At 30.3% G+C, this 144179-nt stretch overlaps 5 protein-coding genes, 1 long non-coding RNA gene and 1 pseudogene across 10 annotated transcripts; 2 read left to right on the top strand and 5 right to left on the bottom strand.

The window, feature by feature from the left end:
* Positions 1-26570: 26570 nt before the first annotated feature.
* On the bottom strand, positions 26571-31206 carry LOC114717653 (BES1/BZR1 homolog protein 4-like). Of its 4 annotated transcripts, none has more exons than XM_028902866.1 (4): positions 30843-31206; positions 30437-30684; positions 27702-27797; positions 26571-26969 (listed from the first exon to the last, which is right to left on the bottom strand). In XM_028902866.1, coding segments are annotated over exons 2-4 (297 nt in total). In that variant the 5' UTR covers positions 30636-30684; positions 30843-31206; the 3' UTR covers positions 26571-26967. The 4 variants fall into 4 exon arrangements, 3 of the variants coding, with proteins under 3 accessions (XP_028758699.1, XP_028758697.1, XP_028758698.1); XM_028902864.1 differs by having other exon boundaries at positions 26571-26849; XR_003737730.1 differs by lacking the exon at positions 27702-27797 and having other exon boundaries at positions 26571-26849.
* Positions 31207-32724: 1518 nt separating this feature from the next.
* On the top strand, positions 32725-33312 carry LOC114717649 (uncharacterized). Its single transcript, XM_028902861.1, has one exon. It carries the CDS (start codon positions 32725-32727, stop codon positions 33310-33312), a length of 588 nt encoding a protein of 195 aa, XP_028758694.1.
* A 14241-nt stretch (positions 33313-47553) lies between these two features.
* On the bottom strand, positions 47554-57108 carry LOC114717650 (probable LRR receptor-like serine/threonine-protein kinase At1g53430; annotated as a pseudogene).
* Positions 57109-82380: 25272 nt separating this feature from the next.
* LOC114717652 (BES1/BZR1 homolog protein 4-like) lies at positions 82381-86184 on the bottom strand. Of its 2 annotated transcripts, none has more exons than XR_003737729.1 (2): positions 85787-86184; positions 82381-82428 (listed from the first exon to the last, which is right to left on the bottom strand). XR_003737729.1 is itself a non-coding variant. In XM_028902863.1 (2 exons), the coding sequence occupies exons 1-2, from the start codon at positions 85983-85985 to the stop codon at positions 83235-83237; spliced, it is 342 nt and encodes a 113-aa protein (XP_028758696.1). In that variant the 5' UTR covers positions 85986-86184; the 3' UTR covers positions 83169-83234. The 2 variants fall into 2 exon arrangements, 1 of the variants encoding a protein (XP_028758696.1); XM_028902863.1 differs by lacking the exon at positions 82381-82428 and adding an exon at positions 83169-83377.
* An 11998-nt stretch (positions 86185-98182) lies between these two features.
* On the bottom strand, positions 98183-108060 carry LOC114717648 (probable LRR receptor-like serine/threonine-protein kinase At1g53430). Its single transcript, XM_028902859.1, is given in 25 exon segments — positions 98183-98281; positions 98364-98708; positions 98795-98945; positions 99102-99339; positions 99969-100179; positions 100329-100441; positions 100654-100794; positions 100905-101103; positions 101632-101990; positions 102247-102299; positions 102381-102419; positions 102514-102573; positions 102953-103027; positions 103124-103195; positions 103381-103452; positions 103547-103621; positions 103740-103811; positions 104432-104503; positions 104605-104676; positions 104817-104888; positions 104973-105044; positions 105179-105247; positions 105363-105434; positions 105787-105964; positions 107912-108060. Coding segments are annotated over 25 exon segments (3096 nt in total). The 5' UTR covers positions 108027-108060.
* A 15757-nt stretch (positions 108061-123817) lies between these two features.
* On the bottom strand, positions 123818-124085 carry LOC114717655 (uncharacterized). Its single transcript, XR_003737731.1, has 2 exons — positions 124053-124085; positions 123818-123928 (listed from the first exon to the last, which is right to left on the bottom strand). It is a non-coding gene; the product is annotated as an uncharacterized LOC114717655 (long non-coding RNA).
* Positions 124086-130073: 5988 nt separating this feature from the next.
* LOC114717647 (probable aspartic protease At2g35615) lies at positions 130074-131680 on the top strand. The gene is made up of 2 exons (XM_028902858.1): positions 130074-130719; positions 131493-131680. The coding sequence occupies exons 1-2, from the start codon at positions 130074-130076 to the stop codon at positions 131678-131680; spliced, it is 834 nt and encodes a 277-aa protein (XP_028758691.1).
* The last annotated feature ends 12499 nt before the right edge of the window (positions 131681-144179 follow it).

Here is a 144179-nt window from a genome sequence, read left to right as displayed (position 1 = left end):
CAATTTCGTTCCTTAATTTTACAAATATCTTTTTAATCCTCTAATTAATCCTAACATGTTGATTGCAAATACTTATTTTTTAATCAATCATTATTATTTTAAAAGGTTAAATTTAATATTGTGAGTATTTATGAATGTTCATGTTTTATTAACATTTAAAATTAATAATATCAATTTTTTTTCATTTTAAGAATTGACTGAAAAACAATTTTTAAAACTAAATTATTAAATAGAATTTTAAGTAAAATTAAAGAAAAAAGATATACTTTTGTTAAAGAGAGATTTTTAAAAAAAGAAAAAAGAAAACAGAAAACAGATGATGGCAATGATATTATCAACGGGAAAAGATAAAGCTAACCAGAAATCAATTCGTCTTTTTATGTAAGGTTTCAGTTTTGTCTCTTAACTTTAAATAGTATATTTTTAGTCCTTTAATCCTAAAATTGTTAGTATTAAATAATAATTTTTTATAACAATCATAATTGTTTTGAAAATTAAACTTAATATGTTAGTACTTAGTAATATTTTATCAATATTAGATAGCTCAATATCATTATTTTTTGTTAATAGTTTTATTATTAGAGGACTAAAAGTTTACTTTTTAAAGTTAAATGACCAAAACAAAATCTTATGTGAAGTTAAAAAACTAAAAATATACCTTAGTCATTTTTCCTATAAGGTTATGTTAAAAGACCTAACCGCAATCAATGGGATGAGGCTTTATTCCTGTTATAAGATGTTAAAAAACCAAAATAAAATTCACCGTTTTCTTGAGCATAATTTACTTTTGATTTGGTCTTTTAACATAATTTTCCCAAGAATTAATGAGGGAAAATGTTGGGGCGCTTGGAAGATATTATTGTATCTTAATATATTGTCTTTGATTTTATACGAAGTTGTAGTTTGGGTTTCTTTAGATTTATGAAGTATTTTGGGTAAATTAATTTTCCAATTCCCATGACTTCCTTGAGTTTTGTATCAAGTTCTTATATATTTTTTTTAATTAGATCCTTCGAAATTACACCTATGGTACCTGTTTAACATTGTTTAATAAAAACTAACAATGTTTAAAAAAAAATTCCAATAATGTTAATTCCAGGAGAGTCATGTAGTAGTCTTGTGTGTTCTGATTCTAAGCAACGAAGTCATGGGAGAATCCATAATAGTAACAAGCTCGTTAGATAGGAGCTTGAAAACCCACTTTAGTGTCTTTAATGATTATCTCTCATCTTTTTTCAAAATGTTCTTATTCATTACAAGGGGTTCCCACTAAGTGATGGTTCTAATCATTTACTGCATATGATTGAAAAGGATAATTTAAAGAGATCAATGTAACAATAACCAACTTAACTACTTTTTTCTTAATATCTCTAAATTAGTTATCTAACTCTTAATTAAAAATAAAAGCATCAACGTTAAAAGCATTTTGCACTATGGTTTAATTGTTTCATTTCCAAGATTAAAATCTTTGGCATCCAACCCGTGCATAAGCTTTTAACGTAAATGGGAGATGAGTGTGAGTGAAGGGATCAGGTGGCAAGGATGCTTTTTGGGTTTTTTGGGGGGGGGGGGGGGGAGGATAAAAAAACTATTTTCAGATTCATAAAAAAATATTTTAAACCCTCACATCGTAAGGAAATTGAAAGGATTTGATTAAAAAAAACAAAGAGTAGGGACTTGATTCAAAACTCAAGAAAAGAAATAAGGATAGAGAAATTAATTTTCTCAAGTATTTTTTTTATTCTTTAAACCTCACATCGTTGATCTCAAATGATAATTTTTGTGCTAATTTATTATTTTAAAAGATAAAAATCTCATCTACTTTTATAAATGTTTGGTTTCGTTATTTAATTTTTAAAATATATGTTAGTTCTTTAATTACTCTCCTAACATATTAATTGCAAATAGATTTTTTATTAGTTACTGTTATTTGAAAATTTAATTAATATATCAGTATTTATAAATGTCGTTAACATTTGAAAAATTGGTTGAAAGGATAATTTATAAAATAAAATGATTAAAATAAATTTTTTTTGTAAGGTTAAAAAATAAAAAATAGGATAAAAACTCGTCAAACTCATTAGATTCATTAAACCTAGTGCTATGTGCACCACCAATACAAATGGCAGAATTTTATTGGCTACTCAGATTTAATAAACTTCACCTGAGTTTTGTCTTAAAAATTTTTGCTAAAGAGACGATGACATACAATACATATAACCGGAAAAGATAAAGTTAATTAGAAATTGAGAGCAAAGTATCAGCAGGGAGGACCCCAAAGTCACTATCAAAACATTATTAAAATGATGGTTATAAAATTATTTTTATTTAGATTTCATATTTATCAAAAGTAAAACAGTTTTCAAATAATCTAAAAAAAAAAATAACGTGAAATATGAAAATGACCCCACATTCATGATAGACAGCATATGCTCATTATTCATTAATCGTGAATCATACCAGTGATGGCTTTGTCATGTTTGTTACCTTCGCTTTTCCAATGGCTTTATCTTCTTTGTTTAGTCGGCCAAAATATAAAAATGGCAAATAAGTATTAAAAAAACTATGATTACTTAGTAAATTTAAATTTAAATTATATAAAGCTACATATATAACATCCTAGCCATTAAAAATTGAACTAGTTTGTTGTGTTGATATTGGTCACACACTAGTTCAATGATCAAAGGTCATTTAATCATGGTTAAGCTAAACTTAAGTGAATTAATACTGCTTCTGTTGTGTTTAATATATGAGCGAAATAACTAATTTAACAATATCAAGAAAATTAGCTAAGTTATTTGTAATAAAAAGTATTACCTTTTCTAAATATCTTTATTAATCATGTGCATTATAATGAAACCATTTAGCATGTGCCATCATTATACAGACTACTTTAAAAAAAAAATATATAGCAATAAAGTGGATTAAGTTTTCATATTTAGGATCAAATAAATCTCTAACTATTCTTATATTTAGGATCAGAGGTATATAGGTTTAATTATTCAAATATTAATTCGAATAAGATACATCTTAAATAAGAATAAAAACTACAATATAAAAACTAAGCTTCAAAGTTATATATACTAAGAAGTAAGAAATAGAATGGTTAATTATAGACCTTTGTCTTTTGATATGAGTTGAGCATTTGTTCCATATTCTGTAAAGTGCCCAAGGAGACTTATCCAAATACCAAAAGATAGAAAAGTTTCATAACTTACTAAAATCTCAAACACCATTTATGTTGTTGCAAGCTTGCAGAAAATAATTCTTAGAGGGGGTGAAGGAAGAAAAGGAGACATAGAAGTTGAGGATCGGATAACAAAACACCAAGAAAAGAGGAAGAAGTCGAAAAGAAAAGCAAGTCAAGACTTTTAAAGTCTTATACTTTTTAATTTACAAATAAAAAGGATCAAACAGTTGCATCTAAGATAATGAAACGCTTCATAGTTGATGTAATTGATCTTAAGACAAGAATCGATTTTAATTTTGACATATTTAATTTACCCGTCAATTATCAATATATATTGTACATGTGAAATTTATATAACATAATCACATATAAATTATTAATGGTATAATTATTGTGCAAACTCTAAATAATTGAAACATGCTTCTAGATTCTAATTTTTCTAAAAGTATTTTATGATATTGATTAATCATGTAACATTTTTTAAAAATAATCATAAATGATAAAAAAAAAAGGTTAAAATTCATACTCTTTTAAATACATGTTTCTTTCTTGTTATAATATGAGTTCTTTTATACTTAAAATGCCACATCATTTTTAAAGGGAAAAAGTTATACATTTTGTAATATTTCAATGATCATTACTCTTTATCAGCCTAAGTTATTTTATGCCGTAGTTTCATATGTTACACTTCACAGATTGACTAAAATGAGCAAAGAATACAATTGGAAAATTATTGAAAAATATTATAAATAAAGCACAATACCAAAATGAAATTACTGTCAACAAATTTTAAAAAATTGTTCTTTTGTTCCTTCAAATTTTAACAGAGTTATGATTCAAGTTTTTAAACTTTTAACTCATTAGAACTTAGAAAAATGACAGAAAAATGACACTTGAATTTCATAATGCTCAAATGGTCTGCTGAATTTGAGAAATCCCAATTTGGTTTCTTATCATGTTAAAAAAAAGGACCAAATTACCCTTTATTTTATTTATTGTTTTTAAAATATCAAAGCCCCAATTGACTGGCCGGTCAAGTCCCAAAGCTCTGGCAGCGGCAATCACCGGAGTTCTCGACTGGCCGACAATAAGTCACTGGAACTCCGACAGTTGGAAACAATTTTTTTGAAAATTTTTACAACTTCAGTATAATGGTTAACAGCTTTTTAACGCTATTAATAACTTCAGTAGTAGTTAACAACAGGTTTTCTGAGAAATTCAACAAGCTTCGATGGCCGGAAACAATTTTTTTGAAAATTTTTACAATTTCAATATAACAGTTAACAACTTTTATAACGTTATTAGCAACTTCAGTACAGTAGTTAACAACAGGTTTTCTGAGAAATTCAACAAGTTTCGGCAGCAACCGTTAATAACTTTTGTAACGCTATTAACAACTTCAGTATATTATTTAACAATAGGTTTTTCGGAAAATTTAACAATTGGTTGCTGGAACTCCGGCGGTGGAAAACAATCATATTAATTAAGCTAATAATATATTTGTATAAAATACATAACAAGTAATTGATAAAACATGATTTTCTATCATATTCTGTGCATGCAAAAGAGATTACTAAGCTTTATTCATCTATCCAGGTTGCCCAAAAATTTTAGATATGATTTATATCTATTAATAATATAGAAATTTTAATAAATTGCATTCGTCCTACCAAAAAACAATATTATTATTGATTACTTAGTTTCTTTGAATTCGATATTAGCATAAAATTAAAGCAGTGGCAAATAAATGAATAAAATAAATTACTATAGTTTTCAACTATTAGAATCTCGTTGGTAAAAAGGGGGGAAAAACAAAGAGAGAGAGAAAGAAGAACATTTTGAATCAGTTTACTTAGTTCCCTTTGGAGGGGAAAAAAACAGAAAGAAGGATCAAGTCTCGAAAGTTACAACAATTTTTTTTATCACTGCTTGTTCAAAAAGGGGAAAGGGTCAACCACCATGTTGACTCTCTTTGAACAGTAAGAAAACAGATGGAAAGGGAAGAATTGATCATAATGCTAAATAGAGTAATATAGTATATGCTAAGGAATAAAGAAAAATAGAAAGGGATCAATTAACAAACCTTCATCTTCTGGTATGAGTTGAGCATTGGATCCATAATTCATGAAAGCTGTCGAAGCAAAGCATCCAAAAACAAAAAGATATAAAAGTTTAGAGATTGAGATCCCAAACTCCATTTTAGTTGTTGCAGTTTGAAGAAAATAATTCTGTAAGGAAGCGAAAGGAAGGAAGGAGAGAGAAGAAGCAGTTTGCAAAATCACACAGTAGCAAAGCGCAAGAGATGACAAAAGAAGCTAAGGATGATGCAGCATAAATAGAGGCAAAAAAGAAAAGAAAAGCAAGTCAAGATTTCTCCGAGTCTTCTGCTTTTTAGTCAATTAATAAAAGGCGTTTCTCTTGTCTCAAGAAGAAGTAATAAAGCTGTTGATTTTTTTGGCAGGATGTGGACCCCGGAGGATGTACCACAATGAGTGGCTGGTCTCTGCCCCATCCTCTCTAAGCGTGTTTTTTTAGCTCTTGACCAAAGGAAGGGATTCCAAGGGTAGAGTACCTGGTTCTAAGGCTCCGAGGAAAAGTATTCGATGACGTAGTCCGTGTTTCTAGTTGGATTCTAAATGTTTTTGTCTTGTTTGTATTTTTTATTTTTAGTATTTTGGTAGGTTGTATCTTAGGTTTTTTAGAGTTTATTTTGGCCTTTGGACTACTAGTGTTTGTACTATTTTTTGATATTAATAAAATTGATTTTCTGGGCAAAAATAAAAATAAAAATAAAAGGCATTGAACAGCTGCAAGCCGTTTCATAGGGAATGTGATTTTCAGTATTATAATAATTGGATCTGTTATATTGATGAATCACTAGTTAATGGTTTAATGTGATAAGATTATAATCAAATTTGCTGTTATTAAATTAATAATTCTTATTTTTATATATTAAAATAACATAGACAAAAGCATAGCTTTAGCCATTAATTTTATGCAAAATTTTAATTTGGTTTATTAATTTTATAAAGTATTTTTTTTTCAAACCTCCAATCCTCACATTATTTTGTTATTTTAAAAAGGTAAAAATGTACATTTGATCATATAATCTTATAGAAGTTTCGAATTCCTTCCTTAATTTTATAAAATGTCTTTTTAGTCTTCTAATTAATCCGAACACGTTGATTGCAAATAATTATTTTTTATCGATCATTATTATTTTAAAAGGTTAAATCTAACATGTGAGTATTTGTGAACGTTCTTGCTTTTATTAACATTTAAAATTATAATATCAGTATTTTTTTTCATTGAGACTAACACTAAAGAATTGATCGAAAAGAGACATTTTAAAACTAAATTATTAAAATAGAATATTATGTAAAATTGAAGAAAAAAGATATACTTTTGTTAAACAGAGATTTAAAAAAGTATGAAAAGCAAACAGATGATTATAATGATATTATCAACTAGAAAAGACAAAGGCAATGAGAAATCGAGAGCCAAGTGCTAATAGGGAGTACGCCAAACTCTGTCAAAAAATCATTGCTTTCCAAAAAGCATTTGCGTTGAGTAGAAAAAAGGATAATAACACACTAAATTTAAATTTTTTAATTTATAATTTTTGATAATAATAATTTTACTTTTGAAATCATAGTTATAAAATTATTTTTAGGGTTAAGTTTAATCTACTATTTAAAATATTTTTTGTACGTTCAACAAGCTAAAACTGAAAAATATTTTAAAGTGTTTGACACACATTTATTTAAGGAATTTTTTTCCAAAGAGTTAATGGCAAAGTTAAGAATTGTTCCTAAAAAGATATTTTAAGAATGCAAATGCTTCTAAAAAAATCAATACGTTAAAGGCAAATTGCGCCACCCAACATTTTAGTACGCTAAAAAGGTTAAAAGCGCACGAAGCTGGATCAATAACAAAATATTTTAAAATACTCTACACATCTAAAAAAATATTTTAGAGTGTTGACTACACCTTAATCTTTATTTTTATTTAGATTTCATTGTTATCAAAAGTAAAAATTGTTTTCAAAAAATCTAAAGAAAAAACTTAAAACATGAAGTCCAAATTTAATCTCAATAATCCCACACTCATGAAAAGCAGCACATGCTCATTAATCATGACTCATGCCGGTGAATGGTTTTGTCATATTTATTGCCTGTATAATTTACTTCTCCAATGGTTTTGTCTTCCTTTACTAGTTGGTTAAAATATAAAAATGGCAAAAACAATTATTTAGTGAAGTTAAATTAAAATGTAAAATAATATAGAGCCCCATATGCACCTTTCAAGATATTAAAATTGAACAAGTTGTTGAATTGGTCAAAGCAATGGTTCAATGATCAAAGGGCGGACAGCTGTTCATGACCATTATTCATAGGTGGGAACATTATGTGGAGTTGTAGGTTGATGTTACTGAATTTAATGCTGCTCAGCAAGGGGAGTTAAGATGGTGCCAACCACCTTTACGCCGGATTAAAGTTAACGTCGATGGTACAATAAGTTCGTCCACGTCAAAAGCAGATGTGGGGGGGTGCTAAGGGATCATGAGGGCAACTGGGTGGCTGGTTTTTCTCAGCCTCCGGGAAGGTGCACAGTAATAGAAGCAGAACAATAGGTCATGTTAAAAGGTCTCAACCTGAAGTGGGATATGGGTTTTAAAAAGGTTATTGTCCAAAATGATGCAAAAAAATCTGGTCAACCTGTTGATGGCTAATAGTAATGAAAATTGCTGCAGGTTATTGATTAGTCAGATCAAGAAGCTCATGAGAACCCGTGGAATTCTTACATAACTTGTGCTCTGACTAATAGAAATCCTTCAAATCACACGGTGGGACACATCCTTGTTGCAGTCTTTTGTGTGTCTTTTTTCCTTTCTGCACGCGAGCGCTCTCTCTCTTCTGTCTTTCAACTTTACCTCTTTCTTTTTTGTTTAATTTTCTCTCTCTTCCTAATAAAACTTCCTCTGCCCACTTTAAGTTTTATCTCTATATCTTATTTTTGCATACACTCACCTTCTCTCTTTATTTTTAATTTTATTTACTCTATAATTTAAGCAATAGCACTGCATTTTAAGCTTTAACTGGAATTATAAAGTAGCATTACCAAAAAACATTGAAATGGTTCGTTTACCTTTTTATCAAAATATAATTGTTTCAGCAATTTAATCAAAAAATAAGAAAAAATAAAATACGTATATAAACATAAGCTATCATCTGTAAATATCAATAAAGCTGCAAAACAGGTTTGACAATTCACTTTTTTGGTACAATAAGGATTACCCTGTTTGATTAGAACATTGAAGCACCAGCAATCTCACGAAAAATAAAGGAAAAAAACAAAAATACTTTTATAAACACAAGTTATTATGAGCGAATGTTTGTCATTGAAGTTTAAAAAGGATTAACTGGATATTTTATTTAGTTTGATTCTTTTTATCAAAGTCTGCTTATAATTTTCACGTCTATTTTTTTGTCAAATAGTTTTCACATGTCAACATAAAATAAATCATCAAAAAGAAGGGAATTTTAAATAGTTGAGAAAGAATTTAAAGGTTGGGTTGTAAAATAGTATTTCGATCCTTAATATATGAATTAGTTAACTAATTTGAATAGATTAAAGAAACTAATTTAGTTATTTGTAATAAATTTGTATTGTCTTTCTTAAAATATTATTACTAATCAAATGTATTAACTAGAACTATCATTATTACAATAATTCTCTTAGAAAAATAGATAAATATGAGAAACAAAGTGGATTAGAATCTTATATTTAGAACCAAAATAAAAGTCAAACGAACTTTTATATTAAAAACCGGAAGTAATGTGAATTATGTATACAAAATATTTTGAAATTTAAATGTTTATACAATTATTTTAGAATTTGGATTTAGAAAAGCAACCACTATTATTTAAATGGGAGATTAAATAAATAAAAAAAGGAAGGGATAAAGAGAGGGACGAGGGGAGCGTGTGTGAGGGCATACGAAAATAAAATAAAGGGATAAAATTTAAAGTGGGTGGAGGAAGTTTTACAGGGAAGAAAGAGAAAATTAAATCAAAAAGAGAGGGGGAGAGTTGAGAGTAAGAAGAGAGAGAGTGCGTGCAGAAGGAAAAAATATATATAAAAGATTGCAACAAGCATGAGTCCCATCATATGATTTGAAGGATTTTTATTAGTCAGAGCACAAGTTACGTGACATTTGACGTTTCCAGTGCATGTAAGAATTCCTCAGAGAGCCCAATGGAGCTTACAGGTGAAGCACATGTCTTGAGAGCAAAATAGGCTCGTTGATGCGTTGGCTAAACAAAGTCTTGCAGTTGCAGCTTTTATGGATTACTGTCCTGATAGCTTACGATACATGATGGACGCTGAGAACATGGGGACTAGTCTCCTCAAGTTATTTTTGAGTTTTCTTTAGGCTTTAGCCTTCTCTTGTATCCGGGAAATAAAAAAAAAAAACATAAGTAATCACCAATAGCCTATAAGAATTACTTGAAAGTCAAATGGAAGTATTTGATATAAAATTAATTGAGATATTATATTTAAAATTAAATTAATTTTTTAATTATCTCTTATATTAATGACCAGACTTGATATTTATCCCTACAGGCTATTTTTTTACAATAGATTTTTGTATTTTAAAAATTCTACATAATTATGATATAAATAGACTTGCAAGTATCATTTTCAGTATTATGTCTCTATGTATTGACGGGAGGACTTTTCTACTTTGCCCTTTGTGATTATAGATTTTTTTTTCTTTTTCTTTTTCGTCAGTTAAACATCATTTCAAAGTCGGTGCATGTCAGTTTTTCTCTTCTTTATTTTCCACATTTTTACCTGAAAATTCAGCATAATTAACGTCTTCTTAGGCATAATTAACAAAGAGATAGGATTAAAACGGCTCAGACATTCAAAATTTCCATATGCAACTAGATCGCTCATCATCAAACAGTTAAGATCATTCCTAATTTCAATGAAACGGTGCGTAGCGGTGTTTAGCTCCGTGCCTCTACGCAGTAATGAAACTCGTTCCTCATATCTCATAGACATTTGTTGTGTCACAATCATATTTAACGTTATTTCTGCTTCTTGAGGACTTTTCCACATTGCTCTTAAATTTGTAATGACCTCCTTGCTGCTACGCATTGAAACTCGTTCCCTACATCTCATAGACATTTCTTGCGTCACAATCATATTTAACGTTATTTCTACTTCCTGCGGACTTTTCCACATTGTTCTTAAATTTGTGACAATTTTTTCTACGTAAACATCACTTCAAAGAGGTCACATGTCAGTTTTCCTCTCTTTAGTTTCTTTTCATATATTTTTTTTTTTCAATTAAAAACTCTTTTTCTTTGATATCTGCCTTGAAAATAACTTCGCTGCTTATTGATCTGAATAAAAATCTGAGTAATCAATAAATGGTTTCTCAAAAGATATGTGTGTGTGTGTCTCGTGTAGACTTTACTTCTTACCATCTAAATATTTTACCATATTGACAATAGATGTAGCTTCCCCAGTCAATCAGCATAATTAATTAATTAATTAAGGTCCTATGAATAAGTGGACTGGAAGGATCATATTCAATACTATATATCTTTCTCGAGGGATTTTCGACTCTGCTGTTTAATTTGTGACTATATATATACATATATTCTGACAAAGATCACTTCAATTTAAACTAGGTGTACGTATTTCAGTGTTCCTCTTTTTATTTTGTCATATATTTTTGTTCACCTAAAACTCTTCAAATCAAAATGACAACGAATATGGTTTTTTATCTAAAAAAATTCTGCCTAATCAACGCCGTTTGTGAAAAATAAATGAGGTCCATGTCTTGTAGAATTTTCTTCCATGTCCCGCCCATTTAAATGTGACCAAAGTTGAATTGAGCAAAGATCTCCTCATTAGCGCTCTCTCTCTCTCCCTCTCTCTCTCTTAAAAAAATACATATTTGTGTACTAAATCCAATATACTACTTCCGGTTCTAATTATAAGAGCTAATTGACTAATTTGAAGAGATTAAGGAAAGAAGTTAAGTTAGTTATTTGCAATAAATAGGTATTATTATTTCTAAAATATCCTTACTAATCAAATGTATTGGCTAAACCTATCATTGTTAGAAGGACTACTTTGAAAAAAAATGCATAAATATGAGAGACAAAGTGGATTGAGGTTTTATATTTAGAACTAAAATAAAAATAAACAAGATCTTATATTAAGGACCAAAGTTAGTATATTATTTTGCTTGACTACTTATTCCTACTAAATTGACAATATAATAAACTTTGTTACCCAAAAATTCGGCATAACTAATGATGTTCCGGTGAATAAATGGGTTGCAAGGATCATATTTAATATTACGTATACAATAACACTCTTTCCTTGATGCCCACTTTTAATTTGCTATCGTGAGATTGCGATGCGGATCGCCCTTTTCGTGATGTTATAGATGATGCAAAATTGCTTCTGAAAAAGGATTGGCAGGTGTTGCCTCTTTTTGTTTATAAGGAAGACCTCTCCAGTGCTAACCTAGCTAAGACTTCTCATAATTTGGATATTTCGTTTTGCACTTTTGTTCACGCTCCATCTTTTCTAGGTAGAAAAGAATGGGAATGAGAGCTTACTTGTTTTGAGTTGCTTTTGTTGGTTTGTAATGATCACACTTTTCAATCAACATAACTTATAAATAAAAATCAATGATGAGCCCAGCTATATCTCAATCCTTAATGGCTCCTGACTCAGATCACTATGCTATGAACAGTGATGGCTAATCCTATTGGGTTGCATGTAAAAGTAAGTTTCAAATTTTGAAATTCCCGCCAACTCTATTTTTCCATCTTTCTTTCATTTCAAAGTCTCCAACTTCTTCCTTCCCTGTAGTTTTTCTCTTTAGACGTATTTCGAATTCTTTGTCCTATTTCTTTATTTTCTTTTCTCTTTTTTTCTTCAATTTCCTGGAGGAATCACTGCTCTTTCTCACTCTGCCCCTTCTGCATCACTAACTTAATTTTCTTTTTCTTTCGTTGCATCAACTTCTTTTTGACAACAACTTAATGTTTGAATAGTTAACCAATAATATACACACACTGGTAATATTTTTTGTACTAACATTTTTACTATTTTCTTTACTCTCAAATTTAGATCTCATGCATGGTGATTTTAAGAAAAGAATAATTGTGTTACCCAAAAATTGAAGTAACAATATATCCATGCAAGCTTCTTTTCAATAATGAAAGTGTCATCCGAGACGTGAAATTGTACAACAAGCAATGAAATTAATTAAGGAACTACCTCAAAAGATGAAAGAATACGTCAAAAAATTAAGGGACAAAACTTCTCATTAACATACATTTTGGGTTATTTCATAACCTACCACACATGACCAGACTACTTGTAGGTTAAAATTTATCCTCATCACTAACATCATTTTCTTTCTTTTTCATTGCATCAACTTAATATTAGAAATAATCAAAGATATACTTGACAAACTGTTATGAGCCAAACTCAATAATTAAAGTGAAGTTGAAAATTGTTTTTAAGTTTTAATTGTTTTAATTTTTGCCAACATTTTTCTATTATTTTTCAAAACGAAAAAACTATTCATTATCAGAATCATGAAACGGTTTATACAGCGACACCGCTAGTGCAATAGCATATCTAATAGGCTCGTCATAAGTTTTTGAAAATATGTGTTTATTATTCTGTCATTAAAAATTTTTAAAGGGTTTTTTTCCAAGTTGAGTAAGCCTTGGAACAAAATATTTGGAAATTTTAATTTTGAATGGGATAATCTAAATTTTATTTTTATTTTATTATTTATTAATAATTATTGTTGTTTAAGAAAGTTTTTAGAGTTAACAGAAATAATTTTTCTGGGAGTCTCCAAAAGAGGTGTTTTAATGAGAATGACGAAAAGGATGGACCGATTGGATTTCAATATATTTCTTAATGTTGATCGGCATAAGTCCATCCAATGGATTTGATCAATGGCTGTTGGCCCAGATGAAGAAAAAGGTTTATACTTTTTAAATAATAATTGTGGTTGTGTGTTATCGTTTAGAATGTACTTTTGTTATTTTTCAAAAAATGTGCAATTCTTACTGTATTTTATATATAAAATATATAAATTGTCTCATGTACATAATAACTTGTCACACGTAAAAAAAAATTGTTATTGAGATTGGAGATCTTTCTCAACTAAAATTATTGTATCTTATCTTTACGAAAAGTAAAAATACTGCATATTGGAACCGGCTTCGTGATTTAATGATATGATTGCATTAAATTATATTCCAATATTTCATAAGATATTGATGAATAATGATTTCGCTAAATTATTTTTAAAGACATGGAATATGATGCTTTCTTTTGGCCAAAAAAAAAAAAAGAATATGATGCTTTCTTTCAATCACAAAGTGAAAATAAATAAAATGGTATAGTTTTCACAATATATGAGTACCATATATGTGTGTTGATGCGTCTAATACTGTGCTTTTTTGCCCTTTCTATTTTAAAAAATTCTTTGGAATAGAAAAATCAACCTTTAATATATGTATAATAGTAATATTGTTTAAACCAACATTTTAATTATTTGCTATACTCGCAAATTTTTTATCAAATGATAATTTCCTATCAAAATAAGACTAATGCAATGAAAATGAAAAGGTATGTGGTCCAATAATTGAAATTACCCTTCATAAAACAAAAAAAACTTGTTATCATCACAAACGTGTATTTTGGGATTACTTTGTGGCCTTACAATATATAGTGATAATGGAAAGATGGTTCTTGATATTATAATACCCCACTTGTAGGGTCAAAAATTCTCCTCATTACTAACTTAATTTTTTTTCTCTTTCATTGCATCCACTTAATATTTGAAAAGTCTACCAAGCCATGTGCCTACTCTTTTGAGGTGAATGGGTGAATGAGTCCTTTTCATTAAAAAAAAAATTGTTTAGTTATTGAGTTTGTAGAAATATTGTTCCATTTATTTTGGGGTTTTTTTTTAAAATCCTTATAATCTATCTATATATCTATTTTTAACTTGCCAAACACACTACAAAACAACATGCAATTAGTAACGGAATTTAGCGAGGGAATTAGCGACGGATTATCAACAGAATCGAATTAGTGATGGAATTTGTTCTGTCACTAATTGGATTAACGATAGAATGGAATTTTTTGTCTTTAATTATTGACGGAAATTTTTTGTCACTAATCTGTCACTAATTACTGATAGTCACAATCTGTCACTAACTTTATTTTTGAAAAAAGAAATTTAAATGCCCCATAGCGCCCTATTAGTTGCCACATCAATGCTGACAACTACCGCCGGCCACCTCCACGTGTTGCTATCACCTCGAAGATGATTGCCACATGCCGTTGCCACCTCTCACCTCTAATTGTCACGTGTCACTGCCACCTCACACGCCACGTGTAGCCACTACATTATTCCTTATCAAAGTGACTTCTTCATAGCTCAAACCTAGGACCTTGTCTATGTGTGTGTGCGGCTTTACCAATTGAGCTGCAATGAGCCTGTTGACCTATTATGCAAAATTAAATACACATATATAATATTCTTTTACATAAAAAATTATATGTACATATATATTATTAAAAACTAAAAATAAACAATATAATAATTTTAATCATAACTATTTTATTGACAAAATAATTTTTAAATATTTGTTTTACTATTTATTTTATAATGTTTTATTTATTAAAAATATTTTTAATATAATTTAATTTCCAATGACAGTGATTTTGTATTTTAAATCATAAATAATTTTTTTCATAAATATGTTTTTTAAATTAACATTCATAAGATATATAATTTTAATTATATATGTATTATATTACATTATATTATATTATCTATATGTATTTTATATATTTGATGAAAACCATGTATGATTTGTAAAAAAAAAAAATCTTGTTATTCAAAAAATAGTTACTATAATAAAATCTAATATATTATTCTATATAAAAAATTAAATGATTTGAATAGCTTATGATAAACAATATTCTCCTATTATACGTATCCTATATAATTTAATTTTTTAAAATTCTTTGTATATACCATTTGTTTTTGTATTAAAGACTAAAATTAATCTATATCATTGGTATTATTATATCATGATTAAATTTTATTTTTTAATGATTGAAATTCAAAATTAACTTCAATATTAGTTTCATTAATAATCATAAATTGAGATGCTCATATAAATTCATTTTTCAGTTTTGAATTTCTATCATATATTACATATATTGTACATATAACAAAATTATTTTTTTTCTTATATCAGTTTTTGTAAGAAAGTTATTAATATTCTTATTATATTTTTTAATTATTATTAATAATCAAGAGGAATTGATTTTAATAAAATATAAACAAGTTTTCTAAGAACTTGTTTTCCTATTGTCAGTATGTACCTACTGATGATATGAATGATGAAGATACCTTCATTAATATCAACTTCACAAATATATTAATTTATTTTAGAATTAAAAATATATTTAAATCATTATATTTTTAATTATGTTATTATATAAATTGCTATAAGATTATAATCTAAAATAATGAAATTTAAAATTAGTGACCGATTAGTGACGGAATTATAAAAGGATGGAATTAGTGATGGAAACTTCTGTGACAAGCAAGTTAGCGATGAAAATTTTTTAATGAAAAAATTCCATATCTAAATATTTACTGACAGATTTTTTGAGGGGATTAGAGACAGAATTTAACAACAGACAAAAATTTCGTTGCTAATCTACCACTACTATTAATCACGGAAAAATTTCATCAGTAATCTATCCGAAATTAGTGATGGAATAATTTTTGGTCGGTAATAAACTGTTTTTTTTTTAGTCACTCATCATTAGTGCATGCCCCTCCCTACAATTTATAGATCAAAGTATCGATAAATTCAATTTATGGTTGCATATTCATCTATTAATAATATTAAAAAACCATGCAAATATTTAAAATGCACACACAAAGGTAGAGAGAGAGAGAGAGATTACCGTTTAAAGACTATGGGTATTTTTATAAATGCACAAAGTATCAAAGATATAAAAGTGATATCTTTATGTGCTGGCCAAATAAAAACTCTGTAATATCTATAATTTATGTTGTTAAATTAAATTTTTAAACTTTTTAAAGTTAAAACATTATTTTCAAAATGAAAAAAAAATTTCGCCCATGCTAATAACTAATCTGCCTTTTAGCCGAACTTAAATATTATCCTGAGAGCTGCCTTTTGCAATTTGGGCTTGGCATCGTCTTTACGTGCCTTGACTTTTCTTGGCAACGGAGGGAGACAAAATAATTAAATAAAGCATACTGCCTCAAGTAAAAATAAGAGGTTTCCAGTTTAGTTACATTTTTTAATTATTGATCGTCAAGAAAAAGCTATACATGAAGTTAGAATTGCCAAGTTACACATGCCATGCATTTGCAAAATGGGAGATAGAAAGATCGTAATACATCCAATGAAATTAGGGTGTCAAGGCCTCTGAGGTGCAGGTTTCCACTTACCAACTTTCTTTTGGAAGTACTCTTACATATTAGACTAAATCAATGACAATGAAAATGTGGTCCAATAATCACAATTCATAAAATGACAAAGAATCATTTTCATAAAAAACGTATTTTGGGTTACTTTGTGATCTATACAATATAGTGATAATGAAAATATAATTCATTATGTGAGAACAGACTATTTGTATAGTCAAATTTTCTCCTCATCACTAACTTAATTTTCTCTTTCTTTCGTTGTATCAAGTTCTTTTGACAACAACTTAATGTTTGAATAGTTAACCATTAATATACACACACCAGTAATATACACACAAACAGGAAAGAGTTAATTAAGAAACTTTTATGTTCTGGTATGAGTTGAGCATTGGATCCATAGTTTGTGAAAGCTATCAAAGCGAAGCATCCAAATAAGAAAAGATATAAAAGTTTAGAGATTGAGATCCCAAACTCCATTTATGTTGGTTGTTGCAGTTTGGAGAAAATAACTCTGTAAAGCAGCGAAGGAAGAAGGAGGAGGAAGAAGCAGTTGGCAAAATCACACAACAACAAAGCGCAAGAGACCACAAAAGAAGAAGCTAAGGATGATGCAGTAGAAAGAGAGGCAAGAAGAAAAGAAAAGTAAGTCAAGATTTCTACATGTCTTCTACTTTGTTGTAATGTGCAGCAAAGAGGATGTACCAGAATGAGTGGCCTGCCTCTGCCCTATCCTCTTTAAGCGTGTTTTTGGCTCATGACTTGACCAAAGGAAGGGAGTCCAAGGGTAGTGCACGTGCTTCTAAGGCTCTTAGGGAAGGTATTGGCTGACGTGGTCCGTGTTTTTGGTTGGATTCTAATTGTTTTTATCTTGTTTCTCTTTTTCGTTTTCAGTGTTTTGTGTGTTAGGTTAAACCTTAGGTTTTTTGAGAGTTTATTTTGGCCTGTTTGTACTATTTATTTATATTAATAAAATTCATTTTTTGGCCCAAAAAAATAAAAATAAAAGGCGGTGAACAGCTGTAAGCTGTTTCATAGGTGATGTGATTTTATTAATATACACCAAAATATTACATATATACATATACACACACATATATTTAAAGCGGTATTATTTACATGTATATTTAAGAAGTAATTTTATTTTAGCCAAGATGGTATCATATTCATATAAGAAGGGATATTTAGAAGCAGTTTCTTATAAGATGGAGTGTGATGACTTTGAGGTCTACTGTCAAGTCAAGCACGCCATTCATAAAATGGGAGATAGAAAGATGTAATACATCCAATCAAATTAAGACTAAGACTTTTTAAATTACTCTTTCAAATTAGACTAAATCAATGAAATTGAAAATGTGGTCTAAGAAGAAAAATCATATTTCATAAAGTGACAAAGAATCTTTCTTGTCGCTAACGAATATTTTGGGTTACTTTGTAAGCTACACCATATAGTAATAATAAAAATATGGTCCTTGATTAGTAACATATTATTTGTAGAGTCAAAATTTCTCCTCATCACTGATATAATTTTCTTTCTCTGTTGTTGCACCAACTTCTTTTTGGGGACAACCTGGTGTTTGGAAACTCAACCATTAATATATGCATACTAGTAATATTTTTTTAAACTAACAATTTAATTATTTGCTATGCTCGCAAATTTTTTATCAAATGATAATTTCCTATCAAAATAAGATTGATGCAATGACAATGAAAAGGTATGTGGTCCAATAATTAAAATTACACTTCATAAAACGAAAAAGCTTGTTCTCATTGTTAACATATATTTTGGGATTACTTTGTGGCCTTACAATATAGTGATAATAAAAATATGTTTTGTTGATATTATAATGCCCCACTTGTAGGGTCAAAAATTCTCCTCATTACTAATTTAATTTTCTTTCTCTTTCATTGCATCCACTTAATATTGGAAAAGTCTACCATGCCATGTGCCTACTCTTTTGAGGTAGATGGGTGAATGAGTCCTTTCTGTTAAAAAAATAATTATTCAGTTATTGAGTTTGTAGAAATATTGTCCTATTTATTTTGGGATTTTTTTTAAAATCCACATAATCTATTTATATATCTATTTTTAGCTTGGCAAACGTATCATTAGTGCATGCCCCTCCCTACAATTTATAAATAAAAATAAAAAATAAATTAATTTTCTCCAGTTCACTAACTTAATTTTCTTTTTCTTTCATCGCGTCAACTTCTTTTTGACAACAACTTAATGTTTGAATAGTTAACCAATAATATACACACACCAGTAATATTTTTTGTACTAACATTTTTACTATTTTCTTTACTCTCAAATTTAGATTTCATGCATGGTGGTTTTAAGAAAAGAATAATTGTGTTACCCAAAAATTTAATAAAATAAAATAAAAAACGAAATGCGAAAGTACTATTAAAGTAACAATATATCCACATAAGCTTCTTTTCTATAATGAAAGTATCGTCCGAGACGTGAAATTGTACAACAAGCAATGAAATTAATTAAGGGACTATCTCAAAGGATGAAAGAATACCTCAAAAAATTAGGGGACAAAACTTCTCATTAACGCATATTTTGGGTTATTTCATAGCCTACCGCACATGACCAGACTACTTGTAGGTTAAAATTCATCCTCATAACTAACATTATTTTCTCTCTTTTTCGTTGTATCAACTTTCTTTTACGTTGCATCAACTGAATATTATAAATAATCAAAGATATACCTAACAAACTGTTATAAGACAAACTCAATAATTGAAGTGAAGATAAGTTGGAAATTGTTTTTAATTTTTAATTATTTTTTAATTTTTATGATTTTTTAAATTTTTGCCAACAGTTTTCTATTATTTTTCAAAAGTAAAAAACCATTCATCATCAGAATCACGACACAGTTTATACAGTGACACCACTAGTGCAACAACATATCTAATAGGCTCGTCATAAGTTTTTGAAAATATGTGTTTATTATTCTGTCATTAAAAATTTTTAAAGGGTTTTTTTTTCAAGTTGAGTAAACCTTAGAACAAAATATTTGGAAAATTTAATTTTGAATGGGATAATCTAAATTTTATTTTTATTTTATTATTTATTAGTAATTATTGTTGTTTAAGAAATTTTTAGAGTTAACAGAAATAATTTTTCTGGGAATCTCCAAAAAATGTGTTGTTTTAATGAGAATGATGAAAAGGATGGATCGATTGAATTTCAATATATTTCTTAATGTTAATCGGCATGAGTCTATCCAATAGATTTTATCAATGGCTATTGGCCTAGATGAAGAAAAAGGTTTATACTTTTTAAATAATAATTGTAGTTGTGGTTTCTCATTTAGAATATATTTTTGTTATTTTTCACAAAATGTGCAAGTCTTACTGTATTTTAATATATAAATATATTTAAATTGTCTTATGTACATACTACCTCCGGTCCTAATTATAAGAGCCAGTTGACTAATTTGAGGAAATTAAGGAAGTAAGTTGAATTAGTTATTTGTCCTAAATATGTGTTGTCTTTTCTAAAATATCCTTGCTAATCAAGTGTACTGACTAAAACTATCATTGTTAGAAGATTACTTTGAAAAAAATGTATAAATAAGAGAGATAAAGTGGATTGGGATCTTATATTTAGGACCAAAATAAAAGTTAAACAGGATCTTATATTAAAGACCGGAGGTAGTAATAACTTGTCACACGTAAAATAAAATTGTTATTGAGATTGGAAATCTTTCCCAACTAAAATTATTGTATCTTACCCTTACAAAGAGTAAAAATACTGTATATTGGAACCAGCTTAGTGATTTAATCATATGGTTGCATTAAATTATATTCCAATATTTCATAAGATATTGATGAATAATGATTTTGCTAAATTAGTTTTAAAGACATGGAGTAGGATGCCTTCTTTCAATCACAAAGTGAAAATGAGTAAAATGGTATACTTTTCAGAATCTGAGTACCAGTGTACCACGTGCGTTGGCGCATCTCATTCTGTTCTTCTTCTCTCCCCCCCCCCCCGCCCCCCCTTTTTTTTTAAAAACTCTTTGAAATAGAAATAAATTTGAACTCTGATTTGCTTCCCATCATCTAGTTCATGTTATAATTTCACACGCATGTAAGTGTGAGGTCATAAGGTGCTTTAAAAATCTCTAAAAAGTATTTAATCTGAAAAACATGGGAAATAACGTGCAAGGTTGATGACAATTTTCTTAAATCTTACATCACTTTGGATCCATATAATTTCTTAGCTTATTTGTCGTTCTTTTTGTTAGAGTTACATAATAGCAATAAACAAAATATCTCACTAATATATTTAAATTTGTATTTTATTTTTTTAATTAGCTAATCCATAAAAGACATTAATTGTTTTTCTTAAAAATAAATTTTTTATTTTATTTTAAAATAAATATTAATTCTAAATATCAGAAAATTAGATTGCAGAATAATTCGTAAACAAAAAATAATAAATATTTGGGTTATTAAAAATTTGGTTTTTAATAAAATAGAAAAAATAAGACTCATTATTGGAGATAACTGCAACAAATTTTGTAATAAATCGGAATAAATTGAATTAATCAAAAAATTATAAAAGAAAAGGTGGATTTATCTCCCATTAACAAAAAGGGAAAACCATGTATAACAGCCGTGATATATTTTTAAAATTTGAAAGTTATATTAATCTTGTAGTGTTAATAATTATTTTAAATTTTAAGTTAAGTAATATACCAACTAAATATAACTTTCCAATCCTATTAACCAATTATCTTTTTATTTATACAGTTTCAACAATTTAAAAAGATATTTAATTTGTCTCTCACCTTCTTATTTTTATTTTATGGTTGCTTCTTCAATAATTTTAAATAGAATAATAAATGTGGGCATTTTTTTCCTAGATAAGAAATGGCCCATTTTGTCATTTCTTAGTTAATATAATGGTTTTGGATTTCAGATTTTTACAATTGAAACAAGCTCTTTAACACTAAACTATATATCATGACTTTCCCAAGATGCTGTATGGTCATTACATATGATACAACTTATCTTTCTTTTTTCCCCCTATTGGTCAATGTTTATCTGTGTGGATCTGAGGATTAAGGGGCCAAAAGGACCCTGCAGTTAGAAACTAGAGTTTTCTCAAAACGTCCACAATGAAGGTTGAACCTTGAATCCTTACTAGGACCTCAAGCTAAAAGATTTTATTCCTTATATTTGCTTTAAGGCAGATTTTCAGAACAAGTAATTGATCAAGTGGCTGCTAATATTTATCATATGTAATTATTAAATCAAATATATTAGTTTCAACTCAATTTGTCTTCATTAATTTTTTGTATATCATGTAGCAATATTGCTTTTGTCCTGTGTAATTATTAACTATGAAATTATCCTATGTAATTATTGAATCAAATATGTAAATTTCAACTAACTATATAATACAGAAGTTAAACCCATTGCTTCCTCTGCATATCCTCTTTAGATATATAACATAAATATACTAAATTTGTTAATGTTTAGTACGCACGAATTTTGGCTTGACTAAATTTTCAAAAAAAAGCTACTCTACCAAATAATGGATTTTATTTAAGCAATGGGTATAACGCCAAACAATAAAATGTTAATAATGAAGCTGTATATAGTGTATGCTTTGAAATCATATGGATATTCAATTCTTAAAATTAAGCTGAAATTATGATTTAAAATAGAGTATTATTTTCAACTAGTTATTTTGTGGTAATTCAACTTTTTATATGATATAAAGGATTACAAATTCATACCCGTGCAATAAACTAGTTGAATAGAAAGACAGGAAACGTGCACTCAAATAAACCGGGGTGGTTTAGAGAACTTATACGGTGTTTATATGTTTTTGCTTTAAAATTTAAAATATCTATTCAAAATATATTTACTCTAAGTCTAAAATGTTAATAAGTAATAAATATAAACAATCCAATCAAAATAATTCAAATAGAAACAATGTAATAACTAACTGGAAAGCAAAAAATCCAAGGTCAAAAAATCAATGAAATTAATATTTACGTAGAGCTTTTATTGTTAAGTTGTTAAATTTATATTTATCTTATTGAAAAATATGAATTGATCCAAACTCATGGCGCGTCTATTGGACTTTTGATTTTGGTCTTTTAACATAATTTTCCCCAGAATTAATGAGGGCATAATGTTTGGGACGCTTGGAAGATTACTATTGTATCTTAAATTTTCCAATTCTCATGACTTCCTTGAATTTTGAATCAAGTTCTTATATTTTTTTTTTTATTAAACCTTCAAATTTACCCCGTTGGTGCCTGTTTAAAATTGTTTAATAAAAACTAGCCATGTGAAAAAAAAAATCCAAAGATGAGAATTCCGGGAGAGCCTTGTACGCTTAAGTGTTCTGATTCTGAGCAATGAAGTCATGAGGAAATCTATAATAGTAACAAGCTTGCGAGATAGCAGTTTGAAAAGCCACATTAGTGTCTTTAATTATTATACTATCTTTGTCTTCCGGTCTTTAATATAAAAGCTAATTAGAAGTTGAACTTGATCTTTAATATAAGAGTTTAATCTACTTTATCTCCTCTCTTTCTCCAAAACATCCTTATTAATTACAAGGGGTTCCTATCAAATGATAATTATAATCATTCATTGCATATGATTGAAAAGAATAATTTACAAAGATCAATACATGTTTGTAATAAATAACCAGCTTAACTAAATTTTTTAATATCCCCACATTAGTTATATAATTTTTATATTAAAAGTATTTTGTACTGTGATTTCATTATTTTGTCCAAAGATTAAATATTCGGCATCCAACTCACGCATAAGCTTTTAACATTGATGGGAGATGCATGCAAGTAAAGGGAGGTGGCAAAGGATGCTTTTTTTTTGTTGGGGAGGGGAGGGGGGGGGGGGAGGCTCCGGGGGAAGATAAGAAACTATTTTCAGATTCATAAAAAAATATTTCCAAATGTGGCATTAATTTTTGCACACATGAGATTCATTTCTAGAAGTCTGCCTAGTTGTCCATCATCTCATGGTTGGCTAACAAATCTGTTAACAACCGTTTAACTATTATTAACTGTTTTAAACACTAAGACCTAATAGTGTTACCGGCATAAATTAGAAGGATTTGATACAAAGAAACAAAAAGAAGGGACTTGATTCAAAACTAAAAAAAAAAAAAATTATAGGGATTGAGAAATTAATTTTCTCAAGTATTTATTTTAGTCTTCTAACCCTCCCATTGTAGCTCTCAAATGATAACTTTTTGTGCTAATTATTATTATTTTAAAAAAAAGGTAAAAATGCATATTTGGTTATCTACTTTCATAAATGTTTGATTTCATTATTTAATTTTTTAAAATACCCTTTTACTCCTCTACTTTTTTAAAATATATTTTTAGTTCTTTAATTACTCCAAATATATTAATTGCAAATAATAATTTTTTATTAGTTATTGTTATTTAAAAAATTAAACCATATCAGTATTTTTAAATGTTTCGTTAACATGTAAAAAATTGGTTGAAAGGATAATCTATAAAATTAAATGATTAAAATAAAAATTTTTGTAAAGTTTAAAAGTAAAAAATAAAATAAAACTCACGTCAAATTTATTAGATTCATTAAATCCAATGCTATGTGCATCACCAATACAAATGGCAGAATTTTATTGGCCGCTCAGATTTAATTAACTTTACCCAAGTTTTGTCTTAAAAATTTTTGTTAAAGAGAGGCGTTAAAAAATAAAAAAGAAAAAGGAAATAGAGGACGATGATATGTAATGTATATAAACGGAAAAGATAAAATTAATCAGAAATTGAAAGCAAAATGGCGACAGGAAGCACCCCAAAGTGACTATTAAAACATATCAAAACATTATTAAGATGATGGTTACAAAATTATTTTTATTTAGATTTCATATTTATCGAAAGTAAGAAGTTTTCAAATAATCCAAAACAATAAAACAACGTGAAGTATGAAAATGATCCCACATTCATGATAACCAGCATATGCTCATTAATCATGAATCATACCAGTAATGGCTTTATCATCTTTGTTACCTTTACTTTTCCAATGGCTTTATCTTCTTTGTCTAGTTGGTTAAAATATAAAAATGGCAAATAAGTACTAAAAAATAGAATGATTACTTAGTAAATTTAATTTAAATTAAAAATAATATAAAGCTACATATGTAACATCCTAGATATATTAAAAATTGTACTAGTTGACATTGGTTCAATGATCAAAGGTCATCTAATCATGGTTAAGCTAAACTTAAACTTAAGTGAATTAATACTACTTTGGTGTTTAAGATATGAGCAAAATAAGTAATTTACAAATATTAATAAAATTAGTTAAATTAGTTATTTGTAATAAATGAGTATTGTTTTAATTATGTATATTTGAATGAAAACCATTTAGCATGTGTAATCATCATGGGGATTACTTTAAAAATAAATAAATAAATAAATAAATAAGATAAAATGGATTAAGTATTTATATTTAGCATCAAATTAAATCTCTAACCAACTCTTATATTTAGGATCAAAGGTGGTATCTGTTTAGTTATTCAAATAAGATACATCTTAAATGAGAATAAAAACTACAATATAAAAACTAAGCTTCTAGAGTAATATATATACTTCTCTGATCCTTAATATAAAACTTAATTGTTGAGTTAATCTTAGTCCTAAATATAAAACATATTTCTCATATTTATCAATTTTTTCTAAATCACTCATATAAATACTCCCTTAACAATAATCAAGTAGAATTTGAGAATCGGATAACAAAATACACGAGAAAGAGCAAGAAGTAGAAAAGAAAAGCAAATCAAGATTTTCACTAGTCTTGTACTTCTTAATTTACAAATAAAAAGGATCGAACTGTTGCATCTAAGATAGTAAAACGCTTCACAGTTCATATGATTCATCTTAAGACAAAAATCAATTTTAATTTTGACATTTAATTTAGCCCGTCAATTATCAATATATAATGTGAAATTTATAATAAGCATAATCATATATAAATTATTGATGCTATAAATTATTGTGCAAACTCTAAATAATTGAAACATGCTTCTAGATTCTAATTTCGTAAAAGTATTTTATGATATTAATTAATCATATACATTTAAAAAAAATCATAAATGCTAAAAAAGGTTAAAATTCACACTTTGTTAAATCACATGCTTCTCTCTTGCTATAAGATGAGTTCTTTTATACTTAAAATGCCACATCATTTTTAAGAGGAAAAAAAGTTATCCTTTTGTGTCATTTCATGATCATTACTCTTTATCAGCCTGAGTTATTTCATGCCGCAGTTTCATACATTACACTTCACATATTGATTAAAATGAGCAAAGAATACAATTGGATAAAAATAATATTCTGGCCAAAAAAAAAAGAAAAATCTTATTTTTTGTTCCTTCAATTTTAACATAGTTATCACTCAGTTTTTTTAACTTTTTAACTCATTAAAACTTGGTTCTCAATTTTTTTTATTCAACAAATTAATTAATTCTTACCATACATTACTCATGCTTGGCGAAAAAAGAAGTTTTTGCCACTGTTAAAAAAACAAGCTAATGTGGCTCATAAGTAAGCTCAATGTGACTGGGAATATAATTACACAATTCTGCATCCACTGCATAATTCTGCATCTGCTACGTGGCATGATAATAGAGGGTGTGTTTAGATTGGTCCTGATAAAATTGACTTTTATTTATTCCAACTGACTTTTGTAAATTGAAGTTAAGGTAAAAATCAGTTAATGCAATATGATTTAAGTTTTGATTAGTGTTTATACAAAGTTATTTGAAAAGTTAAAACTGGTTTAGATGGATAATAAAAAGTAAATTTAGATGTAAAATAACTAAAAAAAGCATGAGTTTTGTTAAATAAAAATGGTTTGAGTAAAGATGACCAAGAAACAACTATTCACATCTGCCAATGTCAAAATGTTTCATAACGTTCAGTAAAGAATAATACTTGCCTTAAAGAAAGAAACTCGACAGCACAGAGTGGATGGCTTGAGTACTGTTGTTTGCTCTCGTTCAATGACAAATAACAATTTAGGCAAGATTTCAACTTATGCAAGATTTCCCGATCGGAAAAAGACGCCCCCCTGCAATATATATACAGAAATGTATTAAAATACAAGGCCTCAGCTCTATCAAAAAGTAATTAAAGGACTTCATTGACCGATGCTGCTACATTCAATTCCATGAAAAGGTGTTAGATGATCCTGCAAAGCTAAGCAAGTTCAGTATATAATAATAAAATCAATGGATTTAAAAACGAAGCCTCAGCATATTTATTAAAATTTTATAATAGTATAATGGCTTAATGGAAATAAATCAAAAGAAGAATACCACAGTGCTGGTCTTCAAGTATATGATTATCTAATACTTTATTCTCCCTTGTCACCTAACTTTTTTATATACCCATACACAGGACATTTCATAACTTACTTCATGGATATTTTAACACCAACTTAAATAATATTTAAGCAACAGTACTGAGAATTGATTTGTCTACGGTGACTTTCGCCCATTGGATATGGAAGCCTTTTACATAGTTTCTTACAAAAAGTTGACTGAAAAGTGAGTCTCAGGCGTGTTAAATTTAAAGAATCCTTTCTACACAAGCCGAAACTGAAAAGACCATGAGTTCTGCTATATTTCAGTGACATTCACAATCTTTGCTTAAACATGTATCACTTAGATAGCTCGCTAAACATGTTCAGTAAGTAGAGTGCAGGTCAAAGTTGAATGCAAAGAAAATTGAGAAACATTCCCAGCACATTATACAGAGTGTCAAAATTCCATAAAATGAGGAAGAAAGAAATTGAACATTTTAAAATACATTCCAGATGAAAATAATACCTCCACAACATCAATATCACAGTTAACTACCTGAAAGCAAAAATATTAAAACACACATAACATATATATCAAATATAAGTTAAGCAGAATACATATGGTCTTCATCACATCGGTGGGAGTTCCATACGAAGTCCACTTACAGACAGGAATAGCAAACCTACTCCTACTTAGAACACCTAAAGGGGAGTCTATGGTCCAACTCAAAGCACCCACCAGCAAAGTGAACAAATTAAAAACAACAGATTAATCATAAAAATTATGAATTAAAACATTACATGACAAAAACTTCATAATATTTAGTTGTCAAAATATCAAATAATGCAAGTAATGCGGTTATAACCAACATATTGTCCTGTTCATGATCGCATAAGGTATTCGGGAGTTAATAATAAATTCAATAGGCCCCCTTGCACTATGTCCAACATTTTAAAGTCCATTTACTGATAGATGCCACTAACACAAACCATGACCAACAACCACTTTTAATGTTGGTGCTGGGAAAGCATTTTATAAAAACGGCGACAACCGTTGAGAAGAAAAAGAAGCACATGAGCATAAGCACCGTGCAGGGACAAAATATGAACAGAAGCCATCATTTTGAGTTAGAGAAACCAGATCAAACAGTGGTGATATTATATTGAGAATGAAAACCTCTTAAGATTGCTATAGAAAGCACCTCAAATAGTAGTGATATTAATATGGAGCACGTGATAAAGACCTGCATAAGGAGTGGAGATATTTCCATAAAAATGGTTCAGCAAAAGGCATCAATCTTAAACATATGCTAGTCTATTCATCAACCTTTGATCAGTCCAAATTGGTCCTAGAAATATATTAGGAGTTTGCATAAAAATTCGGAATCTAAATATAAAGTGACTGAGTATTTATTGGAAGCTATCTGTCTCTCGAAGACCTTGAAATAGTACTATAGCAGAAACAGTCCAAAGATCAACTCTGAAGTTGCTGAAAAAGCAAATATGGACATCATCAATTTCTGGAGGCAAAGCCTTCCAAATATGTCTTGAGAGGAGGGGAGCAATATAGGAAGTGGTGAATTTATTTAACACCAGAAACAGTCCAAAGATCAACTATGGGACATAATTTTCATATTGAAATGCCCAACGACCAGTCCAATTTAATAAATACAATATAATGAAGATGAAAACTATCAACTTGATCGTCAATTGGATTGACATCTACTGGTGAATTCATTTGACACCAGATACTTAATCACAGCAACTAAAAATAGATCAATTAAATTGAAAAGATCACCTGGTAAGACAATCGTAGCCTGTTATAACAACCTTTGATATCTAAGAAGATAGTAAAAAGTGCCAAGGTGATAATGAGAGTCCTTATGATGGGAGCATTAGCTGTAACAAACACAAATGACTAAGTATTTGATTCGTGAATATGAGATAAAATACCTCCATTTTTATGTCTTGGGTTAGAGACCTATAGTAGTAGTAAATTACATCTACATATCTATTAACTTTGTTATTGCCATCTTGAACAATAATTGTGACAATACCTGAATTCATTATGCAAGTTAGACTGAATTATTACAACAGTTATTTACGTGTAGTACCATGCATGTAGCTTTCATGCTGCCAAACTGCTTTGCTAATAGACCATTTCTTAAAAATATATATATATATATATATATATATTAAAAGATAGCATTTAGGGAAAAATCCTCAACCAGCATCCGTGGATTTTTTAAATATACAACAGATATACAGCAGAGTTTAGTCATTTTACTTAACGCTGTGCCCTCTATACAAGTATCCCCACTCTTTTCATCGAAAATGATTTTCTTTGTAAATGAAAAGTATCCTAGAATTAAAACAACTTGAACTTCTATCAAGGTATTTGTGAAGCGTCATCAATAAAGGCACTGCATGAATAAAACTGCTAGTCTGCAACAACACAAAAGAAGAAAAACAATCACAGGAACTGAGGAAAACGGACTACCCAAATCAGAGTGCTAGTGCATTGTCTGTAAAAGCTCCTGTCATGTTGCAACAAGCGCAGCACACAACTAATTACAACAAGGAAAATACCTGAACCACCAAATTTACCCCTTTATGTTCTCGAATTCCCAGGCTCAGGTAGGAATTTAAGAAAGTCATTTTGTCAACATATGACGGCCATTTTCGTCTCCTCCAGATCTATGCCGGTACGCCCTTCAAAGTTCAGTCTCCATGGACTCTTACGAGCCATTCAAGAACAAGAAGATAGAGAATCTTTTGTGCTTCTTGCTCAGGAGCGAGAGGCAGCTCCCGATCAGATCTATCATAGACCGGCGAGAGGGGAACAGAAACAAAAAGAAAGAATCTAGCCCGACTCATATCATTAACAAGAACTGAAGGGTAGAAAACATAGCATCGCCGTAACAAGCGAACTAGACCTGCTTTTAGCCTATAGGTGACCCCAGCGTGTGCCATTGCAAGGCCCGCATGATAATAGATACAACGGTGTGCCCCGACTAGCTCATATAACAACTGAAGGGTGTTTGGATGGATACAAAACTATGGTTTGTGTTTTTATGATATACTAAGTAAATATGTGGAAAAAAATTTCAGAATCACTTTTTGTGCTATCCAAACACCCCTAAATCAATGCTAATATAACCAATGGAGCTAGGATTACCAAGATGGATTCTAAACCAGACCACATTCAGGGCAGAAGTAATGCAGTTCTTTGATACAATGGTTTAGCAAATGACCCAAAAGCAAACACCAAAACAAAAATTGTAAAACCGCAAGCTTCAACAATAGGAGCAGATAATAGGAATGAGATTAAAGTACCTTGCGATATGTGGTACCGTCAGGTTCAACAGTCCAACCAGCCTCATTGCAGAGAGCCTTCAAGACTTCATTGTTGTCGCAGTGCTTGGGGAGCTTGTAGTTGCCATACATTCTCAGACCAGAGAAGATCTTTGCCGCTATGGCTCTTCGCCTCCTCTCTCTCCTCTTGTTGTTTTCCCTCTCCCTCCAGGTTGGTAGCCTGGCACCAGACGTCATCTTGCTCGCCGAGAAAGCTCTCAGACGGAAAATGAGATACGAGAACGAACTGGAAGAGCGTGAATTGGAGGTATAATTGCCAGATTTCTTAGCAGCGGAAAATAATCAGAAAACAAAACAAAACGCTTCACGCGTCGGGATCAAAGAATCAGTAATGGAAACGGAAAGCCCAGAGAGGCTGGACCAAAAAAACATTCAAATACAAACCACAAACTCTGCTATAGTCAGAAATTTTCATCAAAACGACATGATTCAGCGGCTGAAGCACAGCTCACTAATTCACAGCTCCAACACGACGGAGCCGCAAATCGGAGCAAAACGGCAACGGATGAAGTAGATATACAGCTCAAATCGGAGGACTCCAGATCGGGAAGTAGATTCGGAGGTCTACGCAGCGTTTAATGGGGGCAGAATCCAAGCGGTGCAGATCTACGCAAACAGAATTCAGAGGGGGATTGATTGAGATCGGAATAACATGTTCGCCGAGAAACTGCTCGGAAAACAGGAAAAGGTATCGATGAGAAAACCCGGGAAATGTGAAGGGAGAAGCAGAAAAATCATTATGGAGTGAAAAAAAAGGAAGGGATTTCAGAGAGGCAGAGGGTTGGAGTAATACGAGCAGAAAGTGAAAATGGCCATAATTGATACTGAATTCCCGGTAACGCCACTCGAGCAGCCGTTTGTGTGCGAATCAGACAGAGAAAGAGAGAGAGAGAGAGCGCGCGCGCGGGTGTTGTGTGGATTGTGGCTTCAACCGTGTGAGTCACACGGGGTGAGCAGACTACGTGCCAATGTTGACTGACCCCAAGTGCGATCAATGTCTTGAAAATTAATTATTTTGTTATTCTAATATTTTCTAATTTCTAATTCTAATTACTTCTGATCCTTAATATAAAAATTAATTTAATTTTTTAATTTGATTTTAAATATAAGATTTTTATATATTTTGTTTCTAATATTTATCTATTTTGCCCTCAAATAATTCTTATAGTAGTTGCATATATTAAGAAGTTAGTATTAATTGATAATTCAAACATATATGATTAATAAGAATATTTTAAAGAAAACAACATTTATGTACGATAAATAACTAACTTAATTAACTTCTTTAATATTTTCAAATTAATTAACTAAATCTCATATTAAAGACTGGAGGTAGTATAATTTATAACTTTGTCTATAAACTTTAGTTGAATAGTTCGCAAAAAAATAAACTTTAATTGAATACAACTAAATTTCTATAATTTTAAAAATTCAATTGTTTTTAACTAAAACTCAATAAACTAAATATTTATAATTGAGTTATATAAATACTACTTCTCTAATATAAAAGCTAAGTAACTAATTTGTTAATATAAATCAAATCTCCGACTAAATTTTATGCTAGGGACTCACCATAATTTATTTTAACCTAATTCAACAAATTTCTACACGCGCGCTGTTTTTATAAAAAATAAACAGGAGAGCAATTCCATTTCTTGTTATAAGAAACACTTTGCTTTAATTTGAAGCATTTTATTCGATGGCAAAAGAATTGAAGCATTTATTATTTTTTTTACACTAATACCCTCATTAAAAATAGGACGGATATGCTACCTGAAAACACACTATTAATAAATAAACTAGAAATGGTAGGTAGGCTACAAAGAAGGGATACCACAGGTTTGAAGAATTAAGGAGGTGCAGAAATGGAAGAGCTGGTACTCCAAATACGGTGTCTAAACAGATATAGAACCAAATCTGGAAGGTAAAAGTTACTCCTAAGATTTCTCATTTTGTCTGGCACTGTTTTGGTAAGGCCGTCCCGATTAGAGAATGGTTATTTAGAAGGAAATGTTGTAGTTCTGTGCTTTGTCAAATTTGTGACTAGGAGACTGAATCGATTGAACATGCTATCTTTCTTTGCCCGTGGGCTAGAAGTGTCTGGTTTGGATGTAGGCTCAACCTTCATTTTGATGGTGGAAATTTGAGTAGTCTGGTTGAGTGGTGGAAGAATGTTCTAGTTGATGACCAGGTGCTTGATAAGAAGCAGATCTCCTATTTTGTGTGGATTATGGGTTGATTTGGAAAGAAAAGAATAGAGCAGTCTATGAAGAAAAGGTGCCTGACCCATGTGTGGGATGAGTTCTGGAGGGTAAGGGAATTGGAGGCAGAGAAGGAAGGGGAAGGTGTAAAAGAAAGACAAAACGTGGGGGGGATGGCACCTGAAGAAGGCTGTGTTAAAGTTAACTGTGATGGTTCCTTTAAGGATGGTATCGCTGCTATTGGGATGATTTGTAGAGACTGCGAAGGAAACTTTTTGTGGGGTTTTGGGGAAAAGGTGCAAGCTGATGGTGCGGTTATTGCAGAGATTTTGGCACTAAGGAAAGTCTTAATATTGATCTCTGATATGAGCTATGATAAAGTAGTAATTGAAACTGATTGTACAGAGGTTTTCTGGTGTTGGTCGAAGGCTTCAGCTGATGGAATCGATTGGAGAGGACGCTGGGAAATTCAAGAGGTTATTGAAGTCTTGAAGAGTCTGAGGTATGCTTCTGTTACTCTGATCTCTAGGAAGAGTAATTTGACAGCAGACTTTATTGCTGTGAGTTGTGGTAGGGGTGTGAGCCCAATTGGGTGGGTGAATTCACCATCACCTCCTCTGGCTAGCATTTTAGCCGATGATTTGTTTCTTTGAAGGAAGTTCAAGGCTGCAGAATGTTCTGATAACCAGCGTAAGGATTTGGTTTGGTTGTCATCTTCGGGGGACTCTAGATTCAATAGGTGTGGTATTGGTTGACTTTCTTGTTTTTTTTTCCTAGCTTTCACTTTATTGCTTTTCCTGCCTTTTATTTTGTTAGGCTGTACTTTAGGCGGCCGGTTGGATATTAGTGTTTGTAATTGCTTTTTTGGTGATTAATAAAATTGACTCTGTTTTGACCAAAAAAAATAAAATAAAGACTAAAGTCTATTAGTGAAAAAAAAACCTGATAAATTTATACGCAGAAAATATTTATGCTTTGTAAATTTTGCACGCACGTGGTATAAATACTCTGATTCAAATCATTCTCATTAATAAAATTTTTAATGAGAGCCTTTTCCAGTTTTGCCATTGTTTTTTTAATTACAAGTTTTTAATCTTAATTTTTAAATTTTTTGTAAATTGAACTAATCAAAATTTCTCATTTTCCCTAGAACCAATCCGGGCGTAAAATGATTGAGGCGAATAAAACACAAATCATAAGAATTCAAAAGAATAGGATTGGTCACAAAACGAGAATTGCAAATTTATTGATATGACCACAAATTGGTGAAGGAGACTCAAAGCCTGAAAGAATGCGATTGAGACAAAAAGCCAAAGTCATTTTCTGTTTATGAAGCACGCTTGTTTGACCTTCCAACTTTGAACTATCCAACTCCGTGAACACAGGGGTAGTTTCGGTGCTTCACTTGAAAGACATGGTTTATAAATCAAAACAACATTCATCTCACATATTTATTTTATATTTCATAAATTATGATCAAAAATTAATTATAAACTATTCTAAATAAATTATAATAAGCCTAAAAGCTTTTTTTTACCGCATGAAAAAAATAGTATCCTCGTGCCATTATTAGAGGCTAATCTTCTAGAGATCACTTAAGTGAGTTTTATTTCCGTCAACGAGACCTTTTCTATCCATAGAACCTGATTCTAATATAATTCAAATACCTTCTTAATAATCAATTTTAATTATTAATATATATTAATAAAAGATATAAGAAAATTGTCACAAATTTTATAATTTTTATAAATAATTCGACTTATTTTTTATTTTGTATAAAGAACTTGTTAAAAACAAAAAGAAATTCATGAGATAATTTTTTTAGTCTTTTGTTTAATGATTTTTTGTTTAACCAAAAACAAGTACAATCAAGAAGTATATAATCTTTATCAACCAACAATAAAATACTACCTCCGGTCCTTATTATAAGACCATGTTTGATTTTTATTTTGGTCCTAAATATAAGAACCCAATCTACTTTATCTCTTATATTTATCCACTTTTTTCCATCATAATCCGTCTAATAATAGTAGTTCTAGATAACAAACTTGATTAGCAAGGATATTTTAGGAAAAACAATACCTATTCATTACAAATAACTAACTTAACTAAATTCCTTAATCTCTCCAAATTAGTCAACTGGGTCTTATAATTAGGACCGGAGGTAGTATATCTCAATGAATAATGAACATGGGATTGATTTTAGGTCAAAACAAGAGATCCAATTCAAATTTAGAGACAAATCATAAATATACTAGAATTGGATCTCCATTTATATATATAATCACAATCATGCATACCTTCATCATCTTATAAACACATTTATCTTAAAAATCAAGATTGATCAATAAAGATAACATAAAGCATTTAAACAAACTAATCAACACACACTAATATATATGTATGCGTATATATAACTTCATCGAAACTAAGTGTTAGTGTGAAAAATTTTGACTAAGTTCAAAATATGAGTTCTCCACCTAAGTTAGAGTCATTGAAGGATTTGATGCCTCCAATGCGACCATGGAACACAGGACCTTTACCTCTGAAGAAAATACCACGATATGAGAAAGTTAAGGAAGAGATTTATGATGAAAATGGGAAGAGGGTTTATTGGCGATGCAAAACAGTGAGGGAAAGAAGAAGATGATGAAGAAGATTCAGAATATTATGTGACGTCTTATGCATCATGTTTTGAATTTTGTGACAGATTTTGTATCAGACCTATCAGATTCTGGATTGACAAGCTTTTTAGGCAACTCTTCAATTTGCCAAGACCTCATTATGATTGAATAATTATAAGTATTTCTAGTTATTTGCAAGTTATGAGTTGAAACAAATCACTTGTTTGATGTCTATCATATGAATTTTATGAATGCTTTTATGTTTTTCCTAGTTATGATCTTATGCAACCATTTTTGCTTTGTCATTTCAATTCATGATCATACAACTGAAACTGATGTAACTATTAATCAAACTCTCTTACAACTCGGTTTGCATTTAAAAAACCGTTTTTACGATTGAGTCTGTTTAAACTGAAATTGAACCATCATTGAGTTAGGAAAAAAGATAGGTTTTTAGATATCAAAAAAAGTGCTGAAAATTTTAATAAAAACACATAAAAATAACAAACTAAACCTCTTGAAAAATCCCAATATGTTTTCGGTTGATTTGTAGCTATATAATGTCATTTTATTGAAAATTGCTTCCAATCACTAGCACATGTGGGGTTTTTTTTTTTTTTTTTACCAGCAAGTTGGTGTCACGAGTAGGACGGATCATTTTTATATGTGTGTGTGTGTGTGTATGTATTATATGAGATAAGTCATGTGGGTTATTTTAGAAAGACAAAGGCCTTGTTCTTACTGCTTAAAAATTCACTTCCATTAATGCTTTTATTTTGATTGAAATATTATAATTTGAATACAATTCGATCCAATTTTATTAGGAAAAATCACAAAAAAGATAATAGAAATTGCAAAATTGCAAATCAAGATCCGTTATAAGCTTTGTGTAGGGTTTGATAATAATCGAATGGTAAATGCTAACAAATTTTTGACAATACACTTTATTTGCAATTTTGCAATTTTCTTAATCTTTTTTGTGATTTTTTTCATTTTACTAACCATTGTACGTGCCAAGAATCAAAGAACATATATAAAATTTAATAAATTAGAGAGTGTTTGGGTGGAAATCAAATAATAATTTGAGAAATAATTTTACGATATATATAAATTTAGTATGGGAATAAGTTAGTCTCGATTTACAAAAAAAAATACTTTTTCAAAATATATTTGGAGTATTCTAAAGACCCTCTTAAGTTAGTGTTGAGATTTTATTTTCGCGTTTGAGTGGTTTGATGCCATTTTAAATTTAGATGTTTATCACTTTATCTACACCTTTTATCATCTTTACTATCTTACTGTAATAGAGAAAGAGATTAATTTGTTTTAAAAAAATGGAAACATTACTCAAATTAATATTAATGATGATTTAATATCTAAGTACATATCCTTTAAACCTTTTAAATAAAACATCAGTAGTTTATTTTTTATAGTCTTTATTCCAAGTGATTTATTAAATTTTCAATTAAGAAACTACTACCTCCTGCCCTAATAATAAAAACTCATTTATAGTTTACAAATGAAGTTTTATAAATAGGACTGGAGATAGTATTTCTTCTTTATTTTTTACCCAAAAATTCCCCTATTACTTTGTGATGATTTCTCAACTAAATTAAACATCCTTTTCCAGTACCAAAAATATTCTCAACATCCCAATTGACCATGACTTGCCGCCGACACCAGCAAGAATATTTAATATCTGTTATCAAAACCCAATTAGTAATTTATTATTATTGTTATTTCAGTTTCAGTTTATATTTTTATTAGGCTGAAGTTTCAGTTTATATTCAAAAATACAAAATTTAACAAATTAAGTGAGAGAGATTGACTCGGTCAAAGGCGCACCCTGCGGAACATGTATCCGTCAGGACGGGAAAGGGAACGGGGCAAAATACAGCGTCTCGTAGGTGTGAAAGAGCATGTGCTAGAGTTCGGTGCACGTGCATGACCAGGACTCGGCAATGCATGTGTTGCGTGAGCGGCATCCGAAGATGTTGGTTGTTTCCTCACGGCCCCTACCACGTGGCATTTTGGGTCCCACTCTCCCTCCACTTCCAACGCGTCATCGTGTGTGTGGCATACACTCGCCCAAGTGATTTCACTTTTTTCTTTTCTTGGATAAGATTTATATTTAAATATATATATTGATTTTTGTTAAACAGAAAGATAAGTTAGAGGTATTATTTAATGAAATTGTCTTGTTAGAACATATTATGAGACTTAAAAATTCTTAATATCATGAAACTTTTGCAAAATAACAACATAATGAACCTTTATGAAAGCAGAATAATATTTTTGTATCTAGCATGAATCGTAGAAACCTTTTCTCAAGGATTTCTTTGTATGCACTACATAAGATTTTAATGTATAAAATAAAATCTTATTATCTCTAATTCTTAATATAAGTGGGCTGGTAAAAAAAAAGTTCTTAATAACAGCTAGTTAACTAATTCTAGTAAATTAAAAAAATTAGTTAAGTTAGTTATTTATAATAAATAGAAATTATCTTTTTTAAAATATCCTTTTTAATCATATGTATTAGTAAGGGCATTTTAACATATATAACTACTATAAAGAGTATCTTGAGAAAAAATAGATAAATATGAGAGAAAACATTGATTTGGGTTTTATATTTAGGACCAAATTAAAAGTCAAACAAGTTTTTTTATTTTATTAAGTAATGGAGGTAGTATATGTTTTAGAAGTACCTTGTTTTTGGTGTAATTCAGTGATGTTCTAAAAGATAAGATCACATAGTATTATAGTATAACAGTATCATTTATTTAGTGGTGACTTTGGACTTTCTAATACCACACACCCCAGGATAAAATTGAATCCTCCTAACGAAACAAAAAATTTTCTCAAAAAATGTGATTTTTCGCCCAACTTGGACCTATACGGTTCATCTGGTTGACTCTCAGGTTCGGCATACCAAATATTCAAGCTAGCCCTAGCCCAATAAGCTTACGTCAATCTCATGAATAATAAGTTCATATGATAATATAAAGGCAAAATCGGTAAGCTGGAAAGCCTAATCCCAAGGGACTAGTCTAATATGAGAAAAATTTCATTGAACTTATAAATTCCATAATACTTGTAAAGCTTTCCAATGTGAAATTCATAAATTTCATGTAGCCTATGAAATTAAGGTGACGAGACTTCCTCATTAACCTCTTTATCATAGTACTACCTAAAAAATAGCTTATAAAAATTAGGTTGAAAAATTTTTCATAATTAAATTTTGATGGATTACTGACAAAAATCATGTTGCAAAATTTGTTGACGGATCATCAAAGGATTTACTAAATTATTGATGGACTATTGAAGAATTTAACGACTGGTTAGCTTTGTAAATATATTTTTTTTACTAAATTTTGTTATTAATTCATTGATAATTATGTCACCAAATTTTTAGTGCCGAAAATTTTTTTGTCACTAATTTCTATCATAAATCTTTTGGCAATTTTTGTTATTAATTTTTATCAAAAAATTTTCGTCACTATTCTTGTCACAAAATGTTTAGACAATATTTGTAAAGTTGGTGTTAGTAAGAATATCATTATCATTGATTTCATTATTAGACACTTATTGGAAAAGAAAGATGATTTTTCTTAAGGGTTAAGGTGTATCAGTACCCTGAAATATTTTCTGAGGTACTTCTAGCATTTTAAAGTATTTTGTGAAGCACGTTGAAATATTTGTTTATGCGTGTCCAACACAGTAAAATATTTTTTGGTGTATTTATCACCTTAGGGTTTTTGGTTGGAGGGAAGGGTAGGGGAGGAGAGGGAAAATGAGCTCCTCCACTCATTTGGTTAAAAATTTTGAAGGGGAGGAGAGCTAAAATGTTCCCTCCCCACCCTCCCTCCCCCCATTTTAGCTCTCTTCCAAATTGGGGGTTTTTGGAGGGGAGCTAAAATTTTGGACCATTATACCCTTATAGTTTTTTTAATATTCCATTACTACTCATAAAATATATTATTATAATATTTATTTTAAATAAAAAATATATTATCCTAAGTGAAAAAATAAAAAGTATAAATTATTATAATTAAAAAATATATTATAAAAAATTATTTAAATAAAAAATTATAAAATTATAAAATTAATTGTTTTTTATAAATATATTATTTATTAAATATATTTTAAAGCTGAAAAAAAGGATAGCCTAAAGAGAATAAAATTTCATTTTTCTTAGAGCATATAAAATTTGTTAATTTGATTATTTTAAATATATTATTATATTAATTAGAATAAAAATTACTGTACCAATTTTTTAATGCACATATTAACATGATAAGACTGAATTTTCATTAAATTATATAATTTAAATTTAAATGTAAATTAATTTATATAATATACCAATAAAAAATATAAACTAATATGTAAGGGTAAAATGGTAAATTGATTATTACTATCCCTCCCCTCTCCTCCTTAAATCAAACAAGGGATCATTAAATATCCTCCCCTCCCTTCCTTTTTAATCAAACCAAACAAGGTGAGGATAAAACCTCTCCTCCCCCACCCTCCCCTCCCTTCCCTACCCTTCCCTCAAACCAAACAGGCCCTTAAAGTATTTTTTTTAGGTGCATCTATCACCCAAAAATATTTTTTAGTGTATCTAGCATCAAGAAGAAAAATATTTCAAGAAGCTGAACGTACCTAAACAATACTTCAGGGTGTACTAAATGGCAATGCACATGAAAAAATACTTTGGAGTGCTTATGCGCTTTAATCCTTTTCTTAAAATTGTTTTCATGTTTCATTAAAGTAATTCTACTGATCATTAATAATAATTAAACCAATAAGATAACAATTTGACTTTTGTCACCACTGAATGTCAAATTTTTTGTAGTAACTAAGAAAAACTGCTTTTTTAGCTGTGGCGACCCTATTTGACAGTACCCTCACAATTTAGTCAATTCTTTAGTCTCAATATTTTCGTAATTTTTCTTAAGCATAATACATCCTAAAGTTATAAATTTTTTATGAGCATATATTCGGTATTTAATTCCAGATTAAATAAAAATGTGATACATTAAAAATTACTTTGTGTACTGGTCCAAAACCTCCTTTACCAATCCTATTTTTTGGGGCGAAAGTGTTGCTGGCGTCTTTTGATATGTTTCATTATATTGAGAAATAGCTCGTCTCTAGATGTAAAAATTCTGCATCGTCAAAGAAGGCTTGAGTAAAAGCAAAATATGTTGAAATTACAGGAAACAAGAAATAATAAGGAACATGCAAAAATCAGTATTTATCCATTACTTACCCATCTTTCGAAGGATGAACACTAGTAGTATGACAAATAAACATGACCACACCACAATGCCAGAAATGACTCCAGCAGAAAGGTTTCCTGAATGAACTTTGAAATCTACATGACAAGGTATTAATGTTAAAATTCATATCAAAGTAAAAATTGTTGCCATCACTTAGCTTAAGCTAGAAAGTGTGTGAACCAACGAATATAATGAAATTTGACTTACTTGGGGTAATTGAAATAGCAATATAAGAGGTCTATGTACACTCATATATATATATATATATATATCAGGAACAATCATATAATGTTGGCTCCTTTTCCGGTCCAGTATAATAAATAAATCTCCCACGTGTTATCATGGACATCAACATCAAAATTCCTCACAATAATGCCTCTACCAGTGCCACCAGTTTCCTTCATAATGTCAAAGTCTCACGACTATTCCGACCCTATCAACATATGCATACAAAAGCTTCAGACTTTAAGAACTTTAATTAACATGTATAGGAAGCAAAAGTGGCGTATTGAAGCATTATGTAAATCCGTAATCAATTGCATGGCTAGAGAGTGTCTTATTTCCTCGCTCTTCATTGGATTCTCTAATCACTAAAAGAAAATTTAGATTCACTCACTTGAATTGAAGCATCAAATATATGCCTTCCAATGCTAGTGAAATTTTGGTCATGTGAATACATAATGACGTGACAACCTCATTTAAAAAGAAGAAAAAAGTTCCATCCAGTAACCCAAATATCATTATTAGTCTGTAACATGTATTTTTATTTTTCAGGTTTTAGTTTTAGTCTAAAAATAAACTACACTTTCATGTGAAAAATAGAAAAGCCCAAAAGATTAGAGCATCAAGAAATAAAGAAGAGCATTTAACCAAGAAAAGTTAACAGCAAAAGAATGTAGCATTAACCATTAAGAATCAAAGATTGGAGAACAACATTTGCCAGAAAAAAGAAGAAGAAGAAGAGGAAGAGAGAACAGCAATAATACTCTCAGTCATGGGGTCAAAACCAGAAGCAGATCTCCTCATGAAGCCTATTCTTCTCCCAATATCTCTCAGTAACTAATCTAAGCCTCCACTTTTCTGAGGAGCTCAGCTCTCAGAAAGTGCTGAGACCAAAATGAAAAAACAGAAAAGCTTAGAGCTCATAGGGAGGAATGGTGGAAGGTGAGGGAGAGGCTAGTAAGATGGAGGGAGAGTGACGAGAAGAGGTAGTGATGAAATAAATAAATAACCAAAAAAAAATGAAGCAAATAGAAAGATATGGATAGGGAATATATTATCTAAGGAGGTAGAAACCACTTTCAATGCTCATCATCTTAATGAGCACTCTAAACTTATCAAATCTAAATTATGCATATTTGATTCGGATGTTCAAATTTAAAATCTTAAATTAATTATTTTTAAATAAAAATTATTTTTTGAAAGAGTCATAGTCAAGAGATTATCTCTATTTTATATTCTATATATATATTAAAATAATTATTTTAAATAAATAAAAATAAAAAAATCAAATTCATATTATTTAAATGAGATATGAATGTTTCAGATATAATGAGTTTAAAGATAGTAGTCTTCAAATGGTACAACTACAAGGGAACACAATGCAATACAAGAGCAGCATGAACAAACTTATCCAGTTAGTTTTTTTAATTTGCAAAAAAAATAAAAACGTCTCTAATTAACACTCTTTTATCCAAGAGTATAGAAATAAACGTGTCTATTACTTCCATTTCCATCCCTGTTCCTGCAAACGCATTTAATTTTATCATTTTTTTAAAAATATCAGATTATCCTCACAATGCTTATATCCCTTTCTTCTTCTTCCTCTCTTCAATTAGATTCCCTTCCACTGCAATACTACAAATCATCCTTGTATAAACAAAAAGAATCTCCTATAACTTCCAGTTTCAGAACCTCCTTTAGTAACCTGTTAACTCAAAAACCTACTGTTTTTCTTTTTTTTAGAGTTCACGTGGAACCTGGTGATTGATGCTACTTTTTCTTACCTAATAACGTACATACTAGCAGGTGGTTAAGTTTTTTAAAATGTTGTTCCTATTTAAAGTCATTAATTATGAGAAATATAGTATTACATGTCTATAAATTTTCTATTTAAATATGGATAAAATAAAAAAATTATTTCATTTTTAGGTAAAGTTAATAATATAATAATCTCCCATTAATATGGAAAAAAAGACAACAAACATGTCTGGAAAATGTGGATGTGTGAGGGAGTAATTTGCACTAGTTTCCGCTAAATAATTATTTCAAGGATGATACATATAGGTCAATGGTCAAAGTATTCGTTGATTTTATTTTCACTTTCTTCTACGACAATTCTATGGAGAAATAAGTATGTACGATTACCATAAGAGACTCGAGATTCTTTTAACCAAAACATTATGAGGAAATAAAACTCAATATTAATTTATAAAGTAAAATATATTGACTACTCCTCTATTTTACTTAAATTAGATAAATCTCTCTTCTATTTTGAAAACATATATAAACTTCTCTTCAAATTAACACGTATGTTACATAAACCTCCTTTATATTTTTAAGATTCAATTTCTATTCATCCAACTGTTAGTTGACTGTTAAGTTTGACTTTTAAATTTTTATTTTGACCAAAATATCCCTCTTTAACATAAATGTTGTTTAAACATTTATATCTATAAAAAATAATTTTTGATACAACAAAAAATAATTATAATACATGTATTTTCAAAAATTTTAATATGTTAGAAAATTTTTAATTTCAATTATATTATAAAATTATACAATTTCAGTTCCTTATGAAATATTGAAACTTTAAGATTTTTTTTAAATGGCTAGAAAATATTTTGAATGCTTATTTTTTTATCACATAATATAAATTATGCGAGGTTGGAAACTTATATAAATCATTTAAATTTATCTTTGCATTAACTAGAATACTTAATTTTTGGCCCAATACGATAAAAACATTAAACAAACAATTATTTTCAAAAATTCAAAAAAATAAAATTAAAGTAAAGGAGAAAATCTTAAATTCTTCAATTTAGTTTTAACCAAGATTTTGGGATTTAGTATTATGAGGGGTAATTTAGCAAATAGAAAGTATTTCAATATAAATTTGAATTAAAAAAATATCTTTTTAAAATATTTTTAACGGAATTAACAGTTTGAATTTAAGTGTATATTTTCAAAATAGAGGGTATGTCTGTATAATTAAAACAACATGGAGGGAAGGTTAGAATATTTTACTCTAATTTATAAGATGATGGTGTTAAAAACTATTAAAATATAAAGTTAATGTAGAGTCATAATACTAATAATTATGATGCATAATTTTGCACCCTTTATTACTAAATAGAAACGCTGAAGTGAGCATAGCTTGGGGGGGGGGACTCATAAAGGTCTAAACTCTAGCTATTTGGAGTAAGCTCTAAGTGGGGCTCACATCATAAGTCACTCCTTTACCTCTTTTCCCAATTATAAGTCCTTTTCAGTGCATCCATCCCTACTCATCCTATTGTTTTTCGGGTTTTTTTTTTGGTAAAAGAATTTATTTATTACTCTTCTTATTCTAAATATAAAATTTATTTTATAGTGAAAATAGATCTTACATTTAGAAAGGGATAAAATACTATCTTAAGAAACTTCATGCATTAGTACGTACGTGGCCTGTTCTTGAATAATGAGGAAAGCATCGATGTGAATAATTGCAATGATCATTTTTAGTTTAAATTTGCAGGTTCTTGTTGTGTAATCCCCCTTAATTTGCAAGAGATGACGAATTTCGATTACTTACAAAAGAAAAATTCGCTCTGAGTCTTGCATAAGCCAGAAAAAGCTTTTTTGCTTCTTCAATTGCTATTTCTCAGTCAGTGGGTGCCACCCAACATTGTATTCAAATGAAATCCAAAGGATGCTTCCCTCTCAATTATCACCAAAATTTAATGTTGTTAGGTTCTTCAATCTAAAGTGTCTAATATCCTAAATTTTATTTTAAGATTTATATAAAAAAATTAAATTAAAAATTTTCAAAAAAAATAAATAATATAAAATAATATTTTATTATTTAAAAAAAAAGAGGAAACTTTCCATTGAAAGTTTGGTGGAAAGTTAGAGGAAATTTATTAAGAAGAAGCTGCCCCCAATAAATGTGTGGGGTATCCCCACAAATCAATTTTCCCTTGGTGCCTAAGAGAAAGAGAGAGAGAGCAAAGCAGCGGCCATTGTGAAGGAAAGGACAAGCTTTGAAGATAATTTAGATACATAAAATTACTTCTTTTTATCAAACTTCCTTCATGAATAGTTCATATATATTTTAAGCTTCTTAATAGCATTATTACTATAGTAATTAGAGAAAATTTTGAGACTTACATATAGAATACATTTTGAGTTTTGATAATAGACGACTATAGGAAAGTAAATGAGTTGTTAATTTCAATCAGTTTAGATTTGTCTATTCGTTGGTTTTTAATATTTAAATTAATTTGTTTATTTGAAAATTTTGTTATATATGGTATACATCATATTTATTAAATTTAAGTTAAATAATTTATTTAGATTGTTTGACATATTATTGAGATTTTAATCAATTTAGTTTTATTTATTGGGTAAGAGGTTTTAAAATAATTATTTTAGCTAAAAAGTTTATTATTTGTGAAATATATATATGTATATGATAGTTATACCTTTAAAATTTTGATTAGATTATTTATGTATAAATATTTGAGGTACTATTGAATTTTTGATGGCTTGGTTTTGAGGTTTAAACTTCAAATAAATTTTTAGAATTTAGAACATAATAATTTCGTATTTGGAAATTTTGAAAATCTTTTTATTAAAGTAAATAATTCTTAGTTCCAAAATTATTTAATTTTGGGTTATGAGAGTTGCAAAAATTTAGATTAAAAATTTAACTAATATATATAAGCTTAATTAATTAATTAATTAGCTTATATTAATTTACGGTTATATTAATTATGTAGATTAATTATTGGATTACTGTTTAAGCATGGGGTTAATTTTGTGGTAATCTTGTTTATAGTTTTGGTGAAATGTAACTACTTTCCACTTGTTATATGTGCTAATATATGTTTTGGGAATATTTTGCTATTTTGAAATAATGATGTACTATTTGAAAGTCAAGGACAAAGAGATATGTTATACTATTTGGGTTATAAAAATTTGTCTTGTGGGACTTTTAGACTTGTGATTGGGCAGTTTGAAAAAATATATTATCTATATCTTATGGGTATATGTTGAAAAAAGATTGAGATATTTCTCATTACATTATGAATGATTGGTTGTTATTTGAATTTTGAGTCGAGTCCTATTCTACCATGTGGTAAATATGCCATTAGTGCATATTAGTTGGCTTCCTTCATGTTCCATAGTGAGGGATAAGCCTTTATGGCTTTTTATTTGTCCCCATAGCGAGGAATATACCTATATATCTGATTGATTCCTCATAGTGAGGGATAGACTGATGTGGCTTGTGTGTTAGTGCCTATAGTGAGGGTTTGGATGATTAAGATTATCTTGGTACACATGCTTTATATTTCTATTGATATAGCTATAATTCTCAATAACTGTCTCACTTGACATCCCACAAACATATGTTAGTATATAAGATAAGTTGGAAAGCTGGTTACTGAGACTTTTGTCTCACCCCGTGGTTTAACATTTTTCGGTAATAACTCTAGGCTGGTCCGTCAAGGAAGGTGGCGGAGGCTTAGCTGTCAAGTTTATCTTGTATAGCCTCCTTTTTATCATGTGATGAGTATTTGTATATTGCCACATATAGCTGTTTTTGCATATTTTGATTTATCTAAGACTGATTGTCTTAGTTACATTTTGTTGTTGGATCGCATACTGGTAGAAGGACTAATTATTATGAAATATTATTAATTATGGTTCTTGTACAATTTGTTTAGTAAAGCTCTTATAATCATTATAGACATTTTAAATGATTAATTCAAGTCTTTTCTATCATAATTAATATTTCTGGTGAATCAAATTTCTTTTTATAATCATGGTAGTCTTTTCAAAGATTATACTAAGATTCTTTTCTGCTATAGTTAATATTATTAAATTTTGAGTTTTAAAAAGTTCAATAACAGGTTGGAGAGAATTATTGTTACAAAGTGCAACTCTTGCTTTTGATGTTCATGGAAAAGCCTTAGCCATATTTAATTTGATAGAAACTAAAACTATTATTATATGTGAGGTGCGAGTTGCCTTCTTTCAATTCTCTTTTCTTTTTTGTTGTCTCTTAATTTTTTCTGATTTTTAAAATATGTAAAATGTATTTTTTGAATTTTTAATTATCTGATTATATGTAAAATGAGTGAGATTTTAAAAGTTTATGAACAAGAAATGGTGTAATTTTGAATTTTTTACATTTTTAAAGAAAAAATATCCTAAAATTGTCTAGTTTCTTATTTAAAAATCATTTAAAAAAATCAAAAACTACATATATTTTGCCCATAAAATATCAAAATGTCATTTTTTTTTATAGAGTCTAATGACAAAAAATAAGAAAATGCATTTGAAAAGTGATGAAAAACTAAGAGGGAGGAGCGAACACCCAAATCCATAGTTACTAAGAAGGGCAAGAGATGTCGAAGGAGATGTCGAAGGAACATATGAAGATGAAAGGGGTTTATCTAATGGGATTTGTCATAGGTTTCTCATTGGGCTTGGGCATTCACTCTTTACCAAAAATAAAACTCTCCATCACTACCAGAAAACTAAGCAAGAATGAATTAATTAGCATTTTGCATTAGGGAAGTTCAATAATATATATAGATATAATGACAAGGCTGTGTGTTCTGCTAATTACATATCACATTTAAACTGAAAAACAGAGGAACTAATTAGCACATGTAAATTCTTCTCCATACTTCACGTTAGATTTCCCTTCTTCGAATAATATCTATTCGTTTATGAAAGATTGAAGTTTCTTGCTTGTTTTCTAACCTACATTCTGATAGAATCATACAGAGTTGGAACTCTTGAGAAGCCTATCGGATGAAGAGAAATCTTTATTACATGGAAGAGAAACAGAGGAATCAAACCATTGAGCCATCCATTACTTCGAACCCTTTCTTCACACTTTCATATGAGAATGCAGAAGCAGCTAAGGTTTAACGACTATGATTGTATTGTGATGATGCACTATCCATTGCTTCAATCCTTTGCTTCACATTTTCGTGTGATTTTGATGTAGAAGAAGAACTAAAGGTTTGGCTATGGCTTTCTTGAGATGATTGTATCTCCAAGGCCTTGAATCTGGCAACTTGTTGGTCACTCTCCTGACGTTTGATTGTTAGGGCTTGGATTGGCAACTTTCCTTCAAGCATGCAAACAACAGAGGCCATGGATGGCCTTAGAGTTGGAGACGGGTTAGTACATAGGAGTGCCAGCTCCAACATTCTCATGACTTCCTGCAAGGAGTAGCTTGAACTAAGACATGAATCCACCAGCTCAAGAAGGTTTCCTTGCTCTTGAAGAACATAGGCCTTCAATTACACGAAGGTATATATGCAATTGTTAGAAATTTAATCAAACCATTAATTTTATGAAGAACGTTGAACATATCACTAACCCAGTCAAGAAGGTAAACAAACTCCTCTTTTGGCCTGTAACTTGTATTGCTTTTTCCACTGATGATTTCTAAGGCGACGACTCCAAAACTATAAACATCTGCTTTGTCAGTCAAGTATCCTCGCATTGCATATTCAGGAGCCATATAACCACTAGGAAAAAAACATATAATGTTAATAATCAATTTATGAAATAAAGAATGTGCAAGGAAAGTGAAAGAAGAAAAAACCTATTAATATTACTACTAAACCAAATATGAGAATTATATTGATCTAGTGAAAAAGATGTAGTAGAATATATACTGACATTGTTCCTGCTATTCTTGTGCTTATATGAGTATTCTCATCTTCATTAAGTTTGGCTAATCCAAAATCTGAGATCTTTGCATTCAAATCTTTATCAAGTAAGACATTTGTAGCCTTAATATCTCTATGCACAATTTTCAGCCTTGATTCCTCATGAAGATAAGCTAATCCTCTTGCTATTCCTACGCATATCTTCATTCTTGTAGGCCAATCCAAGTGCATCTTTTGTCCTTGGCCACCTAGCATTAATATCAATGGTATCTTAGTTGATAACATACTACTATCAAGTCATTCAATAAAAATTAAATATTTGTAGAAGTTATTTCAAGCAATTAAATATATTTGAATTAGGGGAAAAAAAAGCCTAATATACAGCATCTAAATTTTGTCTTTTAAAAAAGATATAACTAAAAGTTGACAGCAAATAATATAAGCAAGATTCTACATTTATATCATAACTGTGTAATACTGTAACACACACACACAAAATAAGAGCATGTATATCAAAACAATTTTATTTGTTTATACTCAATCAATTTTATCTTTTCCTTATAATATATTAATACTACATATATGGTACTCATTTGATCCTTAATATAAAATTTAATTATTGAGTTGATTTTAATCCCAAGCATAAGACTTATTTTTCATATTTATCAATTTTTTATATTATTTCTATAGATATTCCATTAACCATAATCAAGTAGAAAATGGACAAATGATATTAAAAAAGATAATTATGGTATTTTAAAAAAATGTCATACTTTTTATAATTAATTAGCTTACTTAACTTTTTTAATCTAGTCAAATTAGTTAAATAGGTCTTATATTAAAAAAATGAGTAATATTTTATTGCAAAAAAAATCAAGTTCTTACCAAAAAGAGCACTAGCAAGACAATTGTTCTCCATGTACTCATATATCAGCAACAGTTGGTTTCCTTCAACGCAACATCCATAAAGCTTTACAAGGTTTGGGTGTTGCAAAGCAGATATCATTCCAATTTCATTAACAAATTCACGATTCCCTTGCCTTGATTTAGAGGAAAGCTGTTTCACAGCTATGACAACACCATTTGAAAGTATACCCTGCAATTCAATCAAGTATCTAGTCTCAATTTTCATAATCTTTCTTAGATCAACACATACCAAATATTTAATCTCTTTATAAGCGTATTCGGTACGCTATTTAATCATGTGATCTTAGTTAAATATAAATATGATACATAAAAAATCACCTTGTACACCGGTCCAAAACCTCCTTCACCAATCTTATTTTCTGGGACAAAGTTATTAGTGGCATCTTTGATTTGTTTTAAAGAGAAATAACCCGTCTTTAGATCCAAAAGTTCTACATCAAAAATAAAAGTTATATAAATACAAAGCAAAATATATTGAAATTACAAGAAGCTTGGAAATAATTACGTATATGCAAAAACCATTATTTATTCGGGCATATAAAAAAAAATCTTTTTTTCACTATATTATACCAAATTATCAATAGATATACCAGTTTTATTATTTTTGATTTTGATCTTACGTTTGTCTCTTGAATCTCTGTCACCTAGTAAGCCCATTTTTTGGAGGATGAATATTGTTATTAGTATGATGAGGAGCACACATGATCCAACCACAATTCCAACAAAGGCTCCACTAAAAATCCACCGATGAATTTTGAAATCTACATGACAAAAAAGTAGTAATGGTTACGATTCATATCAAAGTCAAAATCCTCATCTCTTAGCTTAAGCTAGAAAGAGTGTAAACCAATAAATATGAGATTTGACTTACTTGGGGTGATTGAAATAGCAGATATAAGAGGTCCATATACACCATCATTGGTAGTTCCTTTTCCAGCCCAGTACAAATGAATCTCCAAGGTGTTATCATTAACATCAACATTAAAGTCCTTGACAATGCCCTTACCAACGCCACCAGCTTCCCTCATAATGTTGAAGTCATGCAAATAGTTCCTACCCTGTCAAAATATACATACAAAGTTTCAACTTCTAGAGCTTTTGTTAACATGCATAGCGAAACAGTTGAAATCATGTTAAATCATTATATATAGTAATTGTCCTTGTCTTTATAATGAGAAATTCTTACATTCTTCTCGATTGCCACATAATCCATGCTCTATTGATGAAAATGCTCTAGGAGTCCTTCCTTATGGATCCCACAAATTTCTATCATAATGGGTCATGTAGGGGGAAAAAATCAAGAGAAATTTGTGGTATACACTTAGAATATTTTCATTGGAGAGAGTATTGATGACAAGGCAATCCAAGAGTGTATACGTATTTTTCATTTATAATTAGCCATTTAGCCACCCATTAAAGAGATATATAAACAAAGTGGTGAGCTCACTTGTTGGTGACACATCCCATAATATTTATTTCTCTTCAACTGTATGGCCTCATGGATGGAGAGTCTTATTTTCTCTTTATTCATGGAATTCTTTGAGCACTAGAAAAAATTTAAATTCAACATAGTGAGACTCACTTGGATCGAAACATCAAATATGCGCCTTTTAGTGTGATGGAAATTTTGGTCATAAGAATATATGATCTCAGCAAAATATAGCTTGACGTTGTAATTTCCATTAATCATACAAAGGCCATGGTACTTGAGAGACAGAGAGGAAACGCGAGCTGTTTGGTAGAAGGCAGGACTAGTAATGTCAAGGGACGATATGTTTGTTGCTATGTAACTCTTATAGCCATCTATTCCCTTATAGTCATCTATTCCTCCTGTGCTGCTATAAGCCCATTTATCTTCACTAAAAAAAAACCATGAGGCACCATCAGGATTGTTGTCTCCTTCATATTTATTCCCCTCATATTCAATCTCTGGTCCTCCACAGTTTATGAACAATGAATGATCTGCATATAGGGACAACCTCATCAAAAATACCTCTATAAGAGAATCCAAATGATCAAATTCATAAGATCATCATTATCTCTCTCTATATATATATTGTCATGTGATATTGATAGTCATTTTATCGTTACGTTCACTAAAATCTACATTGTTTAGTTAAAACTCTTGAAAAGGTTTGTGATGGGAAAATAAAATACAACTAAAAAAAGATAACGTCATGGGAAACTTTGAAGTAAGCAAGAAAGACACTCACACTTGGGTTTTTCTGCACAAGGAAGGCCCCTTTTTAGGCAAGTATGCCTGTAAGATGAATAAAAGTTTCAAAACATGAATCAAAAGCATTTAGAATGAGTAAAACAAGAGCCATAAGTATAATCTTACGAGGTGTTTGCTGAAGATGATAGACTTGAACCCAAGTTTCTGTATAACCAAAAAAAAGAAAAAGCCTTACAGTTGTTGCATAATGTCTTAAAGAACAAGAAAAAAGTAGTTTGGAGTTGGAGGAGAGGAGCTCACATTTTTCCATACTGACAAGTAGTCGCAGAAGTCTTCGAAAAATTGTTGTAAGATAAATCACTGCAATAGAAAGTAGTGTGAAATTACACATGTAAGTTTTTTTCCCCATTATATATATATATATATATATTATTAGCTAAAGTTTAGATGAGTTGGTTGGCCGGACTCTCCTTCTTCTTATCGTTACATGCTGTTTTATTATTATTGGGACTTATATTCCTTCCTTGAGATTTTATAACAATTCTCCCAAATTTTTTCATATGTCAAAGCTCAAATCAAAATGACATTATGCAAAAGGGGATTAATTAAAAATGATGAGAGATTTAAAGGCTGGAGATGTTTTTGTCAATAAGATTTATGGTGATTAATTTCAAACAGTGATGGCATTGAACTATATTTAGTAATGACAAATAAAATTAAACTATTTTACTAATTATTTTGTCCCAATATCTGATTAGGAATTTGTCCGGTCAGAGAATTCTCAGTTAGAATCCTGCATAAATAATTAATAAAGATCCATTAAAAAAGAGTAATTAAGTTCCAAAAAAAAACAAAATCAAGTTATATACGCGTGTAGAATGCTCCCTTACATGTAAGATATGGTCGAGTTACTTATACTGTTTGGGATTTTACCGGTCAACTTGTTGAAACTCAAATCTCTGCAATTAATACACGGGGCCACAAATATTACTTCATAAAAGTAACTAAAAAAATAATATTGCTAGTAATAAATAGTCCACAATAGAAATAAGGAGCTCTAGATTAGGAATTAGGTTGTCAATTAAATATTAACTTGGGAATATTATTTAGAGGATTTTGGATTTGTAGTATGAGGATGAAGCAACTTACACTCGCATTAAGTTTTCCATTTTGCCAATATAATTTGGAATGGAATCATGGATGGAGCAATTTCTCAACACCCTGAGAGAAAAACAAAGTATAAAAATTCATTGGGAACGTGTATATAGCTCATTTTTCTATTAACACATTTTCACCTCACTATTAAATTCTCAACTTACAGGTATTCCAAGGACCTCAAATTCTCCAGATTAGGAAATGTCATTGTCGCTGGTCCATGCAAATCAGATATTCTCCTGAATTAAAAATTAAATAAAAAAGGATCAATAACAGGAAAATATTCTTCTGTTGAAATTTATTTTCATAGCCATCAAATAGTGTGCGGATGAATTACAAAAGACCAAGTACTCACAATTCAGACAAATTTGTTAAGTGAGATATGGTTGGAGGAATGGGGCCTTCCATAGACGTTCCCTGCAAAGACCTGACCAAATAATTTTTCTTGGAGAGTTACTTGAGGTCCCAAAAAAATATATAATTACTAATAAATCCCAATGACAAGTGATCAACATAAACCTATGGTCATTTTCTACTAAATCTTATCACTACATGTTGCTTGATTGCTGTTGTCTGAATTTTTAGTGATTACATTCTTTTATTGGAGTCCTATAATAATGCTCCCTTCTTTCTTCGTTTTCAACAATTTCCAACAAAATAAATAGGACAATATAATAGAATAGAGGAGCCAATGACAATAAAAGCACTGAACTTCATTAAGCTTATTAAGTTCAATACATTAAGTTTAGAAAGTAGCATCTTATTTAAAAGGAAAGCGTTATGATAAAGAATATATTAGACTCACATGTATTCGAGGTGGATCCAATTCCCAATAAAACTGGGTAATTTTCCTGATATATTGGTGCCATCTAAATAGCTACAAAAGTGTTTGGAAAGAAACTTTAGAATTTAAATGAGATCAGCACAACATCAAAAATAAAATATAATTGAAAGATTAAATCATATTATACCACTCACATATATTTTAGTTTTTTCAGATTACTGAAACTTTTGGGTATTGCCCCCAAGAAGTTATTTCCAGAAAGATCCCTACAAGTTCCAAATCCTTAGAAACAAATAACACATCTAAAAACAATATGAAAAATTATCGATAACAAGATTGATGTGGTAGTCACAATGCAACTAATAAGATAAAAGAATTATTTGCACTTGAAATAATATTCTTACAGCACGAGTAACTGCGTCAATTTTCCGAGACTAGAGGGAAGAGCCCCTTCCATTAGATTATCACTCAAGCTTCTGCAAAAAGTAGCAATACCATAAAATTAGTTCCCATACAACAATAAGTTTTTAAAAACTCAAATTGTAATGATTTATACTTACAAATCCTCTAAAGTTGTAATTTCACCAATTTCGTCTGGAATAGGACCGCTGATTGCGTTACCCCAAAGGTATCTAAGACATGTGTTCAAGAGATGTATAATGCATATGGCCAAATAATCCGAGCTTGTATAGATGCATGCACGAATAACATACATGAAAATACATACATACATGCATACACACACACACATTCATAGCTCTTTGATCACTTACAACTCAACAAGAGGGAGTCTGGCAAAGCTCCTTGGGATTGATCCATTTAGATAATTGTTAGACAAGTCACTGTGCCGCATATAAAAGTTGCATTTCAGGTCACAAATTCCCACATTTCAATTAGCACACACACACACACAAATCTAAGCTACTATAAACCAATAATTGAACTAAAAAATTTCATTACGTACAGTTCTCGCAAATGGCTAAGGAATCCAAATTCACGCGGTAAAATTCCAGATAGATTAAGTCCCGTCATAATGCTGTCATAAAAAGAAAACATTGCTAAAACTATTTACATAGAGCTAAAATAAAATAAGTTATCTTATAATTAGCACCAATATGCATTTGAATATTAATTTTATTGCAAAGCAGAGCCAGACCTAACTTATTCTAAATATCATATAGAAATGTATCTCAAAATCAAATCAACTAGTTTTAAATAAAGAAAGGAACAAAAAGTAAGAAAGAAAACTTTTCAACATTATTTGGAACTCATTGAACATAGCTTAATTTAGATGGGAGCTTGATTTGTATCCAAATTGAAAGGAGTACGTTGTAACCATATACACAGATGCACTTACATATTTGTAACATGACAAACTTTTCCATCTGAGAAACTGCAATCACATGTTACATTTCTTATGATGGAGCTAGTACTAAAGTTCTCATTTTTGAAGCCTCCATCGACACAAGAACGTGGAGTCGCATTCCAATTCAAGTCCTTTATCTTCGATGATATTGTTTCTAGAACTTTCACTGCATCAAACAAAATTCAGTTTTTTCAAAAATTAAAAAATTAAAAAATTAAAAAATTAAAATCATGCACCATGAAGTAAGAACCTTAACATCTATATTTTCTGTTCATAGACATGTGTAAATCTTTTCTATATAAAGAGATTTCAAAGTACTTGCCGTGGCCCACTGTGTTTAATTTTGACACGCATTCATATTGATGAACTTCTCCAACTTATGGATCATGCAAAGCTGGTTCAAATTCAATTTACAACGCTAATAAAGGCTCAGCCTGTAAACATAAGTTGTAGTAAATATATATCTAAGTCGTTTTTTTCCATTCTTATATTGATTAAGAAATGTCTTCTGATCCCGAAGAGCATCGGTAATGCCCAAAAATCACATTTTCCCTAATAAGCGCATCGGAAACTAAACATTAAAAAATATTTTTTAATAGGTTAAAATACATAAAACTTCCTAAACTTTATGTCAGTTGCACATCGCCTCCCTAACCTTTAAAAATTTAAACTAATGACATTGATATTTCATGTTCTTACTATCAATTCCCCCACTATTAAAATTAACGGTTTTTGTCATGCCGTTTTTTTTTATTATATGCCATTTCATTTTTTAAAAAATATTTGGTATTTGACATGTAATTTTATATACTAAAAATACAACATACTTAAAAAAATTTAAAATATTTATTTCACCATGTCCTTTTAAAATAAAAAAGGTAGAAAATGCTTAAAAGATTTATCTCAAACGCCAAATATTATTTTTTTAAATGAAATGATATATAATAAAAAATATAAAAAATTTGTGATATGTCAAAAAGCGTTAACTTTAACCGTAATTTTATTAGTAGGGGAGTTGAGATTCAAAACATAAAATATCAGAGTTCTTAAATTAAACTTTTAAAAGTTAGGAAGATGATGTGCAACTGACTCAAAGTTAAAGGGGGGTTTTACGTATTTTAGCCTATTTAATATATAAATAATATAATTGACTAATTTATCATTTTTATAACTGTGGTTTACAAGTTTTCAAATTATTAATTAAAACGTAGCTTTTATTTTCTGTTTATAATGATATATCTCAATGTATAATAACTATTAAAATAATTAATATAATTTTTCAGAACTTTTTTCGCTTATTTTATTAAAAAAAGAAAGATTGATAAACGACTACTAGCACATTTTAAAAATTATAAGTACGAGAAGACTGCACCGAATACAATATATAGCAAGACCAAGAAAAGTCAATACGAATTGGATGTTATGGAAATTAAAGTAGACGAGTTTAAATTAAAGCAGATTGTTCATATTTATTTCAGTTTCATGGGTGAGAGGACTAAATTATTCAGAAATTATAACAACCATATAAATTAAGCGAATAAGATATTTTGCATTAATACATAACAAGTAATTGATAAAACATGATTTTCTATCACATTCTGCGCATGTAGAAGAGATTACTAAGCTTTATTCATCTATCCAGGTTGCCCAAAAAATTTTAGATATGATTTATATCTATGAATACTATAGAAATTTTAATAAATCGCATTCCTTATACAAAAAAGAAAAATATTATTATTGATTACTTAGTTCTTTGAATTCAATATTAGCATAAAATTAAAGCAGTGGCAAGTAAATGAATAAAATAAACTACTATAGTTTTCAATCATTGGAATCTTGTTGGTAGGGGGGAAAAAGAAAGAAAGAAAATATTAGAGTCAGTTTACTTAATTCCCTTTGGAGGGAAAAAATTGAAGGATCAAGTCTCGAAAGTTACGACAGTTTTTTTTATCAGTGCTTGTTCAAGAAGAGGAAAGGGTCAACCACCACGTTGACCCCTTTCTTTTGTGCATTTTTCTTTGAACAGTAAGAAAATAGATGGAAATGGAAGAATTGATCATAATGCTAAATAGAGTAATATAGTCTATACTAGGGAGTAAGAAAAACAGAAAGGGATCAATTAACAAACCTTCATCTTTTGGTATGAGTTGAGCATTGGATCCATAGTTCATGAAAGCTGTCAAAGCAAAGCATACAAAAACAAAAAGATATAAAAGTTTAGAGATTGAGATCCCAAACTCCATTTTGGTTGTTGCAGTTTGAAGAAAATAATTCTGTGAGGAAGTGAAGGAAGAAGGAGGAGGAAGAAGCAGTTTGCCGAATCACACAGCAGCAAAACGCAAGAGATGAGTGAAGAAGCTAAAGATGGTGCAGCAGAAATAGAGGCAAGAAGAGAAGAAAAGCAAGTCAAGATTTCTACAAGTTTTCTACTTTTTTGGTCAAGTCTTCTGCACTAACACAGTTGTTGAATTTTTGGCAGGATGTGGACCCCAGAGGATGTACCACGATGAGTGGCTTGACCATCCTTTTTGAGCGTGTTTTTAGCTCATGACGTGACCAAAGGAGGGGATTCCAAGGGTAGTGTACCGTGTACGTGCTTCTAAGGCCCCGAGAAAGGGTATTGGCTGACGTAATCCATGTTTCTAGTTTGATTCTAATTTCTTTTGTCTTGTTTGTATTTTTTATTTTCAGTATTTTGTCTATTAGATTGTATCTTGGGTTTTTGGAGAGTTTATTTTGGCCTTTGGCCTATTAGCGTTTGTACTATTTTTTTAAATTAATAAAATTGATTTTCTTGCAAAAATAAAAATAAAAATAAAAGGCATTGAACAGCTGCAAGACGTTTTATGGGTAATGTGATTTTCAGTATTATAATAATTGGATCTCTTAGAGTTATGAATAACTGGTTAATGGTTCAATGTGATAAGATTATCGTCAAATTTGCTGTTATTAAATTAAGATATTCTTATTTTTTTTATATTAAAATAATATAGACAAAAGCATGGCTTTAGCCACTAATTTTAGGCAAAATTTTAATTTGGTTTATTAATTTTATAAAGTTTTTTTTTTCAAACCTCCAATCCTCACATTATTTAGTTATTTTAAAAAGGTAAAAATGTACATTGGATCATATAATCTTACAGAAGTTTCGAATTCGTTCCTTAATTTTATAAAATGTCTCTTTAGTCTTCTAATTAATCCTAACACGTTGATTGCAAATAATTATTTTTTTATCGATCATTATTATTTTAAAAGGTTAAATTTAACATGTGAGTATTTGTGAATGTTCTTGCCTTTATTAACATTGAAAATTATAATATCAAGATTTTTTTCATTGAGACTAACACTAAAGAAATGATCGAAAAGAGAATTTTTAAAACTAAATTATTAAAATAGAATATTATGTAAAATTGAAGAAAAAAGATATACTTTTGTTAAAGAGAGATTTAAAAAAATATAAAAGAAATAAACAGATGACGATAGTGGTATTATCAACCAGAAAAGATAAAGGTAGTGAGAAATCAAGAGCCAAGTGCTAACAGGGAGTACGCCAAACTCTATCAAAAAATCATTCCTTTCCAAAAAGGGTTTGCATTGATTAAAAAAAAAGGATAATAACACTCTAAATTAAGATTTTTTAATTTATAATTTTTGATAATAATAAATTTATTTTTGAAATCATAGTTATAAAATTATTTTTAGGGTTAAGTTTAATCTACTATTTAAAATATTTTTTTATACGTTCAACATGCTAAAACTGAAAAATATTTTAAAGTGTTTGACACACATTCATTTAAGGAATTTTTTTTTTGAAGAGTTAATGGCAAAGTTAAGAAATGTTCCTAAAAAGATATTTTAAGAATGCAAATGCTTCTAAAAAAAATCAATATGTTAAAGGCAAATTGCGCCACCAAACATTTTAGTATGCTAAAAGGTTAAAAGCATATTAAGCTGGATAAATAACAAAATATTTTAAAATACTCTACACATCTGAAAAGATATTTTAGAGTGCTAACTACATCTTAATCTTTATTTTTATTTAGATTTCATAGTTATCAAAAATAAAAATTGTTTTCAAAAAATCTTTAAAAAAAAAGAAGAAAAAACGTAAAACATGAAGTCCAAATTTGATCTCAATAATCCCACATTCATGATAAGCAGCACATGCTCATTGATCATGACTCATGCCGGTGAATGGTTTTATCATATTTGTTGCCTGTATAATTTACTTTTCCAATGGTTTTGTCTTCCTTTGCTAGTTGGTTAAAATATAAAAATGGCAAAAAATTACTTAAAGAAGTACAATGATTGTTTTAGTGAAATTAAGTTAAAATGCAAAATAATATAGAGCCCCATATGCACCTTTCAAGATATTAAAATTGAACAAGTTGTTGAATTGGTCAAAGCAATGGTTCCATGATCAAAGGTCGGGACAGCTGGTCATGGCCATTATTCACAGGTGGGAACATTATGTGGAGTTGCAGATTGATGTTACACCGGATTAAAGTTAATATGGATGGTACAGTAAGTTTGTCCACGTCAAGGCGTGGGGGAGTGCTAAGGGATCATGAGGGCAATTGGGTGGCTAGTTTTTCTCAGCCCCTGGGAAGGTGCACAATAAGAGAAGCAGAACAATGGGCCATGTTAAAAGGTCTCAACCTGGTGTGGGATATGGGTTTTAAAAAGGTTATTGTTGAAACTGATGCAAAAAATCTGGTAGACTTGTTGATGGTTAATGGTAACGAAAATTGTTGCAGCTTATTGATTATTCAGATCAAGAAGCTCATGGGAGCCCGAGGAATTCTTACATGCATTGGGAGTGCCACATAACTTGTGCTCTAACTAATAAAAATCTTCCAAATCACACGGTGGGACACGTGCTTGTTGCAGTCTTTTGTGGATCTTTTCTCCTCCTGAACTCGCGCGCTCTCTCTCTTCTTTCAACTTTACCTTTCTTTTTTGTTTAATTTTCTCTCTCTTCCTAATAAAACTTCCTCTATCCACTTTAAGTTTTATCTCTATATCTTATTTTTACATACACTCAGCTTCTCTCTTCATTTTTAATTTTATTTACTCTATAATTTAAGTAATAGCACTGCATTGTAAGCTCTAACTGGAGTTATAAAGTAGCATTACCAAAAAACATTGAAATGGTTCGTTTACTTTTTTATCAAAATATAATTGTTTCAGCAATTTAATCAAAAAATAAGAAAAAATAAAATACTTATATAAACATAAGCTATCATCGGTAAATATCAACAAAGTTGCAAAACAGGTTTGCCAATTCACTTTTTTGGTACGAGAAGGATTACTTTGTTTGATTAGAACATTAATGCCCCAGCAATCTCACGAAAAAAATGAAGAAAAACAAAAATTTGTCATCGAAGTTAAAAAAGGCCTAACTGGATATTTTATTTAGTTTGATTCCTTTTACCAAAGTCTGCTTATAATTTTCACCTGTCCTTTTTTTGTCAAATAGTTTTCACATGTCAACATAAAATAAACCATAAAAAAGAAGGGAATTTTAAAAAGTTGAGAAAGAATTTAAAGGTTGGGTTGTAAAATACTACTTCAATCTTTAATATAAGAGCTAGTTAACTAATTTGAGTAGATTGAAAAAACTAGTTAAATTAGCTATTTATAATAAATTTGTGTTATTTTTCTTAAAATATTATTGCTAATCAAGTGTATTAACTAGAATTATCATTATTATAATGATTATCTTAGAAAAATGGATAAATATGATAAACAAAGTGGATTAGGATCTTATATTTAGAACTAAAATAAAAGCAAATGAGTTTTTATATTAAAAACCAGAAGTAGTATGAATTATGTTTCCAAAATATTTTAAAATTTAAATTTTTGTATAATTATTTTAGAATTTTTGATTTGGAAAAGCGACACTATTATTTATATGAGAGATTAAATAAAATAAAATTAAAAGAAGAAGAGATAGAGAGAGAGAGGGGGGAGAGCGTGTGAGGGCATGGAGAAGTTTTATTGGGGAGAGAGAGAAAATTAAATCAAAAGGAGAGAAGGGAAGTTGAGCACTTGAGCGTCAGAAGAAAAAGAGCGTGCGTGGAAGGAAAAAGGATATATAAAAAAACTGCAACAAGCATGGGTCCCACCACGCGATTTGGAGGATTTCTATTAGCAAGAGAACAAGTTACGTGGCACTTTCAGTGCAGGTAAAGCCCAATGGAGCTTACAGGTGAAGCACAAATCTAGAGAGAGCAAAATTGGCTTGCTGATGCGTTGGCGAAACAAGGCTATGCAGCTACAGCTTTTATGGATTACTGTCCTGACAGCTTACAGTATATGATGGACGCTGAGAACATGGGAGCGAGTCTCTTCAGTTATTTTTGAGTTTTCTTTAGGTTTTAGCCTTCTCTTGTAAAAAAAAAAAAGAAAAGCGTAACCACCGATCGTCTATAAAAATTGCTTGAAAGTCAAATGGACAAGTATAGTTAATTAAAGTATTATATTTAAAATAAAATTAATTTTTTAAGTATTTCTTATATTAATAACCAGATTTGATATTTATCTTCAAAAATTCTGCATAATTAATGAATAAATGGACTTGCAAGTATCATTTTCAATATTGTGTCCCTATGTATTAACTCGAGGACTTTTTCACTTTGCCCTTTGTGATTATAGATTTTTTTCTTTTTCTTTTTCTTCAGTTAAACATCATTTCAAAGTGGATGCATGTCAGTTTTTCTCTTCTTTATTTTCCACATTTTTTACAAAATACTCCTTCCTTTGATGTGCACTTTCAATTTAATTAGTAAAATCTAATTTTTTTTCCCTGAAAAATTCAGCATAATTAACGTCTTTTTAAGCATAATTAACGAAGAGAGAGGATTGAAACGGCTCAGACCTTCAAAATTTCTATATGCAACTAGATCGCTCATCATCGAACGGTTAAGATCATTCCTAACTTTAATGAAACGGTGCGTAGCTGTGATTAGCTCCTTGCCTCTACGCAGTAATGAAACTCGTTCCCCATATCTCGTAGACACTTATTGTGTCACAATCATATTTAACGTTATTTCTACTCCTTGAGGACTTTTCCGCATTGCTCTTAAATTTGTGATGAGCTCCTTGCTGCTACGCATTGAAATTCGTTCCCTACATCTCATAGACATTTCTTGTGTCACAATCATATTTAACGTTATTTCCACTTCCTGAGGACTTTTCCACATTGCTCTTAAATTTGTGACAATTTTTTCTGCGTAAACATCACTTCAAAGGGGCCACATGTCAGTTTCCCTCTCTTTAGTTTCTTTTCATATATTTTTTTTGTTCATTAAAAACTCTTTTTCTTTGATATCCGCCTCGAAAATAACTTCGCTGCTTATCGATCTGAATAAAAATCTGAATAATCAATAAATGGTTTCTCAAAAGATAAATATATATGTATGTCTCGGGTAGACTTTGCTTCTTACCATCTAAATATTTTACCATATTGACAATAGATGTAGCTTCCCTAGTCAATCAGTATAATTAATTAATTAATTATGGTCCTATGAATAAGTGGACTGGAAGGATCATATTCAATACTCTTTCGGTTCTAAATATAAAACCCTTATACTAGTGTGTATAAGAGTCTTACATTTAAGACCGAAAGAGTATTATATATCTTTCTCGAGGGATTTTTGACTCTGCTGTTTAATTTGTGACTATATATATACATATATTCTGACAAAGATCACTTCAATTTAAACTGGGTGTACGTATTTCAGTGTTCCTCTTTTTATTTTGTCACATATTTTTGTTCACCTAAAACTCTTCAAATCAAAATGACAACGAATATGGTTTTTTATCTAAAAAAATTCTGCCTAATCAACGCCGTTTGTGAAAAATAAATGAGGTCCATGTCTTGTAGAATTCTCTTCCATGTCCCGCCCATTTAAATGTGACCAAAGTTGAATTGAGCAAAGATCTCCTCATTAGCTTTGTCCCTCTCTCTCTCTCTTAAAAAAAATACATATTTTTGTACTAAATCCAATATACTACCTCTAGTCCTAATTATAAGAGTTAGTTGACTAATTTGAGAAGATTAAGGAGATAAGTTAAGTTAGTTATTTATAATAAATAGGTATTATCTTTCCTAAAATATCATTGCTAATCAAGTGTATTGGCTAAAAGTCTAAAACTACCATTGTTAGAAAAACTACATTAGAAAAAAAAATGCATAAATATAATAGACAAAGTGGATTGAGGTCTTATATTTAAGACTAAAATAAAAGTCAAACAAGATATTATATTAAGGACCAGAGATAATATATTATTTTGATTGACTACTTATTTCTACTAAATTGACAATATAATAGACTTTGTTAGCCAAAAATTCGGCATAACTAATGATGTTCCAGTGAATAAATGGGTTGCAAGAATCATATTTAATATTATGTATACAATAACACTCTTTCCTTGATGCCCACTTTCAATTTGCTTTCGCGAGACTGTGATGCGGATCGCCCTTTTCGTGATGTTATAGATGATGCGAGATTGCTTCTGAAGAGGGATTGGCAGGTCTTGCCTCTTTTTGTTTATAAGGAAGACCTCCCCAGCACTAACCTCTTAGCTGAGACTTCTCATAATTTAGATATTTCGTTTTGCACTTTTGTTCACCTTTCATCTTTTCTAGGTAGAAAAGAGTGGGGATGAGGGCTTACTTGTTTTGAGTTACTTTGTTGGTTTGTAATGATCACGCTTTTCAATCAACATTATTTATAAATAAAAATCAATGATGAGCCGAACTATATCTCAATCCTTAATGGCTCCTGACTCATATCACTATGCTATGAACAGTGATAACTAAATGAACAGTGATGGCTAATCCTATTCGGCTGCGTGTAAAAGTGAGTTTCAAATTTTGAAATTCCCTCCAATTCTATTTTTCCATCTTTCTTTTATTTCAAAGTCTCCAACTTCTTCCTTCCCCGTAGTTTTTCTCTTTAGATGTAATTCGAATTCTCTATCCTATTGCTCTGTTTTCTTTTCCCTTTTCCTCAATTTCCTGGAGGAATCACTGCTCTTTCTCACTCTGCCCCTTCCACATCACTAACTTAATTTTTTTTTTCTTTCGTTGCATCAACTTCTTTTTTACAACAACTTAGGCTATGTTTGGATTTCCGTTTGAGAGGGTAAAAGCACACAGGAAAGCGTGAAACTGCGGTTTGTGGCTTATTGCAGCTCAGAAGATTGTTTGGATTGAGCTTCGTTTCTAACTGACTTATGAAAAAAAGTAACTTTTCTAACTGACTTATCCAATGCAATCTGGATCAACTTTTCTAACTGACTTATAGAAAAATTGTGCAAAACTTACAATCTAATTAGTTATGTGATTCTATTTACTTTAATTAGAGACCAAATAAATTTTAATTTATATTCATGTTTGTTCATCATGTATATTTAATTAATTGTCTATAATATATTTTCAAATTTTTCTCTGTAACAAATATTTTTATTTTATAATTTTACAAATAAACTATTTATATTTTATCATAATAATTTTACGTGTTTCTTTAAATTATTATCATATTAAAAATATAAAATTTCAAAAACTACTCCATATCCTTTTCAGTCATTTTACAAGTAAACTAACTTTTCTATTAATCATCCAAACAACTTTTAACTTTTTCAACTGACTTTTTAAAAGCATATATCCAAACATAAATTGCATTACACTAACTGACTTTTACTCTAACTTCAGTTACAAAAGTCAGTTGGGTTAGAAGTCAGTTTTGCCCAACGCCAATCCAAACATACCCTTAATGTTTAAATAGTTAACCAATAATACACACACCAGTAATATTTTTTGTACTGACATTTTTATTATTTTCTTTACTCTCAAATTTAGATTTCATGCATGGTGGTTTTAAGAAAAGAATAATTGTGTTACCCAAAAATTTAATAAAATAAAATAAAAAACAAAATGTGAAACTACTATTGAAGTAACAATATATCCATGCAAGCTTTTTTTCAATAATGAAAGTGTCGTCCGAGACGTGAAATTATACAACAAGCAATGAAATTAATTAAGGAACTACCTCAAAAGATGAAAGAATACGTCAAAAAATTAAGGGACAAAACTTCTCATTAACATACATGTTGGGTTATTTCATAGCCTACCACACATGACCAGACTACTTGTAGATTAAAATTTATCCTCATCACTAACATCATTTTCTTTCTTTTTCGTTGCATCAACTTAATATTAGAAATAATCAAGGATATACTTGACAAACTGTTATAAGTAGGGGTGGAAACAGGCTAGACGGCTTGTCAGGGGCCTACAGCCTGGCCTGTATTTGGCCTGGCCTGTTTTCCAAAAGAGACAGGCTCAGGCCTGTTTGAAGGCCTGTTTAAGTTAATAGGCCAGACTTAGGCTTTCTAAAAGGCCTGTTAAGCCTGTTAGGCCGACCTGAGCCTGTTAGAAACTTATAATTATAATATATAAAAAAATTAGTTAATGGTATTGTTAATGTGTACTTTTAATTTATTTTTTAATTTTAATATATAGTTAATAGCTTAGTTCTTCCTTAGATTTTGAAGTTTAGTTGACAAGTAAAATAAAAATATAATTTAAAATAAAAATATCAATAAATAATATGATCTTTAAATTTTAAAAATATAAATAAAATAGGAAAGAAAATTTTTGTTCCAAGAATGATAGATTAATTAACTTATGTATTATATTAATTAAATTATGATACTCTCTTTATTCATTGTAAAATTAATAGTTTTTTTTATTTATTTGTCTTAATTTTTTTGGTACTTAAACATAGTTTTGTCCCAAATTTTAACATATAATTCGAATTAGTTTTCAATAATATCCTTATAAATTGTAATTAAGATTTAAAACAGTACCTATGATACTAAAATTTAAATAAAAGACAAAACTAAAAAAATTAATTATTATATATACTTTTTTTATTTTAGCTTTTTTCTAAAAAAAATATTGTAATTTGAATTTTTTTAACAAACAGGCTTTTAACAGGCTTCAGGCCAGGCCAGGCCTTTATACAGGCCAGGCTCAGGCTGAAAAATAAGCCTGTAACAGGCCACAGGCCAGGCTCAGGCCTATAGGCTACAAAACAGGCCTGGCCTGTTAAGAGTAAAGCCTAGCCTGACCTGACCTGTTTCCACCCTTAGTTATAAGACAAACTCAATAATTGAAGTGAAGATAAGTTGGAAATTGTTTTTAATTTTTGCCAACATTTTTCTACTATTTTTCAAAAGGAAAAAACCATTCATCATCAGAATCATGAAACGGTCTATACAACAACACCGCTAGTGCAATAGCATATCTAATAGGCTCGTCATAAGTTTTTGAAAATATGTGTTTATTATTCTGTCATTAAAAATTTTTAAAGGTTTTTTTTTTCAAGTTGAGTAAGCCTTAGAACAAAATATTTGGAAAATTTAATTTTGAATGGGATAATCTAAATTTTATTTTTATTTTATTATTTATTAATAATTATTGTTGTTTAAGAAAGTTTTTAGAGTTAACAGAAATAATTTTTCTGGGAGTCTCCAAAAGAGGTGTTTTAATGAGAATGCCGAAAAGGATGGACCGATTGGATTTCAATATATTTCTTAATGTTAATCAACATGAATCCATTCAATGGATTTGATCAGTGGCTCTTGGCCCAGATGAAGAAAAAGGTTTATACTTTTTAAATAATAATTGTAGTTGTGCGTTATCAGTTAGAATGTACTTTTGTTATTTTTCAAAAAATGTGCAAGTCTTACTGTATTTATATATATATATATATAAATTGTCTCATGTACATAATAACTTATCACACTAAAAAAAAAAAAAATTGGCATCGAGATTGGAGATCTTTCTCAACTAAAATTATTGTATCTTATCTTTACGAAAAGTAAAAATACTGCATATGAACCGGCTTCGTGATTTAATGATATGGTTGCATCAAATTATATTCCAATATTTCATAAGATATTGATGAATAATGATTTTGCTAAATTACTTTTAAAGACATGGAATATGATGCTTTCTTTCAATCACAAAGTGAAAATAAATAAAATGGTATACTTTTCACAATATAGGAGTACCATATATGTGTATTGATGCGTCTAATATTGTGCTTTTTTTTCCTTTCTTTTTTTAAAAAAATCTTTGGACTAGAAAACTCAACCTTTAATATATGTATACTAGTAATATTGTTTAAACCAACATTTTAATTATTTGCTATACTCGCCAATTTTTTTATCCAATGATAATTTCCTATCAAAATAAGACTAATGCAATGAAAATGAAAAGGTATGTGGTCCAATAATTGAAATTACCCTTCATAAAACAAAAAAACTTGTTATCATCAGAAACGTATATTTTGGGATTACTTTGTGGCCTTACAATATATAGTGATAATGGAAAAATGGTTCTTGATATTATAATACCCCACTTGTAGGGTCAAAAATTCTCCTTATTACTAAATTAATTTTCGTTCTCTTTCATTGCATCCACTTAATATTTGAAAAGTCTACCAAGCCATGTGCCTACTCTTTTGAGGTGGATGGGTGAATGAGTCCTTTTCATTAAAAAAAAACAATTATTTAGTTATTAGTTTGTGGAAATATTGTTCTATTTATTTTGGGATTTTTTTTAAAAAAATCCTTATAATCTATCTATATATCTATTTTTAACTTGCCAAACGCACTACAAAACAACATGTAACGGAATTTAGCAACGGATTATCGATAGAATCGGATGAGCAATGGAATTTGTTCTGTCACTAATTGGATTAACGATAGAATGGAATTTTTTGTTTTTAATTATTGACGGAAATTTTTTGTCACTAATCCATCACTAATTATTGACAATCACAATCCGTTGCTAACTTGATTTTTGAAAACAGAAATTTAAATGCCCCATAGCGCCCTGTTAGTTGCCACGTCAGTGCTGACAACTATTGCCGGCCACCTTCACGTGTTGCTATTGCCTCGATGATGATTGCCACATGCCATTGCCACCTCTCACCTCTACTTGTCACGTGTCACTGCCACTTCACACGCCACGTGTAATTACTACATTATTCCTCATCAAAGTGACTTTTCCATAGTTCAAACCTAAGACTTTGCCTATACGCATGTACGGCTTTACCAATTGAGTTGCAATGACCATGTTAACTTATTATGCAAAATTAAATATACATATATAATATTCTTTTACATAAAAAAATTATATGTACACATATATTATTAAAAACTAAAAATAAACTATATGATAATTTTAATCATAACTATTTTAATGACAAAATAATTTTTAAATATTTGTTTTACTATTTATTTTATAATATTTTATTTCTTAAAAAATATTTTTAATATAATTTTAATTTCCAATGACAGTAATTTTGAATTTTAAATCATACATAATTTTTCATAAATATGTTTTTTAAATTAACATTGATAAGATATATAATTTTAATTATATATGTATTATATTACATTATATTATATTATCTATATGTATTTTATATATTTGATGAAAACCATGTATGATTTGTAAAAAAAAAAAAATCTTGTTATTCAAAAACTAGTTACTATAATAAAATCTAATATATTATTCTATATAAAAAATTAAATGATTTGAATAGATTGTGGTAAACAATATTCTCTTACTTGTATATGTATCCTATATAATTATTTTTTTAAAATTTTTTGTATATACTATTTGTTTTTGTATTGAAAACTAAAATTAATCTATATCATCGGTATTAATTATCTCATGATTAAATTTTATTGTTTAATGATTGAAATTCAAAATTCATTTCAATATTAGTTTCATTAATAATCATAAATTGATATGCTCATATAAATTCATTTTTCAGTTTTGAATTTCTATCATATATTACATATATTGTACATATAATAAGATTATTTCTTTCTTATATTAGTTTGTGTAAGAAGGTTATTAATATTCTTATTATATTTTTTAATTATTATTAATAATCAAGAGGAATTGATTTTAATAAAATATAAACAAATTTTCTAAGAACTTGTCTTCCTATTCTCACTATGTACCTAGTGATGACATGAATGATAAAGATACTTTCATTAACATCAACTTCACAAATATATTAATTTATTTTAGAATTAAAAATATATTTAAATCATTATATTTTTAGTTATGTTATTATATAAACTGCTATAAGATTATAATCTAAAATAATAAAATTTAAAATTAGTGACCGATTAGTGACAGAATTATAACAGGATAGAATTAGTGATGAAATTAGTGACGAAAACTTCTGTGACAAACAAGTTAGCGACGAAAATTTTTTACTAAAAAAATTCCATATCTAAATATTTACTGACAGATTTTTTGAGGGATTAGAGACGGAATTTAGCAAGAGACAAAATTTCATTGCTAATCTACCCCTACTATTAGTCACGAAAAAATTTTATTGGTAATCTATCAAAAATTAGTGACGGAATAATTTTGGGTCGGTAATAAGCTTTTTTTTTGTAGTCGCGCATCATTAGTGCATGCCCCTCCCTACAATTTATAAATCAAAGTGTCAATAAATTCAATTTATGGTTACATATTCATCTATTAATAATATTAGAAAACCATGCAAATACTTAAAATGCACACACAAAGATAGAGAGAGAGAGAGATTACCGTTTATAGACTATGGGTATTTTTTATAAAAGCACAAAGTATCAAAGATATAAAAGTGATATCTTTATGTGCTGGCCAAATAAAAACTCTGTAATATCTATAATTTATGTTGTTAAATTAAATTTTTAAACTTTTTAAAGTTAAAACATTATTTTCAAAATGAAAAAAAATTTTCTCAAGTCCCCATGCTAATAACTAATCTGCTTTTTAGTCGAACTTAAATATTATCATGAGAGCTGCCTTTTGCAATTTGGGCTTGGCATTGTCTTTACGTGCCTTGACTTTTCTTGGCAACGGAGGGAGACAAAATAATTAAATAAAGCATAATGCCTCAAGTAAAAATAATAGATTTCCAGTTTAGTTACATTTTTTTAATTATTGATCGTCAAGAAAAAGCTATACATGAAGTTAGAATTGCCAAGTTACACATGCCATGCATTTGCAAAATGGGAGATAGAAAGATCGTAATGCATCCAATGAAATTAAGGCATCAAGGCCTCCGAGGTGCAGATTTCCGCTTACCACCTTTCTTTTGGGAGTACTCTTCCATATTAGACTAAATCAATGACAATGAAAATGTGGTCCAATAATTACAATTCATAAAGTGACAAAGAATCATTCTCATAAAAAAATATATATTTTGGGTTACTTTGTAATCTATACAATATAGTGATAATGAAAATATAATTCATTATGTGAGAACAGACTATTTGTACAGTCAAATTTTCTCCTCATCACTAACTTAATTTTATTTTTCTTTCGTTGCATCAAGTTCTTTTGACAACAACTTAATGTTTGGATAGTTAACCATTAATATACACACACTAGTAATATACACACAAACAGGAAGGAGTTAATTAAGAAACCTTCATGTTCTAGTATGAGTTGAGCATCGGATCCATAGTTCGTGAAAGCTATCAAAGCGAAGCATCCAAATAAGAAAAGATATAAAAGTTTAGAGATTAAGATCCCAAACTCCATTTATGTTGGTTTTTGCAGTTTGGAGAAAATAACCCTACAAGGAAGCGAAGGAATAAGGAGGAAGAAGAAGCAGTTTGCAGAATCACACAACAGCAAAGCGCAAGAGACCACAGAAGAAGAAGCTAAGGATGATGCAGTAGAAATAGAGGCAAGAAAAAAAGAAAAGCAAGTCAAGATTTCTACAAGTCTTCTACTTTGTTGTAATGTGCAGCAAAGAGGATGTACCAGAATGAGTGGCCTGCCGCTGCCCTATCCTCTTTAAGCGTGTTTTTGGCCCATGACTTGACCAAAGGAAGGGAGTCCTAGGGTAGTGCACGTGCTTCTAAAGCTCCTAGGGAAGGTATTGGCTGACGTGGTCCATGTTTTTGGTTGGATTCTAATTGTTTTTGTCTTGTTTCTGTTTTTTTATTTTCAGTGTTTTGTGTGTTAGGTTAAACCTTAGGTTTTTTGGGAGTTTATTTTGGCCTGTTTGTACTTTTTTTTATATTAATAAAATTCATTTTATGACCCAAAAAAATAAAAATAAAAGGCGGTGAACAGCTGTAAGCTGTTTCATAGGTGATGTGATTTTATTAATATACACCAAAATATGACATATATATAGATATATACACACACACACATATGTATTTAAAGTCGTATTATTTACATGTATATTTAAGAAGTAATTTTATTTTAACCAAGATGGTATCATATTCACATAAGAAGGGATATTTAGAAGCAGTTTCCTATAAGATGGAGTGTGATGACTTTGAGGTCTACTGCCAAGTCAGTCAAACACGCCATTCATAAAATGAAAGATAGAAAGATGTAATACATCCAATCAAATTAAGGCCAAGACTTTTTAAGTTACTCTTTCATATTAGACTAAATCAATGAAAATGTGGTCTGAGAAGAAAAATCATATTTCATAAAGTGACAAAGAATCTTTCTTATCACTAACGAATATTTTGGGTTACTTTGTAAGCTACACAATATAGTGATAATAAAAATATGGTCCTTGATTAATAACATATTAGTTGTAGAGTCAAAATTTCTCCTCATCATTGATATAATTTTCTTTCTCTTTTGTTGCATCAACTTCTTTTTGGGGACAACTTGGTGTTTGGAAACTTAACCATTAACATATGCGTATTAGTAATATTTTTTAAACTAACAATTTAATTATTTGCTATGCTCGCAAATTTTTTATCAAATGATAATTTCCTATCAAAATAAGACTAATACAATGAAAATGAAAAAGTATGTGGTCCAATAATTAAAATTACACTTCATAAAACCAAAAAGCTTGTTCTCATCGTTCACATATATTTTGGGATTACTTTGTGGCCTTACAATATAGTGATAATAAAAATATGTTTTGTTGATATTACAATATTCCACTTGTAGGGTCAAAAATTCTTTTCATTACTAATTTAATTTTCTTTCTCTTTCATTGCATCCACTTAATATTAGAAAAGTCTACCATGCCACGTGCCTACTCTTTTGAAGTGGATGGGTGAAAGAGTCCTTTCCATTAAAAAAATAATTATTCAGTTATTGAGTTTATAGAAATATTGTTCTATTTATTTTGGGATTTTTTAAAAATCCACATAATCTATTTATATATCTATTTTTAGCTTGCCAAAAAAATTTATAAATAAAAATAAAAAAATAAATTAATTCTTTCCAGATCACTAACTTAATTTTTTTTCCTTTCGTTGCATCAACTTCTTTTTGACAACAACTTAATATTTGAATAGTTAACCAGTAATATTTTTTGTACTAACATTTTTACTATTTTCTCTATTCTCAAATTTAGATTTCATGCATGGTGGCTTTAAGAAAAGAATAATTGTGTTACCCAAAAATTTAATAAAATAAAATAAAAAACAAAATGCGAAAGTACTATTGAAGTAACAATATATCCACGCAAGCTTCTTTTCAATAATGAAAGTGTCGTCCGAGACGTGAAATTGTACAACAAGCAATGAAATTAATTATGGAACTACCTCAAAAGATGAAAGAATACGTCAAAAAATTGAGGAACAAAACTTCTCATTAACATACATTTTGGGTATTTTCATAGCCTACCACACATGACCAGACTACTTGTAGGTTAAAATTTATCCTAATCACTAACATCATTTTCTTTCTTTTACATTGCATCAACTTTCTTTTTCGTTGCATCAACTTAATATTAGAAATAATCAAAGATATACATGACAAACTGTTATAAGACAAACTCAATAATTGAAGTGAAAATAAATTGGAAATTGTTTTTGATTTTTTTAGTTTTTTAATTTTTGCCAATATTTTTCTATTATTTTTCAAAAGGAAAAAACCATTCATCATCAGAATCATGAAACGGTTTATACAGCGACACCGCTAGTACAATAGCATATCTAAATAGGCTCGTTATAAGTTTTTGAAAATATGTGTTTATTATTCTGTCATTAAAAATTTTTAAAGGGTTTTTTTTTTCAAGTTGAGTAAGCCTTCGAACAAAATATTTGGAAAATTTAATTTTGAATGGGATAATCTAAATTTTATTTTTATTTTATTATTTATTAATAATTATTGTTGTTTAAGAAAGTTTTTAGAGTTAACAGAAATAACTTTTCTGAGAGTCTCCAAAACAGATGTTTTAACGAGAATAATGAAAAGGATGGACCGATTGGATTTCAATATATTTCTTAATGTTAATCAACATGAGTCCATCCAATGGATTTGATCAATGGCTGTTGGCCCAGATGAAGAAAAAGGTTTATACTTTTTAAATAATAATTGTAGTTGTGCGTTATCAGTTAGAATGTACTTTTGTTATTTTTCAAAAAATGTGCAAGTCTTACTGTATTTTAATATATAAATATATATAAATTGTCTCATGTACATAATAACTTGTCACATGTAAAAAAAAAAAAATGGTATTGAGATTGGAGATCTTTCTCAACTAAAATTATTATATCTTATCTTTATGAAAAGTAAAAATACTGCATATTGGAACCGGCTTCGTGATTTAATCATATGGTTGCATCAAATTATATTCCAATATTTCATAAGATATTGATGAATAATGATTTCGCTAAATTACTTTTAAAGACATGGAATATGATGCTTTCTTTCAATCACAAAGTGAAAATAAATAAAATGGTATACTTTTCACAATATATGAGTACCATATGTGTTGATGCGTCTAATACTGTGCTTTTTTTCTTTCTTTTTTAAAAAATTCTTTGGAATAGAAAACTCAACCTTTAATTTATGTATACTAGTAATATTGTTTAAACTAACATTTTAATTATTTGCTATACTTGCAAAGTGTTTATCAAATGATAATTTCCTATCAAAATAAGACTAATGCAATGAAAATGAAAGGTATGTGGTCCAATAATTGAAATTACCCTTCATAAAACAAAAAAGCTTGTTATCATCAGAAACGTATATTTTGGGATTACTTTGTGGCCTTACAATATATAGTGATAATGGAAAGATGGTTCTTGATATTATAATACCCCACTTGTAGGGTCAAAAATTCTCCTCATTACTGACTTAATTTTCTTTCTCTTTCATTGCATCCACTTAATATTGGAAAAGTCTACCATGCCATGTGCCTATGCTTTTGAGGTGGATGGGTGAATGAGTCATTTTCAATTTAAAAAAATAATTATTCAGTTATTGAGTTTGTAGAAATATTGTTCTATTTATTTTGGGATTTTTTAAAAAAAATCCGTATAATCTATGTATATATCTATTTTTAGCTTGCCAAACGTATCATTAGTGCATGCCCTTCCCTACAATTTATAAATAAATAAATAAATTTTCTCTGGATCACTAACTTAATTTTTTTTTCCCTCTCGTTGCGTCCACTTCGTTTTGACAACAACTTAATGTTTGAATAGTTAACCAATAAAATACACACACTAGTAACATTTTTTGTACTAACATTTTTACTATTTTCTTTACTCTCAAATTTAGATTTCATGCATGGTGGTTTTAAGAAAAGAATAATTGTGTTACCCAAAAATTTAATAAAATAAAATAAAAAACTAAATGCGAAAGTACTATTGAAGTAACAATGCATCCACGCAAGCTTCTTTTCAATAATAAAAGCGTCATCCGAGATGTGAAATTATATAACAAGCAATGAAATTAATTAAGAAACTACCTCAAAAGATGAAAGAATACGTCAAAAAATTAAGGGACAAAACTTCTCATTAACATACATTTTGGGTTATTTCATAGGCTGCCACACATGACCAGACTACTTGTAGGTTAAAATTTATCCTTACCACTAACATCATTTTCTTTCTTTTTCGTTGCATCAACTTTCTTTTACATTGCATCAACTGAATATTAGAAATAATCAAAGATACACCTGACAAACTGTTATAAGACAAACTCAATAATTGAAATGAAAATAAGTTGGAAATTGTTTTTAATTTTTAATTATTTTTTTATTTTTATGATTTTTTTAATTTTTGCCAACATTTTTCTATTATTTTTCAAAAGTAAAAAACCATTCATCATCAGAATCACAAAACAGTTTATACAGTACACCACTAGTGCAATAGCATATCTAATAGGCCCGTCATAAGTTTTTGAAAATATGTGTTTATTATTCTGTCATTAAAAATTTTTAAAGGTTTTTTTTTCAAGTTGAGTAAACCTTAGAACAAAATATTTGGAAAATTTAATTTTGAATGGGATAATCTAAATTTTATTTTTATTTTATTATTTATTAATAATTATTGTTGTTTAAGAAAGTTTTTAGAGTTAATAGAAATAATTTTTCTAGGAGTCTCCAAAAAAGGTGTTGTTTTAATGAGAATGATGAAAAGGATAGACCAATTGAATTTCAGTATATTTCTTAATGTTAATTAGCATGAGTCCATTCAATGGATTTGATCAATGGCTATTGGCCCAGATGAAAAAAAAGATTTATACTTTTTAAATAATAGTTGCAGTTGTGGTTTATCATTTAGAATGTATTTTTGTTATTTTTCCAAAAATGTGCAAGTCTTACTGTATTTTAATATACAAATATATTTAAATTGTCTCATGTACATAATAACTTGTCACACGTAAAATAAAATTGTTATTGAGATTGGAGATCTTCCCCAACTAAAATTATTGTATCTTATCCTTACGAAAAGTAAAAATACTGTATATTGGAACCAGCTTAGTAATTTAATCATATGGTTGCATTAAATTATATTCCAATATTTCATAAGATATTGATGAATAATGATTTTGCTAAATTACTTTTAAAGACATGGAATAGGATGCCTTCTTTGAATCCCAAAGTGAAAATGAGTAAAATGGTATACTTTTCAGAATCTGAGCACCAGTGTACCACGTGTTGGCGCGTCTCATCCTGTGCCTCCCCCCCCCCTTCTCTGTTTTTTTTAAAAACTTTTTGGAATAGAAATAAATTTGAACTCTGATTTGCTTCCCATCATCTAGTTCATGTTATAATTTCACACTCATGTAAGTGTGAGGTCATAAGTTGCTTAAAAAATCTCTAAAAAATGTTGAATCTGAAAAACATGGAAAATAACGTGCAAGGGTGATGACAAATTTTCTTAAATCTTCCATCACTTTGGATCTATATAATTTCTTAGCTTATTTGCCGTTCCTTTTGTTAGAGTTACATAATAGCAATAAACAAAATATCTCAACTAATATATTTAAGTTTGTATTTAATTTTTTTAATTAAGCTAATCCATAAAAGACATTGATTGTTTTTCTTAAAAATTAATTTTTTATTTTATTTTAAAATAAATATTAATTCTAAATATCAAAAGTAAAATAATTTTCCATTTGAATTAGATTGCAGAATAATTTGTAAACAAAAAATAATAAATATTTGGGTTCTTAAAAATTTGGTTTTTAATAAAATAGAAAAAATAAGACTCATTATTGGAGATAACTGCAACAAATTTTGTAATAAATCGGAATAAATTGAATTAATCAAAAAATTATAAAAGAAAAGATAGATTTATCTCCCATTAACAAAAAGGGAAAGTTATATTGAAGGACCAGGAAGAAAAAATATTTATTTTAGAGGAGCTTAAAAATCATAATTATTTAGAAGGATCTAATGCTAAATTATAAAATTAAAAATACTGAATCACCCCTTCTTAAATCCCATATTCTGTCCTCGCATGTTCTCCTTAGACAGTTACTAACAGCGGGGTATTATTTAAAGTTCTTGTGCACGATCTACTCTTCACACCACCATGTCTATTCTTTAATGTTGATTTGCTTTATTGCAAAGGTATGTATAATGGCAGAAACATAGAGTTTGTGAAGAAAGATTGTGAAGTCAACTTCTAAATGCCTTTTGGAAAGAGCGGATTAAACAAATAAAGGGGTGAAAAATATTGTTGGATAAAACATACAAGCGCACAACAATGTTGTACTTGAATCAACTATACCATATTGTTGTATATTTTTGTTTCTTTTAAAATGAGTGATTACTGGAGAAGATTAGAATGCCCCGGTAATGGATGCAACCACAATTTAGTAAAAGAGTGCATCGAAACTGTGATATTCACTCCTCAATAGACCACTAAGGAGGTGTTTGGCAACCTCCAAATCATGGTTTCAGAAGCATTTTTCTGTAAAACGAGACAAATTTTTCCACATATTTACTTCATGAACAGTAAAAGCACTTCTGAAATCATGGTTTGGTTTCTATCCAAACACCCTTTTAAGTAGGATTTGGAGGCTAAGGTTCCATCATGACTAGAACTAGAAGTCTAGAAGTGACCGCTGCACAACCCACATCCCCACTAACAAAAACCTATGAGTAACTGTCAAAATCTGATCTTACAATTTCTATCTTTAAGGGTTTCAAGAAATGCTATCAAGTAGGTTAAGCGCCATCAGAATTGTCGCTTGCTGGACTATATGGTGCGAATTCGAGAAGGGAGACATGCGAATGCCATCGGGTTTAAATAAGGGTATAATGGTCTATTCATTATATTTTGGCCCTCTAATATAATTACAATTTTTGCGGACTTTTATAATAAATATTGGTTGTTTTAGGTCCTTATGTCTGCTTTTCCCTAACAAAAACCATTATTTTGCAAAAATAAAAATAAAAATTCTTTTATTTTTAAGATTTTATTGGTTGGTTAATAAATTGAATAGAAAGACAGGAAACGTGCACTCAAATAAATCAGGGTGGTTTAGAGAAGTTATACTGTTTTTATATGTTTTTGCTTTAAAATTTAAAATATCTATTCAAAATATATATACTCTAAGTCTAAAATGTTAATAAGTAATAAATATAAACAATTCAATCAAAATAATTCAAATAGAAACAATGTAACAACTAACTGGAAAGCAAAAAATTGAAGGTCAAAAAATCAATGAAATTAATATTTACGTAGAGCTTTTATTGTTAAGTTGTTAAATTTATATTTATCTTATTGAAAAATATGAATTGATCCAAACTCACGGCATGTATATTGGACATGAACCAATCTACTTTTGATTTTGGTCTTTTAACATAATTTTCCCCAGAATTAATGAGGGCATAATGTTTGGGACGCTTGGAAGATTACTATTGTATCTTAATATATTGTCTTTAATTTCATATAAAGTTGTAGTTTGTTTTCTTTAAATTTGTGAAGTATTTTAAGTAAATGAATTTTCCAATTCTCATGACTTCCTTGAATTTTGAATCAAGTTCTTATATTTTTTTATTAGAACCTTCGAATTTATCCCGTTGGTACCTGTTTAAAACTGTTTAATAAAAACTAACCATGTTAAAAAAAAAAAAAATCCCAAGATGTGAATTCCCAGAGAGCTTGCACTCTTGTGTGTTCTGATTCTGAGCAATGAAGCCATGGAGAAATCCATAATAGTAACAAGCTTGCGAGATAGCAGTTTGAAAAGCCACCTTAGCATCTTTAATTATTATACGACCTTCATCTTCATCATCTTCCAGTCCTTAATATAAAAGTTAATTGGAAACTGAATTTGATTTTATATATAAGAACTCAATCTACTTTATCTCCTGTCTTTCTCCAAAATGTCCTTATTCATTACAAGGGGTTCCTATCAAGTGATAATTATAATCATTCACTACATATGATTGAAAAGAATAATTTACAGAAATCAATACATAGTTATAATAAATAATTAACTTAACTAAGTTTTTTAATCTTTTTGCATTAGTTATATAATTTTTATATTAAAAGCATTTTGCAATGTGATTTTATTATTTTGTCCAAAGATTAAATATTTGGCATCCAACCCACGCATCAGCTTTTAACATTGATGGGAGATGCATGTGAGTGAAGGGAGGTGGCAAAGGATACTGGGGAGGTGGGGGGAGGGCGAGAGAGAGAAGGATAAGAAACTATTTTCAGATTCACCAAAAAATATTTCCAAATCTGGCTTTAACTTTTGCACACATGAGATTTATTTCTAGAAGTTTGCCTAGTTGTCCGTTATCTCATGGTTGGCTAACAAATCTGTTAACAACCGTTTAACTATTATTAACTGTTTTAAACACTATGACCTAATAGTGTTACCAGCATAAATTAGAAGGATTTGATACAAAGAAACAAAAAGAAGGGACTTGATTCAAAACTCCAAAAAAAAATTCATAAGGATTGAGAAATTACTTTTCTCAAGTATTTTCTTTAGTCTTCTAACCTTCCCATTGTTGCTCTCATATGACAATTTTTTGTGCTAATTATTATTATTTTAAAAAAAGGTAAAAATGCATATTTGGTTATCTACTTTCATAAATGTTTGATTTCGTTATTTAATTTTTTAAAATATCCTTTTACTCCTCTAATTTTTTAAAATATATTTTTAGTTCTTTAATTACTCCTAACATATTAATTGCAAATAATAATTTTTTATTAGTTATTGTTATTTAAAAAAATTAAACTATATCAGTATTTTTAAATGTTTCGTTAACATGTGAAAAATTGGTTGAAAGGATAATCTATAAAATTAAATGATTAAAATAAAACTTTTTGTAAAGTTAAAAAATAAAAAATAAAATAAAACTCACGTCAAATAATTTTTTGCAAAGTTAAAAAAATAAAAAATAAAATAAAACTCACGTCAAATTTATTAGATTCATTAAATCTAGTGCCATGTGCACCACCAATAAAAATTTTTGTTAAAGAGAGGGGTTCAAAATAAAAAAGAAAAAAGAAATAAATGTGGACGATGGTATGTAATGTATATAACCGGAAAAGATAAAGTTAATTAGAAATTAAGAGCAAAATAGTGACAGGGAGTACCCCAAAGTCACTATTAAAACATATCCAAACATCATTAAAATGATGTTTATAAAATTATTTTTATTTAGATTTCATATTTATCAAAAGTAAAAAGTTTTCAAATAATCTGAAAAAATAAAACAACGTGAAATATGAAAATGATCCCACATTTATGATAACCAGCATATGCTCATTAATCATGAATCATACCAGTAATTGCTTTATCATCTTTGTTACATTTACTTTTCCAATGGCTTTATCTTCTTTGTCTAGTTGGTTAAAATATAAAAATGGCAAATAAGTACTAAAAAATACAATGATTACTTAGTAAATTTAATTTAAATTAAAAATAATAAAAAGCTACATATGTAACATCCTAGATATATTAAAAATTGTATTAGTTGTTGAGTTGATATTGGTCAACACATAGGTTCAATGATCAAAGGTCATCTACTCATGGTTAAGCTAAATTGAAGTGAATTAATACTACTTTGGTGTTTAATATATGAGCAAAATAACTAATTTACAAATATTGATAAAACTAGTTAAATTAGTTACTTGTAATAAATAAGTGTTACTTTTTATAAAATATCCTTGTTAATTATGTACGTTAGAATGAAAACCATTTAGCATGTCCAATTATCATGGGGACAACTTTAAAAAAAATAAATGAATATAAAAGACAAAGTAGATTAAGTTCTCATATTTAAGACCAAATTAAATCTCTAACCAACTCTTATATTTAAGACCAAAGGTAGTATGTGTTTAATTATTCAAATATTAATTCAAATAAGATAAATCTTAAATAAGAATAAAAACTGCAATATAAAAAATAAGCTTCTAGAGTAATATATATATTCTTTCGGTCCTTAACTTCGGTCCTTAACATAGGACCTAATTATTAAGTTGATTCTGATCCTAAATATGAGACCTGTTTTTTTATATTTATCAATTTTTCCTAAATCACTCCTATAGATACTCCCTCAACCATAATCAAGTAGAAGAAAAAAAGAGGATATTGGGCAAAATGATTATGGTATTTTAAGAAAAGCGTGTCATATTTCTTATAATTAACTAACTTATATAACTTTTTTAATCTAATCAAATTAGTTAAATAGGTCTTATATTAAGGATCAGAAGAGTACCAAGAAGTAAGAAATAGAATGGTTAATTAGGAGACCTTTATCGCATTTGTTTCATATTCTGTAAAAGCATTCTAGGAGGCATATCCAAATACCAAAAGATAGAAAAATTCCAGAGCTTGCTAAAATCCCAAACACTATTTATATTGTTGCAGGTCATAGAAAATAATTTTGAGAGGGGGTGAAGGAAGAAGGAGACGTAGACTTTGAGAATTGGATAACAAAATACATGAGAAAGAGGAAGAAGTAGAAAAGAAAAGCAAATCAAGACTTTCACAAGTCCTGTACTTCTTAATTTACAAATAGAAAGGATCGAACAGTTGCATCTAAAATAGCGAAACGCTTCATAGTTGATATGATTGATCTTAAGACAAAAATCAATTTTAATTTTGACATTTAATTTAGCCCGTCAATTATCAATATATAATGTGAAATTTATAATAAATATAATTATATATAAATTATTGATGCTATAAATTATTGTGCAAACTCTAAATAATTGAAACATGCTTCTAGATTCTAATTTTTCTAAAAGTATTTTATGATACTAATTAATCATATACATTTTTTAAAAAAATTATCAATGATTAAAAAGGTTAAAATTCACACTTTGTTAAATTACAAGCTTCTCACTTGTTATAAGATGAATTCTTTTATACTTAAAATGCCACATCATTTTTAAGGGGGAAAAAAGTTATCCGTTTTGTGAAATTTCAATGATCATTACTCTTTATCAGCCTGAGTTATTTTATGCCGCAGTTTCATACATTACACTTCACATATTGATTAAAAAGAGCAAAGAATCCAATTGAAAAAAAAATAGTATTCTAGCAAACAAAAAAAAGAAAAAAAATTATTTTTTTGTTCCTCCAAATTTTAACACAATTATCACCCAGTTTTTTAACTTTAAACTCATTAAAACTTAGTTCTTAATTTTTTATTTAACAAATTAATTAATTCTTATCATACCTAACTCATAACTCATCCTTAGCAGGAAAAGAAGTTTTTGCCACTGTTAAAAAAACAAGGTATTGTGGCTTATAAGTAAGCTCAAAGTGACTGGGAATATACCACTTCATGATCTGTTATGAGACAGCTGATAATAAAAAGTGTGTTTAGATTAGCCGTGATAAAATTGACTTTTATTTATTCCAACTGACTTTTGTAAATTGAAGTTAAGATAAAAATCAATTAATGTAATATGATTTAAGTTTTGATTGGTGTTTATAAAAAGTTATTTGAAAAGTTAAAACTTATTTAGATAGATAATAAAAAGTAAATTTAGATGTAAAATAGCTAAAAAAAAACTTGAGTTTTGTTAAATAAAAATGGTTTGAGCAAAGATGACCAAGAAACAACTATTCACATATGCCAATGTCAAAATGTTTCATAACGTTCAGTAAAGAATAATACTTGCCTTAAAAGAAAGAAACTCAACAACAGAGTAGATGGCTTGAGTACTGTTGTTTGCTCTCATTCAGTGACAAGTAACAATTTAGGCAAGATTTCAACTTATGCAAGATTTCCCGATCGGAAAAGGACGTCCGTCTGCAATATATATACAGAAATGTATTAAAATACAAAACTTCAGCTCTATCAAAAAGTAATTAAAAGACTTCAGTGACCAATGCTGCTACATTCAATTCCATGAAAAGGTGTTAGATGATCCTGCAAAGCTAAGCAAGTTCAGTATATAGTAAAAAAAATCAATGGATTTAAAAACGATGCCTCCGCATATTTATTAAAATTTTATAATGATATAATGGCTTCATGGAAATAAATCAAAAGAACAATACCACAGTGCTTGTCTTCAAGCTTATGATTATCTAATACTTTATTCTCCCTTGTGACCTAACTTTTTCATATAACCATACACAGGACATTTCATAACTTACTTCATGGATATTTTAACACCAACTTTAATAATATTTAAGCAACATTACTAAGAATTGATTTGTCTACGGTGACTTTCGCCCATTGGATATGGAAGCCTTTTACATAGTTTCTGACAAAAAGTTGACTGAAAAGTGAGTCTCAGACGTGTTAAATTTAAAGAATCCTTGCCACACAAGCCGAAACTGAAAAGACCATGAGTTCTGCTATATTTCAGTGACATTCACAATCTTTGCTTAAACATGTATCACTTAGATAGCTCGCTAAACATGTTCAGTAAGTAGTGTGCGGGTCAAAGTTAAACGCAAAGAAAATTGAGAAACATTCCCAGCACATTATACAGAGTGTCAAAATTCCATAAAATGAGAAAGAAAGAAATTGAACATTTTAAAACACATTCCAGATGAAAATATTACCTCCACAACATCAGTATCAAAGTTAACTACCTGAAAGCAAAAATATTAAAACACACATAACATATATATCAAATATAAATTAAGCAGAATACATATGGTCCTCATCACATCGGTGGGAGTTCCATACGAAGTCCACTTACAGACAGGAATAGCAAACCTACTCCTACTTAGAACACCTAAAGGGGAGTCTATGGTCCAACTCAAAGCACCCACCAGCAAAGTGAACAAATTAAAAACAACAGATTAAGTATAAAAATTATGAAATTATGAATTAAAACCTTACATGACAAAAACTTCATAATATTTAGTTGTCAAAATATCAAATAATGCAAGTAATGCGGTTATAACCAACACATTGTCCTATTCATGATCGCATAAGGTATTCAGGAATCAAGAATAAATTCAATAGATCACCTTGCACTATGTCAAACATTTTAAAGTCCATTTACTGATACATGCCACTAACACAAACCATGACCAAACAACCACTTTTAATGTTGGTGCTGGGAAAGCATTTTATAAAAGAGGCGACAACCGTTGAGAAGAAAACTTTTAATGTTGGTCCAGGGACAAAATATGAAGCAGAAGCTATCATTTTGAGTTATAGAAAGCAGATCAAACAGTAATGATATTATATTGAGAATGAAAACCTCTTGAGGTTGCTATAGAAAGCACCTCAAATTGTAGTGATATTAATATGGAGCATGTGATAAAGACCTGCATAAGGAGAGGAGATATTTCCATAAAAATGGTTCAGCAAAAGGCATCAGTCTTAAACATATGCTAGTCTATTCATCAACCTTTGATCAGTCCAAATTGGTCCTAGAAATATATTAGGAGATTGCATAAAAATTCAGGAATCTAAATATAAAACTGACTGAGTATTTATTGGAACTTATCTGTCTCTCAAAGACCTTGAAATAGTATAGCAGAAACAGTCCAAAGATCAACTCTGAAGTTGCTGAAAAAGCAAATATGGACATCATCAATTCCTGGAGGCAAAGCTTTCCAAATATGTCTTGAGAGGGAGGGAGCAATATAGGAAGTGGTGAATTTATTTGACACCAGAAACAGTCCAAAGATCAACTATGGGACATAATTTTCATATTGAAATGCCCAACGACCAGTCCAATTTAATAAATACAATATAATGAAGATGAAAACTATCAACTTGATCGTCAATTGGATTGACATCTACTGGTGAATTTATTTGACACCGGATATTTAATCACAGAAAATAAAAATAGATCAATTAAATTGAGAAGATCACCTGGTAAGACAATCATAGCCTGCTATAACAACCTTTGATATCGAAGAAGATAGTAAAAAGTGCCAAGGTGATAATGAGAGTCATTATGATGGGAGCATTAGCTGTAACAAGCAAAAATGACTAAGTATTTGATTCGTGAATATGAGATAAAATACCTCCATTTTTATGTCTTGGGTTAGAGACCTATAGTAGTAGTAAATTACATCTACATATCTATTAACTTTGTTATTGCCATCTTTTACTTGAACAATAATTATGACAATACCTGAATTCATTATGCAAGTTAGACTGAATTATTACAACAGTTATTTACGTGTAGTATCATGCATGTAGCTTTCATGCTGCCAAATTGCTTTGCTAATAGATCATTTCTTGAAAAAAAAAAAAATATATATATATTATATATTAAAAGATAGCATTTGGGGAAAAATCCTCAACCAGCATCCGTGGATTTTGAACTTCTATGAAGGTATTTGGGAAGCGTCATCAATAAAGGCACTGCATGAATAAAACTGCTAGTCTGCAACCCTACAAAAGAATAAAAACAATCACAGGAACTGAGGAAAACGGACTACCCAAATCAGAGTGCCAGTGCATTGTCTGTAAAAGCTCCTGTCACGTTGCAACAAGCGCAGCATACAACTAATTACAACAAGGAAAATACCTGAACCACCAAATTCACCCCTTTATGTTCTCGAATTCCCAGGCTCAGGTAGGAATTTAAGAAAGTCATTTTGTCAACATATGACGGCCATTTTCGTCTCCTCGAGATCTATGCCGGTACGCCCTTCAAAGTTCAGTCTCCATGGACTCTTACGAGCCATTCAAGAACAAGAAGATAGAGAATCTTTTGTGCTCGTTGCTCAAGAGCGAGAGGCAGCTCCCGATCAGATCTATCATAGACCGGCGAGAGGGGAACAGAAACAAAAAGAAAGAATCTAGTCCGACTCATATCATTAACAAGAACTGAAGGGTAGAAAACATAGCATCGCCGTAACAAGCCAACTAGACCGGCTTTTAGCCTATAGGTGAACCCAGCAGCATGCGCCATTGCAAGGCCCGCATGATAATAGATACGACGGTGTGCCCAGACTAGCTCATATAACAACTGAACTAAATCAATGCTAATATAACCAATGGAGCTAAGATTACTAAGATGGATTCTAAACCAGACCACATTCAGGGCAGAAGGAATGCAGTTCTTTGATCCAATGGTTTAGCAAATGACCCAAAAACAAACACCAAAACAAAAATTGTAAAACTGCAAGCTTCAACAATAGGAGCAGATAATAGGAATGAGATTAAAGTACCTTGCGATATGTGGTACCGTCAGGTTCAACAGTCCAACCAGCCTCATTGCAGAGAGCCTTCAAGACTTCATTGTTGTCGCAGTGCTTGGGGAGCTTGTAGTTGCCATACATTCTCACACCAGAGAAGATCTTCGCCGCTATGGCTCTTCGCCTCCTCTCTCTCCTCTTGTTGATTTCCCTCTCCCTCCAGGTTGGTAGCCTGGTACCAGACGTCATCTTGCTCGCCGAGAAAGCTCTCAGACGGAAAATGAGATACGAGAACGAACTGGAAGAGTGTAAATTGGAGGTATAATTGCCAGATTTCTTAGCAGCGGAAAATAATCAGAAAACAAAACAAAACGCTTCACGCGTCGGGATCAAAGAATTAGTAATGGAAAAGGAAAGCCCAGAGAGGCTGGACCAAAAAAACATTCAAATACAAGCCACAAACTCTGCTATAGTCAGAAATTTTCATCAAAACGACATGATTCAGCGGCTGAAGCATAGCTCACTAATTCACAGCTCCAACACGACGGAGCCGCAAATCGGAGCAAAACGGCAACGGATGAAGTAGATATACAGCTCAAATCGGAGGACTCCAGATCGGGAAGTAGCTTCGGAGGTCTACGCAGCGTTTAATTGGGGCAGAATCCAAGCGGTGCAGATCTACACAGACAGAATTCAGAGGTGGATTGAGTGAGATCGGAATAACATGCCCGCCGAGAAACTGCTAGGAAAACAGGAAAAGGTATCGATGAGAAAACCCGGGAAATGTGAAGGGAGAAGCAGAAAAATCATCATGGGTTTTAAAAAATGAAGGGATTTCAGAGAGGCAGAGCGTTGGGGTAATACAAGCAGAAAGTGAAAATGGCCATATTGATACTTGAATTCACCGTAATGCCCAATCAAGCTTCCGTTTGTGCGTGAATAAGACAGAGAGAGGGGGAGAGAGTGCCCGCGCGCGTGTTGTGTAGATTGTGGGTCGAAGCGTGAGTCACACGGGGTGACTAGACTACGTGCCAATGGTGACTGACCCCAATTGCGATCAATATCTTGAAAATTAATTATTTTGCTATTCTAATATTTTCTAATTTTAAATTTGATCCTAACTCTAAAATTCTCTTGTTTCTAATATTTATCTATTTTACTATCAAATAATTCTTATAATAGTTACATATATTAAAGAGTTAGTATCAATTGATAATTCAAACATATATGATTAATAAGAGTATTTTAAAGAAGACTATATGTAATTATTATAAATAATTAACTTAATTAACTTCTTTAATATCTCTAAATTAGTCAACTAAGTCTCATATTAAGATCCGGACGTGGTATAATTTATAACTTTGTTTATAAAATTTAGTTGAATAGTTGGCAAAAAAAAATTAATTGAATACAACTAAATTTCTATAATTTTAAAAATTCAATTGTTTTTAACTTAAACTCAATAAACTAAATACTTATAATTGAGTTATATAAATACTACCTTTCTAATATAAGAGTTAAATAAATAATTTTTAAATATAAATTAAATCTCCAACCAAAATTTATTCTAGGGACTCAAGATAAACTTTTTTTTTTAACCTAGTTCGACAAATTTCTACACACGCACTCTTTTTATGAAAAATAAACAGGAGTGCAATTCTATTTCTTATTATAAGAAACATTTAGCTTTAATTTGGAGCATTTATTCGGTGGCACAAGAATTGAAGCATTTATTATTATTTTTTACACTAATACCCTCATTAAAAATGGGACAGATATGCTACCTGAAAACACACCATTAATGAATAAACTGTTTTAGTTAAAGTCTTAAAGCCTATTAGTGGGGGGGGGGGAACCTGATAAACTTTTATACGCAAAAAATATTTATACTTTGTAAATTTTGCACGCACATGGTATAAATACTCTGATTTAAATCATTCTCATTAATAAAATTTTCAATGAGAGCCCTTCCCAATTTTGCCATTATTTTTTAAAATTACAAGTTTTTAATCTTAATTTTTAAAATTTTTGTAAATCGAACTGATCAAAATTTTTCGTTTTTCCCAGAACCAATCTGGGCGTAAAATGATTGGGGTGGATAAAACACGAATCATAAGAATTCAAAGGAATAGGAATGGTCACAAAACGAGAATTACAAGTTTATTGATATGACGACGAATTAGTGAAAGAGACCCAAAGCCTGAAACAATACGATTGAGACGAAAAGTCAAAGTCATTTTCTATTTACAAAACGCACTTCTTTGACCTATGATCCAACTCCGTGAACCCAGGGAGAGTTTCGGTACTTCACTTGAAAGATATGGGTTTGTAAGCCAAAACAAAATTCATGTCACACAGTTATTTTGTATTTCATAAATTATGGTTAAAAATTAATTATAAATTATTCGGAACAAAATTAGGATGAACCTAAAAGCTTTTTTTTTGCCGTCTGAAAAAAGCAGTATCCTCAGACCTTATGACACTATTAGAGGCAAATCTTCTAGAGATCACTTAAATGAGCTTTATTTCCTTCAACGAGAGCCATAGAATTAGAACCTGATTCTAATATAATGCAAATACCTTCTTAATAATCAATTTTAATTATTAATATATATTAATAAAAGATATAAGAAAATTGTCACAATTTTTATAAATAATTTGACTTATTTTTTATTTTGTATAAAGAACTTGTTAAAAAGAAAAAGAAATTCATGAGATAATTTTTTTTAGTCTTTTTTTAATGGTTTTTTATTTAACCAAAAACAAGTACAAACAAGAAGTATATAATCTTTATCAATCAACAATAAAATATATCTCAACGAATGAACATGGGATTGATTTTAGATAAAACAAGAGATCCAATTCAAGTTTAGAGATAAATCCTCAATAATACTAGAATTAAATCTCCATTTATATATATAATCACAATCATGCATACTTTCGTCATCTTAAAAACACTTTTATCTTAAAAATCATTGATCAATAAAGATAATATAAATCATTTAAACAAACTAATCAACACACACTTACTAATATGTGTGGTGTGTGTATAACTTCATCAAAACTAAGTGTTGGTGTGAAAAATTTTGACTAAGTTCAAAATATGAGTTTTCCACCAAAGTTAGTGTCATTGAAGGATTTGATGCCTCCGATGCGACCATGATATGAGAAGGCTAAGGAAGAGATTTATGATGAGAATGGGAAGAGGGTTCATTGGCAATGCAGAACAGTGAGGGAAGAAGATGAAAAAGATGAAGAATATTATGTGACACCTTATGCATCATGTTTTGAATTTTGTGATAGGCTCTGTATCAGACCCATCAGATTCTGGATTGACAAGCTTTTTAGGTAGCTCTTCAATTTGCCAAGACCTAATTATGATTGAATAACTATAAGTATTTTTAGTTATTTGCGAGTTATGACCTTAAACAAATCACTTGTTCAATTTCTATCGCATGAATTTTATGAATGCTTTTATATTTTTCCTAGTTATGATCCCATGCATGCAACCATTTTTGCTTTGTTATTTCAATCCGTGATCATACAACTGAAACTGATGTAACTATTAACCAAACTCTCTCACAACTCGGTTTGCATTAAAAAAGCCGTTTTTTATGATTGAGGGGCTGCTTGGATATCACTATGGTTTGGATCCAAAGATTGCCAAACAGGTTGAAAAAATCCAAAATCATGGTTTGAGTCAAAACCATAGTTTCGGGAAAAGCATACTGATTTTGCTTCTGGCTCAAATTTGTAGTTGGTGTGGGCCCCAACGTTATAGGACAAATCAGTCCTCAATTATTCACTCGTTTCTTCATTCCATCAGAAGCCTTCGATCCTTCACTTCATCATAAGCCTTTGATCCTTCACATATTAAATATATACACATGTGGTAACAATCAATTAATTAATTATATTAAAGATCAGAGGTAGTATGTTGTTACAAAAACTAGTTATGAAAAAATGTTATAGAATTTCATGTTTAAAATCTTTAAAGCAAATTAATATTTTTCTGTTAGAATATATACACATATTAATTAATTATTAATTATATTATCTTATATATTATTAATTATGTTAGTAAAAATTACTTTATTAACAATTTTATTTCTTCAAATTAAAATATATTATAAGATCTATCCTTTATATAATTATTATATTAACTTATGCTCATTTTAGTAATTTGCACATGTAAAAAGTGCTTCTGATAACAACTATATATCCAAACGCTCTCATTTTATCAAAATCACCTTTTTACAAAATTTATTCTTTACAAAATCTATTGTCTCCAGAATTTATTCTCTAGAAGCTATTCTCCAAACTATGATTTGGTTTCATTCAAACACCTCTTGAGTCTGTTTAAACTGAAATTGAACCATCACTACTGAGTTAAGAGGGGGAAAAAAGCTTCTCAGGTGTCACGAAAAATGCTGAAAAATCCCAATGCGTTTTCATTTGATTTGTAGCTATATAATGTCATTTTATTGGAAAATGCTTCCAATCACTAGCGCATGTGGGTTATTTTTTTTCTTCTGTTTTTTTTTTTTCAATTAGAGAGATATATACTACCAAGTTGGTGTTACGAGTAGGACCTATCATTTATATATATATATATATATATATATATATATAAGCTTTGATGCTAATATACCAGAAGGTGATTAGTCATGTGGGCTGTTTTAGAAAGACAAAGGCCTTGCTGTTACTGCTTAAGAATTCACTTCCATTAATGCTTTTATTTTGATTGAAATATTATAATTTGAATACAATTCGATCCAATTTTATTAGGAAAAATCACAAAAAAGATAATAGAAATTGCAAAATTGCAAATCACGATCCGTTATAAGATTTGCGTAGGTTTTGACAATAATCGAATGGCAAATGATAAACAAACTTTTTGACAAAACATTTTATTTGCAATTTTGCAATTTTCTCAATGTTTTGTGATTTTTTTCATTTTACTAGTCATTGTACGTACCAAGAATCAAAGAGCATACATAAATTTGAATGAATTAGGAAATATTTGGGTGAAAATCAAATTATAATTTAAAAAATAATTTTACGACATACAAATTTAATATGTGAAGAAATTTATCTCGATTTATAAAAAAAAGTACTTTTTAATGTGTATTTGGAGTATTCCAAACACCCCTTAAGTTAGTGTTGATATTTTATTTCCGTGTGTTGAGTGGTTTGATGGCATTTTAAATTTATATGTTTATCATTTCATCTGCATCCTTTCTCATCTTTACCATCTTACTATAATAGAGAAAGAGATTATTTTTTCTAAAAAATGGAAACATTACTCAAATTAATATTAATAATGATTTGATATCTAAGTATATATCCTTTAAACCTTTTAAATGAAACATTAGCACTTTATTTTTTATAGTCTTGATTCCAAGTAATTTATTAAATTTTCAATTAAGAAACTACTACCTTCTGTTTTAATAATAAAACCTCGTTTGTAGTTTATAAATGAAATCTTATAAATATGACCGGAGATAATATTTCCTCTTTATTTTTTACCCAAAAATTCCCCCATTACTTTGTGATGATTTCTCAATTAAATTAAACATCCTTTTCTAGCACCAAAAGTATCCTCAACATCCCAATTGACCCTGGCTTGCCGCTGACACCAGCAAGAATATTTAATTTCTGTTATCAAAATCTAAGTATTCCCCCAGTTCTAAATATAAAACCCCTATGTAGTGTATTACAATACACTACACAGGGGGTCTTATATTTAGATACACTGTACAGAGAGTCTTATATTTAGTACAGGAAGAAGTAGTAATTTATTATTATTAGTAGTTCAGTTTCAGCTTATATTTTTATTAAGCTGAAGTTTCAGTTTATATTTAAAAAATACAAAATTCAACAAATAAAAAAAAAAAACAGAGAGAGATTGACTCGGTCAAAGACGCACCTTACGAAACATGGATCCGCTAGGATGGGAAAGGGGACGTGGCAAAATGTAGCGTCTCGTAAGTGCGAAAGAGCACGTACTAGAGTTTGGCTCACGTGCGTGACTGGGACTCGGCAATGCATGCATTGCGTGGGCTGGTGGGCAGCGTCCGAAGATGTTGGTTGTTTCCTCTCTGCCACTATCACGTGACATTTTGGGTGCGCGCGGCATGCACTTGCCCGAGTGGCCAAGTGATTTCACTTTTTCCTTTTCTTGGATGGGGTCACAAAAATTACGATGATTTAAGATTTATATTTAAATATATATTTTAACTTTTGCTATAGCAACGCCTCATGATATTCAAGATTAAACAGAAAGGTAAGTTAGAGGTGTTATTTAATGAAATTGTCTTGTTAAATATATTATGAGACTTAAGAATTCTTAATATCATGAAACTTTTGCAAAATAACAACATAATGAACCTTTATGAAAGCATCATAATATTTTCGTACCGAGCATGAATCTTAGAAACTTTTCTTAAGGATTTCTTTGTATGCACTACATAAGATTTTAATGTATAAATAAAGTCTTATTATCTCTAGTTATTAATATAAGAGTTAGTTGACTAATTCGAGTAAATTAAAAATATTAGTTAAGTTAATTAGTTATTTGTAGAAATTATTTTTTTCTAAAATATCCTTTCTAATCATATATATTAGTAAGGGTATTTTAACACATGCAACTACTACAAGGAGTAGCTTGAGAAAAAATAGATAAATATGGGAGATAACATGAATTTGGGTTCTATATTTAAGACCAAATTAAAAATCAAACAAGTTCTTATATTAAGTATTGGAGGTAGTATTATGTTTTAGAAGTACATAGTTTTTGGTGTAACTGAGTGATGTTATACAAGGTAAGATCACATAGTATTATATAACACTATCATATATTTACTGATGACTTTCTAATATTACACACCCCAGGATGAAAATGAATCCTCTCAACAAAACCAAAATTTTTCTCAACAAATGTTATTTTTCGCCCAACTTGGACCTATATGGTTCATTTGGTTGAGTCTCGGGTTGGGCGTACTAAATTATCAAAGCTAGCCCAAGCCCAACAAGCTCACCTCAATCTCATGAATAATAAGTTCATGTGATAATATAAAGGTAAAATCGGTTTGGATCACCAATGTGATAAGCTGAAAAAACCGAATCCCAAAAGATTAGTTTAATACGAGAGAGAACCCATTAAATTTATAAATCCTATAATACTAGCAAGGCTCTCCAATGTGAAATTCATAAATTCCATGCAGTTTATGAAATTAAGGTAACAAGACTTCCTCATTAACCTGTTTATCATAGTACTACCTAAAAAATAGCTTATAAAAATTAGCGATGGAAATTTTTTCATAATTAAATTTTAATGGATTATTGACAAAAATTATGTTGCAAAATTTGCTGACGGATTATCAAAGCATTTACTAAATTATTGATGTACTATTGAAGAATTTAATGACTAATTAGATTTGTAAATATATTTTTTTTACTAAATTTCACCACTAATTCATTGATGACCATGTCATTAAATTTTTAGCGACAAAAATTTTTTTGTTACTAATTTCTATCACAAAAATTTTAGCAATTTTTGTTATTAATTTTTATCAAAAAATTTCAAGTGATAAAATTTTCTCGTCACTATTCTTGTCACAATGTTTAGACAATTTTTGTCAAGTTGGTGTTAATAAGAATATCATTATCATTGATCTCATTACTAGACACTTACTGAAAAAGAAAGATGATTTTTCTTAAGGGTTAAGGTGTATTCAATACCTTAAAATATTTTTTCAGGTACGTCCAGCACATTAAAGTATTTTGTGATGCATCTAGCATGTTGAAATATTTTTTGGTGCATCAGTCACCTTAAAATATTTTTTTAGATGTGTCTAGCATCCAAAAATATTTTTTAATGCATCTAGCACCAAGAAAAAAAAAAACCTCATAATACTGAACGAACCTAAACAATACGTTGGGGTGGTAAATAGCAATGCTTGGAGTATTGGATGCATTTTAATCCTTTTTCTTAAAATTGTTTTCATGTTTCATTAAAGTAATTCCACTTGATCATTAATAATAATTAAACAAATAAGATAACATTTGACTTTTGTCGCTGCTCATGGTGAAATTTTTTGTGGCAACTAAGAAAAACTGCTTTTTTAGCTATGCCGACCCCATTTGACAATACCCCCTACAATTCAATCAATTCTTTAGTCCAATATTTTCGTAATTTTTCTTAACCATAATACATCCTAAAGATAAAAACTTTTTATGAGCATATATTCGGTTATTTAATTCTAGATTAAAAATAAATGTGATACATTAAAAATTATTTTGTACACTAGTCCAAAACCTCCTTCACCAATCCTATTTTCTGGGACAAAATTGTTGGTGGCGTCTTTGATATGTTTCATTGAGAAATAGCTCGTTTCCAGATGTAAGAATTCTGCATCGTCAAAGAAGGCTTTGTAAATAAAAGAAAAATATGTTGAAATTACAGGAAACAAGAAATAATAAGGAACATGCAAAAATCAGTTTTATCCATTACTTACCCCATCTTTCAAATGATGAATACTAGTAGTATGACAAACACATATGACCACACCACAATGCCAGAAATGACTCCAGCAGAAAGGTTTCTTCTATGAACTTTGAAATCTACATGACAAAGTATTAATGTTAAAATTCATATCAAAGTAAAAATTGTTGCCATCACTAAGCTTAAGCTAGAAAGTGTGTGAGCCAATGAATATAATGAAATTTGACTTACTTGGGGTAATTGAAATAGCAGATATAAGAGGTCCGCATACACCTATATATATCAGGAACAATCATATAATGTTGGTTCCTTTTCCAGCCCACTATAATAAATGAATCTCCAACGTGTTATCATGGGCATCAACATCAAATTCTTCACAATAATGCCCGTACCAGTGCCGCCAGTTTCCTTCATAATGTTAAAGTCTCTCGAATACATACAACAGCTTCAGACTTTAAGAACTTTACTTAACATGTATACAAAGCAAAAGTGGCGTGTATTGAAGCATTATGTAAATCCGTAATCAATTGCATGTCTAGAGAGGGTCTTATTTCCTCACTCTTCATTGGATTCTCTAATTTAGATTCACTCACTGAATTGAAGCATCAAATATACGCCTTCCAATGCCGGTGAAATTTTGGTCATGGAGAATACATAATCTCAGCAAAAATATAGCTTGACGTTTATAAACAATAAATGATCTGCATGTGGTGACAACCTCATTAAAAAAAGAAGAAGAAGAAGAAACGGTTCCATCCAGCAACCCAAATATCATCAGTCCGTAACATGTATTTTCATTTTTCAAGTTTTGGTATTAACTCTAAAAATAAACAACACTTTCATATGAAAAATAGAAAAGCACAAAATACTACAGCACCAAGAAATAAAGAACAGCATCTAACCAAGAAAAGTTAACAACAAAAGAATGCAGCATTAACCATTAAGAATCAAAGACTGGAGAACAACATTTGCCGAAAAGAAGAAGAAGAGAGAACAGCAATAATGCTCTCCATCGTGGGGTCAAAACCGGAAGCAGATCTCCTCATGAAGCCCATTCTTCTCCCAGAATCTCTTAGTAGCTAATCTAAACCTCCACTTTTCTAGAGAGATCAGCTCTCAGAAAGTGCTGAGAGCGAAATGAAAAAACAGAAAAGCTTAGAGCTCGTAGGGAGGAATGGTGAAAGGTGAGGGAGAGATCAGCATGATGGAGGGAGAGTGACGAGAAGAAGTAGTGATGAAATAAATAAATAACCAAAAAAAAAAAAAGGAAATAGAAAGAGATGGATAGGCAATACATTATCTAGGAAGGAACCAGTTTCAATGCTTATCATCTTAATGAGCACTATAAATTTATCAGATCTGGATTATACATATTTGATGTGAACGGTTCAAATTTAAAATCTTTAATTAATCATTTTTAAATAAAAACTATTTTTTGAAAGAGTGATAGTTAAGAGATTATCTCTATTTGAGATTCTATACATATTAAAATAATTATTTTAAATTAATAAAAAAAAAATTAAATTCATACTATCTAAATGAGATATAGACATTTCAGATTTAATGAATTTAGAGATAGGAATCTTCAGATGGTACAACTATAAGGGAATACAATGCAATACGATAGCAGCATGTTTTTTTTTATTTGCCAAAAAAAAGAAAAACGTCCCTAATTAACACTCTTTTATCCAAGAGTATAGAAATAAACGCGTCTATTACTTCCATTTCCATCCCTGTTCATTCAAACGCATTTAATTTTATCATTTTTTTTAAATATTAGATTGTCCTCACAATGCTTGTATCCCTTTCTTCTTCTTCCTCTCTTCAATTAGATTCCCTTCCACTATAATACTGCAAATCATCCTTACATAAATAAAAGGAATCCCTTATAACTTTCAGTTTCAGAACCTCCTGTTGACCCAAAAACCTGCTTTGTTTTTTTTTTTTAGAGTTCACGTGGAACCTGTTGATCAATGCTACTTTTTCTTACCTAATAAAGTAGTTAAGTTTTTTCTAAATGTTGTTCCTATTTAAAGTCATTAATTATGAGGAAAATAGTAATACATATCTATAAATTTTCTATTTAAATACGGATAAAATAAAAAATTATTTCATTTTTAGGTAAAGTTAATAATATAATAATCTCCCATTAATATGGAAAAAGAGACAACAAACATGTCTGGAAAATGTGGATGTGTGAGGGAGTAATTTACACTAAATTTCCTTTAAATAATTATTTCAAGGATGATACATACAGGTCAATGGTCAAAGTATTCACTTTCTCCTATGACAATTCTCTAAAGAAATAAATATGTACGATTACCATCAGAGACTCGAGATTCTTTTGATCAAAACATTACGAGGAAATAAAACTCAATATTAATTTATAAGATGATGGTGTTAAAAACTATTAAGATATAAAGTTAATGTAGAATCATAATACTAATAATTATGATGCATAATTTTGCTCCTTTTATTACTAAATAGAAACGTTGAAGTACAACTGGGGGAAAAAACACTCATGAAGGTCTAAACTCTAGCTGCTTGGGGTAAGCGCTAAGTGGGCCTCACACCATCACATCATAAGTCACTCCTTTGCCTTTTTTTTCTAATTATAAGCCTTTTGCGGTAAATCCATCCCTACTCATCTCATTGTTTTTTTGGGTTTTTTTTGTAAAAAAAATTTATAAAATCTATTCTGTAGTGAAAATAAATCTTATATTTAGAATTAGAGGAATAAAATACTATCTTAAGAAACTTCATGCATTAGTATGTACATGGCCTGTCCTTAAATAATGAGAAAAGCATAGATGTGAATAATTGCAATGATCATGTTTAGTTTAAATTTAGGTTCTTGTTGTGTATTCCCTCTTAATTTGCAAGAGATGATGAATTTTGATTGCTTACAAAAGAAAAATTAGCCATGAGTCTTGCATGAGCCAGAAAAAGCTTGTTGCTTCTTCAATTACTATTTCTCAGCCGGTAGGTCCCACCCAACATTGTATTCAAATGCCAAAGGATGCTTCCCTCTCAATTATCACCAAATTTTAATGTTGTTAGGTTCTTTAGTCTAAAGTGCAACTCTTGCTTTTGATGTTCATGGGAAAGCCTCGGCCATATTTAATTTGATAGAAACTAAAACTATTATTACATGTGAGATGCCAGTTGTCTTCTTTCAATTCTCTTTTCTTTTTTGTTGTCTCTTAATTTTTTTTTATTTTCAAAATATTATTTTCTTTTTTTAATACCAGATTATATGTAAAATGAGTGACATTTTAAAAGTTTATGAACAAGAAATGGTGTAATTTTGAATTTTTTACATTTTTAAAGAAAAAAATTCTAAAATTGTCTAGTTTCTTATTTAAAAATCATAAGAAAAAAAATCAAAAACTACTTTATTTTTGCCCATAAAATATCAAAATGTCATTTATTTTTTTTTTCAAAATCTAATGACAAAAAGTAAGAAAATGCATTTGGGAAGTGATGAAAAACTAAGCTATAAGAGGGAGTGGACGCCCAAATCCATGGTTACTAGGAAGGGCAAGAGATGTTGAAGGAACATATGAAGATGAAAGGGGTTTAGCTAATAAGGTTTGTCATGGGTTTCTGATTGGGCTTGGGCACTCACTCTTTACCCAAAACAAAACTCTCCATCATCACGAGAAAACTAAACAAGAATGAATTAATTAGCATTTTGCATTAGGGAAGTTCAATTGAAAAAGAAAGATATATATATATATATATATATATATATATAGAAAGACAATGTTGTGCGTTGCGCTAATTACACATCACATTTAAACTGCAAAATAGAGGAACTAATTAGCAATGTAAATTCTTCTCCACATTTCATGTTAGATTTTTCTTTTTCAAATAATATCTACTTGTTTATGAAAGATTGTAGTTTCATGTTTGTTTTCCAACCTACATTCTGATCAAATTATACAAAGTTGGAATTCTTGAGAAGCCTACCGAATGAAGAGAAATCTTTATCACACGGAAGAGAAACTGAGGAATCAATTCATTGAGCCATCCATTACTTCGAACCCTTTCTTCACACTTTCATATGAGAATGTAGAAGCAACTAAGGTTTAACTACTACGATTGTATTTTGATAATGCACTATCCGTTGCTTCAATCCTTTGCTTCACATTTTCATGTGATTTTGATGTAGAAGAAGAACAGAAGGTTTGGGTATGGCTTTCTTGAGATGATTGTATCTCCAAGGCCTTGAATCTGGCAACCTGTTTGTCATTCTCTCGACCTTTGATTGTTAGGGCTTGGATTGACAACTTTCCTTCAAGCATGCAAACAACAGAGGCCATGGATGGCCTCAGAGTTGGAGATGGGTTAGTACATAGGAGTGCCAGCTCCAACATTCTCATGACTTCTTGTGAGGAGTAGCTTGAACCAAGACGTGGATCCACCAGCTCAAGAAGGTTTCCTTGCTCTTGAAGAACATAAGCCTTCAATTACATGAAGGTATATATGTAGTTGTTAGAAATTCAATCAAACTATTAATTTTATGAATAATGTTGATCATATCACTAACCCAGTCAAGAAGGTAAACAAACTCCTCTTTTGGCCTGTAACTTGTATTGCTTTTTCCACTAACGATTTCTAAGGCAACAACTCCAAAACTATAAACATCTGCTTTTTCAGTCAAGCATCCTCGCATTGCATATTCAGGAGCCATATAACCACTAGTAAGAAAAAACATATAATGTTAATAATCAAGCCATGAAACAAAGAATGTGCAAGGAAAGTGAAAGAAGAAAAAACCGATTAATATTATTACTAAACCAAATATGAGAATTATATTGATCCAGTGAAAAAGATGTAGGAGAATATATACTGACATTGTTCCTGCTATTCTTGTGCTGATATGAGTATTCTCATCTTCATTAAGTTTGGCTAATCCAAAATCCGAGATCTTGGCATTCAAATCTTTATCAAGTAAGACATTTGTTGCCTTAATATCTCTATGCACAATTTTCAGCCTTGATTCCTCATGAAGATAAGCTAATCCCCTTGCTATTCCTACGCATATCTTCATTCTTGTAGGCCAGTCCAAGTGCATCTTTTGTCCTTGGCCACCTAACATTAATATCAATGGTATCTTAGTTAATAACATACTACTATCAAGTCATTCAATAAAAATTAAATATTTGTAGAACTTGTTTCAAGCGATTAAATGTATTTGAATTAGGAAAAAAAAAAGCCTAAAATACAACATCTAAATTTTGTCTTTTAAAAAAAGATATAACTGAAAGTTGTTGCCAAATAATATAAGCAAGATTTTACATTTCTATCATAAGCGATGTAATACTATAACACACACGCACACACAATAAGAGTATGTATATCAAAACAATTTTATTTGTTTATACTTTAATTTTATCTTTTCCTTATAGTATATTAATACTAAATATATGGTACTCATCCGATCCTTAATATAAAACCTAATTACTTAGTTGATTTTGGTCCTAAGTATAGATGTATTTCTCATATTTATCAATTTTTCTTAAATTATTCCATCAATCATAATCAAATAAAAAAGGGACGGATGACATTAAGAAAGATAATTATGATATTTTAAAAAATATCATATTTTTTATAATTAACTAGCTTACTTAACTTTCTTAATCTAATCAAATTAGTTAAATAGGTCTTATATTAATGACGAAAGGAGTAATTTTTTATTGTAAAAAAAATCAAGTTCTTACCAAAAAGAGCACTAGCCAGACAATTGTTCTCCATGTACTCATATATCAGCAACAATTGGTTTCCTTCAACGCAACATCCATAAAGCTTTACAAGGTTTGGGTGTTGCAAAGCAGATATCATTCCAATTTCATTAACAAATTCACGATTCCCTTGCTTTGATTTAGAGGAAAGCTGTTTCACTGCCATGACAACACCATTTGAAAGTATACCCTACAATTCAATCAATTATCTAGTCTCAATTTTCATAATCTTCCTTAGATCAACACATACCAAAAATTTAATCTCTTTATAAGTGTATTCGGTATGCTATTTAATCATGTAATCTTGGTTAAATATAAATATGATACATTAAAAATTACCTTGTACACTGATCCAAAACCTCCTTCACCAATCTTATTTTCTGGGGCAAAGTTATTAGTGGCATCTTTGATTTGTTTTAAAGAGAAATAACCCGTCTTTAAATCCAAAAGTTCTGCATCAAAAATAAAAGTTACATAAATACAAAGCAAAATACATTGAAATTACAATAAACTTGGAAATAATTACGTATATGCAAAAATCATTATTTATCCATTTGACTTGAATGATAGAATTCAGGCATATAAAAAATCTTTTTTTCTCTCACTATGTTATACCAAATTATAATAAATATACCAGCTTTGTTAATTTTGATTTTGATCTTACGTTTGTCTTTTGAATCGCTGCCACCTAGTAAGCCCATTTTTTGGAGGACGAATATTATTACTATTAGTATGATGAAGAACACACATGATCCAACTATAATTCCAGCAATGGCTCCACCAGAAATCGAAGGACTTTTGAGATCTATATGACAAAAAAGTAGTAATGGTTATTATTCATATCAAAGTCAAAATCATCATCTCTTAGCTTAAGCTAGAAAGAGTATAAACCAATATATATGAGATTTGACTTACTTGGGGTGACTGAAATAGCAGATATAAGAGGTCCATGTACACCATTATCATAAGGAATAGAGGTAGTTCCTTTTCCAGCCCAGTACAAATGAATCTCCAAGGTGTTATCATTAACATCAACATCAAAGTCCTTGACAATGCCCTTACCAACGCCACCAGCTTCCTTCATAATGTTGAAATCATGCAAATAGTTCCTACCCTATCAAGATATACATACAAAAGTTTCACCTTTCAGAGCTTTTGTTAACGTACATAGCAAAAACAGTTGAAAGCATGTTAAATCATTATAGGTAGTAATAGTCCTTGTCTTTATAATGAGAAATTCTTGCATACTTCTCGAGTGTCACATAATCCATGCTCTATCGATGAAAATGCTCCATGTGTCCTTTCTTATGGATCCCACAAATTTCTATCATAATGGGTCATGGAGGGAAAAACATAATCAAGAGAAATTTATGGGATACACTTGGAATATTTTCATTGGAGAGAGTACTAATAACGTAGCATTCCAAGAGTATGTAAGTATTTCTCATTTATAATTAGCCATTTAGCCACCTATTAAAGAGATACATAAACATAGTGGTGAGCTCACTTGATAGTGACACATCCCACAATATTTATTTCTCTTCAACTGTATGGCTTCATGGGTGGAGAGTCTTACTTTCTCACTATTCATAGAATTCTCTTATCACTAGAAAAAATTTAAATTCAACATAGTAAGACTCACTTGGATTGAAACATCAAATATGCGCCTTCCAATGTGATGGAAATTTTGGTCATAAGAATACACAATCTCAGCAAAATATAGCTTGACTTTGTAATTTCCACTGATCATACAGAGGCCATGGTACTTGAGAGACAGAGGGGAAAGGCGAGCTGTTAGGTAGAAGATAGGACCAGTAATGTTGAGGGAAGATATGTTTGTTGCTAAGTAACTATCATGGCTATCTACTCCTGTGCTGCTAGAAGCCCATTTATCTTCACTAGCAAAAAAGTATGAGGCACCATCAGGATTGTTGTCTCCTTCATATTTATTCCCCTCATATTCAATCTCTGCTCCTCCACAATTTATGAACAATGAATGATCTGCATATAGGGACAACCTTATCAAAAATCACCTCTATAAGAGAATCCAAATGATCAAATTCATAAGATCATGATTTGTTTCTCTATCTCTATAAATATATTGTCATATGATATTGATAGTCATTTTACCATTACGTTCACTAAAATCTACATTATTTAGTTAAAACTCTTGAACAGGTTTGTGATGGGAAAATAAAATACAGCTAAAAAAAGATAATGTCATGGGAAACTCTGAAATAAGCAAGAAGACACTCACACTTGGGTTCTCCTCCACAAGAAAGGCCCCTTTTTAGGCAAGTACGCAAGCAACTGCAAGATGAATAAAAGTTACAAAACATGAATCAAAAGCATTTAGAATGAGTGAAGCAAGAGTCATAAGTATAATCTTACGAGGTGCTTGCTAGAGGTGATAGACTAGAACCCAAGTTTCTGTATAACCAAAAAAAGAAAAAGCCTTACAATTGTTGCATAATCTCTTTAAGAACAGAAAAAAGTAGTTTGGAGTTGGAGGAGAGGAGCTCACATTATTCCATACTGACAAGCAGTCACATTAGTCTTCAAAAATTTGTTGTAAGATAAATCACTGCAATAAAAAGTAGTGTGAAATTGCACATATAAGTTTTTTCCCTGTTATATAAATATATATAATATTTTATTAAATAAGTTTAGATGAGTTGGTTGGCCGGCCTCTTCTTCTTCTTATCATTGCATGCTGTTTTATTGTTACTGGGACTTATATTCTTTCCTTGAGATTTCATAGCAATTCTCCCAAATTTTTTCATATGTCAAAGCTCAAATCAAAATGACATTACGCAAAGGGGATTAATTAAAAATGATGAGAGATTTAAAGGCTAAAGATGTTTTTGTCAATAAGATTTAAGGTAATTAATTTCAAACAGTAATGGCATTGAACTATATGTAGTTGTGACAAATAAAATTAAAATAGAAAATGTTTTACTAACACAGAACTATAATTGCTTTGCTGCTGCAATATCCAATCAGGAATTTCCCCAGTAAGAGAATTTTCAGTTAGAATCCTGCATACATAATTAATAAAGATCCATTAAAAAAGAGTAATTAAGTTTTTTTTAAAAAAAAATCAAGTTATATATGTGTGTAGAATGCTCCCTTACATGGAAGTTAGGAAGGTCAACTTTCCTATATTGTTTGGGATTTCACCGATCAAGTTGTTGAAGCTCAAATCTCTGCAATTAATACACAGGGCCACAAATATCGCTTCATAAAAATAACTGAAAAATAATATTTCTTGTAATAAATAGTCCACAATAAAAGTCGCCCTAAATTAGGAATTAGGTTGTGACTTAAACAATAAATTGGGAATCTTATTTAGAGGATTTTGGCTTCGTAGTATGAGGATGAAGCAACTTACAGCCTAGATAAGTTTTCCATTTTACCAATATAATTTGGAATGGAATCATGGATAGAGCAATTTCTCAACACCCTGAGAGAAAAACAGAGTATGAAAATTCATTGAGAATACATAGGTCACTTTTTGATAAACAAATTTTCACCTCACTATTAAATTCTCGACTTACAGGTATTGCAAGGACGTCAAATTCTCCAGATTAGGAAATCTCATTATTGCTGGGCCATGCAAATAAGATATACTCCTGAATTAAAAATTAAATACAAAACAATATCAATAATAGGAAAATATTCTTCTGCTGAAATTAAATTTCACAACCATCAAACAGGATGCGGATGAATTACAAAAGAGCAAGTACTCACAGAGAAAACAAATTTGTTAAGTGAGATATGGTTGTGGGAATGGGGCCTTCCAAGGCTGTTCCCTGCAAAGAGCTGCCTAAACAAAAGACGTAGTGAAAACAGTAATTTTGAAAGTAAAAGGAATACTTAAAAAGCCTAGTCCACATCATCTTTTTATTTGTTTGGATCGATTTTAATTGCAAATTTTAAAATTATTGCATTATTTTATTTTATTTATTTACTTAGCTTGGACTAATATATATAATCATATCTCAGTTCAATTTTGTTCCTTATTTTCACTCCATGAATATCTCCCACATAGATCCTTTTTTTTCTCTCTCATCCACTGCTATTGAGAATTTAACTAGTTATTAACAACTGATTAGATTATAAATTATGCAACCTCCCATCCTTTACTAATAAATCTAAATGACAAGTGATCAACATAAATCTTATCACTACAAGTCCCTTAATTGTTGCTGTCTGAATTTTTAGTGATTATATTCTTTTATTAGAGTCCTATAATAATTCTCCCTTCTTTCTTTGTTCTCAACAATTTCCAACAAACTACATAGAACAATATAATAGAATAGAAGAGTAAATGACAATAAAAGCACTGAACTTCATTAAGCTTATTAAGTTCGATACATTAAGTTCATAAAGTAGTATCTTATTCAAAAGGAAAGCATTATGATAGAGTAGATTAGACTCACAATGCTTTAAGGTGAGTCCAATTCCCAATAAAATTGGGTAATTTTCCTGATATATTGGTCCCGTCCAAATAACTACAAAAATGTTAGGAGAGAAATTTTAGAATTTAAAACAGATCAACACAACATCGAAAATAGAAGATAATGAAATGATTAAATCATATTATACCACTCACATATATTCTAGTTTTTTCAGATTACCAAAACTTTCGGGTATTGCTCCTAAGAAGTTATTTCCAGAAAGATCCCTACAAGTTCCAAATCCTTAGAAACAAATAACACGTCTAAAAGCAATATGAAAAATTATCTATAACAAGACTAATGTGGTAGTCACAATGCAACTAATAAGATAAAAGAAAATTATTTGCACTTGAAATAATATTCTCACAATATGCGTAGCTTTGTCAATTTTCCGAGACTAGAAGGAAGAGTCCCTTCCAATAGATTATCCCTCAAATCTCTGCAGCAAGTAGCAAAACCATAAAATTATTTCTCAATACAACAATAAGTTTTAAAAACTCAAAATGTAATGATTCATACTTACAAATTCTCTAAAGTTGTAATTTCACCAATTTCGTCTGGAATTGGACCACTGATTGGGTCAGCTATAAGGAGTCTAGAACGTGTTTAAGAGATGAATAACACATGTGATCAATATAACTCGAGCTTGTATAGATGCATGCATGAATAACATGCATGAAAATAACCATATATATATATATATTCAGTCACAACACTATGATCACTTACAAATGAACAAGAGGGAGTCTAGCAAAGCTTCTTGGGATTGATCCATTTAGATAATTGTAAGACAAATCACTGTGCCATATATAAAAGTTACATGGTAGATCACAAATTCCCACATTTCAACTAAGCATACACACACATATATATTTAAACCAATAATAGAATTAAAACTTTTTTTATTACTTACAGTTCTTGCAGATGGGTAAGGAATCCAAATTCACTTGGTAAAAGTCCAGATAAATTGAGATGGTTGGCAATGCTATCATAAAAAGAAAACACATTACTACAACTATTTACGCAGAGCTAAAATAAAATAAATTGTGTTATAATTAGCCCTAATATGTTGGCCAAAAAAAAAATACCACTAATATGCATTTCAATATTAATTTTATCGCAACGCAACCATAGCTAACTTATTCTAAATATCATAGAAATGTATCTCAATATCAAATCAACTAGCTTCAAATCAAGAAAGGACCAAAAAAATAATAAAGAAAACTTTTCGACATTATTTGGAACTCATTAAACACAACTTATTAATTCATATTGGAGCTTGACTCGTACCCAAATTGAAAGGGTTACGCTATAACCATATACATAGATGCACTTACACATTTGTAACATGACAAACTTTTCCATTTGAAAAACTACAATTGCACGTTACATTCCTTATGAAGCCATTCGTTGTGCTAATGGCTTTATTTTTGAAGCCTCCATCGATACAAGAATGTGGGGTCGCATTCCAATTCAAGTTCTCTATCTTCGATGATATTGTTTTCAGAACTTTCACTGCATCAAACACAATTCAGTTTTTTCAACAACAAAAAAAAATTATGCACCATAAAGTAAGAACCTCAACATCTATGTTTTGTGCTCATGGACATCTGTAATCCTTTTATATATATTTATATATCAAGAAATTTCAAAGTACTTGCCGTACGTGGCCCACTTTGTTTAATTTTGACATGTATTGATGTATTGATATTGATGAACTCGTCCAACATTTTTTTTTTTGGGCCAACAACTTATCCAGCATATGGATCATGCAAAGCTGGTTCAAATTCAATTTAAAACGCCAGTAATGACTAGCCTATAAACTTGAGCCATCGTAAATATCTATCTAATTTTATTTTTTTAAAATTCTTGTCTTGATTAAGAAATGTCTTCTTATCCAGATCAGCATCAGTGATGCCATATATGAGTGCAGAAATCACGTTTTCCCTAATAAGCGCATCGGACACTAAATACAAAAATATTTTTTTAATAAGCTAAAATACACAAAATTCCCTAAACTTCAAGTCAATTGCACATTACCTACCTAACCTTTAAAAGTTTAAATTAAGGACCCTGATATTTCATATTTTGACTATAAACTCCCCTACCATTAAAATTGCTATTAACATTAACAGTTTTTGTCATCCCATATTTTTTATATTTTTTTATTATATACCATTTCATTTAAAAAAATATTTAAAAAATATTTAAAATATTTATGTGACCATGTCTTTTTAAATAAAAAAGGTAGAAAATCTTAAATATTTATATCAAACAGTCAAATATTATTTTTTAAATAAAATGGTAATAATAAAAATATAAAAAACTTGTGACATGTTAAAAACCGTTAACTTTAAAGGTAATTTTAACAGTAGGGGAGTTGAAATTCAAAACATGAAATATCAAGATTCTAAAATTAAATTTTTAAAAGTTAGAGAGGTGATGTGCAGCTGACCCAAAGATAAGAGGGTTTTACGTATTTTAGCCTATTTAATATACAATAATATAATTAATTATTTTATCATTTTTATAAGTGTGGTTTACAAGTTTTCAAATTATTAATGACTACATAGCTTTTATATTCTTTTTATAATGATATATCTCAAAATATATAAAAATAATTAATATAACTTTTCAGAACTTTTTTGGTTTATTTTATTTCAGAAAAGAAAGATTGATAAACGACTATTAACACATTTTATAAATTATAAATACGAGAAGACTGCGGCGAATACAATATATAGTAGTAGTATAAGAAAATCAAAATGAATTGGGTGTTATGCAAAGAGAGAATGAGTTTAAATTAAAGTAGACTTTTTATATTTATTTCAGTTTCATGGGTGTGAGGATTAAATTATTCAGAAATTATAACAATCATATAAATTAAGCTAATAAAATATTTCGTTATTAATACATAACAAGTAACTGATAAAACATAATTTTCTATCATATTCTGTGCATGCAAAAGAGATTACTAAGCTTTATTCATCTATCCAGGTTGCCAAAAAAATATGATTGATTACTTATATATAGTTCTTTGCATGGAATATGTTTGTCGTTAGATAACCTAACTGTGCAAACGAGAAGAGTGAATTTAATCTTAACATTAAATTAAAGCATTGACAAATAAATGAATAAAACAAATCACTATAGTTTTCAACCATTGGAATCTTGTTGGCCAAAAAGGAAAAGAACGAAAGAAAGAAGGAAAACGTTCGAATCAATTTAATTACTTAGTTCCCTCATATTTTTTTTTTGGGGGGACCAAGTCTCGAAAGTTACGGCAGTTTTTTTATCACTGCTTGTTCAGGATCAACCACCATGTTGACCCCTTTCTTTTGTGTAATTTTCTTTGAACAGTAAGAAAACAAATGGAGATGGAAGAATCCATCATAATGCTGAATAGAGTAATATAGTATACACTAAGGAGTAAAAAAAACAAAAAGGGGTTAATTAAGAAACCTTCTTCTTCTGGTATGAGTTGAGCATTAGATCCATAGTGCGTGAAAGCTTTCAAAGCGAAGCATCCAAATAAGAAAAGATATAAAAGTTTAGAGATTGAGATCCCAAACTCCATTGATGTTGGTTGTTGCAGTTTGGAGAAAATAACTCTGCGAGGGAGCGAAAGAAGGAGGAGGAGCAAGAAGCAGTTTATAGAATCACGCAGTAGCAGAGTGCAAGAGATAGAAGAAGAAGCTAAGGATGTTGCAGTAGAAATAGTGGCAAGTAGAGGTGGGAATCAAGGCCGACCTGACCTTACAGGACCGGTTCTGCAGAATATCATCATATATAAATATTCATTAACATCCAAGAATATCTAAAACATTCATTAACAATATAATATCCAAAAGTTTCATCTGTAGTACAAATGGGCAATAAACAAACACTATTATTAATCTTTTGAAACTTCATTATTATTATAATCAATTACTCTTCTTCATGAGTATGCTTTTCTTTCGTAACAAAAATATCAAGTTTTTCTTCTTTATAGGAATTTTACTTTTAAATTTTGCAATCTAGCTATTATTTTACTTTAGTTTGAGAAACATTGTCGTTGAAACTCATAAATTTCTAATTCAAATTATAGAATCACAAGTTATATAAGTATAAAAATACTATCCTATTAAATATATATAGTTAAAAATATCAACGCATATAATATAAATCAAATCATTATTAAAGTTCAAATTAACCCATTTTTTAAAAATTTAATTAGACAAATTATTGTCTAAAACTAAATAAATCAAACCATTATGTAAAATTTAATTTTAAAATGATAATAATAATTAAATATTTAAAATATCATTAACAATATAAAAAAAAATAATATTAGAATTACACAAAAATTTTAAAAAAACAAATTATAAAATGGCCTAAACAGGCTGGCCTCAGCCCTGCAGGATTGGCCCATTTAAACCCTCGGCCCTATAAGGCCAGCCCTGTAGAGCCTGTTTCTCATTTGAGGAGAAAATTTTCAAGTCTGATCTTCATAATTTTCAGGCCTAAACAAACTGGTCTGACGGGTTCGGTCCATTTTCCTGATTCTGGTGGCAAGAAGGAAAGAAAAGTAAGTCAAGATTTCTACAAGTCTTCTATGTTTTTGTAAAGTAATAAAAGGCGTTTCTCTTTTCTCAAGAAGCTGTTGATTTTTTGGCAGGATGTACCACAATGAGTGGCTGGCCTATGCCCCGTCCTCTCTAAGCGTGTTTTTAGCTCATGACGTGACCAAAGGAAGGGAATCCAAGAGTAGTGCACGTACTTGTAAGGCTCTAAGGGAAGGCATTGGCTGACGTGGTCCGTGTTTCTAGTTTTTTTTTTTTTCTCACCTGAATCCGTGTTTCTAGTTGGGTTCTAATTGTTTTTGTCTTGTTTGTATTTTTTATTTTCAGTATTTTGTGTGTTAGGTTGTATCTTAGGTTTTTTGGGAGTTTATTTTGGCCTTAGGCTAGTACTATTTTTTGATACTAATAAAATTGATTTTTTTGGCCCCAAAAAAAATAAAAGACGTTGAACAACTACGAGCCGTTTACCCCTCGTCCGTGGGTTCAGCTGGCAAAGGGGTACGACTTCTCACCAAAAGGGAGGAGGTTCGATCCTGGGGAGTGCCACTTTGTTGTGGCTCCAGTCGCGGCGCTGGGGGAGGCATCTCCATAAGCGTAGTGAAGCTGGGTGATTCCTACCTTTGGGCCAGAAATTAAAGGGCTTGCTTGTCTTGCTCCCGTGCCCCGAAAGGGACAGGCCCCAGTGGATCAAGCGTTAGGAGCTCTGCCCTTGGATCGTGGGTGAGCCCGACCCCTTTCCTAAAATTTTACTCATCAAAAAAAAAACTACGAGCCGTTTCATAGGTAATGTGATTTTCAGTATTATAATAATTGGATCTGTTAGACTGATGAATCACTGGTTAATGACTCAATGTGATAAGATTATCATCAAATTTGCTGTTATTAAATTAAGATATTCTTAGTTTTATATATTAAAATAATATAGACAAAAGCATAGCTTTAGCTATTAATTTTATGCAAAGTTTTAATTTGGTTTATTAATTTTATAAAGTTTTTTTTTTCAATCCTCCAATCATCACATTATTTTGTTATTTTAAAAAGGTAAAAATGTACATTTGGTCATATACTCTTATAGAAGTTTCGAATTCGTTCGTTAATTTTATAAATTGTCTTTTTAGTCTTCTAATTATTCTTTGATTGCAAATAATTATTTTTTAATCAATCATTATTATTTTAAATAGTTAAATTTAATATGTGAGTGTTTATGAATGTTCATGTTTTTATTAACATTTAAAATTATAATATCAATATTTTTTTCATTTTAAGAATTGATTGAAAAGACAATTTTTAAAACTAAATCATTAAAATAGAATTTTGCGTAAAATTAAAGGAAAAAAGATATAATTTTGGGAAATTGCAAAAAAAAACCCTCCAAATATGTAAAATTGCGATTTAAGACTCTCAATTTGAAAAATAACAAATAAGGATCCGATCTCATTTTTGCAAATATAAAATCATGATGAAATGTTTGAAATGCCCCTCAACCAATGACAAGTTGACTAGAAGAAATGACAAGTTCACTTTAGCGAATAATAATTTTAGTAGAACAAATTACAACTTGGCTGAGAGTATACCAAATGACGAGTTAACTATGGGAAATGACAAGTTCATTTAACGAATGATAATTAGTAGACCAAATCATAATTTAGCTTGAGGGACATTTTAAGCATTTTATCCACATTTTAAGAGAGATATAAAAAAGTAAAAAGAAAAAAGGAAAAGGAAAACAGATGATGGCAATGAATGACATTATCAACTGGAAAAGATAAAGTTAATGAGAAATCAAGAGCCGAAGTGTCAAAACTCACACTATCGAAAAATTATTGCTTTCCAAAAGCACTTTGCGTGGGTAGAAACGAGGATAGTGACACTCTAAATTTAAAATTTTTAATTTGTGATTTTTGATAATAATAAATTTATTTTTTAAAATCATAGTTATAAAATTATTTTAAAAGATAAGGTTAATCTACTACTTTAAGTTTTTTTTATGTGTTCAAAAGACATAAAAAAATATATTTTAATGCACATTTATTTAAAGAATTTTGTTAGGAGTTAAGGGCAGGGTTAAAATTTGTCCCTAAAAAGATATTTTAAAAATGCAAATGCTTCTAAAAAAATCAATACATTCAAAGTAAAATTGCACTACCAAATATTTTAATATGTCAAAAGGTTAAAAGCACATGAAAGCTGGATGAATCATAAAATATTTTAGGATACTCGACGTATCTGAAAAGATATTTTATGATGCTGAATGCACTTTGACCCTTATTTTTATTTAGATTTCTTATTTATCAAAAGTAAAAATTAAGTTTTCAAAAAATCTAAAAAAATGAAATAACTTAAAATGTGAAGTTGTCCAAATTTAATTTCAATAATCTCACATTCATGACAAACAGCAGATGCTCACTGATCACAACTCATGGCGGGAAGTGGCTTTGTCATCTTTGTTGCCTTTACAATTTACTTTTCCAATGGCTTTGTCTTCCTTTGCTGGTTGGTTAAAATATGAAGATGGCAAGAAATTATTAAAAAATTACAATGGTTACTTTAGTGAATTTAAATTAAAATGTAAAATAATATAAAGTTACATATGGACCTTTCTTTTCTTTTTTTTTTGGCCTTGACATATGGACCTTTCAAGATATTAAAACTTGAAAATGTTGTTGGAATTGTCAAAACAATGGTTCAATAGTCAAAGGTCTGGACGTCTGGTCACGGTCATGGTCAAATATTAACTTAAGTAAATTAACATATGTTTAATTATTCAAATATTAACTTAAATAAGATATATTTTAAATCATAATAAAAAGTACAATATAAAAACTCAGGCTTTATTTGATTTCCAATTTTCAGAACAAATTTTCATTTTTGAAAAAAATAAAAAAATTGTTTGATAATTAATTTTCATTTAACTGTTTTGTAGTAGTAGTAATAATAATAATCTGTTTTTAAAAATAAAAAAGAACCATTTTTCTATGTTTTCTCCTTTTTTTTTGTAGAGAATTGCATAATTGTGATGAAATTTGTGAATTTTTCTCAGGCTATAGTATATATTTGGTCCTTTAATTTTATATAAGGTTTTAGTTTGGTCCTTTAACTTTAAATAGTATACTTATGATCTTTTAACCGTAAAATTATTAGTTTTAAATGATGATTTTTTTATAACAATCATGATTGTTTTGAAAATTAAACTTAAATGTTAGTATTTAGTAATATTTTATTAACACTAAAGAGTTCAATATCATTATTTTTTATTATTAGTTTTAGAATTAAATGACTAAAACTTTACTTTTTAAAATTAAAAGACTAAAACGAAACATTGTGTAAAGTTAAAAAACTAAAACTATATTTTAGCCATTTTTCTTATGACGTTATGTTAAAAGACCAAACCGCAATCAATGAGATGAGGCTTTATTCCTGTTGTACTATGTTAAAAAAACCAAAATAAAATTCACGCTTTCTTTTAGCATAATTACTTTTGATTTTGGTCTTTTAACATAATTTTCCCAAGAATTAATGGGGGGAAAATATTTGGGACGCTTGGAAGATACATGGCATTGAAAAGGTTTGCTTTCTCTTTCTTTCCAGCGCCAAGAATGACTTTTCCCTTTCTCTTTCTCTTTCTTCCCAGTAAAAACTTCTGCTCTCTCCGTCATCAATCATGGGCCAACCACGCTGATCGATAAGGAGAAGGAAAGCTCCATCTTAAACTGTATTCACACGCACTGCTTCTATGCTGTTGGGGATTTAGGATACAGTCGCATGAATATTGGGATTCAAGATTCCATAGTCATGATGGCCATCGGAGCTTTCGGTGGCATTACTTGCTTCTTTCTTGCTTCCATTAGAAAGCATTATGAAAGCATCTCTGGGTGTGATAACATTTGAAGTCAGCTCCTTGAAGAACCATTGTTTCAAAGGCCTTATTTTGTCGCTACGCTTGAATGAGAATTAAATACCCTTGCCCCAGTGGCAAGGGCCTGCATTCGGTGCTCATCACCTGATGAGCAATCTGGGCCGTCCAGATTTAATCTGGACGGTTCAGATTTAATTTTTTAAATAATTATTTGAAAATAAAAAAAATATATTTTTAGAGAATGATACTCGTAATTAAATCAGAATTAAAAAATGGTATATTATATGTTAAGCAAATTTTTTAAAATAACAAATTAAGGTGGTTTTTTGGTTAAAATTTTCCAAAAAGAATATCAGCGGTATATAATGCAATTTGTCATATTGCGTAGACTTTCATTTGCAAAGTTACCATGTTTGGGACAAAACTGCCATAGCCGAAAAGGAAGCGAGGAGCAAAGCCTCGATATTATCACTTCAGAATGCAGAACCCCAATATTCATATGATTTTATCCTAAATTCTTTAATGCTAATGAAGAGGTGAATACAATTTAAGGAGCCTTATCCTTGTTGGCGTGAGACTGGTGTGGTTGGCTCTTGAGGGATTGAAGAGAGAGAGCCACGAGCTTTTATTGGGAAGAAGAGAAAACAAGTTCATATATCACTTTTTCAATGTACTAATGGTGTTAGGAGTAATTTTAATGAAAGGACTTGCTCACTTAATGTAATAAACTATAAGGATTCCATAAAAAGAAAAAAAAATTAGAGAGACCTCATTCAAAATCATGTAAAACTATAAGGACTGTTAAATTAATTTTCCCTTGATTTTATATAAAGTTGTAGTTTGGTTTCTTTGAATTTATAAAGTATTTTAGGTAAATTAATTTTCCAATTCCCTTGGCTTCCTTGAATTTTGAATCAAGTTCTTCTTCTTTTTTTTAATTAGATCCTTCGAATTTACACCGTTGGTACCTGTTTAAAATTGTTTAATGAAAACTAACAATGTTTTAAAAAAATTCCAATAATGTGAATTCCAGGAGATGAATTCCAGGAGAGCCATGCAGTACTCTTGTGTGTTTTGATTCTGAACAACGAAGTCATGGGGAAATCCATAATAGTAACAAGCTCATGAGATAGCAGTTTGAAAAGCCACCTTAGTGTCTTTAATTATTATACTGTTGCCTCCAATTCTTAATATGAGAACTAGTTGAAAGCTGAATTTGATCCTAAATATAATATCTTAATCCACTTTATCTCATATCTTTTTTCAAAATATTCTTATTCATTGTAAGGAGTTCTCACCATATAATAATTCTAATCATTCACTGCATATGATTGAAAAGGATAATTTAAAGAGATGAACGCAACAAATAACCAACTTAACTACTTTTTTTAATATCTCCAAATTAGTTATCTAACTTTTAAAAATAAAAGCATCAACGTCAAGAGCATTTTGCACTATGGTTTCATTGTTTCATTTCCAAAGATTAAAATCCTTGGCATCCAACGCGTGCATAAGCTTTTAACATTAATGGGAGATGAGTGTGAGTGAAGGGATCAGGTGGCAAAGGATGCTGGGGAAGAGAGAGGAGAGAGAGGGATGAGAAACTATTTTCAGGTTCATAAAAGAATATTTCAAACCCTCACATCGTGGGGAAATTGAAAGGATTTGATAAAAGGAAACAGAGTGGCGACTTGATTCAAAACTCAAAAAAAAAAAAAAAAGAAATTATAAGGATTGAGAAATTAATTTTCTCAAGTATTTTTTTTCATCTTCTAGCCCTCACATCGTTGATCTCACATGATAATTTTTGTGCTAATTATTATTATTTTAAAAAGATAAAAATCTCATCTGCTTTTATAAATGTTTGATTTCGTTATCTAATTTTTTAAAATATATTTTTAGTTCTTTAATTACTCCTGCCATATTAATTGCAAATAATAATTTTTTTATTAGTTATTGTTATTTTAAAAATTAAACATAATATGTCAGTATTTATAAATGTTTCGTTAACATTTGAAAAATTGGTTGAAAGGATAATTTATTAAATAAAATGATTAAAATAAAATTTTTAGTAAAGTCAAAAAATAAAAAATAGGATAAAACTCGTCAAACTCATTAGATTCATTAAACCTAGTGCTATGTGCACCACCCATACAAATGGTAGAATTTTATTGGCTACTCAGATTTAATAAACTTCACCTAAGTTTTGTCTTAACAATTTTTGCTAAAGAGACAATGATATATAATAGATATAACCGGAAAAGATAAAGTTAATTAGAAATTGAGAGCAAAGTGTCGGCAGTTTTATTTAGACTTCACATTTATCAAAAGTAAAAAGTTTTCAAATAATCTAAAAAAAATAAAATAACATGAAATATGAAATTGATCCCACATTCATGATAGACAGCATATGCTCATTAATCGTGAATCATACCAGTGATGGCTTTGTCATCTTTGCTCCCTTTACTTTTCCAATGGCTTTGGTGTGATGGCTTTGTCATCTTTGCTCCCTTTACTTTTCCAATGGCTTTGGCGTGATGGCTTTGTCATCTTTGGTCCCTTTTCCAATGGCTTTGGTGTGATGGCTTTGTCATCTTTGCTGCCTTTACTTTTCCAATGACTTTATCTTCTTCGTCTGGTCGGTCAAAATATAAAAGTGGCAAAGAGGGATTAAAAAAAAATACTCATCCGATTCTTAATATAAGAATTATTTAACTAATTTGATTAGATTAAAAAAAATTAAGCAAGTTAGTTAATTGTAAGAAATATGACATGTTTTTCCTAAAACATCATAATCATCTTCTTTAATGTCCTCTTTTCCTCTTCTACTTGATTAAATTCGAGGGAGATCTATCAGGGTAATTTAGAAAAAACTAATAAATATGATAAATAGATCTTATATTTAAGATCAAAGTTAACTTAATAATTAGATCCTATATTAAGAACAGGAAGAGTACAATGATTACTTAGTAAATTTAAATTACATAAAGCTACATATATAACATCCTAGCCATTAAAAATTGAACTAGTTGTCGTGTTGATATTGGTCAACACACTGGTTCAATGATCAAAGGTCATCTAATCATGGTTAAACTAAATTTAAGTGAATTAATACCGTCTCCGGTGTTTAATATATGAATGAAATAACTAATTTATGAATATTAAAAAAATTAGTGTTGTCTTCTTTAAAATATCTTTATTAATCATGTGCATTAGAATGAAAGCCATTTAGTATGTGCAATCACCATAAGGACTTCTTAAAAAAAAAAGAATATATATGAAAAACAAAATGAATTAAGTTCTCATTATGATCAAATTAAATCTATAACTAACTCTATTTAGGACTAGAGATAGTATATGTTTAATTATTCAAATATTAATTCAAATAAGATACATCTTAAATAAGAATAAAAACTACAATATAAAAACTATAATCATTTTTAATTAATGTACATGCTACTTCTTGTTATGTATTAGAAAAAGTTACTTTGTTAATATCAAATTTAGACTTGTTCTTTCTCAATTAAGACTTATCATCTGCAGGTAAATTGTTGTCATGAGCTGGAGTTATAGTAAAAAAGTCAACTTATATTTTTGTTTTCATTATAAAGTTAAAAAATCTTTAATGGCCTAATGGTCTTTTTTTTTATTAGCCCAAATGACCAAGGGGTAATGGAATCAAATCCCACCCCCATTACTTTCTTGCAATATTCTCCCATACCAAAAAAAAAACCATGACAAAAAAACTTCATTGACAGCCACCGCACCGGTGAGGGGTTGAGCTTTTAAAAAAAAAAAAAAGACGAAGGACATTTTTATCATTTTACTGAATTTCAAAATTTTACTTTGGGAAGGATTTTTCTTTTTGTTATTACATTTTCTTAGCTTCCCAAATTAAAATATCATACATTCCGCCTTCTTTACCGGTCATTTTTCCTAAAATCTTATGTAAAATTAAAGAAAAAGATATACTTTTGTTAAAGAGAGACTTTAAAAAAGAAAAAAAAAAGCAGATGACGATAATGATATTATTAACCAGAAAAGATAAAGTTAATGAAAAATTGAGAGCCAAGTGCCAACAGGGGGTACGCCAAACTCACCATCAACAATCTTTGCTTTCCAAAATGGGTTTGCAAAAATCTTTGCTTTCCAAAAAGGCTTTGCGTTGATAACAACGAGGATGGAAACGCTCTAAATTTAAAATTTTTTAATTTGTAATTTCTGATAATAATAAATTTATTTTTTTAAAATGATAGTTATAAAATTATTTTTAGGGTTAAGGTTGATATATTATATGTGTCCAACGGGCTAAAAACTAAAATATACTTTAAAATGGTTGATGCACATTCATTTAATGAATTTTTTGAGGACTTAATAAAAAAAATTAAAAATTGCTTCTAAAAAGATATTTTAAGAATATAATTGATTCTGAAAAAATCAATACGTTAAGGGTGAAATTGTGCCATCAAATATTTTAATATGCTAAAAGGTTAAAAATATGTAAAGTTGGATGAGTTACAAAATATTTTAGGATACTTGACACATCTAAAAAGATATCTGAAAATGCTGTACGTACCTTGACCCTTATTTTTGTTTAGATTTCATATTTATCAAAAGTAAAAATTAATTTTTCAAAAAATCTGAAAAAATGAAATAACGTGAAATATGAAGTTGTCCAAATTTAATTTAAATAACCCCACATTCATGATAAAATAATATGAAGCCACATATGTAACTTTCAAGATATTAAAAATTGAACAAGTTGGATAGGGCAAAACAATGGCTCAAGAATCAAGGCCAAGGTTTGGTCATAGTTAAAATGGACTTAAGTAATTTAACATATGTTTAATTGTTCAAATATTAACTTAAATAAGATATATTTTAAATCATAATAAAAATTACAATATAAAAACTAAGGCTTTATTTGATTTCCTATTTTCAAAACAATTTTTCGTTTATAATTAATCTTCATTTAAGTGTTTTGTAAAAGTAATAATAATCTGTTTTTAAAAATGAAAAATAAGAACAATTTTTTCAATGGAATTGTGATGGAACTTGTAAATTTTTCTTATAAGGTTGTGTTAAAAGACCAAACCGAAATCAATGGATAAGGTTTTATTGCTGTTATAATATGTTAAAAACCCAAAATAAAATTCACGGTTTCCTTTAGCATAATTTACTTTTGATGTTGGTCTTTTAACATAATGTTCCCGAGAATTAATCATATATATAAATTATTAATGGTACAAATTATCGTGCAAACTCTAAATAATTGAAACATGCTTCTAGATTCTAATTTTTCTAAAAATATTTTATGATATTAATTAATCATATACATTTTTTTTAAAAACTAATCATTAATGATAAAAAGGGTTAAAATTCATACTCTTTTAAATTACATGCTTCTTTCTTATTATCATGAGTTCTTTTATACTTAAAATGCTATATCATTTTTAAGGGGGAAAAACTTATCCGTCTCGTGATATTTTAATGATCATTACTCTTTATGACTCTTGAGTTATTTTACGCCGTCATTTCATACGTTATGCTTCACAGATTGATTAAAATGAGCAAAGAATACAATTGGGAAAAAAATTATATTCTGGCAAAAAAAATGGAGAAAAATATATGTATAGATAAAGCACAGTGCGAAAATGAAATTAACTGTCAGCAAAATATTTAAAAAAATTATTCTTTTGTTCTTTCAAATTTTAACATAGTTATGACTCATTTTTTTAAACTTTTAACTCATTAAAACTTAGTTGTTAATTTTTTTATTTGACAAATTAATTAATTTTTATCATACATAACTCATCCTTAGTGGGAAAAGAAGTTTTTGGCTCTGTTAAAAAAACAGGCTGACGTGTTTGTTTTGCTTGCATACCCTGAGCTTGAGCTGGCTCATGATGAATAACACTATTTTCTTAAATGAGTTTGTCATTTTGTTCAGAGCTACGCGCAATAATTTCAACTTTTTTTTTTGGATACAGAGCAATAATTTCAACTTTAATAAAGAAAAAGGCCGTAGCTATCGACTAATCGACGAGATTTGTCTCCTTTGATCAATTATGCTTGTTTGTTTGTTTTTGCAATTACTTTTATCACACGGATAGTTGTTTACACTGGGCAGCGTTCTGTGCATATTTTTTATTAATGAAACTTCTGTCTTATTTCCAAAAAAAAAAGCTGATGTGACTTCTAAGGAAGCCTAACATGACTAGGAATATAATTACCATCTCATATTTTTATAAGAGTTAGTTAATTAATTTAAATATATTAAAACAAATTAGTTAAATTAATTATTTATAATAAAGAGGTATCGTCTTTTCTAAAATATCTTTACTAATCAAGTATATTGGCTAGAACTACTATTATTATAAAAACTATCTTGAAAAAAATGGATAAGTGCGTGAGACAAAGTATATTACAGTCTTATATTTGGGATCAAAATAAAAAACAAACAAGCTCTTATATTAAGGATTCTGCATATGTGGCTGGAGATAATAGAGGGTATGTGATAAAGACCAATTTTTATATATTTTATCCCACATTAATCTAGGATTTAAATGATATTTTGGACTTAAAGGTTTTTTATGCATTATTGGATTAATGGATTGACTTTAGGATTTTTCATAAAAATTGAGATTTTGGATTGAAAATATGAATATTTTGTGATTTTTTATTTTTTGCTCGGAATTAATATTGCTTATTTTTTTTGGAAACAAATCTCATATTTTTAGAAAAATTGATCTTTGGAAAGTTGTGCAATTTCTTGTCTTGCTTTTGTGTAGACCTAATACTTAATTTTGATGCAGATTATATTATATTTGGATATAATCTATATTAATAGATACGCTTAAATTCTTGTTAGTTAAGAAAAAGCATATAGGAAATCTAACAGTGTAAGATTATTTTTTTAGAATTCAAGTACAATCCAACGACTAATATAAAATAGATTAATTAATTAGTAATGAGCTTAAACTTTTGATCCATTTTTTTTTTCCTCCCAGTAAAATATTTCCTTCATTTCATAGTCGCCATTGGCGTAAAATCTCTTCCTTCGTCACCGTTCCTCTAGTCTCACGCTGCTTCATCCATCAATCTCTTCCTTGTTGCCATTCAACTCATTAAAAAAATATTATTTTGTCCCACTTTTCCTATTGCATTCGACACACATCACAGCACCTACAATTCCTTTTCTTGATTCTAGGAGGAGACCACGTCATCGTCATCTTCCGCTTTTTACTCATGGCCATGGCTTTTGACAACTTTAGAATAAGCAGGATAATTTTCACGGTAGTTTGAGCTTTTTGAGAGGCAATTTGGGATAAGCATAGAAGAAGCTGAAGTCTTGAACTAGCATATGAAGATAAAAAGAGTAATATTTCATTTATCTTTTTAATTCAAAGATTTAAGATTATTTAGTTTTAAATAATTTTGAGTTGTATTTTTGTGAGACAATTCAATTCTGGATTGTCATTTTTATTCTTGGATTGAATTGATATGGGAATTTTATCTGTGCTGAGATACTTGTTGGAATTTATGTTTATGAACCTTTGTATTATTAATTAAATTTATAATTGAGTTTTCATTATAAATTTAATTATCAATGTGATTTGAGTTATAAATTTTTTGACAAAAAAAAAAAGAATTACAAATTTGGGTTTTTTGGCATCTTGATTGTTTAATTGAGTTGGTAAATTATCTAATTGTTTGATTGGATAATTTTAAGCATAATTTTCACAAATAATTTGAATTATTTGTCATTAGCTTTAATGAGTTTAATTAACCAAATTTACATCATTATGAGTTTTCTAATAGTTAAGAGTTTTTTAAATTGAGGGTTTCCTTTGTTTCAAGTAGATAATTAAACTTATTAATTTCATTCTCTTATCACTTTCTTTTGGTCTAATTAATTGATTTAGGTTATGAAAGTTAACTTTATAAAAATCTTAAGTTGTTTCCTCTACCGTATCTGTAGAGAAACCTCTCACTTTTATTTGTTAATTTTTTTTGCTCTCTAGTTAATTTTCTTTATTTATCATTTTAATTTTTCCTTTTAAAAAAATCCCCCCAAAAAATTGTATTTGCATTCATTTAGTTTAATTTAATTTTTATATAAATTTTAGGATATTTGCATCTTGTATTTAGAATTAGAATCTTGTATTTTATTTTAGGTCCACGTTATTGCATTTTTCATCACCTATATTTTTATCTAAAGAAACTTTTAACTTGCTCCTTGAAAGTAACGACCTAGGTTGATCTTAAACTACAAATTAATTGGGATGTATTCTAATTAAATGCCTTAGCAACAGAGGCATCATCATTGTGTTTAGATTAGTTGTGGTAAAATTAATTTTTATTTCAACTGACTTTTGTAAATTTAAGTTAGGATAAAAATCAATTAACGTAATGTGGTTTATATTTGAATTGATGTTTATAAAAAGTCATTTGAAAAGTTGAAACTTGTTTGGATGGACAATAAAAAGTAAATTTAAATGTAAAATGACTAAAAAAAGGCATGAGTTTTGTTAAATTATTATGTATATAATATGATAATTCTAAGAAAAATATTAAAATTAAAATTATAAAAACAGTTAATATATTATTGAGAAAATTTGAAAATATTAAATATAAAGTATCAATCCATTTTATGTCTAACATTTATCCATTTTACCTCAAATAACTTTATGGTGATTATACATACTAAGGAGTTTTCATCAATAGGTAGTTTTACTACATATGATTAATAATAATATTTTAGGTAAGACAACATCAATTTATTACAAATAAATAATTAACTATTTTTTTAATATCCTCAAATTAAGTCTCTGGCTTTTATATTAAAGATAGATAATATCAAATTATTAGGTTTTTTAAGAATAATTTTGTCCCTTTTCCTTGTCATCTTTCCTTATTTCACAGTGCGTTAGTAAAGTTCCTCATATTAGTTTCAGTATGAGAATGCCTTTTATCCAAACACACGCTGTTAGTCTCACTGGGACAACCAAACAAATATTGACCGAGGGAGACCGTGCTGGCTCTTCTTTTCTTTCTCTCTCCCTCTCCTTTCCGTGAACCTCCCCGCAATGGAGGAGGACTAAAGAGAAAGCGGAATTCATTCAAAAAAGGGAGAAAGAGAAAGGGGAGTTTTTGGAGGGGAATGAATGAGTCGGAAGCACATGAGCTTTTGTTGAACAGTGTCAATAATCTCTTCTACTAACTTGGACGAGTTACATATGATGAGAATTAATTTATTACCACCGGCCTGTTGGCCCAGTGGTGCGGGTGTGTGCGTGGGTGTGTGAGTAACGCGGGTTCGATCCCGCTCCCATGTATCAAAAAAAGAATTAATTTATTACCTGTCTGTTTGGTTGAACTTGTAAAGTGACTTATAAACTATTTATTGACTAAAAACTAGATTGGACAGTTTTGATTGTATTTGGTTTCACTTTTAACCCAACTGATTTATAGGTCAAAAACAGTTTTTTCAAGTACGATTATAAAAATATCTAAAATTTACTTATGGCTTTTGTAAAATTAATTTTTTTAATCAAAAAGCATTTTTGACCCCATATTTATGTTCTTATATTTTTCTGCACATATTTCTTGTGCTTCTCAATCAGTTTTAATTATTTATTTATTTTTATTCTCTTAAATGAAAATAATTTTGAACATGGTTTTTATAGTGTTTTTAATTTTTAATATTATTTTTTATTTTATAATTATATAAATTGTGTAGAGCATATCATCGAATTAATTATACTCTTCCGATCCTAAATATAAAGCCTATTTTGTCGTGTAAATCACACACACTACAAAAAATATCTTATATTTAGGACTGGAGGAGTGTAATAATACTTTATTCAAAAATTTTCACATTAATATGATTTCTAATTTAAATATATTTTATTCATTAAATATACTTTTTTTATTATAATAATTTAAAATTGTTATATTATGTAAAATCGTATTTTTAATCATTTTTTATTATTATCCATTCTGATCATTCTACAAACCAAACCTACTAATTCAATCATTATCAGAACAACTTTTTTACTTTACAAATTAACTTTCGTAAAAATCAATCTAAATATAAATCACATTACCCCATTTAACTTTTACCCAATTTAACTTTTTTAAAAGTCAAATTAAAAACAAGTTACTTTTTCTATTACCAATCCAAACAGACCCTAAATAAGAACAAAAAGTAAGGACTGAGTTTTAACTACATTCATAATTGAGGAATTTTGATCAATTTACATCCATAACTGAGAAATTTTGATCAATGTTCCCAAATTCTTATATTTAAGAACTTATAATTCATGATATTAAGATTTAAACATGTCAATAAAATTTACCAGAACTTGTCTTTCCTTTGGCATGAAAAATAAACAAAATCTACAGAGTACGAAATGAGGAACGAAAGAGGCAGAAAATGATCACTTGCCTCAACGTATATGTTTACCTCAATCTTAAAGGTCTAAACATTCAGTGCAAACAGCAAAAATCAACTAACAGAGCAGACTTCCACATCCATGGCCCATCAAAAAATTGAAGGAATTCCAGATGTGAGATTTTGTTTTTTTTAATTTTGCAGACATGGGATCATTTTTTTCTTGATTTGTATTGCAAATATAATGCTTGGCTAGTCGGAAAAGCAATCTTCAAAAGGATTTGGAAGGCCTGATTACATTTGCAACCGATCACAGATGAATCCCCTATAACTTGAAGGCTGTAATTCATCAGGTCATCACATGTTCTGCATATATCTTAATTCCTCAGATAAAATTGTGAGGAAGGGGGAAAAAGGTATCATTTTTGGTTATATACCCAGAACCATTATCATAAGGTTTTACTCAGTTTCAGAACCTCTTTTAGCAACTGGTTGACTAAATTGTTTACTTTACCTGGAACAACCAGCTGAGGATGCACTAAAGACAAGGCATAAGAGCAAATGACCTTCATTGCCATAGCCAGATCCAAATTGTTGCTATCAGTCCGCCAAACACTTTGATCCGCAAACTTGCATGAATCTCTCAGCATGCATCTACTGCAAACCTGACGGATAACAAAATTGAAAATTTTGAAGTCAAGCAATTACAGCTTTACATGGTATTTTCTTTAAAAAAAAATATTTTTTTTGAAAAAAATGCAGAAAGTATGTATACAAGATGTGCCTTACAGTGTTCTCTGGAATCTTAAAAAAGTATCGCAGCCTTTTGCAAGGATTGACTTGAGACCTATTGGCAGACGGGCAGCCAAACATTGCCACCTCTTTCAGATGACTTCCTGAAAGCCATCTGTAAAATCCAATTTCATATTAGCACATATAAACATGGACATATAGAACTCAACTTGCTTATGTTCACAATATGAATATATTTTGCACATATTAAATAATCACGTTGATACAACACAATTGGATCGTATGACCTAGATGACCAGACTACCGCATATCACAAGCAGGACTCTTGAACGTGCAAGTTTCTGAGCATGCAACAAAATTTCAATCCTTTATGCTTTTTTATTGCCAAGAAACTGCATGCAATATTTGCTTTTCTTACGACTATTTAGTCTTCACTACAATGACTAGATTCTTAGGCTGTGAGTATCAGCTCAGGCCAAGATGAAATTGAAAACTACAAAGCCACTGATTAAACATCAATATTGGCAGCCTCCTCCTGCAACAAATTAATTTACCTAACTTCATGCAAACAGGATAATATAACTTTTCTAAGTTCGTCGGTTGAACAATCAGAACAGCACTCATAAATTATCAAAGAGTCACTAGCAGAAAGCTAGACTTAAAATGTCAAAGAATTAAGTTTATGATATTATTGATAGCTAGATCTACATTCATCTTCTTATTCTGAGGCAAGGTCAGTCTTGTGGATCTTTAGCATATGCTGAAGGTAGCAAAAGTATCACAATGAAACTGCACCAGTTAAAAAAGAAACAGATGGGGGAAAAAAAATAATGAACCAAAGAAACTAAAACGGATAGATGCCGCAAAAAATGCTCCAACTAGATGTCAAACAAAATGCACATCTAGAAGTCTAGAACAAACATACTCAACTCATCAAAATACACAGAAAAGATACGAGGGAACCCTGAAATATTCATATTTCTGGCTTAACACAAGTCACGAAACCCTATATTCAGCATCAACCACGTTTGGATAAGTCAAGTAGTAGACCAAGTATATACAAAACGAAACAAAGGCCCATCAGGACGAGTGGAACAGGGCAACCTTTATAAGCTACCCCCTTACAGGGTTCAGGCCTTGAAACTCAAGCTTCTAAAATCCAAAAGATCATCCCTAATCCCTATGGCAGAAATAATTGACAATCAACACCAATATTCAACCGAGTAACTCAAGTATCACAACAGAAAAGAGATCAAGCCCAAGAACTAAAGGAAGACATAAGTTTAAATGTTCATATTCTTCTATATGCATCTTCTCCATGAGTCAAACAAATGTAAGAGCGTTATCTTACTTGGAGATTTCTTGCTTGTCTCTGCAGAACTTCTGCACCGCTGACAATGTATAATGCCGGGCGTATTCAATATCGAACAAGCTAAGATCAAATTGTTTACCCTTGGCAAAGTTGGCATCTCTAAAATACCCTTCTTTGTATAAATAAGATAGAAACGTTTCCATGTCCAACGAAAGCTTCTTTAAACCAACTGGCTCCCTCCGTTTCACTTCTTTATGCGTTTCATCGACAGGAGTGATTCCATGACTTAATCTCCCCAGATTAGCTTCCTTCGATTCCTCCCCTTGACCAAACAAATCATACAATCTCTTTGGCTCAGGTTTCTTTGGCTGCTCCACCTTAACTACCTCCTCCTCCTCTATGAATTTTACTTCCCTGGGTTTCTTCAATTTCTTCTTCGGCTTCTTCTTTTTGTCGTCTACGAGTCCAACTTCACTTTTCTTATGCTCTGTCTTCTCCGACAAACCCACGGCTTCACCTTCTTTCGGTTTTTCCTGGAGCTCCCCCTCACCGATCTCCTCCTCTTCTATGAATTTTACTTTCGATTGCCTGGATTTCACCAATTTCTTCTCCGGTTTCTTCTTCTTCTCGACGTCTTTTACGGTTCCAACTTCACTGCCCTTGCTCCCTGTTTTCCCAGATAAACCAGCGGCTTCATCTCGTTTCAATTTTCCCTTGAGCTTCTCGTTTTTTGGAACGCTTCCCCGCTCTGGAGGTCTCTGAAAGAGAGAATGCAACGACTTTACGGCATGCGCTCGGTCTGATTCTGCGAGGGCTTGAGAGGAAGAGGCGAAGGGTCTGCGATGAGACGGAGGGATTTTGTGGGAGTGAGGAGGGTTTGAAAGGATAATGTGGTAGACGAAGGCGACATTTTGGGGCTCCAGAAGCGAATGCAAGCGACGAAAGAGAAGGTTTCTTGCTAAGGCCATGGGGTTTAGCTGACTGAGCTGTAGATCACAGCATTTGAGGAACTAGGGTTTAAGGGGGGTCTGGATTCTCTCAGCGGCGGCATCTCTCAGCGTCTCTCAGCGTCCCGATAACTACCATTAGATTGATCTAAGAGCTCACAATATGTCATATCATCATGCTATTAAAAATTAAAAATAAATCTAATTAATGCTATAAAATTGCCTTAAAAAAAAGAATTATTCTTTTTTTAAAAAAATCTGAGTGCAACACCTAATTTCTTGGATCTACTTGTTTTAATTGTAGAGTTTATTAAGAGTCCAAATTAATATAAATTGAGTCAGATAATATCACAAAGAGAAGTAAAGTTCTGCCATCAAATAAAATCACTTGATATAGTTTTGCCACTCTTTATGGTTTTGCCTGACTTGATTTGTTTTAGATTAAACTTAGATAAATTTTCCAGTCTAAGATGGATAAGTCCAAAAAAATTATATATAAATATTTGATGGTTAAGTTTTTTCATTCTTTATGGTTATCTGGATAAGTTTGGAGTCTGAATATCTCACAGATTCTCTAACTAAAATGAGCCAGGTGAAAAAAAGCTGAATATTCAATGCTAAAAATAATCCCAGTTGAAATCTAGTAAAAAAAATTTACACTACAGTTCAGATTTATTTCTAATTTTTAATAACATCACGACGTGGCACAATATGATCTGTGTTAGATGAATTTTAATGGCTGTGATTGCGCCGCTGAGGGACGCTGAGGGAAGAGTATCCTCTTCCGGTTTAAGGGGGGGTTCTCACTCGGACCAGAAAGGCGCAAACTTGAGAATGCCTTCTGGGAAAAAAAAAATTAAAAAATACAAATTAAAGCACACAATATTACTCCTTTTTCTTCAATAATAACTGGGCTTCTTCCAAAAAGCAAAATCCAAACATCCCTGGCCCATTTAAGATTTTGAGCCCAACAGCGATTTTTTTTTCCAGGCCTGCCTGCCTGCCACTGAATTGAAGAAAAGAAGCAACAAGAAAGACAAAACAGGAGATGTAATGGACATACTGATGAGAGTTAGATCTAGTAGAAGGGATTAGTTTCTCACAAAATCAAGATTTAAATTCCAATTAAAAGAGGTGTCTATATTTAATACCCAATAATATGTTGAGCGGCATTACGTCCAATAAAAAGATATATGTGTCTACCAAAATAAACAAAGAGATGTAATGAAGAGAAGAAAGTAACTTCTGGGGCAGTTGAGAAATGCGCTGCAGTGGAGAAGCAGTTTCACACCTGGGGAAATGAATATTTATTAATTAATAAGTACTGGTTTTTGAAATTTTTTACCACTAGAATGATTAAAAAAAAAAAGTAAGATCTCCTCTTTTTTTATGCATAATGAGATTTACTTTTGTAATATTAGTTTTGAATTTTCTAGTTATATTGTTAATTTATTTTTCAAATTATTTTTGTATAAAGAAAGATAATGACGTGTGGAAGAAAGATGACTCCAGGTTTCATCAAGCATTACCAGAGGGATAAAGTCACGTTTGGGTCCAAGCCAGGTAAAGTGAAAAGGTTTTCCTCTTTATAATTTTTTGTTCCTTTCTTTTGATTTGATCTTGGAATATATTTCTATAACATTCATGATAAGGGCTTATCAGATTGCAATGAAATTAATGTTCAAACATATATTAGGGCTAATTTTTATGACAAGTCTATGATTGGTCTCAATTTATCTGGATTTTTACCAAGTGAATATTGGGTTCCTTACCTACTACATAATGAAATATTTTGGTTCTATATATTATTGGTTTATAAAGTATATATAATAGCTTAGATGTGTATATATGTAACGTTGAAATGTGGGAATTTGTGATATGAAACGTACTAACTTTGATATGTCACATAATGTTTGTCTCAAAATTGTCTAAATGCTTGATCATGGAATTCTACAGGCTGCGTCATGTGTTTTCCTCATACTAGTACTGTTTAGTTGTTTGAAAGATGAATTTTCTCTGTGACAGAGATTTAAAAGACAAATGTAATATCAAAATCTAAGACAATAAAATCGGTACATCTATATACTGACATTAGATGATACTGCATCATGTGACTAACTGGCTTGCTTTTTTTGAAAAAAAATTGGGTTACTTATGGTCATCTTGCCTACGATTTTCATCAATTCAAGCTCTAAATGGTTTTATTTTGTTAAGGATTTAATTGGAATTATGTTACGCCACTTCAATGTAAACTTCTATTGACATTTTAGATCACACTACCTCCCATTTTAAACGTAAAAATTAGTTAGATTTAATTTGATCTTAAATACAAGATTCATTACAATTCATTTTGTCTCCTATATTTATTTATTTTTAAATAATTCTCATGGTGATTACATATGTTGAAATGTTTCTATTTTAATACGCATGATTAATAATAATGATGTTTTAGAAAAAATAAAATTCATTTATCACAAATAACTAATTTAATTAACTTTTTGAATATTCTTACGTAATTAGTTATCTAACTTTTATATTAAGCACTAGGGATAATAGTTTACTAACTTGCAAATTGTTTTCTCACTACATGCTTAAAAAATTTCATATGGCGATTTATTTACGAACAATATCTCCCCTTACATATGGTTTTGTTTACCCAACATTGAGATATACACATTTAACCAATTGTTCATTGAACACAAAATGATCGATATACGCATCTCTGTAAATTCATTAAATAAATCGATAAACATTCACTTATCATATACTATCTAATCATCATCAATACATGTCCACCTACTATCTATTCATTGAATGTAAAATATAAACTTCACTTTATATATATATATATATATATATTCATCTGCAAATCTGTTCACAATACATGTATTGGAAATTAGAGAGAAGCCGCAAAAGATGATTGCTAAAAGAGGGGATAAAGACTGATATAATAAGCATTCAACTCAGAAAATTCATCTAACAATAAAAATTTCACCTTAATTCACTTAAAAAATATTATAAAATATAAAATTACAACACCAACCTGATTCCATAATACATACTCCTTCGATCTTTGATATAGGATCTAATTATTGAGTTGATTTTGATCTTAAATATAAGACAACTTTCTCATATTTATCATTTTTTTCTAAATTACTCATATTGATACTCTCTTAAGTATAATCAAATAGGAAAGGGAGGAAAATATTAAGAAAGATAATTATACTGTTTGAGGCAAAACATGTCATATTTCTTATAATTAACTAATTTATCTAATTTTTTAATATAATCAAATTAGTTAAATAAGTCTTATATTAAGGATCAAAGAAGTGTGTGTATATATATATGTTCTCGCCATGGTCATCTGTCCAATAATATACTACTTTTGGTCCTAATTATAAGACCTTATTTGTAAACTATAAATGAGTTCTTATAATTAGGATAGGAAGCAAGTGTGTGTGTATTCTCCCTATCGTCATCTGTCCAATAGTCACTAATAATATGGCAGAAGCTCATAATCCCACTGTTCCTCTCTCCCTCTCCTTCCTCCTCGTCACCTGCAGTTATGGCTTTTTATTCCTTACCGAAGCAACCAACCATGGCTTTAGTGTAGAACTAATCCACCGAGACTCTGCAAAATCTCCACTCTATACTGAATCATCACACGTGCAGAAACTTCACTGCTCTTTCCTTCACTCCATCAAACGAGCCAATTACTTCTACCCTAATACTGAAACCGTTGAAGCCGAGGAAGATTTACCAGAATCTGAAGTAATCCCTATTAGAGGATAATTCATCATGGCCTATTCCTTAGGAACACCACCTTTCAAAATCTTTGGAATAGCAGACACAGGCAGTGACCTTGTTTGGTCACAGTTTTTACCTTGTCGTAATTGCCATAACCAAACAGCCCCCTTATTCGATCGTTCTAAATCCTCAACCTTCAAAAACATCTCTTGCTTCGACCAAAAATGTACATCTATAGTTCCCCGTGAGGTCCAGACATGTTGTGAGGATGGAACAAAACTTTGTCAGTACGACGTGCAGTACGCGGATCACTCAGTTTCAATCGGAAACATCACATCAGACACACTGACACTTGGCTCCACCAGTGGTCGCCAAGTGGCGTTTCCTAACATTGTGGTTGGTTGTGGGTATATTGATGGTCCATTTAGTGAACAAACTTCTGGGATTGTTGGTCTCGGAGGAGGTTCGATTTCTTTAGTTTCTCAGATAAGTTCTTCCATTGATGGTAAATTCTCATACTGCTTGGCCCCATTGTCGAGTAATCGAACGACCAAGTTGAATTTTGGAGCAAACGGTGTCGTTTCTGGAGCAGGGACTGTTTTTACTCCAATGTTTTGGAAAGATCCAGCGGCTTTCTGTTACTTTACGTTGGAAGCAATTAGTGTTGGAGACAAAAGGATAGCCTTTACATCATCAGGTGATTCGATTTTATCTCATCAATCACTAATTTATGTTTGTTAATAATGAGAAATAAGAAAAAAAAAAATTAAGTCAAGATAGCTATCAATTAAGTTATGAATGCTTACCCATTAACGATACACTTCTGGACATGTGAGACTCGTTTTGACAGTGGATATAATTTCTTTTAATGAAAAATGAGCGAGTAAATTGATGAAAATATTTGTTTTTAATTCGTAGAATTGTATATATGCACTGTAATAATTTGAGATAGAACTCATGTTCTTGCCTTATTCGAGTTATTTATACCAGGTCATTAATTTGATTTCTTTGGTTCACGCCCTCTTCTTTAGTTACATGATCATATCATCTCAAAGCAATGTTTTAATTAAAAAAAAAGGCCAAGGTTGACTTACAATTTGATCATACTAATTTGTTAAACGACATCACACATAACAGAATTATCCATAACCATATATTTAGGCGTGAGGTAGATTAGATTATAACCTGAATTTTTAATTTCTAATTAGGTGCATTATATTATTTGTGTTGATGCTATAAGAAAAGGACTTGGTTTGCATGTAGGTGGTTCAGTGTAGGGGGGCAACATAATAATTGATGCGGGAACAGCACTGGCTTTGCTTCCACAAGACTTCTATTCAAAACTTGAAGCAGAAGTTGCTTCACAAGTGAAATTTTAACGTGTTGAAGAACCATTAAAGATTTTGAGCCTTTGTTATAAGTCTTCGTCGCAAAGCATTGAAGCTCCCATTATTACTGCTCATTTTAAAGGTGCAGATGATAGGTTAAGTACACTTAACAGCTTCACTAAAGTTTCTGGGGATGTGTTTTGTTTTGCTTTCCGCTCATTTTCACGTGGTGCTGTGTTTGGGAACATCGCACAGATGAACTTCTTGGTGGGTCATGATATTCAGAAGAAGTTGGTTTCCTTCAAGCCACTGGATTGCAGCAAGCTTTGATTTTTTTATGTTTTCTGTCATTAATAATTAAACTGTTTTTTCTTGGCCAGATTATCATGTGTAAACTCGATTATTTACGTGGAAATTGGAACGTTGTTTGTTTTGTCTACTGAGAAGAATTAGTACAACTCGAACTGTATCTGAAATAAATAATAGTAATATACAAATGCCTAAACTGTGATTCTCTTTTTTTCGTTAATATTGACGACGTATATGAGAATATGAACTTAGCTCAAAATTACTAAATTCCAAATAAAGAATTGCAACAAAAATATATCATATTTATAAGTCCAGTCTTGTCAAAACCTATTAAAATGTTATTATTAATAATTTCAAGTTTTTTTTTTGTGTAACTCTTTTAATTTAAAACTTTATATGACAGTAGCATGATGGATTGAAAGACATAGCGTGAATCTTAACGACGAAACATTTTGATATGGATGATTTTGATTTATTTTTATTATTGAAGGTACTATATAGAGATAAGTGTAGACTAAAGTATATATTTACTTAAATTGCTGTTTAATCACCCAATTGATAAAGTATATTTTTAGTCTATTACTTTTAAAACTGTTAATCTTATTGAAGGAAAATGCTCACTCAACCAATTAGATGATAACTTATGCAATCTAATAGCCACTAAACATACTTAAATTTTAATTATTTAATATAATGGTGTTTTTTTCCGGTAAATATATGTATTTTTTAATTGGAAGCAATCCTATTTAAAGTACTGTTATGTACTAAATATGACTACTTCTCTTAACAGATATTCAAACTTAATTTATCATATTGTGATGGACTAGCATTTTTTGCCGTTAGACTAACTCTGTTGGTAACATAATGATATGTTTTAAAATTAAAATATACAAATATGCAAATTTGTACAATTGAAGCCCACATTGAGGTCTTCGGCTTTTTGTTATTGGGCCCGAAACAATTATACTTTTGATCCCCTAAGAACTTTCCAGAGAAAGTGGGGGAGAAAACAATCAAATTGGTGCAAAGAAGATAAGAACAAGTTAACGTGAGACTGATGTACAAGATCAATTAATGTTTGCCACTCTGCTTCTGAATATATGTCACTGGTATGTAGCAGGGAGAAGTTTTAGTCCAAAATGTAAGTTATTTGTAATATATTTAATCTTTTTTTTTTTCAATTTTATCCTTATAATTTGATTCTTATTGAAAAGAGCAAAAGAAGAGAGAGATATGGCAATGATTTATAAATATAGGGAAAGTGAACGTGGACAATAAGGGTGAAATTTAAAAAATCATTGCATTCCTTAATACTCCCCTAAGTCAATAATATAATAAGTTGGTTAATTTTTCTCACGTATTAAAAAAATAAAATTTTAATAATTAAATTTGTTTTAAAATGACAGAAATTTTCCTATTTTATCCCTAAAAAAATGATAAAGCTGCTTCTAATATCATATTTTTTATTATCTATCATCTCCCTCCTATATTTAATAGGAATGAAAGTAAAAAAATTATATTAATTGTTCCGACAAAGTCTTTTATTTTAGATCATAAATCATAATTTTCCTAACAAATTTCTTATATTACGAACCAGATGGAGTATATAAAAATGTGCTATACATAACTTGTATCAAGGATTTATAATATAATCAAAACAAAAGACGCATGCAGGTAGCCAGGTGCTATTAATTGCCCGTGTGAACTGTGGAAATTGATCAAATCTTTAAGAATAACACTGCATTATTATTATCTTGCCCAAAAAAAAAACATTGAATTATCAAAAGACTACTGAGACTGTTGACTTAAATAGTTAATGTATAAAATATGAATCAATCATTATCTATGTAGCTAATAATAATATAATCCTTATAAAGCTTCTCATAAAATATTGCTTCTAGCTAATAATAATGTTGGTTCCTCTTCCTGCCCAGCATAATAAATGAATCTCCAACATGTTATCATGGACATCAACATCAAAATTCTTCACAATAACACCCTTACCAGTGCCACCAGCCTCCTTTATAACGTTAAAGTCTCTCAAGTATTTCCGACCCTATCAATAGATGCGCACAAAAGCTTCAGATTTTAAGAAATTTAATTAACATACATCGCAAAAGCCGCGTATTGAAGCATTATATAAATCAGTAATCATTTGCATGGCTAGAGAGGGTCTTATTTCCTCACTCTTCATTGGATTCTCTAATCACTAGAAGAAAAATTAGATTCACTCACTTGCATTGAAGTGTCAAATATACGCATTCTAATGCCGGTGAAATTTTGGTCATGCGAATACATAATCTCAGCAAAATATAGCTGGACGTTTGTAAACAATGAATGATCTGCATGTGTGGTGACAACCTCTTTAAAAAAGAAAACAAGGAGAAGAACAGGGTTCTGTCCAGCAACCCAAATATCATTATTACTCCGTTACACGTATTTTCATTTTTCCGGTTTTGGTATTAACTCTAAAAATAAACAACACTTTCATATGAAAAATAGAAAAGCACAAAAGACTAGAGCATCAAGAAATAAAAAACAGCACCTAACCAAGAAAAGTTAACAGCAAAAGAATGTAGCATTAAGCATTAAAAATCAAAGACTGGAGAATAACATTTGCCGGAAAGAAGAAGAGAGAACAGCAATAATGCTCTCAGTCCTCAGAAGCCCATTCTTCTCCCATATCTCTCAGTAGCTAATCTAAACCTCCACTTTTCTGAGGAGATCTGCTCTCAGAAAGTGCTGAGAGCGAAATCAAAAAACAGAAAAGCTTAGAGCTTGTAGGGAGGAACGGTAGAAGGTGAGGGAGAGATCAGCAAGATGGAGGGAGAGTGACGAGAAAAAGTGGTGATGAAATAAATAACAAAAAAAAATAAAGGAAAATACAAAGAGATGGATAGGAAATAGAAGATCGAACCGGTGGAAAAGGAGGCATTTGCAGGGATGTCGAAGACATAAAGCGCCTTGAGAGGCACTGTGAGAGCAGGGAATAAGGAAGGAAGAATGCAGAGAGGAGGAATTTCGGAGTTGTGGGCATTTAAGGATCAAAAGGGTAACGCCATGGGAGGGGATCTTCCCACCGAATATTCTCTCTGTGTTGTCCGAAATCTAATCCGTCTTGTTTGCTTGCACGAAACCTGCCTGAAGAGAAGAAGCCTACTACTCAGCTATGGCTTAGCCTTTTTCCTGTTCTTTATTTGTTTTTCCATATGAGATATAATCCTTATAATGCTTATCCTTTTTGAATTTGATTCCCTTCCACTACACTCCAAATCATCCCCTCTAACATTCAGTTTTAGAACCGCCCTTAGCAGCCTGTTGACCCAAAAATCTATTATTTTTCTTTTTTAAGAGTTCACGTGGAACCTCTTGATCAATGCTGCTTTTTCTTACATAAAGAAATACTAGCAGGTAATTAAGTTTGTCTACTGTTGTTCCTATTTAAAGCCATTAATTATGGGGGAAAAAGTAATACAAGTCTATAACTGTTCTACTTAAATATGGATAAAATAAAATAAAATTCATTTGTAGGCAAAGCTAATAATAAAATAACCTCCCATTAATATTAAAAAAAGACAACAAACATGTCTGGAAAAGGTGGATGTGTGAGGGAGTAATTTACGCTAAGTTTCCATTAAATAATTATTTCCAGGATGATGTATACAGGTCGATGGTCACAGTATTCGTTGATTTTATTTTTGCTTTTTCCTCCAAAAATTCTCTAGAGAAATAAATATGTACAATTACTATCAGAGCCTCAAGATTCTTTTGATCAAAACATTACAAGGAAATAAAAATCAATATTAATTTAAAAGATGATGGTGGTAAAAACTCTTAAAAATATAAAGTTAATGTAGAGTGATAATACTCATAATTATGATGCATAATTTTGCTCCTTTTTTTTTTTGGGTACAAAAGAGGGCAAAGCCCAATTAGAATAAATTAAATAAACTGGGGACTTAATCCCATACTCTCTCTTTGCACAGTGTCCTCAATAAAAGCAAGACAAACCTCGTAAAGAACAAAATTTGTAATTCCTCACTTAGCTAGAGTATCCGCCACACCATTATAGGATCAAGGTGCATAGATCAGCTTTAGTTCCCATGGTAGAAGAAGTGAGTCCTCGATTTGGACAAACATCATACTACAATTCTGAAGCATTCCTTTGTGCAGTAACTGATCCACCAACTCTTTAGCATTAGACCCCACTATTTTAAAACCAAGATCCCACGCCATCTTCAAACCTTTGAACAATGCCCACTCTTCCGCCTCAAATGCACTACACAAACCAATCTTGTGAGAGAATCAAGCTATCCATGTTCCGGTCGGATCTCTGAGAACACCTCCACCCCAGCCATAGCTGATCTGTGATCCCTAGCTCCATCAACATTCAGTTTTACCCATCCACGAGGAGGTGGCTTCCAAATAGAGCTGCCCAACGTCACCTCATTGCAACTCTTTTCACAATCCGTCCTCATTATATAGGTTTTCTAGCTGTTTTTAATTATCATCAACAGTTTCACAGGTTGTTGATATTCCGGATCAAATTCCGCCTTGTTTGTCCAGCACCATAACTCCCAAACAATCACCCCCCACAAAAGATTCCAGTCCGCCACTTCTGAGTTCCTTACATGACACTTCAAATTGACTGAAAACCAATCTCGCAGAGGTAATGTGAAAAAATGCTGAATATTTGTAGGCTCAACTAAGTCCATCCAAATTTGCCTGGTAAAGCTATAGTCTTGCAAAATTTGGATGGTATCTTCATTATGTGTATGACAGTAAGAGCACTTTGGGGAATCTGTAGACCAGGAACTTCGCCACATTTTGGTTGGGAGCTTATTATTGAAAGCCCTCCATAAGAAAACTCTCACCCTCTCCACACCCTGCCAATTCCATATCAGCTTATAGGTTGGGTGGTAAAAATCTTCGAGATGCTGTTGCAGCAAAAAATAGGCACTTCTAATCTAGAATTCTCCATTTGGATATGCTTTCCAAGATATAAAATCACTGCTAGCCTCAGCCATAGGAGGAAGAATGCTTAATAATCTTTGAATAACCTCCTTCCTCACTACAGACCTTAATGTCGTAAGGTCCCAAAAATTGTGGGTTGTCCAGTCAGCTACCACGCTATTTTCTTCTTCGCTGGTAATAGGCCGTATGCACATCGAATTGATAGTCTTATCAGTAAATAGCCAGCAATGGTTAAAGAAATTTACTAACTTCCCATCTCTTATGTGCCATTGGATCCCTTTTTCTGCTAGTTTGCTGCATTCACATATAAAACGCCACAGCTTCGAGGCATCCTTCCTGTATTGGAAAAGATTTTCCTTATTAAGTAACATGTATTTCCTGGTCAAAATATCAGTCCACAAACCAGATTCTCCAGTTAAAAGTTTCCAGGATAGCTTTTCCCCACAAACCATGGGACTTGGGCAAAGTAATCTGGTGCCATCCTATAGGGTGATAGCCTCTCTTGTCTTGTCTATGGCCCGAAACAAAATTTCTTTGCAATCTTTCAATTTCAGAGTAGATTTGCGTAGGCACACGAGAAACCTGCATAGGATAGACGAGGATGGTACTTAGAATAGACTTTGCAAGCGTGATTCTCCCCGCCATTGATAATGACTCTGCCTTTCAAGTTGATAATTTCGATCTCACTCTGTTCACTATATAATGAAACGATTCCGTGGTTTTCTTACCGCTAGACAGTGGGAAACCAGGATAATTGCCAATCTTGCCACTAACTTTCATCTGGGTTATGTCCCTGATTTTTGCTTTTGTTCTTGCATCTACTCTCAATAAGAAAAAAATAGACGACTTACTCTTACTCACCATCTCTCTAGAAGCCTCACAAAACAAATCGAGATAGTTCATTATACACAAGGCCTGCTATTTTAAGGTAGCACCAAAAAGTAGAAGATCATCAGCAAACAGTAAGTGGGAAATACTAGGTCCATTACGAGTAACATGGATCGGCTTCCACTTATTCTCGTTCACAGTATCACAAATCTGGTGTGAAAGACGATCGATGCATAAGACAAATAAAAGGGGGGAGGTGGGATCTCCTTGCCTGAGCCCCTTTAGAGGAGTCAATTCCATAGTCATCTCACCATTCCAAAGAACATTATAGGTCACCGAAGTTGCACAAGCCATGACTAGATTGATGAAATCATGCTCAAACCTAGCCTCAATAAGAACCTCTTTCAGAAAAGACCATTTAATTCTGTTGTATGCTTTTTCAAAATCAATTTTCATAGCAAGAAGGCCCTTCTTACCTCTTGACCTTTTCATTATGTGGATTAACTCCTGCCCAATAATAATATTATCCTGAATATGCCTTCCTTTAATGAAACTGACTTGAAAGGGGGAGATTAACTTGTTCATTGTGTCTTGGAGCTGCCTTGTGATTATTTTCATAACACACTTATAATGAACAGCACACAGGGATATAGGTCTGAAATGAGCCACAACCTCTGGGTCCTCTCTTTCCGAAATTAAGGAAATCAAAGTTTTGTTTGCTTCCTTGACCTCTACTTTTTCCTAGAAAATGTTGCGAACAAAGGTGCAAGCTACCTGACCAACCACTTTCCAATTCTTCTGATAGAATATCGGGGAGAACCCGTCAATGCCAGGGGCCTTATAGGGACCCATAGCAAAGATAGTCTCCTTTATCTCTTCATCCGAAGGTGTCTCTATTAGATGATTCCAACAGAGATCATCCACTCTGGGAAAATTCGTGATAGTACAAAGCCTAACTTCCCCAGAGTTGTCTTCAGTGTAAAGCTTCTTGAAGTAATCTGTAACTAGAATTGTAAGCTCATTTCCATCATCGATCCACTATCCACGATCATTTTTCAAAGTAAGCACTGTGTTTTGTTTCCTTCTTACACAAGTCTTCAAATGATAATAGCGTGTATTCTTATCACCTTTAGCAATCCATTGAGTTCTGGCTTTTTGAAACCATTTTAACTCCTCTAGACGTAGAAGCTCTTCTAATTGCTTTTGAAGATCTAATTCCAGTTCGCACAGAAACTTAGAGTAAGGATAAGCATTGGAATTTTGTATTCCCTTTAATCTTAAGAGGATAATATGTTTTTGCTTTTCCACCATACCAAAGACCTCTTTATTCCACTTTGATAGTGATTCCTTCAAACCACACAGATCCTTGTTTAAATTGCCATGGCTCGACCAAGTAGTAGATAGGAAATCACTAAAATCTTCATGCTCCATCCACATAGCTTCAAAATGGAAAGGCTTGCCACTCTTCCACCGTTCATCTCCTCCAAACAACTTGATAACAATGGGATTATGGTCAGAGAAAGAAGTTCTGGGCCATACTTTAATCTGCCACTTAGGGAAAGACGACATAAAAGGAGTGTTTCCCAATGCCCTGTCTAGTGTTTCAAAGAGTCTTGTACACCCAACAAATCTTGGACCCTTTCAAGTAAATTTGGGCCCCACAAAGCCCTGATCTGATAGTTGACATTTTTGAATTTTTTCATTGAACCACCTTGTATGGTTCTCACTCTAACGCAAACCCCCAACTCTTTTTATGATTGCGGATATATCATTAAAGTCACCACAGACTAGCCATGGCTCCGTAATCAGGCTAGCCATGTCCTTCAACTTGGTCCAAAGTTCTGGTCACAAATTACTGTGGGGTATTGCATAAACTGCTGTACACAGAAAGGTAGGTTATCTTGGAAAACCACATCTCAAATGGAAGAACTGACGATTTTTGATAAGTACATCCACTGTCACGCGTTCACTCCTCCAAGCTATAATGATCCTGCCAGAATGACTCACACTTGGTACCATTGAAAGGTTATCAAAGCCAAGCTTGGACAAACAGCTCAGGCGAGATTCTTCCTGACAACATGTTTCTACCAAAACTATAATACTAGGCTTTGCCCCTCCAAAAACCGTCTTCAAGTTATTAGAGAGGCCTTTACTACAAGCCCCTCTTGTATTCCAATAAAATAAATGATCCATAAAAAACCAAGAGAGATAAAATGAGGGCCCGATTAAAAATGCACCGGAAACTGTGTTTTTGGTACTCTCAATTCTCCACTTTGGTTGCTCGTCTGGTCCACCTCCTCTATTGGCCTTTGTATATCTAGCCCAATGATATCCATCCTATCTCTAGTGCCTACCTCCTCCTCGGCCCCTAAACCATGTAGCAGGGTAGGTACTTGAGGAGGAGGTTCCAAGTAGTCACCCTCTTCAATATCCTCTAAGTGACCTAGGCCCATTTCTACCTGCGTCTTTCCCTATGAGGCATCATCCTCCCTAGAATCCTAGAGGGTAAGCATCAACACCTCGTTATTCCTCACATGGTTTGTAAACATCTTGCGGGACCTCTTTTCTCTCTTCCCACCAAATTCCCCCTTCGCTAACGACTTGTTCGTACGCATAGGGACCAAATTTTCTGCCACCCCATTAGGTGCCTTTGCTGTACCAATTTTTTCCCTTTCGATCTTCATACATTGATAGTGGTGGGCGTTAAGAAGGATACGTCCTGCACCTCTGAATTAGCCAGTACCACATTATCCTCCATGTTTTTTATTAAATTAATTCTATTCTCCACATCAGCAAGGATGTTGAAACGTGTTCCAGTCCCCTGCTGTTGGCTCGTCTCCCCCTGTTTCTCCTTCAACCGGGTGACCTTCTCGGTTTCTGGACAACTTTTCAGGTTTCCTGTTCAAATCCATTTCCTTCTTTTCCTATCTCAGACTGTTGCATTCCACGTAACTGAGCACTATCATCATCTCTGTTTACCTCTATTTTGTGAGCTGTGACCCGACAACCCTCGCAATGGTTCCCATATAATCCACAGCTATTACAAAGAGCATGCAAGCCTTTATATTCTAAGTAATACTCCTCATTATCCAGTTTAAACCCAGAGATCAGTTGCTTACTCAAATCCATTAGCACACAAATCGTCGCGTAATGCCCACTTAGCTGACATGATAGAGTTTCTCCAATTCTATTCCCGATGATAGTCAGAGCCTCCTGATCATAATACTCCAGAGAGACTCAAGGAAGTCTCACCCAAACAGCAACTTTGTCAACTTTTGCTTTGCTAGGATTAAACCTAGGCTCCCATAGTCACACTGTCAAATAGTGATAAAAAATCATCCGGGGCCCACCAGTCAAAGCATTAAAGTAGTCCTCTTTGTTAGATAGTTTAACTATGAAGTAACCATAGCCAATATTTATCAGGCTAAGAACTCCTTTCTTCGCCCAAAACGTCTGTAGTCTAGCTTCCAGTGCCTTAAAGCCAATGTGGAAGTCTAGTAGTTTCATAATAACTGCCTTCTTCTATGCCCGAAACAATCTCTTCTTCACTCTTCTAGAGAAATGGAATGTTGGAAAGTTTCTTTTAGGATCCTCTCTAATCCTCCATCCTGTCATTTTCAGCCTCTGACATTGCATCATCCAAGGAATCATCTCCTTCATCCTCTTCATCACTTGAAAGAACATTCTGCATATGCTCCCCTTTCAGCATTTCAGCAAAAGAAATCCCCCTCCTCCGACGGGAGCCTTCCTTATCTCCTACTTTAGGCCACTCATTCATAGCTGAACATTCCCCCTAACCACATTTGCATTCTTAATCTTCTTGGACCTTCTCTCTAGTTGATCCTCTTCCTCATTAAAGGGAGGAGTGGTCTCGATTTTCCTAGAGAGTATCAGCGCCATTATTGAGGAGTTGGACAAAAAATTTTGCTCCCTTTATTACTAAATAGAAACGTTGAAGCAAGTATAGCTGAAAAGGAAAAAAAAACTCATAAATGGTCTAAAAAGTGTTTGGGGTAAGCCCCAAGTGGGCCCACACGATATGTCACTTTTTTGCCTCTTTTCCTAATTATAAGCCCTTTGTGATGAATCCATCCCTCCTCATCTCATTTTTTTGTTTTGGGTCTTTTTTGTAAATAAATTTATTTATTACTACTCCAGTCTTAAACATAAGACCCATTTTATAGTGAAAATGGATCTTACATTTAGAACCAGAAAGACAGAATACTATCTTAAGAAACTTCATAGATGTGAATAATTGTGATGATCATGTTTAGCTTAAGTTTATAGGTTCTTCTTGTGCATTCCACTTAATTTGCAAGAGAGACGACGAACTTCAATTACTTACAAAAGAAAAATTTGCCAGTCTTACATCAGCCAAAAAAAGTTTTTTGCTTTTTCAATTACTATTTCTCAGCCGGTGGGCCCCCACTATGAAGGGTGACCAACGTTGCATTTGGATGAAATTCAAAGGATGCTTTCCTTTCAATTGTCACTAAATTGTCAACAAGAATTAGTCCAGTATATAAGGAATTGGCTTATAATCTACAAAGTTGTAAGTTCAAATATCACTATCAATATGAATAACTTGTTAGTAAGCAATCTGTAAATGCCTTTATAAACACTCTCTGAGCATGGAAGCTTGCTTTAGCCCTAGTGAGTACCAGGACCCAACTCACCTAAATTTTTCTACAGCAGAATGTTGTCAGATTTTTCAGTATAAATGCAACTCTTGTTTTTGACAAGGTCAAAAAAAAAAAAAGTCTTGCTTTTGACGTTCATGGGAAACGAATGGGAAAGCCACTACCATGTTTTATTTGATTAACAAAGATAGAAACTATTATTGAATGTGAGATACCAGCTACCTCTTTTCAATTGTCTTCTCTTTTCTACTGCTACTTTTTTTACTTTCAAAATATTATTTTCTTGTTTTTTTAATCATTAGATCCTATGTAAAATAAATGATATTTTAAAATCTTATGAAGGAAAAATGGTGTGAAAAAATACTCTCAAAAAAATAAAAAAGATACTTATTTTTTGTTCATAAAATATCAAAATGCCATTCATTTTTGTAGAATCTAATGACGAAGAACAAGAAAATGCACTTGGAAATTGATGAAAAACTAAGCGGAAGCTTAGAGGGAGCAGTGGACACCCAAATCTATAGTTACTAGGAAGGGTGGAGATGTTGAAGGAACCTATGAAGATGAAAGAGGTTTAGCTAATAAGCTTTGTCATGAGTTTGTGATTGGGCTTGGGCACTCACTCTTTACCGAAAACAAAATTCCCAACATTGGCAACTTTGTTTGAATAATTCTATTATATATCCATCATCATGAAAAAAAAAGTATGTAACATTCCAAATTTTAGGGCTCTGGAAAATAGGCTATTAAAGAATTATGAGGTCCAAAAGAATTATTTTCATGACCAAAAAACCTGTTTTCTGATGAAATTTTAAAGAGATTAGAACCTTTTTCCTAAAAATTTAAGGAAAAATAGTTAGAGGTTTATATTTGAGTTGGAACTTTTAGGATAATTATTTTATGAGAAAAAAGAACTAGTCGAGGCATAAAATCCTTAAAATGAATTAAGGATTGATTTATGAAATTAAAGCCTATTTTCTTAGAAAATTTAAGAAAAATAATCAGGAGTTGATTTTTTATACAAAATTTTTAGAGGAATTATTTTATGAGTCAATGTCTCAATGAAGTTAATGGATAAGGAAAATCCATATAAAATATTACGGGTTAATCTTTAGATTTATTTTATAATTTCAGAATTATAGAGGAAGGATGAGATTGGAATTAAGGAATGAAGAGAAGGGCACAATGGTCATTTCGCATGCCCTTCCCACTTATATTCTGCCAACACACCTCTCCCAATTTATTTTCATCATGCCAAGCTTCTGGAAATAGAGAGTGACGGAGAGTGAGAGTTGAGAGAGAGCCAGAGATCGGCGAAGCTAGAGGAGTAACCGGAGGTGGTAAGCTTACATGCAATTGCAATTTTCGGCCAAGTTGAGCATCCTAGATACTCTCCTACCCTTCTTTTCTCCATTCTCTGTGAGATTGAAGAGCTGATGGGAAAATGAAATTTCTGGGTTATGAAGAAATGGGGAATAAAAAAATGAAATAATGATGGAACAAGTAGATTAAAGCTTGTATAAGTGAGTTTAAGTGTTGCATGTTGATAATTGTGGTTGCATGTGGGTTTCCTTGCTCTGTTTTTGTTGACCGAAACAGGGGTTAAAAGATTCATTAAAGTGGAATCGAATTGTGAGGGTTGAAGGAGAGGATATATACACACACACTCTCATAAACTAGTATGCTTGAATGGTCATGGATACCTGATATGTGTGTATGTGGGCGTGGTTGATGTTAAGACAGGGAATTTTTGAATTTGGCTTCTTCTTTTTTGGTGCTGCAGCGTCAGATTCCGCAGTGGGGAATGGAAGAAAGCTTAAATGATGAATATATGAAGTGCAGGATATGAGATATATAAATATATGTTTGTGATTGACACGCTAAAACTGAATGATCAATATTAAAAAAAAATCTTTGGGACGGTTACTGTTTTGTGCTTTTAAATGCTTTATATTTATTGTCGATGGTCTAGCTAGGTGTAGAGACTTTAGAATGATGAATTAAATTTTGTTTTTGAGCTTTCTGGAAATTAGAAGAAGGTGCCGGAGAAATCAAGGACATTATAAGCTATGAAGATT

The sequence above is a fragment of the Neltuma alba genome, unplaced genomic scaffold (genome assembly GCF_004799145.2).
Source record: "Neltuma alba isolate B1F8T4 unplaced genomic scaffold, ASM479914v2 tig00011760_pilon, whole genome shotgun sequence".
In the NCBI taxonomy this organism is placed as follows: Eukaryota; Viridiplantae; Streptophyta; class Magnoliopsida; order Fabales; family Fabaceae; genus Neltuma; species Neltuma alba.
Note: the sequence above shows the minus strand (reverse complement) of the source record. Positions and strands in the feature narration are given on the sequence as shown.

Bases quoted from the DNA above. Each gene is read 5' to 3' on its own strand.
- LOC114717652 (XM_028902863.1), bottom strand. From the start codon at position 85,985: ATGACGTCTGGTACCAGGCTACCAACCTGGAGGGAGAGGGAAATCAAC. The intron at 83,378-85,786 runs GTACCACATATC...GTTGGACCATAG, and splicing joins TTGGACTGTTGAACCTGACG to ACTCCCCTTTAGGTGTTCTA.
- LOC114717647 (XM_028902858.1), top strand. From the start codon at position 130,074: ATGGCCTATTCCTTAGGAACACCACCTTTCAAAATCTTTGGAATAGCA. The intron at 130,720-131,492 runs GTGATTCGATTT...CTCATTTTAAAG, and splicing joins GATAGCCTTTACATCATCAG to GTGCAGATGATAGGTTAAGT.
- LOC114717653 (XM_028902864.1), bottom strand. From the start codon at position 30,635: ATGACGTCTGGTGCCAGGCTACCAACCTGGAGGGAGAGGGAAAACAAC. The intron at 27,798-30,436 runs GTACCACATATC...GTTGGACCATAG, and splicing joins TTGGACTGTTGAACCTGACG to ACTCCCCTTTAGGTGTTCTA. The intron at 26,850-27,701 runs GTATTCTGCTTA...TATATATTGCAG, and splicing joins CGATGTGATGAAGACCATAT to GGGGGCGTCTTTTTCCGATC.
- LOC114717649 (XM_028902861.1), top strand. From the start codon at position 32,725: ATGAAGAAAAGGTGCCTGACCCATGTGTGGGATGAGTTCTGGAGGGTA.